This window comes from Sus scrofa, chromosome 9 (genome assembly GCF_000003025.6).
Source record: "Sus scrofa isolate TJ Tabasco breed Duroc chromosome 9, Sscrofa11.1, whole genome shotgun sequence".
Classification (NCBI taxonomy): Eukaryota; Metazoa; Chordata; class Mammalia; order Artiodactyla; family Suidae; genus Sus; species Sus scrofa.
The window spans coordinates 91,725,250-91,829,133 of NC_010451.4; the positions used below are offsets into that span (position 1 = coordinate 91,725,250).

The 103,884-nt window shown below is 36.9% G+C and overlaps 1 protein-coding gene and 1 pseudogene across 3 annotated transcripts; one reads left to right on the forward strand and one right to left on the reverse strand.

The window, feature by feature from the left end:
- On the reverse strand, window positions 3,795-96,380 carry FAM126A (family with sequence similarity 126 member A). Of its 3 annotated transcripts, XM_005656687.3 has the most exons (12): window positions 96,164-96,380; window positions 51,839-51,917; window positions 45,392-45,493; window positions 37,823-38,002; window positions 36,587-36,667; window positions 35,760-35,875; window positions 35,288-35,383; window positions 31,822-31,938; window positions 27,759-27,846; window positions 27,108-27,267; window positions 10,361-10,656; window positions 3,795-9,568 (listed from the first exon to the last, which is right to left on the reverse strand). In XM_005656687.3, the coding sequence occupies exons 2-11, from the start codon at window positions 51,887-51,889 to the stop codon at window positions 10,388-10,390; spliced, it is 1,260 nt and encodes a 419-aa protein (XP_005656744.1). In that variant the 5' UTR covers window positions 51,890-51,917; window positions 96,164-96,380; the 3' UTR covers window positions 3,795-9,568; window positions 10,361-10,387. The 3 variants fall into 3 exon arrangements, with proteins under 3 accessions (XP_005656744.1, XP_003357521.1, XP_013845033.1); XM_003357473.4 differs by lacking the exon at window positions 10,361-10,656; XM_013989579.2 differs by lacking the exons at window positions 10,361-10,656; window positions 96,164-96,380 and adding an exon at window positions 95,995-96,087.
- LOC100620741 lies at window positions 82,968-83,376 on the forward strand (annotated as a pseudogene).

Below are 103,884 nucleotides of genomic sequence, written 5' to 3' on the forward strand. Positions count from 1 at the left end.
TGGTGTAGGTCGCAGATGAGGCTTGAATCTGCCATGGCTGTGGCATAGGCCAGGAGATGCAGCTCCAATTCAACCCCTAACTTGGGAACTTCCATATGCTGCAGGTGTGGCCCTAAGAAGGAGGGAGAAAAAAAAAAAAAAGGAAGAAAGAAAATGAAATGAGTTTCACAGACTTCTCTTGATCAGAAGAGGAAAAACAGTGTCCCTATGTTGTCACTCATTTTCTGGATTGATTGGATTCACATTCTATGTAGTCAAACAAATTCATATTCATTATCATGTATGAGGTATTATACTAAACTCCCACAGGGCAAAGGTTTAGTGAGGGAGACAAATATGGGGAAAGATAATCACAGTACAATATGACAAGGATCATGTAACATTTTACAAGTGTAAACCAAGTGTGATAGGAGTCAAGAAACTTCAGAAGAAATCTCTGGGATCTTCAGTAGAACCCCCAAAAGCCACTAAGAAGATTAAGAAGACAATCCATATGCTATATTGATAGTATTGATTTACAATCTTTGAATGGGGAGAGATAAACAGACCTAAAGCTGTCAGTGTCAATATAAGACTTAGATAAGACTGTAGCCCATCAATGTCAGCATGAGTTAGTTGTTTATTCCAGTGCCCAGAAAAGATAAGATGGAAAATAAAATAAATCAAAAGACAAACAAAAACAACCTCTACTTTTTGTCTGCATAAGGAAGTTCCCAGAGGATGGTGACAGTGATCTGCTTACCTGGGCAACCAGCTGGCTTATCAAACAACAGTTGACTCAAGGCTCTTCCAGGCCCTTGTTTGCTGTGTTCAGCAATCCTAAACCATTCATTAACTTTGCCAAATCCAATCAGTTCCTTGTCTTGAAAGACATGCTTTAAACCATTTGGACACAGATCCCAGAGCTCTATAAATAGCTAATTTTTAGTTCTGAGAGCAGATCAAGGTGGTATACTGTCTTACTGCAGTAAGTTTTGGTGCTTAATTTTGCTTTATTAGCAGGTCATCTGATGATATTTGAGAGAGTTCAAAAAATTTTTAAGTGTTTTTTTAAAGGATTGCTCTTTTAATTAGCATGTCCAATTTGGTAGAATCATTTTTCTATGTCAGGCCAATTTATCTCTCACTAGCAGGTCTATATTGATGATGTCAATTAATATTAATTGGTTTTATCTTAGGACAATCGCCATTTAGAACACAAGATCTGTTCAAAAAATTTGTCCTTTCTGAAACAACTTATGTGTCCATCAGTAGATGAATGAATAAAGAAAACGTGGTGTATACACACACACACACACACACACACACACACACACATTGGAATATTATACAGCCATAAGGAAGAAAATCTTGCCATTTGTGACAATATGGATGGATGTCGAGGGCATTATGCTGGGTGAAATAAGTCAGAGGCAGGGATGGGAAGGTGGGCAAAATGAGTGAAGGGAGTCAAAAGGTACAAACTTCCAGTTACAAAATAAGTAAGTCATGGAGATATAATGTAATAGCATGATGACTATAGTTAATAATATAGTATTGCTTATTTGAAAATTATCAGAGTAAATCTTAAAAAGCTCTTACCATGAAAGAAAAAACATTTTATAACTACGTATGGTCATGGATAATCATCTACACTTACTGTGGGGATTATTTTGCAATATATACAAACATTGAGCCATTATGTTGTATACTGGAAAGTAATATAATATGTCAATTATACCTCAATTTTACAATTAATTTTTTAAAATATTTCTTTCCTAACTACAAACCACTTCCAGAGACTTAAAGATAACCAATTCACTTCTATCAGCTACTATATCAACTGCTAAGTTTGTATAAGAATCAACTGAGGAACTTGTTAGAAATAAAGGTTTTCATGCTTCATTCAGTGATTCTGATTCAGAGGGATTAGGACAAGGCCTTGGAATCTCTATTCTAAAAAAGCACTATGTTTTTTCCCTATACAGGCTGTCTTAAATACTACTTAGAGAAACACTGCTTTCCTCCCTGCACATACATATCATATAGCTATATAAACACACACATTAAATGTTCTATACACATCTCATAAAAATGGGATGACTCTGATGTATTTTTTTCAGAGAACACCATATTAAAAACTCTGAAGCATCACAAATCTGCATTGTTTTTCACACTATATTACATTCTACTGCATGTGTGCACCATAATTTATCCAGTCCTCTATTAATGGTCATTTAGACTGTTGCTTTTTTTTTTCCTTTTTGCTATTACAAGCAATGCTGCAATGAATACCTTTATATATTTGTGCTAAAATTTCTGTAGAATATAGAAAGTGGGATAAACATAGAATAGTGTGTGCACTTAAAAAATTTGATAGATCCTGCTGAATTGTTCATCAATTTAGTTGTACTGATTTAGAGTCCTGCCAGTGGCCTCTTGGACTAATGATTTCCCCACACCTATATTAATACTAGTATCACTCTTTTTAATCCTCATCTATCTGACAAGTCAAAAAAAATGAAATCTTATTTACACTTACTATTTTAAATATTAGAATAACTAGCATTCAGTTTACCACTGAAACACAATTACCTAAAATTCTACGAAACACTAGTTTTAGAAAACAACTCCATCACCTATAAGACAGATGGAATGAGTGAATGTCATATATACGGCTATTATGTAGTAATATCTTCTTTCTACAGTATCTTCTTTCACCAAGTGATAGAAACATGAGTCATAAGACTTGTGTTTAAGCCCCTAGCTTTGCCATCCAGTGGTGAAGTGACCTTGGGCAAATCACCTGCCCTTTTTAAAGCTTCAGTTTCCTCTTTTGTAAAATGGGAATTCTAATCATTTTATAGGACTATTTTGAAGATTAAATGAGATTATAATGTTAATTGCAAATATTAGCTATTACTACCAGCACAATAACAATGCAAAGGAAATTACCAAGTGACTAGAATTAGCTGTAAAAGCCTTTCTTAATAATTATAAAATAATTATTCTGGTATTACAGATTCTATGATGTAAGTCAACTATTTATTGGGCATTCTAAATTTGCTAGAAAATTTCTATTCCATAGAGCTACCAGGCTGCTTACAAAATCACTGCTCTTGTTCTTTATGAATGCAACAGTAGCTCAGAAAATATTTCCTAAATTACTTAGTTCCTTAGATGAAATGCAATTATCCAAATATATAATCAACAATACAATAGGATATTTTTTCAAGTTTCTAAGAGGGTTTTATTTCTAAGCACACACAGTAGTCCTATCAAGTAATATCATGAGGATTTCCTAGAGTCAATAAATGATATTTAAAATTTTTACTGTAATATAATATGTTGCAGACCTTATCCTAGATTATTCCCCAAAAGTAACATCAACATATCTCAAACATTCATTAAGTGTTTCAATACCTACCATTCACAACGTCCTATGCTAGGTACTAGGGGCATATAATCTCTGCACTCAAGAGATAAAGACTTCTGTGAAAGATAAAAGGGCAAAACATCGTTATTTAAATTTGCCCCTCCTTCTAATATATAAATAATCGGCCAGTGGTGCGTGACCCAGGTGCTCATCTTCTTTTGCACAGATGCTAATGAATTTATGAACTTGTCACATTTCTCACCCCTAGGCTACATAAAACAAAAGCCACGAAAGAGATGTCATTGTCCTATGGCTTACGCCCAAAAGCTCTCCATGGCTCAACTCACCTAAGTCTTCCTCCTTTATTTTCTTCCTCCACATCATGCCTTTTACAAAATTTTAGGATGATTTTTTAATGAGTAAAATGATCTGGAAAAAATTTTTTTTCAGTTTTTATTTCAATAAAACAAGAGACAACACTGTTGTATAAAGTATTGCATATGAAGAACATTTACACAAATATACAAAACTTCAAAAAACTAAACTCCAGTTTATTTCCATAGCCTTAAAAAGGTAGAGAGCACATAAAAATACCCAGTCATAATTTATTCTTTAGGAATGTAAACTCTAGGAAAACAATTAGAAACAAGTATGTTTACTATAAAAAGATAAGTATCACTATATGATTAGAAGTAAAGATAAAAGGTAGACAATAAACTCCACATAATAGAAAGTAACAGTATGTGAAATAGGGTCTTGTGTTTACTAGTAGAAACATCTTATCAAGACATAAGTATTCTAAAACTCTACTATAAAAAAACACAGACATCTTTAAGATGTTCACTGATATTCTCTTTAGATATGCACAAGTTACAAAATACAGAAGACAAAATATTTACATTCTCTGATGAAGTATTTAAGAGTATTAAACATAAACATGAATAATTCAATGTACTAAGTATAATTTTACTAAGCAATTAATCTAAAAGTATAAATTCATGCTAATTAAAGGACTAGAGAGTTATTTTTCATCCAAAGACTATGAAGATACTATTCTACATTAATTTCTATCTACAACGCTTAACTAATTTAAGTACCCATCAAATTATTCTTTTTTTAAATGGCTTAAATTTTTTTTTCAGTTACATTAGTTAACATATATATTTCCTTGATGTGCTTCCCTTTAATATAGATTTGTTTTGCCTACAGACTAAAATATTAAATAGCCTTATATTAAATATGTGTGAAAAATTAAGTCTCAGAGTTATTTTTTCTTTTTAAGGGTTTCAACACTTTAATTTTATTCTTCCAAGATCAGCAAAATCTCCTAAAAATGGGATTATTGTGGAGTTCCCTGGTGGCTCAGCAGGTTGGGGGAATCTGGCATTGTCACTCCTATGGCTGTGGTTGCTGCTGTGGTACCGAATCAGTCCCTGGCCTGGAAACTTCTGGATGCTATGGGTGTGCCCCCCCCCCCCAAATCACTATTTTGGTTTAAAATTTTTATTTCTCTTTATTTCAACTTTTAGTTTTTAAATAAGTAATGTTTGCTCAGCAGTTACTTCAAAATTGAAAAGGGCAATGAAACAGTAATTTTTTTTCCTTTTTAGGGTCGCACCCATGGGCATATGGAAGTTCCCTGGCTAGGAGTCTAGTCAGAGCTGTAGCTGCAGGCCTACGCCACAGCCATAGCAACAGCAGATCCGAGCCACACCTGCAACCTATGCTGAAGCTTGTGGCAACACCAGATCCTTAATCCACCATGCAAGGCCAGGGAGCGAACTCGCATCCTCATGGATACTAGTCGGGTTCTTAACCACAACAGAAATTCCTGAAATACTAATTTTTCAAAACAAACTGAAACCATTTAAGGACTGAGAATTTCTACTCTTCAAAGCTACAGAGCTCCCTTTAAAAATTCCATGGTGATATACAAGGGATTCCAGGGTGATCACTCACCCTGGAACATTCCCCTGAAAAGACTTTCTCATCCCACTTGGATTCCAAAAGGCAAAAATGTCAGGGCTCAGCTTCATTAGAATATTCCAGGTAGTGGATTATTTGAAGAATGAGAAGTTGGGTAATTTAGAATCTCTAGAGGTTAAAAACGTGGACTGGGACTACAATGTCTGTTCAGATCTTCTGAGTTATAAAGTACAAGGTCACAATTTTGTGCAGAATCCTTCTTGAGATAAGAGGTTATACAGGTTACAAAGGTTATATAGGTTAACTCTGGTTATATAGGAGGTCCGTGACCGAATGGTCGTATCTACATCTTCATGAGACAATGACCTACAAAAGCCACCCCAGCTTCCAAATTTAGAAAATGAGTGGGACAAGAATAATAGGGATAATTACAATCATTACCATAGTTAGTATTACCCAATATTTATAACTGCAATATAAATTTTCAAATGTATAATCCTTATTTGAAATAGTATCAAAGGAACTACAAAGAAAATTTACTGTTAACTCCACAGTTCAGAAAAATCAACTGCTGCAAGTTACCTAGAGTAAAAATTCAGAACCACTCCTTTGAGTAAGCATTCAGGGTTTTAAAAGAATAACCACATGCGGATTTGTTGTGCAATGTATAAAAGGTTGGTATCCCTTTCACACTTAAAACAGTAGGCATCTAAGGCTCTGATTCCATTTCCAGTATATAAAAAAAAACACAGTGTTACATTTTTATTGTAAAAATAAATGAGAATCATTAAAGATGCAGGATTAGAAGATAAGTCAATTGACACTATTAAAAATTAATTAACTGTTAAAAACAATAAAGGTTATAATGATCTAGTATCTAACATATTTGATCTAGGGTTGTGAGACCACTCAGAATTCTAAATATTAGGTAAGTGATATATTTGCACTTTGACACTGACTTCTCCAAAAGGTGCATAATAATCACTTTCTATCTTATTAAAACGCATATTATGATTCAATAGATCTAAGGTGCCTTTGATATTTTGCATTTTTAACAAGATGTTAGGTGATGCCAAAGTTCCTCACTTGTCCTCAGATCACAATAATCTAGAATAGCAATGATATAGAATAATACCCAAATGAGGTTCCATTACCAGAGCTGAACATTAAAACTGATCTCTCTTTTGTGCCAGCCAATGGCTAATGTTTCCTTAAACTTATTCTACAGTGTTTCCTAAGCACCTTAACTCGTTTACAATGGCAATCTTTTAAATTAGGTCTAAAGACTATTAATATTGTTAGTAACTACACCTAGAGGAAATTCTATATTAAAGAATTACAAAAAGACAATAGGAAATTCACAGTGACATTTTACAAATATTTTAAATTGTACACATATTTTAAGTTCCTATTAAATTAATACTTTATCAACTTTCACTGTCTGGTTGCCTTCTTTTTTTAAAAAAAATACAATGTACACCAATAGATCTAATTCCATTATTATCACTGGAACTAAAAAAATCAAATCCATTTAGGTTAAAAACCATCTTTTGTTCAGGGTAAACAAATGAAAACCAGTTCATCCTTTTCAAAGAATTAGATTTAAAATGATCAAAGCCACTGCCACAGCTGTGGCGTAGGTCACAGCTATGGCTCGGATTCAATACCTGGCCTGGTAACGTCCACATGCTGTGGCTGTTAAAAGAAAAAAAGAGCCTAAGCAGTTAATCAAACCTGCATTAATGGCGTTCCCTTCATTGCTCAGTGGTTAACAAACCCAACTAGTATCCATTAGGATGTGGGTTCAATCCCTGGCCTCGCTCAGTGGGTTAAGGATTTGGCATTGCCATGAGCTGTGGTGTGGGTTGCAGACGAGGCTCAGATCCCACATTGCTGTGGCTGTGGTCTAGGCTGGCAGCTGCAGCTTCAATTCGACCCCTAGCCTGGGAACTCCATATGTCGCAGTGTGGCCCTAAAGAGACACACACACACACACACGCACCAAAAAAAAAAAAAAAAAAAAAAAAAAAAAGCATTCATAGTGTGAATGCTTTAGCAGTCTTAAAGAAATGCAAATTTTTCACACATTTGAGCTCTGCATAAGTATAAGAGGAAAACCAGCATTTTCTGTGTTTGACCACACCTAAGGACTGTGAAAAAGGAAACCACTATAAACTAACCACTAACAAGGCAACAACTCCCTGGGTCTTCCTCCCCAGTCAACTTACTCTTATCCTCAACACTATACTCTCTTACCCTAAATTATTACTTAAGTATACCTGATTTACAAGGAACCTCAACCATAGCTGAAATCACCACCACCAGCAAACAACCCACTTTCACATCCATCTGGAGATCATGTGATTTTCTCTGTAGCTTCATACAAGTTTGTTTAACTTCTGTCATATTGTCTTTTTACTCTATCATAACAAAAACATTTAACATAGGCTTGTTCAACAACAAGAAACACATTTAATATTTTTCATATTTTATAGCTTGAACTTTAAAAACAAACATAAATAGCCCTAAATTAGTTAAAATATATAAATGTCCTTTGTCCTAAGTCACTATTTTAATCTTTTTTCAATGATATTTTATACATGAAAAATTTACCTAATTTCCTTCATTTGTAGACAAACAATTCAGTGTTACATGGTGAACAATGGCGTCTTGAGAGCTAGGTTGTAAAATTTAGAGTGATTTCCAGGAAGTCTCCAATGATGTGTGCTCTGAATTACGGGAATCCAAACTAAGTAGAATTTCTGAAGTCCAGCAGCAAGGTAAGTCAGCTTTATGGCTTAGTACATCTTGGGAACTGAAGGGGATTTTCAGGAGCTCCCTGGTGGCCTAGCACTTAAGGATCTGGTATTATCACTGCTGTGGCTAAGGTTACTGCTATGGTTTGGGTTGGACCCTGGCCCAGGAACTTCAGCCTGCCAGAGGCATGGCTAAAAAAAGAAAAAAAGAAAAGAAAAAGAAAGGGATTTTCACCTGCTAAATCCAGATCAAATGCTTCAAAACAACACATCTACTAGCAATCTGATTTTTTTATAGAAAAAATGTTCCAAATATAACAACAGAAATCCCTCTTCACATCCCTGGAATCATATAATAATTCAGGGTACTACTGAGTTCCCAGGTATTTTCCAGTGGTTTATACAAACTGCCCTACTAATCTTAAAGGCGATCCGATTACAAACATTTTTATAGGGCACTTGTCATACATATCAATTCTGTTTTTTTCACAAGCCTGTTTTTCATAGAATTCCTAGAGTTGCAGTTCAGCCTCATCCTTAAAAAATAGTTCCCATACATGGAGCTCCCCTTTTACACTGAAGGCCAAACATACAGCTTCCAAAATAGCAGTTATTAAAAAAAAAAAAGACTCACAACCCCACATGAGATGTAACCAATCTGATCAGACAACCTGCCAAAATGTGTTATCACACTGACAATTTTAGTACAACAAAAACAAAAAAGAAGAAGGAAAAAAAAATACTCAAACTAAGGGGAAAAAACATAACCAAGATATAACAAAACCATATGTCAACTTACTGCAATCTAGACATTATTCACTTCATAAAGTCAAGGTAGCAGAATTTAAGACAGCAGTGCTCTTGTCAGGAACAGGGATGAAAGACCCTGGGCACTTTGATAAAGAAGCAAAGTCATATTTCCAGATTCACTGGTTACATGAGAAAACGATTACAAATTAATCTGTGGACAGAGTAATGCTAATACTAGGAGGTCTCTGATGACCTGCTTGATGCTTCATTGGAAGTTCAGTCCTCTCAGAAACGTAAATAAGCTTTTCTTCTTGGAGACTACAAGCAGAAAACCTATTGGAATCTGCCCCAGCCCCACAGCCAACAGCAGAAGATGGGTTATGTGGGACTGTGACACCACTGACTTGTTCAAAGGACTTACTAAATACAGTCGCGGCGGTTTTAGCCAAACCATGGCTACTAGGTTTAGGCAGGGACTGGCTGGTTGTTAATGTAAGTCTCTTCAAGGAGAGAAGCTCGAGATTCTCACTTTGGGCTCTCTGAGTTTGTTTTCGAGCAAAGTGATCTTTGCAAGACTCCCCTGAAGTTTCTTTCTCTTTTCCTCCAGTTTTGCTTCCTCCTGACCGTCTCTGAGTCTTTCCTACACTTGTCTTGTTACTACAATTTTGACTACTATTTGATAAACCCGACTGGCTGGTACTAGATGCAGCCCTGGAATAAAATCCCTCGTCAACTTCAGATATCTCCATCAGTTCTTCTTGACCTGTTAATTCTGTATTTCCTAAACAAAGAAATGACAAAGATTAATTAACATCATTTTAAGCAATACTTTTTTCATGACTAATATCAAGTATATTTTATATAAATTAAACTTAAGCATAATTATGTAAAGCAACAGATTGGAGACCAAAATCAAAGGATAAATCAAAACATTCTACAACATCAATCAGTTCATTAAAATTAAAAAAGAGTAATTTAGAGTGTATTAAACAAAAAGCATGCCATAAACCACACCCCACTGTGTTTTTAGAAAGAGTTCTCTTACTATTCATGCAAAAGATCAGAAATAATTAGGAGAAATACAACACAGTAAAACTATGAGTAAACTCTCCTCCACTAGCAAAGCAGTGTAAAATCAAAGATTGTACTAAGGAATATTTTTAAAAACAGTACTTAAATATTTTAAAGATTTTTTTTCAAAGTTGCACTCTACATTACCTTGCTGAGAAAAATATATAGACCATAAGTATCAGAAGCTCAAACATATTAAAATTCTTTATACATTATAAATGATACAATCCTTTATATTAAAGATGGCAAAAAGAAAAAGATGAAAAAGTAATTTTAGATCTCAAAAGATAAGTAGAAAATTATTTTGGAAGCAATTTTCCATCTCATTTTCATAATAATTTACTCAGAGACAGTAGAGATATGACCATTCCAAAGAGCATTAAGAGTCACTGAGAAACTGTGGTGCATAATTCATGCATTTAGATTAGATGACATGCAAAATTTTTGTGACTGTGCAACTGTTGCTTAGAACATGCAGCAGTGGCCCTCTGCCATGAGATACCTTGGAGTGCAGCTATAAAGTGCTGTGCTAAAACTGCACTCTGCCAGGTGAGCTTATTCCATCCTCCATCATTTTTCTTACAGATTTTTGCCTCCTGATCTCTGGCAAGCCTTTGCTCTCAGTTCTAGGATCTGTGGCTGTCTCCTGTACACCCTGTAAATGCTGAGCATCAATCTCTCCTAGTGTTCTGCCTTTTTCCCCATTCCCGGTTCTCTCTCCGGCCACATTTGTGACACTAATCTCAGGAATGACAAGGATGCCCAGTTCAGTAGTATCATTATTGCTGTCAGGTTGCTCTAGAATTGAAGATGATAAGACAAAATGATGGCTGAAAACAAAACAAAACAAAAATGCAAAACAAGAAAAGCAAAAGATCCAAAACAAAAATTGGACGACTGAATGTTAGGTAGCTATTAAGCTAAATATTTGGACTGTAGAAATTTCCATAATTTACAATACTCTGACAGTACTGGAGACAATGGGGTCGTGTTCTTTCATTTTAAATGACAATGAAAAAACTCAGAGCATCAATTTATGTTCTGGATTTTTTCACACATATATTTGACGTGGACAATGAAGGACAAGGTTTTTTTATGATTTTAAACAGAAATTTTATTGTTTTAAAATAATATTGTGACCACTTGAACTTATATCAGGCCTTAGGCAAATTTTCAAGGATGTATATAGCCAATATTCTAGTGCTTGTGAACATGAGGAACCAAGCCACTTAGGAATTTCCCTTGCACAATTCTTTTAAATTAGATTATACTGAGGCTGCCTTGATAAACCACAATACTGAAAAAATGCTTATTCACTTATATCATGGTTAGAAATGCTACAGAAATAGTTTTTGTCTCACACAACAATCATCTTGTATGTTGCGGCTATGATATAACAGTCTAGTCCTTCAGGCTCATATTAATTCCATTAATTTAGGTTAATTTGTAACAGTTCATTACTAAACTGAAGAAAAATAAGAATGGATTTGGAAAAACAAATCAGCTCTTGGTTCTTTACTCCGAAAATAGTCATTTGAAACCAAAACAAAGGAATGAAACTCCTAAACTAGTGAATACTTGTTATTTTATCGTGTCTCAAATCACAAAGCCATGGTTTATTTAAAGCTGTCAAGGAAATATCTGTAATAAATGGGAAAAAATAACATGAATATATCTTCCATGCACCAATAATGAAAGTTAAAATTCAAAACATAAGACTATGTAAAACAGCATATACTCTTTAAAAAGGCAGACCACAAGTCTGAGTGAGGGACATTACCCACTGTGTTCAAATATTTTCCAAAATAGGACATCAAGCTCTCATTAATGATGCTAAAGTATGTGAAACAGTAAACAGGTGAAAGAATGGAGGCCAGAGCCACATGTTCCTGTGGGCCCCCACTTTGCTGTTTCTCTTTAGGTACTAATGATGCCTGGCTCTCACCCTAGGCATTTTTATTTATTTATTTATTGCTTATTAGGGCTGAATTTGTGGCACATGGAAGTTCCTGAGCTAGGGATCAAATTGGAGCTGCAGCTTCAGGCCTACACTACAGCCAGAGAAATGTGGGATCTGAACCATGTCTGTGACCTACACCACAGCTCATGGCAACACCAGATCCTTAACCCACTGAGTGAGGCCAGGGATCAAACCTGCATCCTCATAGATACTAGTCAGGTTCGTTACTGCTGAGCCACAATGGAAACTCCCATCACTGTAGACATTCTGATTTAAGTAGTATGAGGTATGACCTAGGCATTGGGATTTTTAAAAATTTCCACATGACTAATGTGCAGCAAAGTTTAGGAACCACTGCTCTATTCCAATTCTTTTAAATTTTGAAAACTTAAAACAAAAGCTATTATAGGTGCCCTGAGTGCTCCACATGCAGCAGCTAACATGCATCTTGGAAGGTCCTCAAAGCTTAAGTGTTTCCCTGGGCTACTGGGCCAATGTGTTGGTATATTAATTTCCCATTACCTAGTACTTTGTAAACTTTTGGCTGAACATACCCTAAAAAGAAAAAAAAAAATTTTTTTCTAAATAGGCTAAATCATGTTGGTGAGCTCCATAAAAGACATTTAATGAGACTCAAAAGTTCCAAAACGAGCCCATTTCCCCTTGCTAATTGTTGTCTTCGAAGTGAGGGCAAGTAAAACCTGAAGTAAATGCCAGAGGCCACTGCAACTGAGAATAAAACCAGCACGGCACTGTTGGGTCACAGCCAAGACTTGTCCATTTACAATGTAGAAGCAGTTTCACAAAAGAACTATTTATTTATTTATTTATTTATTTATTTATTTGTCTTTTCTAGGGCCGCTCCCACGACATATGGAGGTTCCCAGGCCAGGGGTCGAATTAGAGCTGCAACTGCTGGCCTACGCCAGAGCCACAGCAACACGAGATCTGAGCTGCATCTGCGACCTACATCACAGCTCACGGCAACGCCAGATCCTTAATCTCCTGAGTGAGGCCAGGGATTGAACCCAAAACCTCATGGTTCCCAGTCAGATTCGTTAACCACTGAGCCACGACGGGAACTCCCTCACAAAAGAACTATTAAAGGGATCACCAGTCCCACAAAAATTATAAATTGTTGAAATTATCCAGACATAATAAAGCCAATGAATACTAAATTTAATAAAATTTTAAAAGATAAGCATAAGTGACCTAACAGTATAGAAAACAACACTGTTTACATTGATTGACCCTAAATAGTTTTCTTGAGATCATTCACATATGTTATTCAATAATATTCTCAAAACAATGTGTTGGTGAGCCTCTGAAGCGGCAACTTGGCTCCATTTACAGACAAGGAAACTGAAGTTCAGAAAGAGCTAAAACAACTGCTATGTGGGGGACTTTAACATTAAAATCTTTTGACGTCACATGTCCATTCTAACAAACCATAAATTCTAACTCTTCAATTCATTAAAGTCAATTTGAATTAAATATTCTCTGATAGATATCTTTCAATTAGGTTTAACTTATTTGCTTAGATTCCTGGTCATTTCATAGAAAACAAATAATTTGCTTTGGCTAAACAAAGAGCTAGAACAAATAAATCCCAACAAAAACCTAAAAAAAATCATAACTGTCAAGGTTAACTTATTTTTTTAGTTGAGTTTATTTTTTTAAAGATTCAAATGAAAATTAATTTAAAATGGTGCTATAATGATGAAAATTTAGAATTTTCCAAGAAACACTAGAAAATGACAAGAACATTATATAAAAGAAGCACTAAGCAATTGGATGCTAATCACATTTAATAGGATAATAGTAAGATCTGTGGCCCAAGAAACAATAATACTATTTTTTTTTTTTTTTCTTTTTTGGCCACCCTGCAGCATATGGAGTTCTCAGGCCAGGTATCAGATCCAAGCCACAGTTGCCACCTATGCTGCAGCTATAGCAATGCTGGATCCTTAACCCACTGTGCCAGGCTGGAGGTTGAACCTGTGTCCCAGCACACTTGAGACGCCACTGATTCCACTGTGCCACAGTCAGAACGCCAATAATATCAATTTTTTAAAATTGTGAAATGAAATGGCAAGTAGAAAAATGAGATCATTTGTTTTTCCACAAGCAAAAATCTTTTTTTTTTAAACACACCTGCACCTGAAGCATACAGAAGCTCCCTCGCCAGGGGCTGAATCAGGGCCACAGCTGCAGCCTATGCCACAGCTTGTGGCAACACAGGATCCTTAACCCACTCAGGCCAGGGATTGAACCTGCATCCTCACAGAGACAACACGGGGTCCTTAACCCACTGAGCTACAACAGAAACCCCCAAAAATCTTTGACTAATTAATTTATGTATATTATCATTCAAAAATGTTAAAAACCACAAGATTTTTTAACTGCTTATTTAATTCAAAGAAAGAAAAGCATATAATTCTGCACAGAGCTAGAAAGAACACTGTAATTCTCAGGAAAATTACAGAATAAAGAAAGATAATTACCTAACAAATAGCTGTTATATGATCTTGCTCTCTGTTATGTCTCCAACTTCTTTCCCTATATAATTCTGTAACCTAATCCCCCTACACACAATTTTTCATTGGTCTTTCTGTTGCCTATGCCCGGAATGCTTTTCCCTACATAGCTACATGGCTCACCCATCTCATTACTTCCTTCAGGTCTTTTCTCAAAAATTTTCTTCTCAGTGAAGGCCTCCCTGATCATCCTGTCAAGTTTCAATATTCCACATATTTCATATGCCTTCTTCCCCACTTTCTTTTTTCTCTCGACACTTTATGACTCTCTAACCTACAATTACTTATCTTGTCTACCAGATGTAAGTTCTATGAGGCCAGGGATTTTTGTATAGTCACTGCTGCATAACTAGTTCTTAGGAAAGTAGCTTGCATACATATATGCCCAATAAACACTTGTTTGATAAACTGAATGAATCTTCAGTTATGAGATAAAATTATTATTAGAATAAATAAAGTTGAACACAAAGAAGAGATGAGAAAGATAATCTGGGAATGTGTTACCTGACTTTATAAAATGAAAAAATAATATATAGCTAATAAGAATTTTAGATGGCAAAGAAAAGCAAAGGCTCTTTGTTTTAGAAAAGTGAAGTAACTGCCTCTAAATGTAGGTTTAGTAAAATGCTTAGTAACATCAAAAAGACTACAAAATCTGTAGTTCTTTTATTATGTTATTCAGAGGATAATATACGTAGCTAAGAAGAGGAAGTTACTTCTTTCTTTAAAAAAAAACAATAAGGGAGGTATCTTAAGGAAATATAAATGCATTAAGAAAATAGATTCTATGGAGTTCCTGTCGTGGCTCAGTGGTTAACGAATCCGACTAGGAACCATGAGGTTGCGGGTTCAATCCCTGACCTCGCTCAGTGGGTTGAGGATCCGGTGTTGCTATGAGCTGTGGTGTAGGTTGCAGACACAGCTTGGATCCCGCGTTGCTGTGGCTCTGGCATAGGCTGGTGGCTATAGATCCGATTCGACCCCTAGCCTGGGAATCTCCATATGCCGCGGGAATGGCCCAAGAAATCGGAAGAAAAAAAAAAAAAAAGAAAGTAGATTCTATTTAAAAGCTCAAAACAAAAATTTATGGAAAAGGTGTCATGATTGTTCTATGCCTATAAAAAGCAATACTTACATATGACTTCAAATAATTCAAAAAGGTCAAAAAAGATCCAAAGAGAAACTTCTCAGAGAATTTTTTATTTGTATAGCCTTTAAAAAGAGGTAAACTTCTCTCCATGTATAGAAATGAGGAGAGTTAAAAAATACGTTTAATAGACATTTCCAAATTGGTTCTTAAAGGCACTCAAATCATTTCTCCCTACAAAATGTCTTCTGGCTTTGAGGGAATAAAAAGTTGAAACAAACTGCAACTATCATTAAAACTGATAATGAGGAGTTCCCGTCATGGCGCAGTGGTTAACGAATCTGACTAGGAACCATGAGGTTGAGGGTTCGGTCCCTGCCCTTACTCAGTGGGTTAATGATCCGGCGTTGCCGTGAGCTGTAGTGTAGGTTGCAGACGCGGCTCGGATCCCGTGTTGCTGTGGCTCTGGCGTAGGCCGGTGGCTACAGCTCCAATTAGACCCCTAGCCTGGGAACCTCCATATGCCTAGGGAGCGGCCCAAGAAATAGCAACAACAACAACAACAACAACAACAGACAAAAAGACAAAAGACAAAAAAAAAAAACAAACTGATAATGAAAAGTTATGATTTCTCTCATATGTAATTTTATAATCTCAAATATCTATTCCATATGTCACTCATGACACTCTTTATCCTAGCTTTAGCTTTATTTTTTCACAGCTGCCCTATTTACTAACAGTGACAATTTAAATAAAAGTGGGTTGAGGATCCGGCATCGAAATGAGCTGTGGTGTAGGTTTCAGACTCACTCGTATCCTGAGTTGCTGTAACTGTGGTGTAGGCCGGCAGTTGCAGCTCTGATTCAACCCCTAGCCTGGGAAACTCCATATGCCGAGGGTGCGGCCCTAAAAAAGACAAACCAAAACAAACAAACAAAAAGAATAATTTATTATTCACAGAATTTCCACAGCTCTGTATGCTGATTCATAAGTCTAAAGGAGTCTAATTATGATCTAAGGCACTTACAAGTTTATTTGCAAAAAATAAAATAAGCTGATATTTAAAAAAATTAATCTGTACTTCAAATGTCTATATCATACAATTCTGACATAATTATGTAAAGTATGTTAGAGTAAACTCAAAAAGAAAGTCATACACACTCCTTTACAATTTTCAAGATAATATCACAAAATACCTGAACAATTTCATAGTAATTCAGTTGGTTTAATGTTTACAATTTATTCTATTCAATGGGAGACAAAAGTCTTCTATGTTCATTAAGCTATTCATTACAGTGTTATATATAATTGCAAAAAATTAGAAACAAATTAACATATTAAGGAAATTGTTAAGTAAATGATGGAATAACAATTCAACACGGTATCATGTAGCCATTAAAATAACAGAACTTAGAAGAACTTGGGAAAATGTTTGATAATGTTAACTGAACAAGCAAAATAAAAAAATTTAAATAAAGCGCAACTATGAAAAATACATGTACATATATGTAAAATGGTAACTCTTTAAGTACCAGGATTATAAGTGAATATCCTTCTACCAGTTTACTATCATGTTGTTATAGTATTTTTCAATAAAATAAGAACAGAATTATTTTTTTTTAAATAAGGAAAGAACAATTGCTCAGTCCGTATTATAAATTTATCATTCACTCATTTATGCATTCAGCCATTTATTGAGCACCTATTATATACCAGATATTGTTTTAGGCTCTGGGATACATACATACTTACAATATACATACTTATATATGTATAAGTATGTGTAAGTATATTGTATACTTACAATATACATACTTGTAGTATGGGAATTAAGTAAACAAGAGAAATACTATATAGTGGAAAATGCAATGAAGAAAAGAATAATGGGAAAGAGTAAGCAGGGTAGAAGAGGAGAAAGTCTACTTTAGATAGGTGGTCTGGGAAGACCTCTTTCAGGAAGGGATATTTGACCTGAGGTCTGAATGATGAAAAAGCACCGGCTGTACAATACTGTGGAGGAAGAGCGTTTAAACTCTCATTCAAATCTCAGCTAAAATCTTCCAAATTGCTAGTACATTTTCGGCCCCTAGGCAGAAATGGCTTAGTATGTTGAAGGGTTAGAAGAAAAAGTGAGAGTGGTATGTAGGTGAGGTCACGGCAGTAAGCAAGACAAATCACTAGAGCCACCTATGCCATATTACAGAGCTTACATTTCATTCTGACTGCAGTAGGCATCCATTGACAATACCACAGATAAATTAATAATCAATAGAAGTTTATTTGTGTAAACACAAAATATTGAGCACAAACCGTGTCCTGAGTTAGAAAGAATAGCAGATGTAACAGTTCACAGCCTGGGCTGGTAATTTGCAAGGCAGATTAGAGGAAAGCAAAGCTGCCACAGAAACACAGAATACGGTCCTCACAGAATAAGCGACTGTACTCTCAGCATGCACGTGAAGGAAGACTACGATTTTGTAATCTGAGTTCTGAAGCCAGAAGAATAATTTCCAGATAAGAAAAGAGAAGCCCGAGTCACAGAGAAAAACAGTCTGGACCTGAACGACTTATTTATAGACACACTGGTCAGGAACTACCACTGGGTTCCTTAACTAAAGAAGAGTCAAGTCTTAAATTGTGTTGTGTATACAGTAAAGGACACAATTCTCCTTACTGAGGTGGATTCAATCACTCTCAGTAACTTTTTCTGTCATCTTTATTAAACTTGAGCATTAAAAAAAAATCTCTTTGAGAATTGCAACATATGGATGCTGCTGAATGAGATGAATCTTTCATGATCAAAGATCCTCATGATCAGATAGAACAAAAACAAGTGAGCAAATCTACTATAAAACTATCTATAAAAGCTGATTTTTCTCCTCTGTGAGCATTGTGCAACAAATGCTCTTTAAAAGACACTTAGAGGAGTTCCTGTCGTGGCTCAGTGGAAAAGAATCTGACTAGTATCCATGAGGACACAGGTTCAATCCCTGGCCTTGCTCAGTGGGTTAAGGATCCAGCATTGCCATGAATCGTGGTGTAGGTCACAGATGCAGCTTGGATCTAGCATTGTGGTAGCTGTGGTGAAGGCCAGCAGCTACAGCTCCAATTTGACCCCTAGCCTGGGAACCTCCATATGCCCAGGGTGTGGCCCTAAAAAGACAAAAACAAACAAACAAACAAAAAAACCCACAAAACAAAAAAAAACCCACACTTATACCTTGAATCTAATGTACGCCACAAATGAACCTATCTACAGAAAAGAAACCAACTCAGACTTGTGGTTGCAAGGCAGGAGTAGGAGGGAGTGGGATGGACTGGGAGTTTGGGGTTAGTTGATGCAAACTACAGCATTGGGAATGGATAAGCAATGAGATCCTGCTGTACAGCACAGGGAACTATATCTAGTCACCTGTGATGCAACATAATGGAGGATAACATGAGAAAAAGAATGCATGTGTATGTGTGTATATGTATGTGCGTGTGCGTGTGTATCAACTATAATAGAAAAAAATAAAAACCTAAAAAAATAAAAATAAAAGACAGGAGGAAGGGGTAGAGCTTAATAATACATAACAATAAATAATAAATTCCTTAACTACAGCATGAATTATAAAAGGCCTCCTTAGTAAAAACGGTAGAACACAATAATTTACAAGCAACTGTTTTTGCCTCATAGGACCAATAATTTTAATGATCCTGCTTCTCTGTATAGAAAATTATTTTACTTGATTCTATACAGAAATAGACTAAGACATTTCATTTTCTTCTAAAGTTAGTTAAACCAAGATTCTAAAACGAATGTCTTCCTCTTTAATACTAATGTTCACATGTGTCAATTGTATTTTAGCTCTTTAGTTAATGCATCCTTTTTCTTTGTGTCACCTAACATTTCCTCATACATTATTTTGTCTTCTATATAAAAAATGCCAGTTAAAATTCATGCAATACTAAGTTTGGTCAGAAGGAAATGCTTATTTTTGCTCCAAATGTTTTATCATCTATATTGGGAAAGGAAAATGTGTTCCTCAAATGGCATTTTAGAATCTGAAAATAATGGAGTGTGTCAAAATGATTTTTTTTCTAAATTTCTTTAATAAGTATAAACAACGTTTAAAGTAACAATAATGCTTTATAAACTTCGAATTGCAAATGTAGAATTCCGATAGCCAATTCTTTAAAGTTTACTATTTTTGATTTTTAAATTACTATTTCTTCATTTTTCAAAGCACGTTATAACTATTAGCAACTCTGTTTTTCCTCAAATGCTTTACTCATAAAGTCATAAAATCAGATTCACACGTTCCATTTCAAGACTTATGGCATTTACCATCTACACAATCCAGAAAGACTAGATTAAATGTTTTGAAATATTTTTAATTATTTTAAAATTATTTAACTGGAGTTCTCATTGTGGCTCAGCAGTTAGCGAAACCAACTAGCATCCATGAGGACACAGGTTTGAACCCTGGCCTCACTCAGTGGGTTAAGGATCCGGCGTTGCTGTGAGCTGTGGTGTAGGTTGCAGATGCAACTTGAATTAGGCATTGCTGTGGTTCTGGTGTAGGTTGGTGGCTACACTTCCGATTTGACCCCTAGCCTGGGAACCTCCATATGCTGTGGGTGAGGCCCTTAAAGACAAAAAGACACACACAACAATAAATAAATAAATAATTTAGCTGAAATATACCTTTTATAATTAAACTCTTTTCCAATATGAACTGTATCTTTCAACTGTCCCATTTCTATTCACATCTAATAAGTTAGTACTAAACCACTGAGCAAACTGAAGCAAATTACATTTTTTGTCATTTTTAAAAACATAATCACAGGTCTTGAATTTTGTTATAATAATCTCAGTTTATTTAAATAACTTAGCATCCTTTAAATAGAAACAATGTTGAAAATGTAATAAAACTGCTATAACAACATGAAACTTCACTTTCTTTTTTTAACTTTTTTCTGGGGGGTGCCTGTGCCCACAGCCTGTGGACGCTCCCAGGCCAGGGACAGGACCCATACCACAGCAGCAACCCAAGTCACTGCAGTGACCACGTGAGAACCCCACTGTGCCACAAGAAAACCCCAACTTTCTTTAGATTCAATCTATATAAACTATTTTATTTCATTTTTTTCACTTAAACGTTCTATATAATTAATTAAATCCTCTAAAATTCATAGTGTACTGATTCGGTATTAATAAGTTAGGAGACTTAAAAATATATGCAGCCCTCGAGAAGTTCCCTGGTAGTCTAGTGGTTAGGATTTGGCACTTTTAGCACTGTGGCCTGGGTTCAATCTCTGGTCTAGGAACTGAGACCCCACATCAAGCTGCTGCGCACAGTGGCCAAAATACACACACACACACACACACACGTAGCTTTTTTTCCCACTACTTTAAACTCTGTACTCCTGGATCTCCTAAGTCAAAATAATGAAATGCAAATTAGAAAAATAAATAATTTAACACATGACAGGACCAAAAGGCAAAATTCAAAGAATCTAGATAATAAATATAGCTTTTATTGTTATGTCTACCTGTTGCAAACAGCTGTGACCAGACACAAACAAGAATATAAATTTATTCTATTTTCATGTCAATTTGGGATTCAGACAACAGGTATTAAAACAACATTCTAAAATGCTGATATATGGAATTCTCCTCGTGGGCGCAGCGGAAACAAATCCGACTAGGAACCATGAGGTTGTGGGTTCGATCCCTGGCCTCAATCAGTGGGTTAAGGACCTGGCATTGCTGTGAGCTGTGGTGTAGGTTGCAGAAATGGCTCAGATCCTGCATTACTGTGGCTATGGCATAGTCCAGCAGCTGTGCTCCGATTAGACTCCTAGCCTGGGAACCTCCATATGCTGCGGGTGTGGCCCTAAAAAGACAAAAAAAAAAAAAGACACACACAAAAAAATAATAAAATAAAATAAAAATCTGATATAAATGTCAGATAACTGAGTTATAGAATTATGCTTCAGGGATACTGAAAACACACAAAATAAACTAACTGTTAGTACTGTATAACATTATGTATACTTTTTTGTTTGAAACTACATAAACCTGTTTGTGTCAAATTGAGGAAAGCCAATGAAAAGGTTAGTCAATCACAGGACTATTTGAATAGCAAGCTAGCCAATAAAAACATATCAAGAACACAATTACTGTGTAGCTAGTAAAAGGAAGTAATTCTTAATAAACAATCATCCTTTACCTAGTGCTATAAAGCATACCAAAATGCTTTTCAGTGACATGTTTCATTACAAGGGCACAAATGGAAAAAATACTGGGTAGTAAAAAAGAATTAGGATTTCACTAGATAAGATTTTTATCAGACAACTAGCTAGCAAAAATTAGAAGCACTCATTACTTGCAACCATAACTTAATTAGGGGACTTTTATGGCACAGGTATTCAGGTATTTCACCAAGTTTTTTTTTTTTTTAAGGGGGAAAGTTGATTACATTTTTCCAAGTACAGATAATTTTTTAAAAAGTAGAAGAGTGAGTCATAATGGTGGTGGGGGGGGGGAAGACAAAAAATAGCAATTCAATTTGCTCAAGAAGAAAAGAAGGAGTGAAAAAGTACAAGGAAATAAATAAGTTGTATAATAAAATCCTGTAGAGAATCACTCAGGGATTTAAGAAAAATGGCTCATAACTAAAATGGTAGATAATGAAGATAGCTTTAGAGAAGCAATGACAATAGAATGAAAGCATAATTATAAAGAAATACCTTCAGTTTTCCTTTCAGTTATTATTTGTTTTTAAAGGTAATAAATATTTAAGAAAATAAAACTGCCTTTTTATTATTAATTTTTTAAATTAATATATTATTTCACTGTTTTATTTTTCTTACTGGAATTCTCACTTTGATTCTTGTTATAGTCATAATATACTCACATTCTTCTCTTACCTTACTTAATACTTTAAAAAAATCTTTATTCTATTATCATCCCCTCTAACTGCATTTTACTTTCAAATTATGACTTCTAAATAGCCCTCAATCTGCAGGTGGCTTGAAAAATCTAGGGTTAAAAAATACACACTAAGTTAAACACAGCATGCTTTATAAAATTAAATATATATATACAGATAGATATAATGTCTACTAATTCTAAAACCATGACCTTTGAAAGTCAAAAGTTGCAATTCTACATTGCAATTTTACTTTTTAAACATACATCTTGATGTGGAATTATAAATTCTTCTCAAAAACTTATATACAATGTTTAAAAAGTCTGAAAACACATTAAGTTAAGCCATGTCAGCACAATATTAAAATGATAACGTGAAAAGTGGGGAAAACCAGACAAACACACTAGTTGTCAAACATGTCTTGCCAAAATAATATTTTGGCTGTAACCAATATTTCTTTAAAAATCACCCTATTAGTCAACATGAGGATGTACTGTCTGATCAAACTTAAAATTAAAGCGCCTTGCAAAACTGTCTTGGGATTTTGATAGTGGGAGAGGACATAGAGGATAGTGGTCTGGGGGTATATGAACTCTATATTTTCTACCCACTTCTGCTGTGAACCTAAAACTGCTCTTAAAAATAAAAGTCCATTAATAATACGAATAATAATAGGACTAGTCAAAATATAATTCTAAGAATTTTTTTTTTTGTCTTTTTTTTTTGCCATTTCTAGGGCCACTCCCACGGCATAACGAAGATTCTCAGGCTAGGGGTCTAATTGGAGACGTAGCTGCTGGCCTACACCAGAGCCACAGCAACACAGGATCTAAGCCACGTCTGCGACCTACACCACAGCTCACAGCAACGCCGGATCCTTAACCCACTGAGCAAGGCCAGGGATCAAACCCACAACCTCATGGTTCCTAGTTGGATTTGCTAACCACTGTGCCACGATGGGAACTCCTAATTCTAGGAATTTGAACTGTTATTCAATAATATGATCACAGCAAGGGATATATATTCTGAAATACGTGATAATGCTAAAGCTAAAGTAATTTTCTACCTTCCAAAACTGCTTTCCAAAAAATATAAACTATAAATTCTTAACTTTAAGAAAAGATGGCAGATCTGTAAAATTTCAGAGAATCCTAAAATACATTCTAAAAAGGGCTCAGAAAAAAAAACTGTAATGCAAATGACTAAAACAGTTCCAAGATAATTTTTGAAAGATTAAAATACAAATTGATTTTGGCTGTAAAGATAAAGAGATTTTTCTATTACACCTAAGAAAAAGAATAATTGCTCCAATTTAATGTATTTGTCTCATGTGTAATTTTTGGTGACTCAGATTTGCAAACACACTGATATGTTCACATGGCTTAATTATATATATTCCTTACAGACAAAGGAGATAGAAAAAAAGCAAATAAAAGTTTTGCTTGACTATTTCCATGGGACAATCTCATTTACTCCTGTCTTTTTCCTCCCTAGATAGGATGCAAAATAGAGAAAAGGGGAGAAAGGCAATAAACAAAGATATAAATATGAAAACAACCTAATTAATGTCCATTGACAAATGAAAAAGGAAAATGCAGTATATGTACAATGGAGTATTATTTGGCCAGCAAAAAGAAGAAAATCCTGTTATTTCCAACAACATGGATGGAGCTTAAAGGCATTATGCTAAGAAATAAGTCAGACAGAGCAAGACAAATGCCATATATTTGGAATCTTAAGAAATTGAACTCATAGATACAGAGGACAGATTGATGGTTGAAAGAAGTGGAAAGTGGGAGTGGGTGAAATGGGTGAAAGTGATCAACAGGCACAAACGTCCAGATATAAAAACATTAAGTCCTAGGATGTAATGTACAGCATGATGACCATAGTTAATAATAATACTGTATATCCATATACTGAATCATTCCATTGCACACCTGAAACTAATAATGTTGTATGTCAATTATATCTCATTTTTTAAAAAAAAGAAATAAAGGAAAAAAGGAAAAGAAAAAGGTAAAAGATTCAAGAAAAAAGAAGGAAAAAAAAAAGGCCTATTTCCTTCTTTCCTTCCCAGCTTTGGCAATAACAATGAAGGAGGCAAAGAAAAACAAAAAGAATATTTCTTAAAGTTCATTTTTCTTGTCTCTCCTCCTTCCCCAACTCTCATTATCACTGACTTAAAGTTATATATTTCTTGTTCCCACCATGTGATACAGTTCAGGATCTGATAAGAAATCCCTCCTTCTGAGAGAAATGCTGTCACAAGGGAATATAGGGATATAGGTGAAACAGTAAACAACTTAGAGCTCCATCAGAGAAACTCTAAATATGTTTCATAAAGGAAACTTACACTCTACAGTGCTATGTTTCAGAAACATTTTAAGATGATAAGTATCACTCTGGAATCTACCTTTAATATTGTTTCTGCAAAAAGTAATACATAAATTATTATTTATATATAATTCATGTTATGAATGCAATATAATAAACATAATTTATATAAATAAATTTCATTTAAAATCCACTTACAACTTGAGAACTGTCTATATATTTAAGAACTACAGTAAAGATACCTATCTTCCCCACAAGAAACCAGTGTGAGTGAGAGTCCAGAATGATAAGGTGTTAAAATAGAAGTCAAGACCATAAAGATGGAAAACAGAAAAGCTTTCAATTTAGCAGAAAAAGCTAACAATGAAAAACACTGCTCTAGGATAGAAAGCTAAAACTGCTCTGAAAAAGGGAGAATGCAGCTTACCTGTAGAAATAAATAAGGACCTTGGATGAGGAATATTTTAGAGTCTACTATAGAAGAGTGATAAACAGGCTAAGCTACATTCTGTATGTGCTACATGCACCTGGCTTGCTTTTTACAGTTTATTCCCTTCTAAATCCTTATCCCTGACGTTTCTGTTATCACAAACAGGAGTTGTCCAAGTGTTAGAGTTGTGAAGGTTGAATAAGTGTAGGGAGACAGGTGACAGGAAGGTTACTATAATGAGACTAACCCTTAAGACACAACCTTTTAAGTGGCAGCCAAAATGGAATCTGGAATATACTAAGAATCTAGTAGATACAATATATTCAAGTAGTCTTTTCTCCTTTGGTAACTTGCTATATAATATTTCCAGAAAATGGTTTCTATTTTATTGCAAGGTACACATCCTATTTATGGGCATACACACCAATCTCTTTCATACATATGCACATAAAATTAACTTCAATATTTCACATTTCAACTGCAGGACCTATTCCCAAATTCTGAATACGTCCAGCTAAATAGCAAGAAAGGAAAGTGGAAGAGGAATTAAAGTTCCTTTTCACATTTCCTGTAGTGGTAGTTTTGGAGTGCTTATGGCTACAATGACCCATACAAGCTGGTTCATCACCTCTATACCTATTTTTACCTATTAATGTCCAAACAGAAAACTGATCTTTAGGGTAACATGGTAGTATCTAATTAAATAACTTTCTATCTATAATATAGTCCCATTCATTAGCATAATTTCACTGAAGAAACTGATGCACATTTAGATTCTGACTATATGTTTTAAATGGTAGTACAATTTACCCTGCTAATGGCAAACATTTACCACCTCTTTTTATGCATTCCTAAAGGACTTTCCAGAATTGATCACACTACTTTAAGAAAGGAAAAGACTGAAAATGATCATTGGTTAAGCTGAGATTTTCATCATCTTTTTTGTTTTTTATGGACATATTGGCTCCTAGAGTCCCTAAGTAGGAACACTGGCAACTGTTGTCACCAACTTTCTATTTCATAGTAAATAATCTTATTCTTCTCACTTTTGATTTTTCTCTATAGATATCACAGAGACAACTGGAACCAAATATACCAAAAGGAGCTACCATTTTCACTGCAATTTGTAGGAAAAAGAAAATACAGAATGGACTTTGTTTAACCCTAATATATATGTTTGCTTGGGGCCAAGAAGTGGCTTTTTGCTTCCCATTCTATGGCTAATGCTAGGAAGGTGATAATAATCTTCTTACACAGATTCTTGCCTACTACAATAACATCTAGGTAGGAGGACAGTTAAAAAAAGAGTAAGAAATTAAATAAAAATAATAATAAGTTATAAGTGAAAGGAGAGATGGAAAACATCGAGAAGGCCATGATAAATAAAATTAACTTCCATTTGAGTCTTTAAATAATAAAATGATCAAGAAGGAATATTAAACAATCTTGCAAGGAAACTAACTTCTAGAAAATAGAAATGCCTAGAGTTGTATCAATACTATGGGATTCTCTACCAAAAAGTCCAGAAGAAAATGTTATAATCCCTATTAGCTGTTTTATTTCAACATGCAAGGTTACCTGCTAAAGAGTTGAAAAATCGGAAACATTATTTGGAAATAGTTGTGACTAAAAACCCAAAATGTCTTAGTAATTTAAAAATGCATTTTCCTACTCTCCTACTCTGTTGAAATATAATTTAAAAGCTAATACATACTGTAAATCAGCTATAATTTAAAAGAAAATTTATAAGCTAATACAATATTTAAATAAATTTTCATTCATATATAACATAAGGACATCTGTTTTCTTACTACCTGCCATTTGTCCATAATAAATTAAAAATTAAAGGTGATCCAACAGCTCTTTCTTCCATGTCACTGTGGTACTATTTACTAAAGTTAGTTGCGGCAACTTAAGTACAGAGAAAAAGGAGAGAGCACTAACAATCCTCTAATTTGAAGAGTCTTTTATTTCTTACCGTGTCTTTTCCACCTATGACCTCTAATTGACATGCTGGTTACTGCATTTCTTGATATTCTAGAGGAAGTTGGTGTAATTTCAACTTGAATACACCTTGTACCCTCCTTACTAGATTTCATGGCACCATGAGGCAATGAAGCCTGTATTGCATTAGCAACCTAAGAAGAAAAGATATAATTTAAGATTGGCATTCACCAGATGTATTATGATACCCTTAGCTAAAACAAGATGCTAAATTTTAATAGATTTTAAAGAATAATCTCTCCAAGGCATTTCCTAAGATACATTAACTCCTCTAGAATAAAGAGTAAGAACACAGAAGGAAACTTATGGTGAAAAATATGTGATGAAATTTTAAATTCCAAAATATCATATTTCCAAATGCCTAATGCTAATTAATAAATGCAGCTCTGGCACATTAATGAGAACATTCTTACAAGTGAAATTGACTAATTATCAGGCTAAGAAGTTAGCCTAGTGAAATTTTCAAATTTTATTATATATATCTTTTTAAAGTATATAAGTTTTTCTACTACAATAGCATGAGTCACTGAGTATTAATGCACTATGAATGGCTATTTCTCAGTTTATAGTTCTAAATTGAGAAATTTTGAATTACAAAATTTACATAAATAAGTGAGGCACCTACCAGCAATGGCTCTGGATATAATTCTAGCTGAGCTCTGTATATGATATCATCCAATGCTTTTTGAGCAAGATCCCATTCTCCATTATAACTATAAAATTAAAGTATAATTATTTTAAATTAATTCCATATAATTGAACAAAATATGAGAAACTTTTTATCTTTAATGATAAAAATAATAGACAATATTAGCACATTGCTTAGCATTCCACCCTCATTCAAAGTGTACTTTTAAATGTTTGAATGCCTTTCAATTGTATCTGAAACCCTATTAATAGCAAAGAATATTTTATAGATGTGTATTTCTTCTCTAAAGAACATGTGTATTTATAGAACAGATATCAAAAAAGCTAGGCAATCTCAGAGCATTTACACTCAAAGCAAGTCAGAGCATAATAAATTATATACCTTAGAATAATGTTCAGAACACTTTATGGTCAAATTACTCTGTAACTCCCACGATTTTTAATGAAAATCTGCATTTACTATGGCTTGCAGAACCCTATGTAGTTACTTCTTTGCATTCAAATAGTCATTTAGAAGTGTATGTGATATATGCTGCAAATATCACAGAGACACTGAGAAAAAGTGAGTACATATATTAATTAATTCAGCCAATAAAGATACGGCCAAACCTTCCTAAAAACTGGCTAAACGATGAAATGGACATAGAAATGATGGCTTGCTCATCTGCAACAAAATAAAGTGTGAATTACATCAAGAAAGCAAGTGAGGCCCCAAAAATATATCATTGCTCTCACTCTAAAAACTACATTAAGCCAGGTAATCCACAAAATCATAGCTTCTCATGAATCCAGCAGGGAACTAAGGTCACAGGGCAGCCAAGTAGCCAGAAACTCAATGGTAGCCAGTGCCCCCAAGGAGAGTCAGGCCACAATGCAGGAAGGGCAAGAAGAATTCAGCTAAACTTTTTTAACAAATTGCTAACAGCCAAGTGCAGGCCAACCCAAGAGTATAAAAACTCTGGAAGCAGACACAAAGGGACCTCATACAAACTCACAAGCTCCTCTCCACAAACCACCTTTAGGGATTCATTAGAAAAATTAAGTGCAAGGCAAGGGACCAGGGAAAGCCTGAAGAAGAGTGGCCAATAAAACAAGAAAGGCAATAAGATCTAGCCAGACCCCTTCAGTAGGACACAAGGCTAAAGACTTTAAGGAAGGAGCAGCAAACTCTTCACCCTGAGGGCAGAGGTGAGAAACAACTGTGGCTGTAAAGGAAAGGAAAAAACCTCTACCTGTAGGTGAGGATCAGGAAATAATCCTATCCTGAGAAGAAGGAAGGTTAGAGGTCTCTTACTACTGGGGAAGGGGCAGGACACTGAGGAACTCCCACCTAGAGAAGCAGGGACATAGGTCCTGCTTAGAACTAAGGCCAGACCAAAACAACAGAGAACACCACTCCCCTCCCTCTCACCCCAACCAGGCTAGCACACATCTAGACACGTGCAACAGCACTCTACTGCTGGAGGAGGGGCAAGAACATGGGGAGAGAGCCTCTCCGAGGTACAGACACACCTGGAAAGTTAAAAGCTGGATGGAACAAGAACACTGAAGAACCCTCCAATAATAAGTATCAGGTAACATAAAAGGAATTTGAAGTAGGTGGTGCAATACAGGTAACCATGGCAACAACAAAATCCAGTCCCAGTTCACTCCTACCTCTAACTCTACTAGCAGGCTAGAAAAGAGGCATACTCATCTCCAGGCATAAATAATATTTATCTCAGTCTCTACTGTCTTACCCTTTAACAAAATGAGGATCAATCAAATATTACAAAGCACACAAAAAGCAAGAAGAAAACAATCCACTGTCAGGAGACAAAAATTAACAGAAGCAAATTCAGAGATGACTCAGATATTGTAGTTATCAGGGAAATTCAAATAACTAAGGTTAACATATTAAAGGCTCTAGTGGAAAAGATGGACAACATGTATGAACAGCTGGATTATTTCAACAGAGAGATGGAAATGGTAAGAAAGAGCCAAATGAAAAGCCTAGAAATAAACTTAGTAACAGAGATGAAGAACCCCCTCAGTGGACTCATTAGTAGATACAACATAGTCAAGGAAAGAATCAGTGACTGTGAAGATAGAGCAACAGAAATTACTTCATCTGAAACACAAAGCAGAAAAGAGAAGAAAATAAAGGAAATCAGAGCTTCTAAGAACTGTTGGACAATATTAATGGTCTAACACAGGGGTGAACAAACTTTTAATTGAAGGACCAAATAATAAATATTTTAGGCTTGTGGGCTATACAGTCTCCACTGTAACTACTCAACTATGTCACTAGCTATAGCACAAAAATAGCCATAGATAATATGTAAACAAATGGATGTGACTGCAATTCAATAAAACTATTTTTAAAAACAGGGAGCAGGCCAGCTTTGGCCCAAAGATCATAAATTCTGCCTTCAATAAGGAAGCTTATAATCTCCTGGGGAAAGTTAAGATATCAAGTGAATATTAAAAAAGTATAGTAAGATATGTATATTAAGAAAATTACAAAGTAAAAGATAGGGTTCAAAGAAAAATGCTAATATTTTAAGTATCCAAAAAGACTAAGCATCAATATTAAAAATAGCAAATTCATAATAACCATTGTGATGATGAAAGAGGCTCTAAGATGTTTTGTAAGAGACCCTTGTACTAACTGAAGTAAGCCAGAAAGAGAAAAACAAAGACCATATGATATCACTTACATTCGGAATCTAATACATGGCACAAATGAACCTATCTACAGAAAAGAAACTCATGAACATGGAGAACAGACTTGTGATTGCCAAGGGGGAGGGGGAAGGAGTGGGACAGACTGGGAGTTTGGGTTAGTAGATGCAAACTATTGTATTTGGAGTGGATAAGCAATGAGATCCTGCGGTATAGCATAGGAAACTATATCTAATCACTTGTGATGGAATATAATAGAAGATAACACGAGAAAAAGAATGTATATATATGTATGACTGGGTCACTTCACTGTACAGCAGAAACTGACAACATTTTAAATCAACTACAGTAAAAAATTTTTGTCTGGGAGTGCCCACTGTGGTTCACTGGGTTAAGAACCCGACTAGTATCCATAAGGATGTAGGTTCCATACCTGGCCTCCATCAGTGAGTTAAGAATCCTGCATTGACACAAGCTACAGTGCAGGTCGCAGATGCAGCTCAAATCTGACATTGCTGTGGCTGTGGCGCAGGCTGGGAGCTGCAGCTCTGATTCGACCCCTAGCCTGGGAACCTCCATATGACATGAGTATGGTCCTAAAAAGCAAAAAAAGAATAAAAATTTCTATAGGGAAATCTACTCAATATTCTGTGATAACCTATATGGGAATGGATATGTTTATATACATAACTGAATCACTTTATACCAGAAATAAGCAAAACATTGTAAATCAACTATATTTCAATAAAATTTTTAAAAAAGAATTAAAATTTCTAGAAATGGAAAAGGATATTCATTAGGGGAAAATGCTGTTTGTAAATTACAGGAAAAGAAAAGAGTAATGAAGGAGTTCCCTTCGTGGCTCAGTGGTTAACATCCAACTAGGAACCATGAGGTTGCGGGTTTGATCTCAACCCTTGCTCAATGGGTTAAGGATCTGGCACTACCGTGAGCTGTGGTGTAGGTCGCAGACGTGGCTTGGATCCCGAGTTGCTGTGGCTCTGGCGTAGGCCAGCAGCAACAGCTCCGATTAGACCCCTAGCCTGGGAATCTCCATATGCTGTGGGTATGGCCCTAGAAAAGGCAAAAAGATTAAAAAAAAAAAAAAAAAAAAAAAAAGAAAGGAAACTTTAGTGTATCTAGGTGTTGCTAATTTTCATTCTGTCCCTAAATTAAAGAAAGATAATGAAGGGTTTTAGCTGGTTACAAATTCTTCAGAAAGATATGTTTTAAATAATAAAGCTATTATCAAAATACTGATTTATATTTTTTCACAAAAATATGCTGACTGTTTTCTGAGATTACAATAGAGTAACAATAAAATAACAGACCATAATTTCCCAAAGATCAAAGGTTAACTTTGTATATAAACTTACAAGGCAAAATAAATCCCTGTTAACATCTGCACCATGAATCCTGAAGAAACTGGTACCCTGCTACTTATACCTTTGTATTTTCTTACATGTTGTCGAGGATATCCACAAACACAGATTCTAGAAAAAACAAAACAAATATATGTGTAAAATTAGTAAAAATTTGGATAATTTATATTTTAACATTTATAAGCCAACAATGTCAAGGTATGCTCACATAACAAACCAAATAGCAACAAAAAATAATCTTTCCAAAAAGAACGTTTATTTATAACATTTTTCTAAGTTAGACTGGGCAAAATACAGAAAGCTAGGGGTGTGTTAATATATGTAAGTGAAGATTCTCAGAGCAGGTTCACTAATTTTGGTCAATAATTATTATTGACCAAATTATTAGTGAGTCTTATTATAAACCATGGAACTCAGCACTATTTACCATGAACAGATTTGTGGTATGATGCTCTATTCCCCACAAAGTTTGTGACACAAACTGCAGACTCCAAAAAAATCTTCTAAAATTAGACTCAAACCTCATACAGCACATCTCAATAAATTTCAGATAGATTGAAAATTTTAATAAGATGCCATAACAGAAATAAAACATGACTAAATAGTTACATAGTGCTCACATGCCTAAACACGACACCAAAGTTAGAACCCTAAAGATCAATTGATTTTACTAAATCTTTAAAAAAAAAAAGACCATAAACAAAATTGAAATGTGAAGAAGTGTTTTGTTTTGTTTTTTGTTTTTTTGGTCTTTTCTAGGCATATGGAGATTCCCAGATGAGGGGTCCAATTGGAGCTGCAGCCGCCGGCCACAGCCACAGCAACACAGGATCCGAGCCACGTGTGACCTACACCCCAGCTCATGGCAAAGCCGGATCCTTAACCCACTGAGTGAGGCCAGGGATCGAACCCGAAACCTCATGGTTTCTAGTCGGATTCATTAAACACTGAGCCAGGACAGGAACTCCGTGAAGAAGTATTAATCATAGCAAAGAATAATTAAGGAGTAGTCATTTAGAAGTCCAACCCAGAGATCAATTACATAAATCATTCAGAGAATACTAAGAAACAATTAAACATGATGTTTTGAAAGTTAATATAAAACGACAGGGAGAAAAACTACAAACACATGCATCCTAATCCCATTTGGTAATAAACAGAGAGGTGAATGGCATTTGTCACTGAAAAAAAAATTATATACAAGGTTATGGAGTTATCTTAGATAACTTATTTTCTTCTTTATATGCCTATTTTCTTAATTTTCCATGATCCATATGCACTGCTTTTAAATAAACAGTTAAGTTTCTATTTTTAATAAAATTGTTTCTCACAATATGGTGTGATGATATGATACAACAGACACTTAACATAGTACTAGTTAATACACTGTAATTATTTACCTCCTCCATCCATGCAATTACTATCTGGGACTTAATATTTCCTCTACTCAATAAATCTAAGCCTTTACCTAAACATGCCCAAGTATACCACAGACCATTTCAAAAATATCCCCCTGAGGATATCACTAATTCAAAGCAACTTTAAAGAATAAATATAAATTCATTTAATATTGAGAGGATCTTTAAAAATTAAACTGTTTTGAACCAAGAGAAAAAACAGAGCAGTGATACTTATAAACTGAATGTTTCCACCTCCCCATTCATATGCTGAAGGCCTAATCCTCCAATATGATGGTATTTGGAGTTGGGGCCCCGTGGGAGTAATTAATTTTAGATGAGGTCTTAAGAGTGGAGCCCACGATTGGATTAGTAACTTTATAAGAAGAGGAAGAGACACCAGAGCATGTTCTGCAATGTGAGGGTGGTGAAGGTGGTCACCTGCTAGCCCAGGGCTTGCACTGGGAACAAAATCTCCTGGCTCCTTTACCTTGGTTTTCCCAGCCTCCAGAACTGTGAGAAATAAATGTCTATTGTTTAAGCCACCCAATCTATGCTACTTTATTATAGCAGCCTGAGATGACTATGACAGAAATTGAAAAAACACTAGCTCCACATGAAATAAAACCAACTCAAATTTTGTTTGATATTATAAAAACTTATATCCAAATTAGAATTGACACTCCTCTTACTCTTATTATCCAAAGAAGCAAACTTAGAAAAATTTTATTTTATTATTATTTTCTTTAACCATACACCCTCATGATAGGGATGGTAGTAAACACCAAGAACCAACACATGAAAGAAAGAATTTTTTAATTAATTCACCTATTCATTCAATAAATACTTATTAAGGATTCATACTGGGAGTTCCTGTCGTGGCAAAGCAGAAACAAATCTGACTAGGAACCATGAGGTTGCAGGTTTGATCCCTGGCCTCGCTCAGTGGCTTAGGGATCCAGCGTTGCCGTGAGCTGTGGTGTAGGTTGCAGACTCGGCTTTATGTTTTTTTGCTTGTATTGTCTTGACTTGATTTCTAAGTATTGCTCTATGTATTCTTCCTCTTACTAACTTTCCAAAGCTACAGTCTCTAAATAAGTTCCTCAACTCTAAATTATTCTACGAGTTCCTCAATTCTATGTTTTTCCTTGTTTATTACTTGAATTACCAAAGGTCTTTCTTTGTTTTTGTTTTTGTTTTTAGAGAAAATTTAGAGTATATCAGGAAATCACATAGGAAAAAAAATTAAACCGTAATTCCACCAAGTAGACATAACAATTTTTTTTTTTTAAGATATATCTATTGTTAATATTCTTGTCATACTTAAGTCAATGCTGGAATTACACCATATATACTATCATTAAATATTCTTTTAAATCAGAATTCTTAAATGTTTGCATACCCAAGGATTATCATACTTTATTTATTTTTTTTAGGTCACACCTGTGGCATATGGAAGTTCCAGGGCCAGTGATTGACTCTAAGCTGCAGCTGTGACCTAGGCCATAGCTGTGATACCACTGGATCCTTTAACCTACTGCACCAGGCTGGGGATCAAACCTGCACCTCCACAGAGACCTGAGCCATTGCAGTGGGATTCTTAACCCACTGTGCCACACAGGAACTCCCATCATAATTTATTTAACTAAGCTCTTGGCTAATTTTTTTTTTTTTTAACAAGAGAAGTTTAAAAACTAGTATCTCTAATTTATTTCTTGGTATCAAATTAGAGCACAAGAAAAATAACTAGACAGATAAAACGCAAACAAAATAGAAACCAACTATATGCCAAAAACTGGAAGGTCATAACAGTTCCATCCTTTTAATTATATAATATGATCCTTTTCTAATTAAATATTCCATGAAATGTTATTTAGCTTTATTGTGTTTTTTGTGACTTCACTTCATTGCATTTTTACGGAACTTTTGGTGGAGCTTCCTATTAACTTATTTAGTGTTTTAAACAAATGATTAAACAAAACAAAAATAACTTAGATATGTAACAAACTAGCAATCTTAGATTCACATGTTTCAATATTGAAAACATTTGAATTTGAATTTACCTTGAACAAATCTGACACAGCGATTGAAGAGAAACACTGGGCATATAGGTTAAGGCAGCATTGTAACACAACAAAAGGAATGTCAACACCTCAAACCTAAAGATAAACCAAAAAGAACATTTACAAACTTTGAGAATTCTAAAAAGTCAACTATAATTAGGCAGGCACTGGTGAGAAATATTATGCTATGGAATGGACCTGTACAATGTAATCATCAGAAATACAAAAACTGAAAGGAAAAAGAAGAGAGTCATACAGAAATTATCTTAAAAATTCAATGTTCCAGATGACATCTGGAGCAAAGTAAAAGTGACAAATTGGGAAGATGAGTTTTTCTCTTGTATAAAAAAGTGACTCAACATTTTAGAAAATAGTTACATACAACTCATTAAATGTGATTTATAAATCTACTGAAAAAATTTCTTAAAAAAGTCAGGATGGTAGAATAGTAGGTTATTTCTCCACAGTATACCTATTCTGTGCTGTCAGCATCTCCCTTTGGGGGTGAGGTCCGCTGTACACAACTTTTGACAAACCATGCTGGGATAGAGCGCTCTCAGTCAGAGCCATGGACCCAATGCTGGAAGGCTAAAGAAAAGACATGTGAGTAAAGAAAAAGCCATTCTGTTGAAGACAGATATTTAGGATATATACACCAATAAGAACAACTGCCATGAATATCATACATCTTAAAAATATTCAGACTGTCTACTAAATATTCTGCACAAAGATTTAACAAATAATTAAAAACAAACCACAAACAGAAATAAAAATAGTTTAACTTCAAAAATTCTAGCCCAAGAGTTCCTGTTGTGGCTCAGTGGCAACAAACCTGACTAGTATCCATGAGAAAGTGGGTTCGATCCCTGGCCTCACTCAGTGGGTTAAAGATCCAACGTTGCTGTGAGCTGTGGTGTAGGTTGCAGATGCGGCTTGCAACTGCCTTAGGTGGCAGCTGCAGCTCCAACCCCTACCCTGGACACTTCCATATGCCATGGGTGTGGCCCTAAAAAAAAAAAAATTCTACCCAGAAATACATAACTGCTGCACACAAAAATCTAATCTGTCAGAAGGAGAGAAAAATATTTCAAAATGAATACTTTCAATAATCTTTTAGTTTCAATTTTAATGATTTTGATTTCCAACTTTACTTTGAGAAGACCAAATACTTTGTGTGGTGTTTTATTACCTTTTAAGCCACCAAGAAATTAATTTTTTTTTTTTGCTTCAATAACCAGATCCTAATTTATAGTTCAAACCTTAGGGTCAATAAACTTACTTTGATAAAATGTTACTTACTTCGTGATATACAGATGGTTTGGATAAAGATGGAATCGTAAAGCTCAATACTTTGCTATGTCCCTGTTTGTCAACTATTTCCTAAGAAAGTGAAAGAAGATACCTTAAAATATTTATTTTTAACACATAAACTTAAAAACCAAATTTAAACTGTTAGTCTAAAACAGAAATGACCTGAGAAAAAAGGAATTTTAAAGTCAACTAAATTTTAAACTATGATAATCTATTATCAATTATTCACTCCTAGTGTTTCTAGGAGTTAACTTTCCCCTTAATATATAAGTAACATAGTTTTAAGAATGAAATACAAATGTAATATCTTAATAATCAATGATTTTTTTCTCATGTAAAAATTTACATTTTCTAAATCAATTCATATGAAATATGTAATAAAATAACCCTTAAATTATTTTTCCATTAAAAAAATGTAAACCTAAGTATGTGTCTAGAATATCATACTATTTAATATACAAACACTATATAGTAATGCAAACTATATGTTAAATCAATGTTGTGAACTCTGGAGCTAGTCCAGATTTTATGGAGTTATTAGTGTCAGATATTTGACTATATCTTTTCTCCCAAACTTTTGGTAAAGGTCACAAGAGATAATTTATAGATAGTGGATCATAAGTTTAAAAAATTTAAAATTCAACACTGATATTTTTCAGATATCTATAAAAGAATTTAAGTAGCCTGATTTTTAGTTTTCAATCAATCAACAAAAGTATATATTTATATAATTACAAGTATATAGGGAGTTCCTTAGTGGCTCAGCAGTTAACAAACCCGACTAGGATTCATAAGGATGAGGGTTTGATCCCTGGCCTCGCTCAATGGGTTAAGCATTCGGCGTTGCTATGAGCTGTGGTATAGGTTGCAGACATGGCTCGGATCCCGCATTGCTGTAGCTGTAGTTGTAGGCTGGCAGTTGTAGTTTGGATTAGACCCCTAGCCTGGGAACCTCCATATGCCATGGGTGCAGCCCTAAAATAGCAAAAAACAAAACAAAACAAAACAAAAAACACAAGTATATAATTGTACTTAGAAGTACAAGTCCTCAACCTCTGAAAAGTTATTCTTGGGAGAATGAGTTATGAGTCATTTGATGTATGAAAAACAAATATAAGCTTTACTAAAATGAAAAGTAGTTGCTAGTATGTATTTACTTTTGCTGAAAGGGTTACATATTTGCTTTTGCCAGAAAACATTTTGTTAACTACACTAAATACAAACCAAATTATAAACCCCTAGAAGAAGAGCTTCAATGCATCCACTGCTATGCACATTTCTGCTGGCTGAGACGGCAAGGTAGCACCAAATCAGTTCTGGAAGAAACTGCAAGGTAAATCGAAGCAACTGCTCCTCTCCACTGCGATAGAATTCAAAGAGCTGGTGACAGACAGGTTCTAGCAACTGGAAGAGAGACAAAATATTAATTCAAGTATTGGATTGTATTTCAATGACAATGATATATGAAATAAAAAAGGTTTTCTCCTGACTGGTAATTAATGAAATATACAAATGTTTCCATTTTTTTTTGGATGCAAAACTATTCACAGCTAAGCTATTTAGTAAACCTAGTGGAAAACCAAACTGCAAAATAAGTATATATGGAAGCACTCTGCAAACTCTAAAACATTTTGTAACTTAAGGTAATATTCTTACTACAGCTATATCTTTTTAACTTCCTAAAATAACTAGACTGTGAGAAGTTTTTTCCTTAACATCCTTTTCTTCCAGATAAAACATGCCATTATATAAATGACTGGCTACAGGGCTGGAGAAATTAAAATGGGAATCCTAGGTAATTACTGTCACAAGGCCTTCCTGAGCTTAAAATTAGGCAGCATCTGACAGCAACGGCTGGTGCATGGAGAAGGTGAATAACACAGAGCCCCCAGATCTAGTTTCCTGTTGTAACCATGGCTAATTGCTCCTGGATAATCTAAACATCATTGTCACTTTGGGTTTTTTTAAAGATTTTTATTTTATTATAGTTGATTTATGATAGTCTGTCAATTTCTGCCATACAGCAAAGTGACCCAGTCATACATATACATTTTTTTTCTCACATTATCCTCCATCATGTTTCATCACAGGTGATTAGATATAGTTCCCTGTGCTATACAGCAGGATCTCATTGCTTATCCATTCCAAATGCAATAGTTTGCAGTTTTCCCAAACTCCTGGTCCATCCCACTCCCTCCACCCCCACCCCCCTTGGCAACCCACAAGTCTGTTCTCCAAGTCCATGAGTTTGTTTCTTTTCTGTAGATAGGTTCATTTGCGCTGTATATTAGATTCCAGATGTAAGTGATATCATATGGTATTGGTCTTGATTTGGACTTGAGAGCCTTTTTTTCTTTCACTACACCCCCACCATTATCCAGTTAATAGAGATTACTATGTCTGTATAATAGACATTTTTTTTTAAATCAGAAAGTCAAGGTAAGAGACTTTTATAGGTAAGTATTATCTTAAAGCACACATAATGATCATACACAGGTCATTAACAAATATGTCAAGAGATTCACAGGGCTATTTTTCAAACAATCAGGCTATTATATTTTCCATGAACTGGAGTTTATACACTTCACTAACTTAGGCAATAGATTTAAGTCAATTTACAGAACAGATTTTCTACTATCAATAATTGTAATGAATAGAAACTAATTTAAAGTGGATGTTTTAATTTCAAAAAATAAAATAAATATGTAAACTGGGTATAATTAAAGTCAGTATTATTTATGCAAAGTATACAGCAAAAGCTATACTTCAATAAGCATTGACTAAATCAAACTGGCCTTTCCTATTGAAAAATTACCGAACTTCTGACAATTAAGGAACATTTTTCCACTCTCAAAATGGTCATTAAAGGGCAAAAGGTGTCCACTGTGGCATGGCAAAAGCAACAGAAAGTGGGAGGGTCAGAGGTAAAGTAACCCCATTCATAAATAGCAAGAAAAGTTTTTAGGTTAGGAATTTAGAAGAATGGAGATGACAGTAGTAGAATAAAGAAATATTGGTAGGGGAATATTTAGCTTTCAAGGTGGAGTTTTAAAATTTTCTTTGGGGACAAGGGTCAAAAATCTTGTATTATAGTGTGACATCCCTCATCTCTAAATATCTGGGAAAGCTTTGATTAAATCTCTTGATATAGTCTAACAAGTATCTGCAAAATTGTGAAACTTTATGTTGAAAATTTATTTGATAGTCTGAATGAACACATAATCAATTTTAATCAAAATGCTCCCAAAGGCCTTTTGAACTAGTTTAAAGTCCAAAATTAAAAGGAGTTTTCGGGAGTCCCCACTGTGGCACAGCAGGTTAAGGATCCAGCATTGTCTCTGTAGTAATGCAGGTTCAATCCCCACCCTCATGCACTGGTGTAGGCTACAGCTATAGCTCAGATTTGATCCCTAGCCTGGGAACTTCCATATGCCTCAGGTGTGGCTAAAAAAGAAAAAGATAAATGAATAAAAGGAGTTTTGGGGAGTTCCCGTCGTGGCGCAGTGGTTAACGAATCCGACTAGGAACCATGAGGTTGCGGGTTCGGTCCCTGCCCTTGCTCAGTGGGTTAAAGATCCCGGCGTTGCCGTGAGCTCTAGTGGTGTAGGTTGCAGACGCGGCTCGGATCCTGCGTTGCTGTGGCTCTGGCGTAGGCCGGTGGCTACAGCTCCGATTCGACCCCTAGCCTGGGAACCTCCATATGCCGCGGAAGCGGCCCAAAGAAATAGCAAAAAAGACAAAAAAAAAAAAAAAAAAAAAAAAAAAAAAAAGGAGTTTTGGTTTATAAAGCAGTACCAAAAGGAATGCAGAAGGTATGTATTGCAATGAAATTATGCATATCAACCACTAGAGATAGATACCAGTATCTATACAGCATTTTTTGTTTTTTCGTTTTTTGTTTTTTGCTTTTTTAGGGCTGCAACCACGGCATATGGAAGCTCCCAGACTAGGGGTCAAATCAGAGGTGCAGCTGCCACCCTACGCCACAGCCGCAGCAATGCTAGATCCAAGCTCCATCTATGACCTACACCGCAGCTCCTGGCAAAGCCAGATCCTTAACACACTGAGCAAAGCCAGGGATCAAACCTGCATCCTCGTGGATACTGGTAGGATTCATTTCTACTGCACCACAACGGGAACACCCTCTGTGCAGGGTTTTACAGCTTGCAAAGTATTTCACACACATGAACCCATTTAATTCCCACAATACTACAGGATAGAATGTCATTATTCTCATGGATACTTTTTACATAAGGAAATTGAGACAAAGAAGCTATCTTTTATAATCCAAAATCACACAGCTTGCAAAGGTCAGACTGGAGCAAAGCTTTTTAACTCCTTTGTAAAGATGCCTGAAAAATGTCAGAAAAGAATAAAACAATATATAATGTGGGAAACTCACAGGCAGTATTTGACTTATTTAACCTGCATATATTTGAGACAATATTGGAGCAATAGAACATGGTATATTTCTATGAATTTTTGAACGTATTTTCTCATGGCAACATCGTTACACCTGATGTGTAGGTTTTATAGTACTATTAAGAGAGAAGTGCACCTCAAGTATACTTTCATGTGTTAAATGGCCTTTTTATGGTCTAATCATTATTAACTTCTTTCCCTTCTAAAATGAATGCTGGAGTTCCCATCGTGGCTCAGTGGTTAAAAGAATCCAACTAGGAACCATGAGGTTGCAGGTTCGATCCCTGGCCTTGCTCAGTGGGTTAAGGATCCAGCATTGCTGTGAGCTGTGGTGTAGATCACAGACACAGCTCGGATCTCGCTCTGCTGTGGCTCTGGTGTAGGCTGGTGGCTACAGCTCTGATTAGACCCCTAGCCTGGTAACCTCCATGTGCCATGGGTGTGGCCCTAGAAAAGACAAAAAGACCAAAAAAAAATTAGTAATAATAATAAAATGCATGCTGAATTCTAAAACAATTCAGGTACATTCATAAGAAGTCTGTATCCTAAAAGAATTTTAATGGTAATAGAAATGTGACATAAAAATGCCTTTAAATCACTAAAGTAAGCACAGAAGATAGAAAAGAGTTAAGTTTGGGTAAATTTACAAGAGAATCTTCTAAACTTTTCTGCACTGAACAAGAATTACTGAGAATATGCATAGGAAAAAGATATGGAGAAAACCTACAGAAAAGATATGGAAGAAAGCTACTATTCAGGTGCCAGCAGCTGATGAACTGACCTCTCCTCACTCTGGGCTCCCTATGCCTATAAAACCAAAAAGATTTTATGTGGCTTTCAAAAAACAGCTGGTTTCATAGCAGACTTGAGCGCTGTTAGCCTCTAATTCTATGCCTATTTTAAAGCTATATCAATTAAAAGCACTGGTCAAGTAAACGTCATTGTATCTATAAACTGCCTCTTAGTAGTTTCTCGAGCCCACCACATATCCCTACCTCAGGGCCTTTGCACTCACTATTTTCTCTCTTGGAGAGCTCTTACCCCAGTTTTATTTTCTTTCTCTAATGCATTCCACCAAGATTCAACTGTCACCTCCTCAGTCACAACACATACTTCCTCTACTTTATTTATCTTCACAGTTTTATCACTAACTGAATTTGTATTACACATTTAGGTATTAGTTTTATGTTTATCTCACCTACCACAATACAAGTTCTAATCCATAAGATCAAGAATTTGTTCTATTTTGTTCATTACACATTTCTAACTGATTTCTGGCATATTATATGTGCTGAATAAATATTTATTAAATGAATTAGACTGAATAATGAAAAAGTACTCTTAGTAAAATCCAAATACCAAATTTCCCAGACTTCAAATAACAGCATAACTAAGATTCCAAATTTCAAAAATGCCAGAATACAATGATATCAACCTTTTAAGAATATCTCCCAGTTAAGGTACAAAATAATCTAAAGAGCAAAAGAAAGATTATGATGTTAAAGTAGATTACACTGTTATATTTTAGAAGCATTTCTAAGTATATTTTTTAAGATTGAGCTGTCTTTTTAAGAATACAGAATACAGGAGTTCCCATTGTGGCGCAGTGGTTAACAAATCCAACTAGGAACCCTGAGGTTGCAGGTTCGATCCTTGGCCTCGCCTAGTGGGTTAAGGATCCGGCATTGCCTGTGAGCTGTGATGTAGGTCACAGACACAGCTCCTCGGATCCCACATTGCTGTAGCTCTGGCGTAGGACAGTGGCTACAGCTCCGATTAGACCCCTAGCCTGGGAATCTCCATATGCTGTGGGAGCAGCGCTGCAAAAGGCAAAAAGACACACACACACACACACACACACACACACACACACACACAAAGAATACAGAATACACACTGTCTTTAGCACATCCATCAGACTAAAAGCATAAAATAAACTTACATGCAAAAGTTCCTAAACCAGTGCTTCTGAAAGTACAGTCCATGGACTGAAGACCATCTACAAACTGTTATCAGTCCCCAACAATATAAATCCAGAAATTGAGAGGAAAGATTTAAAAACTTTTACAGCAACTTGGTATGGCTGCAACATCCATGTGGGTGATCAGCAGACTTATCAAACAGATTATAGATTAGTTGGGAGTTATCAAATTTGGGTGGTACCTCACATGTGATGTGAGTTGTACATGTGTCATGCACATTAGGTACACCTATTGGTCTGTGATATTGAGAAAAAAAAATTTTAAGCACAAGTAGTTTGAGAAATACAGCTCAGTACCATGAGAGGTCTATTCACTGTCATCTGAATAAAAGAAATGCTATGAACCAGACTAGCCTATCAGAAATTTGTCAGAGTTCTCGTTGTGGTGCAGCAGAAGCAAATATGACTAGGAACCATGAGGTTGCAGGTTTGATCCCTGGTTTCTCTCAGTTGGGTTAAGGATCTGGCATTGCCATGAGCTGTGGTGTAGGCTGCAGATGCAGCTCAGATCCTGCATTGCTATGGCTGTGGTATAGGCTGGCAGCTGTGGCTCCAATTGGACCCCTAGCCTGGGAACCTCCATATGCTGCGGGAGTGGCCCAAGAAATAGCAAAAGACAAAAAAATAAAAAAAAATAAAGTTTTTGTCTTGTCAATATAATCTCTATTCTTTTTCTCAGCACTTAAAATTCATTCATGATGGAGTCCCCTTAGAAGCCCAGTGGTTAACAAACCCGACTAGGATCCACGAGGATGCGGGTTTGATCCCTGGCCTTGCTCAGTGGGTTAAGGATCTGGTGTTGCTGTGGCTGAGGCATATGCCAGCAGTTGTAGCTCCAATTTGACCCCTAGCTCGGGAATTTCCATATGCCAAGGGTGTGGCCCTAAAAAGCCAAAAAAAAAAAAAAAAAAAAAATCATGTAAACTTTATAGCATGACCAGTAGAAGCCAGGTTATTCTAGACCCCCTCCAAAAGAGGTTACCTACTCAAATAACAAAAGACTAGCTTTGATGGTTTCATCCCAAGGTATGTAGGTCCATAAAGCACTAAACTCCAGGGTGCAAGTTGTTTTACCACTGGATAATAGGATTAGAGTAGTATTACAGTCTATCATTTCACCTAACAAACTCAGTATAAAAGGAATTGCACACCTCATACCCTCCTCTCTACCCCACCTCTTTCCATTCCCACTGACACTACCCTAGTCCAGGTTCTCCGCAGCCCCCTCTTACACTGTCGTCATAGCCTCCTAGTCTTCTTGCTTCCATTTCCAATCTATCCTCCACATACTCATCTTCCTAAAACAATAATCTGGTCAAGTTATCGACGCAAAATAAGCCTAAACTACTTACGATGGAATTCAAAGCCCAACTAAACAACCTAAACCTCTTTGCAGCTTCATTTCCCAAGAGCGTATCCTTTCTTGTTAACTACTGCATTAGCATACTTGCTGTCCATGCTATTTCCAATCTCTATCTATTTCTACTATGAATGGTGGGATTTATAAGCATCAGAATCTGCAGTATAGATCATTTTGTCATCTTCTAACTATATTTGCTATCTAAAAAAAAAGAAATGTGGGGAGTAGGCAGAGAAAAGAGGAAAGGACTGGGTTATAATTAGTGTATATAGGTGTATGTGTGCCTAAAGAGACACAGACATAGCAAACTACTTGCTACTCCTTAAATTTCTTGCATTTTCTCAGGCCTCCATATACTACCCCTATGGCTTACAATGTCCTTTTACCTTCTACACCCGGGAAATATGTGTGAAACCATCTAGACTCAATTAAGCATTGCCTTGAAAGCATGTGTTTACTTACTTTCTCCCTTTCCTCATTTGGGATAAAAACTGTGTGCTACTCACCTTTGATTTTCTTTTTTTTGTTTGTCTTTTGTTTTTGTTTTTTAGGTAGGGCCACACCCTTGGCATATGGAAAGGTGCACCATATGGAAGGTGCACCATATGGAAGGTCCCAGGCTAGGGGTTGAATTGGAGCTACAGCTGCCAGCCTAGACCACAGCCACAGCAACTCGGGATCTGAGCCAAGTCTGTGACCTACATCGCAGGTCACGGCAACGCTGGATCCTTAACCCACTGAGTGAGGCCAGGGATCGAATCCGCAACCTCATGGTTCCTAGTCGGATTCGTTAACCACTGCACCACGACGGGAACTCTGGGAACTCCAATCATAATTTTTTTATTCCGCCACTTTACTGAACATAAAGTATTCTCTTATCCTTCTATTCATTTCTCAAAAGCAATCAGCTAAACACTTCAGAATATATATTACAGTTCTTTAAACATATATTCTTCTTATATTTCACAATAAAACATTAAAAACCAATCAAATGAATACCACTAGCACAATAAACTGTGAGAGTACTTACCTCACTTTGTGGCTCCTGGATAACTTTATAGAGAGATGAAACTAAAGAACTCTTGTCTTTCAAATTTGTAGCATAACTTGGTAAAGATGTTTCTGGTAGTGTCTAAACAAATTCAAAAAAACACATTTTATTTTTCTGAAATGTCCAGAATAGGCAAATCCATATACAGAAAGTAGATTAGGTGTTGCCAGAGACTGGGGGAGGGGGACTTGTGAGGGAAGAGAATTGGGAATGACTAACTGGCGTGAAGTGTTTTTTGGGGGGATGGAAATGTCCTGGAATTAGATGCTAGTGTTAGTGGCACAACATTGTAAAACCATTGCATTTTAACCCTGAAACAATGCATTTTTTCATTTTGTGAATTATATCTCAACAAAAAAACTGTAAAAATACAACAAAAATGTTTAATTCTCAGCATCAACAGGGACATAAATTAATATCAACACTTCATCTTTGATCACAGTTTGGGGTTAGAAGTGAGAATACAAATAATTTGTAAAGCCAAAAATATATTTTTTGCAGCATTATATAAGTTACTGATCTCATTAGCAATATTTTATCCGGCTTCTTAATAAACCTATTGTATAAGGATCTAATGTTTCAAACTTCAAAGCCACAGATCGTCTATCAAAGTAACTCCTGAGTAACATGTTATGACCATTCAGTTACGTAAGATTATTCTCCTTTACAGAATTGGAGGAAATTTTTGACTTCTCAGAACTGGAGAAAAAATAGTCACACTACCAACAAACTTGTTTTCTTAACAACATTTAAAATACTGACACACTAATTACAACTTGGCAGAACCACCCTCTTGGAAAGGACACCATGATCAGAGAGGAATGAGAAGAGAGAAAACTCCAGTAGTTAAGTTGGACAGTTTGGGGTAAAAGTAGCAGGGAAATATGAAAAAAACAAAAACAAAACAAAACACTTCATTATAACAAATGATAAAAACCTATCCTTCTAGAGTATACCCCTTCCTTAACAACTTCTATCTCCCAAGTCATTATTTTTCCCCATGAAAATTACTTATTTCAATCAACCAATTAATCAATGATATTAATCCTACAGCAGATATTGCTATTAGTCATTCTAAGATATACACTCTTTCTTACATGCCCCATATTCTAGTATTTCATGATTTAAAATGGGTTATAGTTTTTAAAAAAATGGGTTAGTTAATGTACATAGGTGTATGTGCGCCTAAAGAGACAGAAAATTAAACTGCATAAAATTTTATAAGGACATTTGATTTATTTTTACTTTACTGCGAACTCCTTGAGAGCAAGAACCATCTCCTCTCTGCATACACAGCATTCAGCACAAGGCCTCATACTCAAACCTTTGCTGAAGATATTTACTATTAATGAACAAAATACGAAATAAATACTATTACCATTTACTCTTCGGTAGATTCTTTAAAAATAGGTCACATTTCACTTTAGGATATATATAAAATTAGTAGACTCTTTTTTTAATTTAATAAGATAGTTTTGTTTACCAGAATGGTAAGTAAATAAATGTGAACTACCTGGCAGTTTTCTGCTATTCTCAAGGGAGTGGAGAGCAGGGAGGTTTCACTCTAGCAGCTTACATAAAGAGGAGGTTAGAGCTTTCTTCAATATTTCAAAAGCATGTAACAAAAGATCTCCAGGCAACATTCCATTTCCGTTATTTGATCAAGTGCAACCCAATATTGGTGGGATTTATATGAAATTTATATAATTTATATAATAGTCAAATAAACCAGAGATTTCTAATCTCCTGAATGATAATGATGAATCTAAATCATATATACAAAACAATTTAATGTGTGTATGCGTGTGTGTGTGTGTGCACAGGTGCATCTAAATGTAAAATTTTAAAGTAAGTGAATTGAAATATAAATCTCAAAAAAAATTAGTGAATAGAAATATTATTACATACACCATCTAGGATAAAACCAGAACAGTCATTTAAAAAATGAATTACAATTTTCAGTTTATGCACCAATCATGAGTAAAACATTTTTTATGAAACAGCCTAAAGCAAAAAGATATCTCTTTTCTGAAAAGGTAAGCTCTAGAAAATACCCTGGGCCTAGACTACTATTGCTAAATGAAATTAGTATAGTGAACTATTACATTTTACCACAACTCTGTCATTATTTCATTTTGTGAATGTGGGAAAAGTTACTTGCTTCTATAGAAGGAAAGAAAATACAATCACTGTGCTTATGAACACTGCTTTGAAAACCTTATCTAAAGGAGCCTACGGATTTAAATATTGTTACAGCAATCCTTTAAATATTCTTGTACTGCACCAGTTCAAAGTACTGGCCTTCTTAAATACCAGCTAAACTTTCTCATTTTTCAGAAGGCATATCTGGAGACAAAAGATGTAATAATGGGAAATTATGTTAGGAAATAAGTCTTGGCAAAATTTGAAGAAGACAGATGCTTCATATTAAAGTATCACTTGACAGATGGCTTTTAAGAAACGTAAGGAGGTGATATGGGTTGGGTAGAAGAGAATTAATGAAGACGGACAGATGGGTGGAGAACCAATAAATAAAACAACTCTGTCCAACGACATCACACATAAGACTAGATTCTGAGTCATATATTGAGATTCAGTGACTACCAGAAAAATTTCAAAAATTAGGAGTCTGAAAAATCTGCTGGATAAATCTACACATAACATTAGGGAAAACACGATACCATCTGAAAGATAATATTTTACAAATAAATGTTTGAAAAAATAGAGACTGAATTAACTATTCATGAAATCTTAAAATAATGAATCTAATCACTTTGTTTATAATATGAAGAGGTTTTGTTTGTTTTGTTTTGTCTTTTCAGGGCTGCACTTGCAGCATATAGAGGTTCCCAGGATGGGGTTGAATTGGGGCTGTAGCGCCCGTCTACACCACAGCAATGCGTGATCCAAGCTGAGTCTGCAACCTATACCACAGCTCACAGCAATGCCGAATCCTTAACCAGCTGAGCGAACCCTCATCCTCGTGGATACTACTTGGGTTCATAACCTGTTGAGCCACAATGGGAATGCCTTCTAAGAAAATATTAATGAGAACACGTAGGTAGAGTAGATAATAGTTTTTCCAAAGGAAAAAAATTTTTCACAAAGCATATTGTGCTGTCTCTGTGCACCTGAGGGAATGCTGAGTGAGATTATGAGGTTGCGAGTTCAGACTGTAACCATGGAACAGTACAGAGTGAAAGTTATTTTCACAGACCACCTATTTCAGTTTTTCTGATGAGGATACTGAGAGCCAAGGAAGTTATGTGATTTGTCCAGCATCATAAAACTGCCTAGTGGAAAAAATTATGATTGGACCAAAGGGTTTCTGACTTCACAGCCCCATGTACTCTCTACCACCACTTATTTTATCAACCATGATGACCTTTGCCTGATTAGCACCATGGTTATTTAATTAAACAACCAAGCAGAGACATAGATAGATAAATAATCTCTAAACTTTATTTCTTAAATATTTTAACCAAAATATGTACTTAACATCACGAATTATTTCAAAAGACAAGATACTCTAATTTTAAAAGTATACTTAAGAGATTTGTTCTCATACACTTTCCTATCTTCTGCTTTTATTTTTTGTTTTTATATTTGTCTTTTTAGTGCCACACCCACAGCGTATAGAGGTTCCCAAGTTAGAGGTCAGATGGGAACTGTAGCCACTGGCCTGTGCCACAGCCACAACCACAGCAACGTGGGATCCGAGCCACATCTGAGACCTACACCACAGCTTACAGCAATACCGGATCCTTAACCCATTCAGCGAGGCCAGGGATCGAACCCACGTGCCCAGGGATGCTAGTCAGATTGGTTAACCACTGAGACACAACAGAAACCCCAATGTTCTATTACTTTTAGTGTGCTGCTGATTTTGCCTGGTAACCTTAATCTCTTTATCAGACATAAGCAAAGCTGAATTCAACACACATTAACATAATTCAAAATAATTTTCAGAAATGCATACCCAATAAACCAAGGAATAAGAAATATCTTCCCCTATACTTGACAATAATACAAATCATTTGTTACATGAAATTGATTGAAAATTAGGTAAATTTAATCTTTGAGGGTTAGAGGAAAGTTAAATAACTTTTTATTTCATGAGGAAATAAAATCCTGGATTTTACTCCCCTTCTCCTAAAGGAAAAGTTTTCTTTCCAGAAGAGGAAGATAATAAACAGATGGGACCAAAGGGTTTCTGACTTCACAGCCAAAGGGTATCACGACTTCTTGCCACAACTCCCATATTAAAGGGTAGCTAACAGGCTCTACTTGCTTTTACAATTTTTACTTCACTATGAAACATAAGAATTCTCTAGAAGTGGTACTCGAATGTTCAACAACAATTTTCATCAACTTGCCAAAAAAATTAAGATAACAAACTGCGTTAAAACACTCTTGAAGCAGAAAAAAAGCTTAAAAAACACAACATACGTAGGAAAAAAAAAGGCACATACAAAATTTAAACAAACTATTAAAATATGTAGAAGGCACTGTAAACAGTTTACTCTCATAATATCCCACATCACTTTATGATGAGTTAAGGGATCCATAGAAGGATACTCAATTCATGGTTATAAAAGCTGACAAAGTGAAAATTTTGGTCATTCACTAGGATAAGATAATAATGACAGGTAAGGCCAGCTACAAAATTAACAGGAAACACTACTTTTCTCAAGGACATACCACAGCTGAAAAGTGTCATAACAACCTTTTTTTGAGTGACTACTGTATTCTTACTAAGTGAGAAGTCTTGTTATCTAAAATCATAGATACCAAAAACTTTGCTGTCTAAATGAACCTATCTACATAACAGAAACAGATGCGAAAAGCAACCTAGTGGTTGCCAAAGGAGAGGGGGAGGGAGTGGGATGGACTGAGAGTTTGGGGTTAGTAAATGTAAACTACTGCATTTAGAATGGATAAGCAATGAGGTCCTGCTGCATAGCATGGGAAACTATATTCAGTCATTTGTGATAGAACATGATAGAGGATAATGTGAGAAAAAGAAGATATATACATATATATGTAGGAGGTATATACATTACATATATGTAGAAGGTGTATATATATATATATGTATATATACATGTATATACACATACACATACATATATATGTATGTGTAACTGGGTCACTTTGCCATGCAGCAGAAATTGACAGAACTTTTATAAATCAACTACAATAAAAAAATTTTAAAACAAGGAAATAAAAGAAAAAACAACTTTGCTGCTTAAACATATTTCAGTAAGAATAAAATATCCCTTTTTGGAGGATCTAAGTCACCTAGACACAGAGAAGCAGGCTCAGATAAGAGGTTTCTGACCACGACATTCCACATAGATGCTAACTGTGTAGTTTCTAAGACAATATGACTCTGGGTCTATATCACAGATCAGGCCAGATTTTCACCCCTTACCCATAGCTCTGCTTTGTTCTGAGCCCATTAAAATACTGTTTCATTTAAATTTCGTCTAAACTACACCTGTCCTCCAAACTCTTTAACAGTTTTATTTTTTCCTTTCTTTGGTGAGATGCCTACATGGTACCTACTGTATAGTCTCCCTTACTGAAACAGGCCAGTAAGTCTGACTTTTGCAGTTCTTGGTAGCTCGGTGAGTTAAGGATCCAATGTTGTCACTGCTGTGGCTCAGGTCACTGCTGTGGAGTGAGTTTGATCCCTGGCCTGGGAACTTCTGCATGCTATGCTCGTGGCCAGAAAAAAAAAGTCTGATTTTTGTCCAAGATCTGAGGCTAACTGGGCTGGACAAAAACAATGACAATTTCAGTCCAAATCCTTCATTCCTGTGGTTCATGATCCAGAAGCTCACATAACACAATGTTAAGTGTAATAAAACCCAGAGGACAAAAAGAAGGTAGTTAACTGTTTAAAGGAACACAATTTTAGCTGTTATAAAGAAGAGTTCATGAGATAAGAAAACAGTTTTATTTTCTTCATCAACTAACCAAAAGTTATACATCCCTTATGCAGGCATTTGGTCAGCTGACTAGAGAAAGGTCCACTGATGGAAAGTTGGACAAATATCTCCCCATCTTCTCATTGTTGATCACGACCACTGCCCCCCCAGACTGGGAGAGATATTTCAACAGTGAATCTTTGATGGTAGTTGGAGAGAATAACTTTCAGAGACTTTAACCATTCTTTGGGGTATTACCATAAAAGGGAGAAAATAAACCTTTAAACCACTTGGAAAAAATAGGAATCAATTTCCTAGAAAAGATGACTATGTGTAAATAACTCCCTATTAAGATTTTTGGAACATATTTTGGCTTCCACAGATATTTAGCTTTTTAGCCTTCTGTTTGTTTTTTTAAGCCACTGGAATGTAAACAAATCCCAGACAAAACTTCTTGGGAATATAATTATGATATTAAAACAACATATATTACCTTAAACTCTGACAGCCATTCCTCCACAACCCCTTTCTCTGAAGTAAACATCTTTCCACATCTGTTCTAAACCTTCAACCTGAAAATTTACACAGAAAAATTAAAATTTTGAATACATTTTCTTTATAGTCAGATTACCAAGGGTAAAAGTAATCCTATAAAATTTGGCTACTTTGCTGCTTGTGATATTAAAGCAATTTCAAACATAAATTACTGGGTTCATTTCAAAACCAATGTGTACAAACAAGCAGTAAAATGTAAGAATTAGGACAAAAGTATAAATATCATAACATGATGAAACTGGCTCTACAATTTTCATTCGGCTTTCAGTAATGCCAGCTGTAAAACATCCTGGACATGTTCCCCCAGTTTCAATTAGATAATTCCAAATAGATAATGCATCTTAAGAAAACTGCAGAATACATTTTAAAACTGTGAAAATATAAAAAGACATCATCCAAAATTGACTTTATAGAAAATATTAAAGTAATTTAATTTGCTTAATTTCAGTTCTTTACAACAGTAACAATCTATCTAGCCAAGCCACTTGGTTCCCTGAAAGTTTAATATTCATAAAAAAGAAATAAAAGTGGTAATATCCAAGATAATAACGATATTCAACAATAACTATTCAGAAGATTGGAATGTACCTAAGTAAAAAGAAGGGAAAAAGGAAGTTAAAGGAAATGCAAAACAAATTTATCTCAAGCAAAACTTTTCAAAGTACAATGTTGGTTTCTTCACCCAACCATCTTTATGAGAGTTAGACTTAAAATTCTTCTTACTTTCTTAATTTTCATCAGCATTATCATGTGGTAGGAAACCAAAGCAGAATTGACAGAACTTGAATCTTGATTCTATTCTTACTTATTGGGCATGTTATTTGCCTTACTTTTCTCATTTGTGAAATAGGGATAACCACAGTACCTACTTTAAATGGGTTATTGTGAGAATTAAATTTTAAAAATGTAAATTTCATTTCATAATTAAATGAAAAATGTAAATAATGTACCTGACAATAAAGTGTTATTACTATGCAATATTACTATTAAAGAATATCAACTCTAGAGCTTCTGCTCAGATGTCTATCAATGTACACAGATACGTCTTAATGAACAACACAGATTCTTGCAAAGAGTATGTTACAGGCTTCAAGTCCCCTCCAAGGAGATTAAACCTAAAAGCCTCTGGCCACGTCTCATTGTAATGCCCCTTTCCCCAACTTGACCAACCTGGGCTGCTCACTTCCTGCTAGAGAAGGAATGTGGCCTCTTCCTCAACCCGCCACCATGCAACCTGTTCCCCATGCAAATAAGGTATCCTGCCCAAGACCAATCAGAAGATCAAACTGGGTCTCCACTCAGGTCACACTGTGGGCTATAAAGACTACAGCGGAGTGAATTCAGGCCCTCTTTTTTTTTTTTTTTGTCTTTTTGTCTTTTTTTTGTTGTTGTTGTTGCTATTTCTTGGGCCGCTCTCACGGCATATGGAGGTTCCCAGGCTAGGGGTCGAATCGGAGCTGTAGCCACCAGCCTACGCCAGAGCCACAGCAACGCGGGATCCGAGCCGCGTCTGCAACCTACACCACAGCTCACGGCAACGCCGGATCGTTAACCCACTGAGCAAGGGCAGGGACCGAACCCGCAACCTCATGGTTCCTAGTCGGATTCTTTAACCACTGCGCCACGACGGGAACTCCAGGCCCTCTTTTTAACCGGTGCATACATGAGTCCTCTCTCCCTCTCTGAAAATGTACTTTGGCTTTAATAAATTTATTAATTAAATAATAATTCCATTCCAATGCTTTGTTACAGTGAGACAGGGACAGAGGAAGCTGTGACAAATACATTCTAAAGTTTCTGTTGTGTAGATTATATTAAAAAAACAATGGTTAAGAAAAAAAAATATATATATATTCATTCATACATTCATTCATGAACAATTACTTGAGAGATATGCATTTTTTTTTTTAGGATAAAAAATTGCCCTTTTTTAAATTCTAAATTTTATCCTTGGATCAAGACAGACTATTAAAAAATCATGTATTTGTACCATATTACTGATTTAATAGAACTGTCCATTCAGATAAGCTGAGCTTTGGAATTATGTCCCAACTGTTACTGAAAAGCCTGCTAGATCACGTTATCCCCTTTAAAATCCAAAGGAGAACATTCTCATCTTCACTTTTTAGCACCAGGGAAAACTCTACTTTAGAGTGACTGGTTTGTTTTTATATTATAGATACTGTGAATCTCATAATGGATTCTCTTTGCTTTGATTTTAATAAAATGGGAATCAGAGTTTCTGTCTTAACTCTGTCCACAAACAACAACAACAAAAAAAAGCAGACCAGGATTAAGCTTATCTATCATTTTATGTTATACACTTACCCAATTTTCTTTCTACCTAGATCTACTTATTTTTATCCTGTTATACATGTTTGTGAAGCAAAATGAAGCAAAGTAAACATAAATGTACATGAGTTTTCTTTTGTATTATCCACTGTTTATTTAATTAGGATAGGAAGCAATCACAAATAGGACCACACTACACCAAGTTACACAGAATTGGAGAGGTAGAATTTTTACAAAAATTCAAAATAATTCTCTAGTTAAAATTAAGACTAATTTTTAAAATGTTAAAAGGAATAAACAAAATGCAAAAGGATCAAGAATAGTCAAAGCAAAAGTTCCCTTGTGGTGAGCAGGTTAAGGATCTGGCGTTGTCATTGCAGGGGCTGGGGATCACTGCTGTGGTGGTGTGGGTTCAATCCCTGGCCCAGGAACTTCCATATGCCATGGGTAAAGTTAAAAAAAAAAAAAAAAAAAAGCAATCTTGAAGAACAACAGAGCTGGAGAACTTAGGCTTCTAAATATCAAGACTTAACTACAAAACTTACCACAATCATAGTGATTAAGCCAGCGTGGTATTATCATCAGGAATTACCATATTATCATTATCAAAAAACCCAACGGGACAGAATAGAATATCGACCTACACATACATGGTCACCTGATTTATAATAGAAGTGACACTGTAATTCAGTTGGGAAAAGGTGGTCTTTATAAAAAATGGGGCTACATCAGCTGGACAGCTACATGGGGTGGAGGTGAGGAGAGAACCATAACCTACTAGCTCATACCATTTGCAAAAGTGGTTGCAGTTGGGAGTTCCCGTCATGGCTCAGCGGTTAATGAACCCAACTAGCATCCATGAGGATATGGGTTCGATCCCTGGCCTTGTCCAGTGGGTTAGGGATTCAGTGTTGCCATGAACTGTGGTGTAGATCACAGACATGGATGGGATCTGGCATTGCTGTGTGGTGTAGGCCAGAGGCTACAGCTCCGATTCGACCCCTAGCCTGGGAACCTCCATATGTCATGGGTGAGGCCCCAAAAAGACAAAAAAACCCCCCCCCAAAAACCAGTCAGTTGCAGTTCAATACTATATCTTATTTTAAAAAGTAAAACAAAGCTTTTAGAAGAAAACATAAGAGAATACCTTCATAACTTGGAGGTTATGGGCAAAAAAAAATTTTTTTTGGTCTTTTTGCTATTTCTTGGGCCACTCCTGCGGCATATGGAGGTTCCCAGGCTAGGGGTCGAATCGGAGCTGTAGCTGCCAGCCTATGCCAGAGCCACAGCAACTCAGGATCCAAGCCGCGTCTGCAACCTACACCACAGCTCACGGGAACGCTGGATCCTTAACCCACTGAGCAAGGGCAGGGATCGAACCCGCAACCTCATGGTTCCTAGTCGGATTTGTTAACCACTGCGCCACGACGGGAACTCCTGGGCAAAATTTTTTAAAATATCAGGCAAAAAAATACTAACCATAAAGGAGTTAAAAAAAAAAAGGAGATAAATTGTATTTCATTAAAAGTAAGAAACTCTGACTGCCAATAGATGAATGGATAAAGAAAAGGTGATACACACACAATGGAATTATTATTTAGCCTTAAAAAGAAGAAAATCCTGCCCCATTTGCAACAACATGAATGAACATGGGGGACAACACTATGCTAAGTTAAATAAGCCAGAGACAAGGAAAGACAAATACTAAATATTGCCAGATCTCACTTACATGTGGAATCCAAAAAAGTCAAACTCATGGTAACAGAGAATAAAATGGTGGTTTCCAAGGGTGGGGAGTTGGGGGAGATGTTGGTCAAACAGTATAAACTTTCAGTTATAAGATGAAACAGTTCTGGTAACCTGGTAATGTAAGCATGGTAACAACAGTTAATAACGTGTACTTGAAATTTGCTAAGAGAGTACACCACACACACCAAAAATGTTAACTAAGTGAGGTGAGAGATATGTTAATCAGCTAGATTGGAATATATCAAAACATCACATACACCTTAAATATATACAATTTTTATCTGATAATCATACCTCAATAAAACTGGAGAGGAAACAGGAAGAAGTTCTATTCATCAAAAGATACCATTAAGAGAATGAAAACGCAAAAATCATTGAATTGGAGAAGATATTTGTAATTCACATAGCTGACAAAAGTCTCATATCCAAAACACATAAAGAACTCATAAACTATTAAGAAAAAGACAGAAAATTCAATAGGAAAAGCAAGCACAACACTTATCCAAATGGAAACTTAACATATGAAAGGTGTTTGACTTCATTAGTCATCAAGGAAATAATACACACACGCACACACACACACACTTACAAGTATAACTAGAATGAAAAAGGTAATACCAGTGTTGAAAAAGGTATGAGGCAACCAGAACATTCACACACAGCTAGAGTGGATATAAATTGGTACAGTACTTTGGAAAACTCTTTGGCAATCCTCTGCTTAAACACATGCATACTCTAACAATTCCATGCATAAGAATAAACCTCATAGAAAATGTGGATATATGTTCTCTGAAAGATATTTTCAGGAACATTCACAGCAGCAGCTTTTGCAAGCAGTCAAAAACTAGAAAGAGGAGTTCCCGTCGTGGCCCAGTGGTTAACGAATCCGACTAGGAACCATGAGGTTGCGGGTTCGGTCCCTGCCCTTGCTCAGTGGGTTAACGATCCGGCGTTGCCGTGAGCTGTGGTGTAGGTTGCAGACGCCGCTCGGATCCCACGTTGCTGTGGCTCTGGCATAGGCCGGTGGCTACAGCTCCGATTCACCCCCTGGCCTGGGAACCTCCATATGCCGCGAGAGCGGCCCAAGAAATAGCAACAACAACAACAACAACAACAAAAGACAAAAAAAAAAAAAACTAGAAAGAAACCTAGTGTTCATCAAGAGTAGAATGGGAGTTTTCTCGTGCCACAGTACGTTAAAGATTTGGTGTTGTCACTGCGGCAACTTGGGTCACTGCTGTAGCATGGGTTCAGTCTCTGACCTGGGAACTTCCACGCACGGAAGGCCAAAAGCAAAAAAAAGAACAGAATGGATAAATCATAGTACATCATAGATGGAGTTCTACACAACAATGAGAATAAGCAAACCATAACTATATCAATGTCACAATGTTGGGGAAAGGAAAGCAAACAAAAGGGTACATGTCATACAATTACACTTATATAAACTTTAAGAACAGGCAAAACTAATCAATTGCGTTAAAAGTTAGGATAGTGGTTTCTCTTGAGGGAGTTCATTCTTGGGTGCTGGTAATATTTTGCTTCTTGACCTAAGTGCTGGTTACACAGGTGTATTCAGTTAGTGAAAATTCACCAAGCTGAATACTTAATTTGAGCATTTTTCTGTGTGTATATTCTACATGAGTAACACCAGACAGCCCCAGGCCTCCTATGATTCACTTGACAGAGATCAAAGGGGAGCCCTCAGTTACTGAGCTCACATGAACACACACTCAGGAGAACTGTTCCTCCCCATATTTCTTTACCTGCCTCTGCAGAGCTCAAAAGGGAGGCCTCAAAACACCTCCCTACTCTGAAACTTCCACAGCCTCACCACCAACACCTGCCTCAGGCCCACCAGGACCAGTCATTTTCCCTTCATCCCTATTTATGTCACCACAAGAAACTACAGTTTCCAGGTTACACTCAGCCCTTGCACAGTGATCTTTATAACTCTCTGCATGCCCTCTACTTTATCTTCGTCTCCTATTCCACCCGAATTCTGGAAAGAGGTTCTCTGTCACTGTGCCTTATGGAATTGACAATTGGTTACCAGCAAAATCCTCTATATTTTCAACAGTTCTCTGAATGTTACTTTGCTCCTGTTCTAACAAGAAACCTGGCTCTTCTCTGAACACACTCCTTTCTCTGTAAGCTTCTCAAAGAGTGACAGCTTTTCCTCTCAGCCCCAGAAGAAACCACTGGCTCTAGAGATAAAGCAAGTATCCTCTTTCCTCCTGATAACCATTTCAGATCATTCTCTCTCTCTCCCCTCAAACTATCCACCCAATGCTGTTCCAAAATTCATGTAGCTGTCATCAATCAATTTTTCCCCATCCCAACCATCCCTTTCCTTCATTTCTAGATGATTTTAGCTCTAGCTCATTGTCATGCTTTCAAATTACTCTTATTTAAAAATCTTAATATTTTTTTGTTCTCACTCCCTGAACTCTTTTAATTCCTAAATATTTCTTCCAACAATATTGTCTTTCCTGACTCAGCAACTCAATCCTATGATCATAACCTACACCAAACATTTAGGTCAAGGCCATTTTATATTTTTAAATATTGAGCCATCCTGAAAGAACACCCAGTGGTCCAAGTTAGAACAATTTGAGCAACAAAACAAACAACATAGTAGTCAATTATTACCTGGAGTATAAAATAAATATACATGACACCATATTGATATGAATAAATGACTAAATAAACAAATAGATGTTAGAGAATAAAAGACAAATATTCCTTTCAAAATAAATCCAAATAATATATGTAGATATTTCCCCCTCTAGGAGAAATTTAGACCCTTCCTCCCCACTAAGAATGGGCTGGACATAGTGATTTGCTTTCAAAGAAGAGAGTATGGAAAGGAGAAAATAGTAACTTTAGAGTGGAGAAATCTGATAAACACTTCCTTAATCAAGGTTAGCATCACCCATGATGTCATGTGAATATCATATACCCTTGATATGATAAGAAGGGCACTTTACCTCTGTGATATTCTTTCTTAAAAGCCATAAACCCAATATAACCATGATAGAAACATAATAGGAAACTCAGTTTGAGGGATATTCTATAAAATATCTGACCTGAACTCCTCAAAACTAAAAAGGTCATGAAAAACAAAAAAGACAGAGACTCTTATAGACCAGAGAGACTAAGGTGACAGGACAACTAAATGCAGTAAGGTCTCCTAAAACAGAAAAGGGATAGTGATGAAAAAAATGGTGACTATCTGGAGTTCCCATTGTGGCTCAGCAGGTTAAGGATCCAATGTTTCCTCTGTGAGGTTGTGGGTTCGATCCCTAACTCAGTAGGTTAAGGATCAGATGGTGCTGTGAGCTGCAGCATAGATCAAGCAGCTCGGATCTGGTGTTGCCCTGGCTGTGGTGTAGGCCAGCAGCTGTAGCTCCAATTAGACCCTGAGCCTGGGAACGTCCATATGCCATAGGTATGACCGTAAAAAAAAACAAAAATAAAAAAAATTGTGAATTTCTAATAAAGTCTGGAATTTAATTAATAGCAATGTAATAGTTAATGACAATGTAAAATAGTAATATAAGATGACATCAAGAGAAACTGAAAGTAGGTGTGGTGTATACAGGAATTCTCGGTACTATCTTCGTAGCTTTTTTATAAACTTAAAGTTGTTTTTAAAAAATAATTTCAAAAAAGTATGGAGGCTCTGACATATTTCTGTTCTAGGATCCAATCCAATTGATATTCACTATATTCAAAAACAAAACAAAAATTCAAAGCACAAGAACACATAACATATTTTATTAGTCATCACTTATCATGTAGCCACTGTATACTCATAAGTGGGAGTAAAAAAGACAAATAATTGTCCCAGTATTGTTACGAAAATAGCTTTGAGCTTGCAGACCCCATGAAAGGGTCTTCAGGATCCCAAGGGGGTCTCAAGATTACACTTTGAGAACACTGCCCTACCCATCATTACCCCCCCCCCGTTTTTTAGGGCTACACCCCCAGAATATGGAAGTTCCTAGGCTAGGGGTTCAATTGGTGCTGTAGCCGCTGGCCTACGCCACAGCCAGAGCAATAAGGGATTTGAGCTGCATCTGCGACCTACACCACAGCTCACAGCAATACCAGGTCCCTGACCCACTGAGCGAGGCCAGGGATCGAAACCACATCCTCATGGATACTAGTCAGGTTCGTTAACCACTGAGCCACTACAGGAACTCCCATTACCCATTCTGATTTCTCCTCATCTTTTCAGCACACCCTTTTACGTACCCAGACCCCAAAACCTTTTGATCATACTAGAAACTAAAGTCACCTCCCAATCTTCCCCTTTCTCTCCTTACCCATTTCAAACTCCTTAGTCAATTATAATAACCATTTTGAATATACTCTCTCAACTCCTTTGCTCTTACTTGTTTCAGTCCTTCAGCAAAAATACAATTTTGGTAAAATCCAACTCTCCACCTAGTCCAGGTCAGCACCCATGCAGCTAAACAAGGTGGAAAAAACAACTAAAGCAACACTTAGTATTTATGACCAAGAACCTGAAGTGAGCTCTTAATGCTGCCTGGCAATCATGCAGTGTCTTCCCAGAGTCCATTCACTTCGCTACTCTCTTATTTAGTTGTTTCGTGCATTCTACCTGATCCTCAAAACTCCAAAACCATCTTACCATTTCTACTCTCAGCTGATGATTTTAATTCCTATCCCACCGAACAACCAGAAGAGAACTTCCACAAACTCCCGTATGTCTACCTACCTTAAAGCATCTGTATTTTTTTTTCCTTTTTAGGGCCACAACCACAGCATATGGAAGCTTCCAAGCTAGGGGTCAACTGGAACTATAGCTACCGGTCTACGCCACAGCTACAGCAATGCAGGATCTGAGCTGCATCTGCGACCTACACCACAGCTCATGGCAATGCTGGATCCTTAACCCACTGAGCAAGGCCAGGGATTGAACCCACATCCTCATGGATACTAGCTGGATTCATTAACCACTGAGCCACAGTGGGAACTCCAAAGCATCTTTCCTCTGGTACCATAAATGAATTGTCCATGATTCTACTATCTACAGCCAATTCTCTGAATTGCACACTACAACTATCCTCTCTTGCCTGCCTCAAGAAACTGCTCCAACAAGTCTCCTTTTCTCCCTAATTGAATCTCCCCTCTCTACTGACTCATTCCCCCAAAACTCTCAACCTCACCTCCTCTTCAGCTATTTTCACATTTCTCTGCTTCTGTTTTACACTCAAACTTCTCAAAGAGTTGTATGGTTGTTTCTATTTCCTGCCTCCCCTCATAACTTTTTTTTTAATTTTTAAAAAATTAACTTTGAGGGAGTTCCCTGGTAGTCTAGTGGTTAGGATTTGACACTTCCACCACTGTGATATGGGTTCAATCCTTGTCTGGAAACTGAGATCCCACATCAAGCCACTGCATGCTGCAGCCAAAAAATACATGGAAATAAATTAAAAAATAAAATTTGAGGTATAATTTATACACAATAAAATATAAACATTTTAAGTGTACAGCTCTATGTATACATCACTCCCTGTCAATCCCTCAACCTCTTATCCCAGGCACCTACTGATTTGATCTCTATCACTAGATCGCTATCACTATAGCCTGTTCAAGAATTTCATATAAATGGAATAATATATTATCCACACTTTTATCTGGTTTCATTCTCTCAGCATATTTTTGAGATTTTTTTTTTCATGCTGCTGAGTGTATCAATAGCTTTGTCTTTTTTATTGCTGAACTTTTATGAATATGTCTACCTATTCACCTATTGATAGACATATGGATTACTTCCAGTTTGGAGCTATCATGAATCAAGCTGCTATAAACATTCAAGTGGCAGAGTTCCCATCATGGCTCAGTGGTAACGAATCCAACTAGGATCCATAAGGATGTGGGCTTAATCCCTGGCCTTGCTCCGTGGGTTAAGGATCCTGGTGTTGCTGTGAGCTGTGGTACACATTACAAACACGGCTTGGATCTGGCATTGCTGTGGCTGTGGAGTAGGCCAGCAGCTGTAGCTCCGATTCGACCCCTAGCCTGGTAACTTCCACATGCCATGGGTACGGCCCTAAAACAGAAAAAAAAATTCATGTGGCACACTGTATTGTCTTACAAGATGACTTGGACATGCCTCTCATCAAGTAGAATCTAGGCAAACTTGATACTATGGCGAGGTCACACAAGGTGATAAAGCTTCTACCTGATTTTCTGTGGGACTATTATTCTTGGAACATATCCACTGTATTGTGAAAATGCCAGAAGAGTAACAATGGAAAGACCACATGTAGATTTCTCCAGTGACAATCTTACCGAGTCTTAATTAACTACCAGCATCAACCAGCAGACTTGTAAGTGAGAGAGTCTTCATATAATTCTAGCCCCCAGCTGTCAGGTCACCCCTAGCCTTTGAGCCTTCTCAGCTGAGGCCACACTGTGAAAGAGAAAAGTCATCTTCACCTGCCTTTTCTGAAATCCTGATCCATAGAATCCAAAAACATTATGAAACGGCTTTATTATTTTATGTTACTAAATTTGGGATGGTGACGCAGCAATAGTAATTGGGACAATTTGTATACAAACCTTCTGGTGGGCACATTCTTATTTATCTTAGTAAAACACCTAGGAATACAGTTACTAAGTCATATAATAACTATATGTTTTAACTTTATACACACACACAACAGCCAAACTGTTTCCAAAATGGCTATACCATTTTACACGTCCAGCAACAATTTATTAGATCTTCAGTTCCCCTAACCCTTGTCAACATTTGATATTATCACCTTTTTACAATTTAGCCATTCTAGGAATTCCCATTGTGGTTCAGTAAGTTAAGAACCCAACATAGTGTCCATGAGGATGTGGGTTCATTCCCTGCCTGGCTCAGTAGGTTAAGGATCTCAAGTTGTTAGAAACTGCAGCATAGGTCGCAGATGCCATTTGGATCTGGTGTTGCCATGGCTGTGGAAGAGACCAGCAGCTGCAGCTCCAATTTGACCCCTAGCTCAGGAAGTTCCACATGCTGCAGGTGCAGCCATTAAAAATTTTAATAATTACAGGGGCATTTCATGGTTTTAATTTACATTTCTGTGATGACTAATGTTGAATATCTTTTCATGCACCTATTTGGCTATCTATATATCTTCTTTTGTGAAGTGCTTCTATAAGTTGTTTGCCCATTTAAATCAGGTTACATGTCATTGAGTTTTAGGTGTTCTTAAAACATTCTGGATTTATGGTTATTTTGCCCAATATTTTCTCCTGGTTTGTGACTTGCCTTATTTTCTTAATGGTATTTTTAAATAACAGAAGGTTTTAATTTTGATGAAGTCCAATTTATTCTTTTTTTCTTTCATGATTAGTATTTTCCATGTCCTATTTAAGAAATGATGACTACCCAAATAATTCAATTTCTCTAATAGATGTAGGGTTATTAAATTATTTCTTTTCATGTCAGCTTTAGTGAGCTGGGCACTAATACTTTCCATGTGTTGATGCAGTTCTCTGCCAGAGAAAAAGTGTATCCCATGTGACCACTATGAGGGAAGACTGAAAGCTTCTGTCTGGTTTCCTCCTGACTCTACCTAATGCATCTTTTCCCCCTACTGATTCAGCTTTATATGTTTTCACCGTAATAAAGCACTGTGAGTATAACTGCCTATGAGTCCTGTGAGTTCTTCTGGTGAGTCCTCTAATGTGTTGGGTCCATGGGATGTCTGGAAGAGGCTTATATCAAGATTTCTCTTTATTTTTGTTTTTCAGCAGTCTGTGATAAACCTAGGTGTATTTTTCTTTGAATTTATCCTGTTTAGGGTTAGTTTCAGCAGTCTGTGATAAACCTAGGTGTATTTTTCTTTGAATTTATCCTTTTAGGGTTAGCTGAGTTTCTTGTATCAGTAAATCAGGTCTCACAGAAAGAACTCATGTTATGCTTAGAGTCAGCTAACTCCCAAGACTTTTCTCATACAAACTACTTTCAAAACAGATCACTCCTCTCCCGTACTTATTCTTAAAATCAATTCTTAAAAATCTGTTACAATTTAGCCTTTTCATATGAACTCACACATAAAAGCTATAGAAACATTTCCCCAGTGAATGAATAAGTGAACAAACATTTGAATATTTGCTAGTATGGGCCCTGTATTGATTCTGTGTTTTTAATATAACATTCATTTTAGTAATTAGCCTTCATGGTAGTTGACGTCATAGCCTGCAATAAAAGTGATCCTGAATGCAAGGAATTTTGTACTAGAGAAAAAATAAGAAATTAGAGCCAGAGATATGTTGTAAAGCCATCCATGCATAAGCAATACTGTGGAAAGATACCAGCCACTGTGGGCAGCAGATTTAACATGAAAATATTTCTTTTAAAAAATTTATTCTTTTTTATATTTTTAAATTGTATTGAAGTATAATTGATTTATAATGTGTTAATTTCTGCTATACAACAAAGTAATTCAATTATACATATATACTTTTTTTTTTTTTTTTTGTCTTTCTGCCTTTTCTGGGGCTGCTCCTGCAGCATATGGAGGTTCCCAGGCCAGGGGTCAAATCGGAGCTGTAGCCGCCGGCCTACGCCAGAGCCACAGCAACACAGGATCCTCAACCCACTAAGCAAGGCCAGGGATTGCACCCACAACCCCATGGTTCCTAGTCGGATTGACCAACCACTGAGTCACAATGGGAACTCCTATATTCTTTTTCATATTCTTTTCCATTATGGTTTATCACAGGCAGGATACTGAATATAGTTCCCTGTGCTATACAGTAGGAACTTGTGTTCAAACATTTCTAATTTTTAAAGGTACATTTATTTTATCAGACATAGAGTAATGCAGTATATTATCTGCCACAAGTATAATCTGAAAGCCTCTTTCAATAGTGGGATTGTTTGGGGGCTTTTTGAGGAGGGCAGGGGTTATAGGGTTTTTTTTTTTTTTTGCTGAGTGCATGGCATGCAGAAATTCCCAGGGTCACAATACAGCAGTGACCCAAACCAGAGCAATAACAACACTGGATCCTTAACCCACTAAGCCACTAGAGAACTCCCAAAGAAACTAATTTATAAAGAGATTTCTTATCTAGTTGTTGCAAGTTAAAAAAAAAAAAAGGAAAATAATTATAGTACTGAATTACAAACATGAATGAAAATTCAAGTCATATTGACTTGTCATTAGTTGTGTTTTCTTTTTAAAAACAGAAAGATACTTAAGTATTTTAGTTGTTTTTATATGGAGGCAAAAATCTTCAGTACAAGGTAGAAATATCTTTAATTAAATTTGTAGTTCCACAGACATATTGAACTATACCATAAAATTACTATTATTATTATTTTTTGTCTTTTCTAGGGCCGCACCTGGCAGTATATAGAGGTTCCCAGGCTAGGAGTCTAATCGAAGCTATAGCTGCTGACCTAGACCACAGCCACAGCAACATGGGATTTGAGCTGCATCTGTGACCTACACCACAGCTTGTAACAGCACCGGATCCCTGACCCTCTGGACAAGGCCAAAGGATCAAACCTGCATCCTCATGGTTACTAGTTGGATTTGTTTCGCTGTGCCACAACGGGAACTCCCATTCCTATAGTTTTAAATTACCAAGTCAATACAGTTCAGGAGTTCCCATTGTGATGCAGTGGAAATGAATCCGACTGTGAACCATAAGGTTGCAGGTTCAATCCCTGGCCTCGCTCAGTGGGTCAAGGATCCAGCGTTGCCGTGAGCTGTGGTATAGGTCACAGATGTGGCTCAGATCTGCCTTGTGGTGGCTTTGGTGTAGGCCAGCATCTACATCTCCAATTAGACCCCTAGCCTGGGAGCCTCCATATGCTGCAGGTGTGGCCCTAACAAGACAAAAAAAAAAAAGACAGTACAAAACAAATCTAAATATGGTAAAACTTACAACGTTCTTTCAGATGACAAGTTTTTTTTGTAATTTCATAAAAGGAAAAGTATCTTAAGAAAAATAGAAAATATGCATATATTAAAAATGGGACTCAGCATTCCCTGATGGCATAGCAGTTAAGGATTTGGTGTTGTCACCACTGTGACTCGGGTTACTGCTGTGGCTCAGGTTCCGTCCCTGGCCTGGGAACATCCACATGCCAAGGGCAAGCCTAAAAATGAAAAAAAAAAAAAAAAAAAAAAAAAAAAAGGCAGGGCGGAGACCTGAAATATTAACACTATTATATGAGAAAGAGGATAATGGAATTCTGTAAAAAGTAGGATAAATAAATAGATGAAAAACCAATAGTGTATGCTAGTTGACAGAAGCTTTTCTTTGTCCTTACCACACATAGCAACATTATAAAAAATTTTTCTTCCCGTTAGTCCTGGGATCCATGATGAATAAGAGGACTAAAGGTACCACTAAATACTATACAGGACAAGAAGCAAAATGATGAAAAAATTGAAACAATGATTTAAAAACTATTTCTCAAAGGAACCCTTCTACACTGTTGGTGAAAATGTACAATGGTACATCCACTAGGGAAAATGGTAAGGAGGTTCCTTGAAAAACTAAAAGAAGAACAACCATAAGGTCCAATAATCCCACTCCTGGGCATGTATCTGGAGAAAAGCATCATTCGAACAGTTTCATGCACCACAGAGTTCCTGTTATAGTACAGCAGAAATTAATCCCTAGTATCAGTGAGTTGGGGATCCAGCATTGCCAGGGTAGGCTGCAGATGAGGCTCAGATCTGACATTGCTGTGACTGTGGTAGAGGCCAGCAGCTGCAGCTCTGATTTGACCCCGAGCCTGAGAACTTCCATTATGCCACGGATGAGGCCCTAAAAAAAAAGATTCATGCACCTCAATGTTCACTGCAGCACTGTTCAAAATAGCCAAGTCACAGAAGCAACCTAAATGTCCATTGACAGATGAATGTTTTAAGATGTGGTAGATATATACAATGAAATATTACTCGGCCATAAAAAAGAACAAAATCATGCCATTTGCAGGAACTAGAGATTCTCATACTAAGTGAAATGTCAGAAAGAGAAAGAAAAATACCATATGGTATCACTTATATCTGGAATCTTTTTTTTTTTTTTTTGTATTTTCTAGGGCCATGCCTGCAGCATATGGAGGTTCCCAGGCTAGGGGTCTAATTGGAGCTGTAGCCGCCAGCCTTTGCCAGAGCCACAGCAACACGGGATCTGAGCCGCACCTGTGACCAACACCACAGCTCACGGCAATGCCGGATCCTTAACCCACTGGGCAAGGCCAGGGATCAAACCCACAACCTCATGGTTCTGAGTCAGATTTGTTAATCACTGAGCCATGACGGGAACTCCTGGAATCTAATATATGGCACAAATGAACCTTTCCACAGAAAAGAAACTCATAAACTTGGAGAACAGACTTGTGGTTCCCAAGGGGGAGGGAGTAGGATGGACTGGGTATCTGGGCTTAGATACAAACTATTGTATTTAGAGTGGATAAGTAATGAGACCCTGCTGTATAGCACAGGGAACTATATCTAATCACTTGTGATGGCACATGATGGAGGATAATGTGAGAAAAAGAATATATGTATATATATGTATGACTGGGTCACTTTGCTATACAGTAGAAATTGACGAAACACTGTAAATCAACTATAATGGAATAAATTAAAATCACTTAAAAAGAAATATTACTCAGCCATAAAAAAGAATAAAATAATGCCATTTGCAACAACATGGATGGAACGAGAGACTATCATACTAAGTGAAGGCAGACGGAGGAAGACAAACATCATATGATATCGCTTATATGTGGAACCTAAAATATGATATAAATGAACTTATTTACAAAACAGAAGAGGACTCACAGACTTCAAAAACAAATTTATGGTTACCAAAGGGGACAGGTGGGGATGGGGGGAAGAGACAGACTCGGGGTTTGAGCTTGGCATATGCACGCTACTGTATATGGGATGGATGGTCAGTGGGAATGTGCTGTACAATAATCTGTGACAATCTGAGAGAAAAGGAATGTGAAAAAAATGGATATTGTATAACTGAATCACTTTGTTGTACAGCAGAAATTATCTCAACATTGTAAATCTATAAAAACAACTTTATAATTCAATGAATCTTTTTAAAAAGGCAGTCAAAACTTCAAAAAAAAATCCAAACTATTTCTTTCTATAAGCACACAGCAAGAGGCTCTCTACAGTTGCTATCCCACCCCCACATTTCATATCTAATATGTAATCTTTTAACATTCATGGCAAAGTCTTGATCATGTAACTTTGAAGCTTTATAGGCCTAATTAGATATCTCGAGTAATATTCAAAATACACTCTCACATTAAAGAAATCTTTCTTCTTCTCAAAGGCAAAAGGAACAAAATTAAAATAGATGTTTCCCACTGTGTAACTAACTTCTTACTTTTCTCAAATATATCTTGGACAAGAATATTTAAAAGTATATTAGAAAGCTTGCTAGAATTCTATTTAGTATTTCACAAGCAGAGCCAGTCTGCGTGAAATTAATTTTTTATATTTTCGGTATGTAATAAAATCTTTCTAAATCTAAAGTCTTAGTATTCAATCCCCACACTATATTTTAATTTTGACCTTAATAAACGATACCTGAATTTCTCAAAGAGCTTTCCAGAAAGCATATCAGAAAAGTGTTGTCATGAAAGACATACAACTTATGGAGTTCCCATCGTGGCTCAGAGTTAACAAACCCGACTAGCATCCATGAGGACATGGGTTTGATCCCGGGCTTCGCTCAGTGGGTTGAGGATATGACGTTGCCACGAGCTGTGGTGTAGGGTGCAGAAAAGGTTTGGATCCCGCATTGCTGTGGCGTAGGCCGATGGCTACAGCTCCTATTGGATGGACCCCTAGCCTGGAAACCTCCATATGCAGTGGGTGTGGCCCTAAAAAGACAAAAAAAAAAAAGACCTAACTCATTAAAAATGTTATACTCTTATCCAATTAAGGAAGAAAATAAAAAGAAAAAATATATTTATAACTTTCACTATAAAACTCTAAAAAATATTTTTACTATTATTTCACATCATCCCTTGCATCATGAAGTATTAACTATAAATTGCTACTGATTCTTTTAAAACTATTTGCTTTATATCCCATGAAAATCAAGTTTCTATAAATCTACAGAATAAACGAATTTCAAAATCAAGTTTCTATAAATCTACAGAACAAACGAATTTCTGTAAATGGATTTTGACACACCACAAAGTTTTAAACTTCTGTCCTTAATAAAATGGGGCCATTGCGGTAAATTAAGCACCACCAGAAGATAATCAAGATTCTTAGCTAAATTTCAGGAAAACAGAGCAGAAGGAAACATTTAGATTATATTACATAATACAACTAATTAAATCTTAGGGATTTCACTGCATCGAAAATGACCAGTCAACTGGAGAGCCCTATGAAACGGGAAGGCACCTGTTCTGTTGCTTGAAAAGAAATGTTGCTAATTGCCCCACTGCCTACTTGTGTCCTCAAGGGAACAAAGTTTCCTCCCAGAGCACAGGAAGGAAGAATATAACTTATCAGCCAGTAGGAGAGGTGTGAGAAGTCTTTCTAAAGACCCATAATTTAGGCCTATTTTCCCTATAAATCACAAAACAAGTATCTAGTTATTAAAAATAGAGCAGAGGTTTTTACTATGGGAATTTTTCTTTTCTCTTTTCCTTTTCTTTTTTTTTTTTTTTTTTTTTTTTTGCCTATGGCATCATTTGCCAACCCCAAGGAGAAATAAAATTATGTTGGGATATCAATATACTATGGAAACCAGACCAGTGTGTTCCATTTGGAAGAAGAAAAGTAGCAATCCTTCTTCTCATTCCCCATTTCCATCTTCCTATTCTTCTCAAATCCCCCAGGACTTGAAAAGAATCTTTTGTCCAGGTAAAGGATATCTGATTTGAACTCAAATAACAGAAGTTAGAAAAATCTTCTAAATTTATCGACAACAATTTTGATATCTTGACAAGCCCATGAGCTTCTTCACCAAAAGAATCCAGTGAACACAATGCTGTGAGAGTTCTGAGGCCAGGCCTTAGGAAATCTGCAGCTTCCACTTTCATGCATTTAGAATCCACCTGTCATACTAAAGAAGCCCAAACCATCATGAAAGGTTATATGGAAAAGATCCAAGGAGGGTCTCTGCTAGGCTACCAGCTGAGAGTCAGCACCAAGCACCAGCCACGAGACTGAACCATATTGGACATTCCAACTAAGTCAACCTCCAGATGACTGTAGCATCAGCTACATGAAGCAGATTTGCCAAGCTAAATCTAGCCAACCATAGATTTGCAAGACATAAAATATACTTGCTATTTGAAGCCACTAAAGTTTGGGGATGGTTTGTTAGGCAGCAATAGATAACCAAAACACCATCTTAATCAAGCATTTAGGGCATACCTTTGAGTACAAAGCATTGTGCTAACTTCTAACATAAAATATTAGACTTTTCAAGACATGGTCCCTGTCATCAAGGAATTAGATTTTTCTCTGAAAACTTATAGTAAAACCTATTGTAAATCAGGTATGATCTAAGAAAGGCCAATAAATGTGTTTACATTCTGCTGATGTATACTTTCTATGCCTGATCCTATTGTTAATAATGACACACTGATATAGTTACCCAGAATTCAAAGTTTGAAGAAGTCTATAGTCCCAAAGCAAAACAAAACTCACTGGCTAATAACCATTCTATCTTCAATGCTATTCTTAATCTATGAAGCCGACATATCACAGCAAACATCACAGTCATCACTGTATTATAAAAAAGTTGCTTTTATGCATTAGGTATTAATAATCTTATTTTGTACATATCCTGATTGCCAGCACCTCAGAATTTTCCTGAGATGTCAAATGATTTCATTTAAATTTTCAGTTAAAGAAAATGAAGTTTCATCTTGATTTTCTCCTTTATAGTATAGATCTCTGCAAATATTTAAAGTAATATAATTAAAAATTTTAAGTCAAATGATATAATTAGAGATTTGGGTTTGATAGAATTATTAATAACCCTTATTATTAGGAACTTCAATATAAAATAGGCTACTGAGAGAAAACATTCAATTTCTAAAATTCTTTAAGACTGACAGATTTTTTTCATCCACATATAAAATTAATTATTGAAAAGAAAGTTTAGGTAAAATGTTACTATATTGTTGGGCATTGTCAGACTTTGTACCATCTTAATGTTACAGAAAGGGCTATATGAAGAAGACCACAAAATCTGTGTGTCCAACACACAAATCTCAAAGCATAGGATGAACTCATCCTGCCTATGGTCTATTATGGCTATTCTAGTCTTAACTACCACCTTTCTGCTACAGGGACACACTCTCCTCTTTACCAAACCTGCATTTCTCAAATATTTATCTATTTTCCAAATATAGCTCTGGTTGTACCACCAGTTCCTTATTCTGATCCTGACCACAATTCACTGGCCACCCTGGAAACCGGCCAGCCTGAAGACTGGCCACCCTTGGGACACATATCTCCCCGTGGTCTAACAGCTGAGATCAAAGATACAGACTAATAGAGATACAGCTTTATTTCACAGGGGCTTTGCAGGGACAAAAGTGGTAACCATATCTAGTATCTACCACACATATAATATCTCAGAAGAAATCTAACAAGCTGAGTAACAAGATGACATTTCAGTCAGGGAAACCTAAAATTTTTCACTTTCCTTTGCAATCAAGTGTCACAGAAAGAACTCATGTTATGCTTGGAGTCAGCTAGAACCCAAGACTTTTTTTCATACAAACTGCTTCCAAACCAGGTCACTCTTATCTTGTACTTAACCAATCAATTCTTTTTTTTTTTTGTCTTTTTTCGTCCTTTTAGGGCTGCACCCACGGCATGTAGAGTTTCCAAGCTAGGGGTCCAATAGGAGCTGTATCCTCTGGCCTATGGCAGAGCCACAGCAACGCTGGATCTGAGCCGCATCTGTGACCTACACCACAGCTCATGGCAAAGCCGGATCGGTAACCCACTAAGCAAGGGCAGGGATCAAACCCGCAACCTCATGGTTCCTAGTCAGATTCGTTAACCACTGCGCCACAACGGGAACTCCGTGAAAATCAATTTTAAATGTTTAGAACAAAGAAGGAATGAATAGGGGCCTATGCTGACGAAGGTTCCAGATCATGTAATGAAATACCAATCTCTATTGATAACAGGAGAAATACCAAGGAGAAAGGAATAACAGTATACAAGAATTACAACAATGAATCTGATGACTGCCCAGAAAGACCACTCAGAAAACAAAACACTTTCAATGGAATGAAAACACTGAAATTCAGGGCTTACATTCAGATCTAATAGAGAAAAAAATAAATAAAAGCAGTGATATAGGCAATATATTTACAGCTATGAAAGTAAGAAGAAAAAATTACTTTTACTTGTTGTAAACAAAGACAATACCAATAAAATTGAAATCTTCAAGTCTGACTTTCTCATGAGCAAACTAAGGTATAAATTATTTATAACATGATGATTTATCTCCTTTGCCTCACTTTGCCCTCATACTTACACTCCAACATGCGAAGTATTATCTGTATTACTTAAGGTAAATCTTTTATAAGAATGATTAATGTGGCTCTTTGAGTGGATTCATACATACTTCATGTCATTGGCTTTAACCAGAGAAAATGACCTTGAATTTAAAGTACTTTTCAGTTTCTTTAGTTTCTATTAAACCAACAATGTACTTTAAGTATTGCTCAATATAGAAATCATATTTATAATATGCTAAAAGTATGGCACAAAGTGATAATTGGCATATTAAGACTGTAAAGACTTTTATGCACTAGAACATTCTTAATCATTCACAAATATAAGTTTCTTAAAAAAAAAAAGTTTTCTGGTTAAAAACTTATATTTGCTTACCAGAGGATTTCTCATATGTACAGTTAGATGCCTTTCAATTTGTTAATCAAATAAAGTATGCATTATTTTAAATGATTAAGAAAAAGTGTTCTTCATTTTAGAAAGGTCTAAGATTATTTTTAAAACTACAAGTCACTAAAAAAGAGAATATTAAGAACTTCACCCCAGTGTACATGATTTTAAAGTTTAAACTTGTGTTGTAATTAGAGGCCAAGTTCAGTCCAGATATTAGAAGCACAAGTATATATAGCCAAGTATTTAATAAATGTTTGTTGAGTAAAGGAATAAATTCCAGCCTTTATAATGCCTGTCAAATATGCCATCTGCTCTCCAACTTGACAGCAATACCTTCAGTCTGGGCCTTTAATGCCTCTGCACAGTCAGTTCATAACAGCCTTTCTGCTCCTGTTTCTTCTCCAGGGAACCATGCATATTACTGCCAAACTCATCTTCCTGAAACATTGTTTTTCTCTTGAAACATACTATGACATTTTCACACATCCTATCTAATAGATCTTCTACCTCAAGCTTCCCCTATAATACAGCCATAATTTACCTATCTAAATTTTACTTATTGCTATTCTCCAAATACATCATGCCAGTCTAACCTCCATGTTCTTGCCTGCTCTTTTCCTTTCTACCATATCTTCCTCCTACTCCTCAGTTTTTACAACCCACGCAGTAAAAACTCAGGGCCCGCATTGATGAAGCAAGGCAAACTCTCAGGAGAGAACTATAGCACTGCATCTATGAGCCACAGCAGCAGCACCCAATTGATTGTTTTAAAGACTGGATGATTGAATGATTGACCTTGACTTAGAAAATCTTAGAATTTTACAAGAATTCTAAAGAGTCCACTAACGTAAGTTATACATTTCATTAAAATTAAAAGTATCAGAAATTGAATAATTTTAAATTTAATATTAGGTAGAAATCTGTAAGAGCAATTATTGGCTGAAATAAGATTTTCCAAAATGTTTGTAGCATCTTTGACAAAATATAATTATAGTATATACTCAATGATTCAGGTGTTACTTCAGTAAATCAAAGTCCATGAAACCGTGATAACTATGGCAAATAGTACAGTTTATGTTGATGGACTACAAAAGTTTCAAACTACAAAAATCACCTCAATATCATCCATTGACATGATTACTACATATGTAATAAGGAGGTAGTATAGTGATCAATAACGTTTTCTACATATTCACTAGATCAGGACCTCAAATTGACAAATTATTTATACATCCCCTGCCGAGCTTATACAATTTATCCAGACAGCCAGCCAAGTACGACCAGAGTAGGGACAAAAAAAGAGAACAAGACTAAGTAAAAACAGACATAGGGTAAGAATCAGTCATGTGGATAAGTCATAAATATTTTTATATATGCAAAAAATCAATATTACTATATATTCTAATTGCAACATTAATAATTCAACAAGCCCTTGAGTGCCTACTGAGTGTGTCTATTACTTTGTAGTGTTAGCAAAAATAAAATATGATCTGTGTGCACAGACGCTTGTAATCCAGATGGCAAAGGAAGGGAGTAAGGAGGGGGAAATGAATCAAGATAGCACCCTATATTTTCTAGAGGAATAATTACAAGTGCTAGAATCATGACAAAATTATGAAAAATACACAAACTCAGCAATGTAGAGTGTAAAACAAGGGTTCTGCTTATTATGAAACTACCAAAAATTTACAAAATTTCCATTAAGAAAGAAAACAAACCAAGAAACTATAAACACTTTCATAGAACATTAATCTCCCATCTCCACTAATATTTCTCTTTATTGGAGTTTTTTATTGACACACTTAAATCTTTTCCACATAATTAAAAGAAGTGTTCAGGAGTTCTTTTGCAGCATAGTGGTTATAAAAGATCTGGCGTTGTCACTGCAGCAGCTCAGGATGCTGCTATGGCGCAGGTTTGATCCCTGACTCAGGAACTTACACATGCCGCAGGTGCAGCCAAAAAAAAGGAAAAGAAATGTTCATCTTTCTCACTGCTGCTATCCTACTATTCAAAGGAAAGCACTGTTCCACCGTTATGTATTATTTCAAACTTTTTGCTATGCATATACCATATAATCAGCAGTTCTCAAAACTCTTTACTCTTGGAAATTACTGAGAACCTCAAGGAGCTGTTGTTTACAGTGGATATATTTACTGATATTTGTCATATTTAAAAATTTTAATGATAAAATTTTAAATATATATTACCACAATAAACCTATCATGTCAACATACTTTTATTTTAAAAATCCCTAAACAAAAACCAAAATATTGAGAAGGGTGGTTTTGTTACACATTTTTGCAAATTTCTTTAATGTCTTGGCTTAATAGAACACTGTTGGATCCTTTTAACTGCTTTTACATTCAAAATGATATGATATGATATGATATGATGGTCAATTGGTGTTTTGATTATTTCCCCCCAAAAAATGGACTCTCTCCAGAGACGATCTTTTTACATCCAACATATCCTGGACACTTTTCTTCATGTGTGATAAGCTTTAATAATATTAATATTATATTTACACCCTCAACAAACAATCCTTCCTACTAGTTACACCTTTGTCTAGTCTTCTCCCACACTGATGCTGGACTTGGTAATGTGACCTGTTTTGACCAGTGGACTTTAGCAAACATGATGCCAGCGAAAGCTTAATAAAAATTTGGACCTGGGGCATGTCTTCTTAAAATACTTCCTCTTAGAAGGTAACCACCTTGCTATAAAAGCTCAGGGATAGACATCTGAATGAGAAGCCATGTGAAGAAAGACCGTGGAGGATGAGAGGCCACCTTGGGGATTTCAGCCTCGGCCAATCTCCCAGTCAAATGCAGCTGCGCAAGTGACTTCAGCTATACTGATTTTAGCTATGCAAAGGCAAAACTGCCAGCTGAACCCAGTCAACCCATAAAATCATGAGAAAAATATACCTTTCTCGTTTTTAAACCACTTAGTTTGAGGGTAATTTGCTACAGAGTAATATGTAACTAAAACATCACAGGATACATTTAAAGAAATTAGGGGGCTTTTTAAGAAGAAAAAAACTTTCTAAATATTATAATTTTAGCTAAATCTATTAAGTTATGAGTATTTCCTGTTTTTGAAATTTTTTCCAGCCCTTCAAAATGATTGTTTGGGAGTTCCCGTCGTGGCGCAGTGGTTAACGAATCCGACTAGGAACCATGAGGTTTCAGGTTCGGTCCCTGCCCTTGCTCAGTGGGTTGGGGATCCAGCATTGCCATGAGCTGTGGTGTAGGTTGCAGACTCGGCTCAGATCCCGCATTGCTGTGGCTCTGGTGTAGGCCAGGTGGCCACAGCTCCGATTGGACCTCTAGCCTGGGAACCTCCATATGCCGCGAGAGCGGCCCAAGAAATAGCAAAAAAAAAAACAAAAAAAAACAAAAAACAAAAAACAAAATGGTTGTTTGTAAATTTTCTATTCAAACAATGCTATGACAAACTTTCTTGTATTTCTGCAAAGTTTTTGGAAGACGGAAGTTCCTAGGCCAGGGACTGGATCTGAGCTGCAGCTGCAACCTAAGTCATAGCTGTGGCAACACTGGATCCTTTAGTCTACTGTGCGGGCCAGGGAGCGAACCCATGTCTCCGCAGCAACCCAAGGCACTGCAGTCAGATTCTTAACCCACTGTGCCATAGCAGGAACTCTCTCTGAAAATACTTCTATAGGACAGACTCAGAGAAAGAACACTGCTGGGTCCAAGGATACTTGTGCATTTTGTTATCTAAGAGGGCTTAATTTTTACTGCTATTATAAATGAGCTCTTTTTTCCCACACTTTACATTTTTTCCTTTTTAATTATAACCGCTTTCAAGTATTTTGGAAACCCACTTTTTCCTATGTATTGTTTACTTCATTTCTAACAATCCTACTAATATTTAGCCAAAGATCTAATAATTCTTTAGTCTATTATCTGAAATATTTGAGGTAGACAATCATATTAATTATAAATAACTGTTCCATAGGACAGTAAACTTTTATTCTACCTCAATGTTAATTTCCAATTTAATTTTACCTATAAGAATTGTGCCATTCAGTTGGCATATCATTTTACATTTCAAACATTTTAAATATTTAGGTATTAAAGTTTGCTGCTATGGATATGATACAAAGAGATGTTGGCAATACAGCTGAGATGACAAAAGTTTCATAAAATGTTATTTCATGAAAAGATTCCTGAATTTTTCAAAAATAAATAATCCAATCAGAAAAATATTATATATATATTATATATATATATTATATTATATATAGCTAACGAAACCATTTACCTGTTTAGTTCATAATTAAATGAGAACTATTAGCACCACAGACAAATGACCCATTGCCAATTCCTCCTCTCCCCTCACACACTCACAAACATGCACAAACACTTTAGTCATGCTAACACTCATGGAAAGGACATCCTTGTGACAGCTTGGTGTCTTACCCTTAATCTTGAAAGGTAAAGCTGAACGGAAATTAAATGAAGACCATACAGTTCAGTCTGAAAAATAAACTGGACAAACAAGGATGGGGGAAATATGACTACATGTAGAAATTTAGGTGCTTAAAAAAACAATGGGCTGCATTAACAGTAAATATTTGGATAAGATATTTGAATGAGTGTCATCTACAACAGAACACAATATTCTAAAGATGCTGAAAAACTATACAGGGAAAATCTAGAACAGCAGCTGGGGCCAGAGTTCTGTTTCCACCAATTATTCCAGTGTGACCAGGCAAACATGGAAATTAAGGCTCAGAAAATTTAAGTAACTTGAGTGTTAAGTGACATGGAAGTGGAAAAAGTACTAGTTGCCCTCCCTATCACACACAATAGAAGAAAAATAAAGCATGTGAAAACCCTCAAAATTGTAGAATGATAAATGAATATAAGGTATTATTACTAGTACTGGTTTGGGGACATGCTATTTGACAAATCTCTTTTTGAGGATAGATTTTTTTTTTTTTTCAGTTAGGCCATAAACTTATCAGAATATGACAAAGTAATCTAAATTAAGTTTGTAAAGCAAAACTCACTTTCTTAACCATATACAGATTTTTGAACTTGTCGAGGAATGATTTTTAACCAGATTTCTCAAAGGTGCTGTAGTTCTGTTAGTGACTATTTCTATAATGAATTTGATATCAGGGACTTGATCAGGAACATAGCTCCTATTCCTAGAACATATTTGTAAGGCTGGCTATGTGATAGTTGGTATCAAGGCTGAAAAAAGTCAAATAATAGATAAGTTATTTCAATGACAAATCTTTAATGTAACCAACTGTTTACAGTCATTTTCCCCATTTATTTTGTTACTTCAAAAAGGGGGGAAAGACACATTCTTTGAAATCTCCGCACAGCCCCATAATTCAGAATTTCAGAGGTAAAAGAAAAGGACTTTAGAGATGTAATCTACCCATCTCAGACTAGGAAATGAAAGCACATATGGAAGTTAAATATAAGATCACTCTCCTAATTGGTTACAGAGATATTACTAGAATCCCAAACTTCTGGCTTACTCCAACTACACAACATATTGTCACAATCAGTCCTTATTAATTCAATAAACTTTAGGTAAATAGAACAGTCCTTATTAATTCAATAAACTGGGTAAATGGAAGTATAAATAATGCTTCCTAAACTGCTTTTAAACTATTTTTAAAAATATTAACAGAAGAAAAGGCTTTCCCTGTGAAAATGTAACTATTTAAGAAAGTTAGTTTTCTTTCTTTTTAAAGGATTTCTGAGAGCCTTTAACATGTTATATCTGTGTTATGAATCTCAAAAGAAAAAGTGTTTAGAATGAAATATTTTCCCAAATGTATTTGACCATGTAATCCTTTATGGTCCAGCTACAAAGGGCATCACTGGGAATCCAGTCTGGAAAACTGTGAGTCAAACATGTCAACAACAGATATCCAGAGGTAATACTGTGAGTAATGACTAACAGTTCTCAAGCACTTATGTGTCTGGCACTCTGCTAATTGCCTTATAGGAATTTTTATTTAATCCTCCCAGCCTTCCTAAGTGGTGAATTAATATAATCTCCATTTCAGCAAAAAAAAAAAAAGCAACTGAAGCTTAAGGAAATAACTTGTCCAAGATCACACGCTAATCAGTGGTTGAGTTAGGATTAGAACCCAAGAAGCCCAACTCCAAAATCCCCATTCTCAGTCATTACTCATGCTAGCAATCCCTACTCCCAGCACATTGCAGTTCAAAGTTCCTGGTACTTGTCTTGTGAATAATGAGTCTTTCATTCTTTCCTTCTTAATATTTTCATTCTAAACTGAACAAGAGAATATTTTCATTTCAAAATAAATTGGTAGAGGAAAATAAATTACACAGGTGATTCTGCTTGGCAAACTGAGAACTACAGGGTCACAGAAGAACATGGTAGGGTACTACAGGAAAAGTTTTCAATTTATAGTGAGACCAAGCTCTGCCACTTGCTAGCATGTAACTTTGAGGAAATTATTGGTTTCAGTATTTTTCTTAACAACTAGAATGAAGGAAAAGAGATGAAAAAGTACATCACTGGTATTTACCACAGTATTTACAGACTGTTAACAATGGTGCTCTAGGAGTTCCTATTGTGGTGCAGGGGAAATGAATCCGACTAGGAACCATGAGGTTGCAGGTTCGATCCCTGGCCCCAATCAGCAGGTTAAGGATCCGGCATTGCTGTGAGCTATGGTGTAGGCTGCAGACACGGCTCGGATCTGGTGTTCCTGAAGCGTAGGCCATCAGCTATAGCCTGGGAACCTCCACATGCTGCAGGTGCAGCCCTTAAAAAGCAAAAAGAAAAAAAGAAAAAAGCAAGCAAAGCAAAACAAAACCAAACAAAAAAACAATGGGGCCCCCCAGACTGTGTAAATGTGACTGAAGTTTAAATACCAAAATTAGGTTAAAATTCTTGCTTGCCCATAAACTGGAGGATTTTCTGTTTGTTTGTTTTGTTTGGCTTTACGGCAAATATAATTTTTTTTAAAACTCTAGGACTAAGATCTTTATTCATTCTGCCAGGTAATTTAGTTTACTCTATGCTTGGAACACGTAGATGACATCCAAATGATGAAAGAGCAAATGTTCTTTTTCTTTTTTTTCTTTTGGCCACCCCTGAGGCATGCAGAAGTTCCCAGGCCAGGAATCAAACCCAAAGCACAGCAGCAACCTGAGCTGCTACACTGATAACACCAGATCCTTAACTCAATCTGCTACAAAGGAACTCCTCCTTCTTTTATACTTGTTCAAAACTTTCTCTTTCAACTAAGTATCTCAAAACACGACACAATTTTAAAACGACAAAAAGAAATAGATGCTAAAAACTGCATATATATTTAGCTATGTCTAAATCATGTAATAAAAAATGCTAAAAATGGCTATGGCAACTCAGTATGACTGGTTGATGACAAAGGGTATGGCAATTGTCAAATAGGCAAGGGCCAAAAGACACACTGCTCTGCCCTGTTGATCATGACACAGGCAAAACAATGTTGTTGATACTACACACACAGGCAATTAGTTCAAATTAATATCTTAATAAAAACAATTTTATTCAGTTTTCCCCTTCCACACTAAACCTGCAACCAGGTTTATTGGCAGAAGCTCTTGAAAACTTAAGAACACAAATGTCTCAAACATTTTCTCCATGCCAAACCTAACAAATTCAAATGAACTAGGGAGAGCCAGCTACTCGCCAGTAATTAACATTGGTAAGAAAGGAGTTCCCGCCATGGCGCAGCAGAAACGAATCTGACTAGCATCCATGAGGATGCAGGTTCGATCCCTGGCCTCACTCAGTGGGTTAAGGATCTGGCGTTGCCATGAGCTGTTGTATAGGTTGCAGATGTGGCTCAGATATGACATTGCTGTGGCTGTGGTGTAGGCTGGCAGCAACAGCTCTGATTCAACCCCTAGCCTGGGAACTTCCATAGGCTGTGAGTGCGGCCCTAAAAAGCAAAAAAAAAAAAAAAATTTGTAAGCAGGTAGAAGGAGATGAATAGTTATTATTTCCTCTGTTAAGCCATCCAAATTTCTCTCTCCCATGTCTTGCCTGAGGGAAGAGTAAAAAGTTTTAAGGTTTTGGCATTGAGTTTGCCAAATTGTTCCCTGGAGATAAGCAAATTAAGGGTATTTGAGATTTTGCTACAGCCAAGAATACAAGCCAGCTGCATTTGTTCACTAGTGTTGCCCTCACAAAGTACCACAGGCTGGGTGGCTTAAACAACAGAAATTATTTTCCTACAGTTCTGGAAGGCCAGAAGCCTAAAAATGGAGGTTTCAGCAGGGTTGATTCCTGCTGGGAGCCATTAAGGAAAGGATCTGTTCCAGGTCTTTCTCCTTGGTTTGCAGCCATCTTCTCCCTTTACATTATCGTTCATCTGTCAAACCATATTCAGGTTTCCTCCTCTTTCATTTTTTTGTTTGTTTGTTTTGTTGTTGTTGTTCTGTTCTGTTTTTTGGCTGTGCCCATGGCATGTTTGATCCAGGAGAGGGATCAAACCCACACCACAGCAATAACAATGAGCCATGACAGTGACAACACCAGATCCTTGACCTGCTACGGACACAAGGGAACTCCCAAATTTCCTCTTATAAAGACTTTGGTCACATTGGATTAGGACCCACCCTAATTACCTCATTTTAACTTAATCACCTCTACAAAGACCCTCTCTCCAAAAACAGTTACATTGTAAAGCACTGGGAATTAGGACTTCAACATACAAATGCAGGGTGAGGCGTTCCCGTTGTGGCTCAGTGATTAACAAATCTGACTAGGAACCATGAGGTTTTCGGGTTCGATCCCTGGCCTCGCTCAGTGGCCGTGAGCTGTGGTGTAGGTTGCAGACTCGGCTTGGATCCCGAGTTGCTGTGGCTGTGGTATAGGCCAGTGGCAACAGCGCCCATTAGAACCCTAGCCTGGGAACCTCCACATGTGGCCCTAGAAAAAGAAAAAAAAATTAAAAAAAAAAAAACCACAAATGCGAGGTGAGGGAGGAGATACAATTCAGCCCATTAACCCCATCAAAGATGCATACAATAAACTAGGATTGCAGCAATTAATCTCTCTTTTCTTGTATTAGAGGTGCTTAAATATCATCCATTTATTCTGTAAACTATTAAATGTCTATTACATCCTAGATGCTAGATGTACAAAACTGAATATGACATAGTCCCTGATTTGGATTCACAGTCTATTAAAGGAAACACATAAATCTAAAATAGCAAAAGTGACCTTTAATCCCGTTTGAAACAAATCAAGGCAAATCAGGGTATAAGCAAATAAAATAAAATAATAAAACAAATGCTATGAGGAAAATGAGGAGGAATCTGAAAGAAGGCCCAATGTAAATATTATCCTGCAGTCATTTTGCTATCATTCACCCTTCCTTCCTCTTTCTCCAAAATTACAACATATAGAAATATACTTTCCAATGCACAGCTCTACTTAATTTCCTTCATGGTTTTTTGAGGGTTTTTATTATTATTCTGAAGAGGTAGTTTTCCCTCTCTAATGTTGGAGACAAAAAAGAGAGAAATGTTAACAGATCCAAACTCCAAGTGACTCAGGGTTGAGTTGATGTCTTAGGGTGAGTCACTGCCCTTTCGAAAACTGGGATGCGACTTCAACCATTAATGATGTCTGCCAAGAGAGGTTCAGATGTTTAATTAGAAAGGGGGGGGTACAAAAGAGGGTACGATAAGAAAGTGCAAATAAACACAATTAATTGGTGGTAATATGTACTAATAGAACCATAATAATAAAAGCAACAGATCTTGACTATACTAAAAAATTCTATTTGATTTGTCTCAATTTGAAACTCAGTGGCTCTTAATATAATCATTTTTCTTGATTTAAAAAACTTACAGTAACCAAAGCAGAAATAAACAGTTCAATAAGATCATCTTGATTCATACTAACTGGGTTAACAGTCAATTTGTTTTAGCAGTAGCTGAACTATAAAATTTTTTTTTTCTTTTTAGGGCTGCATGTGCGGCATATGGAAGTTCCCAGGCTAGGGGATGAATTGGAGCTGCAGCTGCTGGCCTACCCCATAGCCACAGCAACACAGGATCTGAGCCACATCTGCAACCTACACCACAGTTCACGGCAACACCAGATCCTTAACCCACTAAGCTGGACCAGGGATGGAACTGCACCCTCATGGATACTAGTTGGGTTCATTACCGCTAAGCCACAATGGGAACTCCATAAAATTGTTTTTTAGCCTTTCCGCCGGTGACAACATCCTAAGAGAATGTGGCTCTCGCAAAGAATCTCCTTCATCCCTCTCCAGAAGAGAAAAGGAAACACAAGAAGAAGCGCCTGGTGCAGAGCCCCAATTCCTACTTCATGGATGTGAAATGCCCAGGGTGCTATAAAATCATGACGGTCTTTAGCCATTCACAAACATTAGTTTTGTGTGCTGGCTGCTCTACTGTTCCTCTGCCAGCCTACAAGAGGAAAAGCAAGGCTTACAGAAGGATGCTTCTTCAGGTGGAAGCAGCACTAGAAGCACCCCGAATCAAAATGAATGGTAAACAATCCCAATAAACACATTTTGGATACCAAAAAAATATTATTTTTTAAAGTCTGTGATGACATTAAGTCTTATACTAGTATAATGAAATGTAACTTAGATGTTGCTTTGCAGCTAAATTATGTCCTTTATTTTCTTTTTTCTTTTTCTTTTTGTAGCCGAATATGAAATTAAAATTAATACAGCAAAAATTTTTACCTTGGTTCTCTCAAAGTATTTGAAAGTCCTGTAAGAATGTTTAATCCCTAAAGTAGTTTAAGTATTTCTTTTCAATTATGCATTGTTTCTGAAGAAAGGATTTGCTTTTATAACAGAAAATTAAACATCTATTTGGACTCTTTCACCAATAACCAAATTCCTGACTGATGGATCCAAACTAAATAAATCGTATTATATTACAATAAACTCTGGAGCTTTATAATCTGGTGTCATGAAAAATATCTGTCCTGATTACCATCTTGTGACCAGCACAATACAATTTTCATGGCTCTCACAGAGAAAAGAATAAGTTTTACTCTAACTTTTCTTGACATCATCTTTCTTGGGCTGTCCTTCCTTTCCTCGCAGCCTATCATTATCATGGATAAAAAGAACCACTTCATCTCCAAATAAAATGTTATACATAAGGTAGAACAGCTTATTGGAACGAATCCTTTTATAAAACATTTCAAATAGAAAACATGGTTAACACAAAATACAGCAAACATAACTAAAATTTCTCTTCCGCTCCTTTCCATAAGGAGAGGAACCATACCTTATATTCCTTTTACAACCACCGCTTCCGTAAGTTTTTTAACACAGCTCAAGGACACAACATGACATAATGAAAAGAGTCCAAAAAACTCATGCCCTCTTTCCACCAAGTTAAACTTTATCAGTTTTCTCCACTGTAAAAAGTAGATGATAACATCTACATTACAGGAATTGAGAATTAAAAATGATACAAATAAAGCACTGTCATAACACCAATGCTCAATAACGATAGCTCCAATTATCACTAACAAAATATTTTCAAGTGGACAATTTCTGTTTCATTCAATTGGACAAAATGCATTTCAGGATGGGGTGGGCAAGAAGCTTCATTAGATTCTAATGCCCTCCAGTTATTTTCATTCTTATTCTTCACTGATTAACTTTCTGATTTAGTAGCCTAATTTACTGCCACTGCCTCCAATCTCACCACCAATTTGATCCTTAAACCCCCTTTACAGTATATATTTGGTTCTCATCATAAACTCACGACCCTAAAAATAACAATTCTATTGGTTCTCTCGCAATACTCATTCTTTAACCTTGCCTCAAGCATCTTCCTTTCTGAAACTCTAAGACTTCACTGACTTCAATATTCTGCTTCTATCACCCACGTAACCCATTCTTCTAATTTTCTGTTCTTCTCTAATAGTCTTTTCAATTTGCACATTTCTCCTTCCGTACTTTTAAAATACTTTCACCTTTCTCTCCATTCTTTTATTCAGACCCACTCGAAGTTTCACAATTTTACAAAATAGGCTCTCCTTCTAAACCACTAAAGTGTGCACTGCTTTAGAGACTATGTTGTAACTCTGTCTACCACAATAATATCTATGGATTAACAAATCAATAGGAACTTTGAAATTAAATCAAAAGGGTATATATGTGCCAGGTCACACTGGCAGATTTTTATACCCTGCACTAGCTGGAGGTGGGGAGTGAGTATAGTCTTGTATGTTGATTAGAACCAAAACCCGAATTGAATTAACTCAATGTTACTTACATTTAAATGGGGAAAAAAACTCACAGGCGCTCAAAGACAGAGAGTTTATAATTGCTTGCCCAACTTAAGCACTTTAAGATTTACATTTTTCTCTTAAATTTCCAACCCTGTACATTCCTCTATAAAAGAGTAAATGCAGATCTTCCAACAGCTGAAATCTCAAATAATTTTCATTGTACAGGTCAAGAACTCATACATCATGTTTTCATTAGTTCTAGTGCAAATACATGAATGAATGCTTATGTATTTATATGAGAAAGCAACTAATGTTCATCTGCTAATCAAAAGACTCTTTGTTCAAGAAAGCACACACCAAACAAATATCATTTAACAGTTACTACTAAAAGGCTATCCTGATGCAAGCTTCAACAATGACAAATATTTAAACTAGAATGGAAAAATACTATTTCCAAAGCTCCTTGATCTTTTATATGCATTGCACTTAACATTCTTTACAAGGCACAAACAGGATTCAGGACTGCAACTTGATCTTGAACACACAATAAATTAAAATGTGAATTATATAAAGTGCTTTAAACAAATATCACCCTGTTCCCATTCTGGTATTGTCTAGCATAACAATACTGGGCTGTATTTGTTAAAACAGCAGAACATATGATAGCAACACAGAGCAGATCAGTAATAATTATGACAGGGTTACCAAAAACTAAAACTAATTGGGCAATGAAGAAAAAACAAAATAAAATAAATTAATAAAATAATTAAGTTCACTTCTCAGTAACAGAGCATAAGAGAAGAGTCCTAATTAAGAAAAAATTAGAGGAGTTCCTATTGTGGCTCAGTGGGTTAAGAACCTGACTAGCACCCATGAGGATGAGGGTTCAATCCCTGGCCTCACTCAGGGGGTTAAGGATATGGTGTTGCCGCAAGCTGCGGTGTAGTTTGCAGATGCAGCTCAGATCTGGCGTTGCTGTGACTGTGGCATAGGCCAGCAGCTGCAGCTCCAAATCGACCCCTAGCCTGGGAATTTCCATATGCCGTGGGTGTGGCCCTAAAAAAATTTTAAGAAGCCAAAAGGAAAAAACAATTAGAGTATTGATTTAAAAACATGAGTTATGGCATCAGACAGGAATTGAGTTTAAACTCTACCACTAGCAGAAGTTCCTAGGCATGTGATCAAACCCATACCACAGCAGTGCCCTGAACCACCAAAGTGAAAGGATCCTTAACAAGCTAAGCCACGGGAGAACTCTGCATTTCAGTTTCTTTCTTTTTATCTTAACAGTTTTAATACAATTTGCCTGTTAAAGTGTACAGTGGGTTTTTTTTCGGTTTCTTTATCTGTAGAATAAGAATAAAAATACTTATCTTGCAAAGTTGTGCACAGATAAATGAAATATTAATTATGCAAAGTACTTAGAAAGTAGCATATATTGAAATCTTAACAAAGTTTATTCAGTCCAAAAAGACCTAGACATTAGTACAGCTCAACTATTTCAGACTTTCAAGGAAGAGATTGCTAGAGCATATAAAAAGATGGAACACTTTTAATTTTTTCTGTTTTACAAAGCTAGGATATTCAGAAATCAAAACCTGAAAAGGGTAATATAAAAGAACACTAAAGATCTTACATGACAATCAAATCTAGATTTTAAAGAGGTATTTCCAAGTTGCCTTTAAAATTGGTGAAATCTACTAGAAAATCTTCTAATATAATTCACCAACCAAGGTAAAAGAAGAAAAACCATATAATCATCTCAATATACACTGCAAGAGTATGTGATCAAATTTAATATCTTTTTCCAATTTAATCTCAATTCCAAAAAAGGGGAAATAGGAAACTATTTCATTGACATACTGAAAAAAAATGTCAAAAAGAATACATAGGAATTCCCTGATAGAGCAGTGGATTAAGGATCTGGCATTGTCACTGAAGTGGCTCAGGTCACTGCTGTGGCACGGGTTTGATCCCTGGCCTGGGAACTTCCACATGCTGTGGGGTATGGCAGAAATAAAAAAAAATACACTACTGTGAAATCCTAAAGGTATTCTCATTCAAATGAGAAATGAGTCAAAAATGCTCACTATTCACTACTATAATTTAGCATTCATCTAGATGTTCTGATCAATGTAGTTTAAAAAATATATTAAATATTGCCAAGAAAACAAAATTATGACTAATTACAAATGCTGTGACTGCTTTATTTCAAAATCCAATAAAAACTATTACGAATTTTGTAACATGACCATTTAGAAAACAGAAGTTCCCAGGCTAAGGGTCAAATTGGAGCTGCAGCTGCCTGCCTAGGCCACAGCCACAGCAATGTGGGATCCAAGCCATGTCTGAGACTTACACCACAGCTCACAGCAATGCCAGATCCTTAACCCACTGAGCAAAGCCAGGGGTTGAATCCATATCCTCATGGAAATCAGTTGGGTTCGTTACCACCGAGCCACAACAGCAACTCCAGATGCTACCCTCTTTTAAAAAAATGTAAAAAATAGTCCACACGGAAAAGCAACCACAAGTTTTAAGATACCAAAAATCAACTTTAAAAATAGGCAGAACCACACGAAGAAAACTCTAAAACACTGAGTCATAAAGATGACTTGAAGAAAAGATGAAAATATTGTAAAGATATCACAGTTATCTCTAAAAAATTAATTTGGAAATAACAATTGGGTTCGTTTAGGATCTTAACTGAATTAAAGGTAATCTGAAAAAAAGAAATATATGAGAAATGCTGACAATGTTTTTAAATAGATAATAGGAATTCACACAACATAATTAGTGAAATACACTAAAAAGTTACAATAGGAGCTCCCGCTGTGGCACAGCTGGTTTAGGATCCAACTGCAGCATCTCAGGTTGCTGCAGAGGTTTGGGTTTGATCCCTGTACCAGCCCAGCCTGGTGAAGTAGGTTAAACAATCCAGTGTTGCCTACAACTGCAGCTCAGAGTCAACTGTTGGCCCAGGAACTTTGATATGTCCCGGGTGTGGCCGTTAAAAAAAAAAAAGTTACAATAATCAGAATTGTTTGGAATTACTAGAGCAAAGAACATAATCCAATGAAGCAGTATAGAAAACTTAGAAAAAGGTGTTCCCATCGTGGCTCAGTGTTAAAGAACCCAACTAGTATCCATGAGGATGAGAGTTTGATCCCTGGCCTCACTCAGTGGGTTAAGGATCCGCTGTTGCCGTGTCACAGACACAGCTCAGATCCTGCATTGCTGTGGCTGTGGTATAGGCCTGTGGCTACAGCTCTGACTCAACCCCTAGAAACTCCACATACCACAGGTGCAACCCTAAAAAGACAAAAGACAAAAAAAAAAAAAAAAAAAAAAAAAAAACCTAGGAAAAAAAATCATGAATTGGCATACAATAAAGAAGGTATTTAGGAGTTCCCATCGTGGCTCAGTGGTAAACCAATCCAACTAGGAACCATGAGGTTGCGGGTTGGATCCCTGGCCTCCCTCCAGTGGGTTAAGGATCCGGTGTTGCCATGAGCTGTGGTGTAGGTTGAAGACGTGGCCCAGATCCCTCGTTGCTGTGGCTGTGGTGTAGGCTGGTGGCAACAGCTCCGATTAGACCCCTAGCCTGGGAACCTCCATGTGCCTCGAGTGCAGCCCTAGAAAAAGGTAAAAAGACAAAAAAAAAAAAGTATTTAAAACCTCTGGGAAAAGATAATTGTTCAGTAAACGGTATTAAAATAATTGACCTGCCACTCTACCTTAAAGTACATGCCAAACAGATTAAAGATGTAAAGGTTTTTTTAAAACTCTGAACGTAATATAAGGAAGTAGAGGTGAATACCTACATACTTTGGGAATGCAGGAAGGCCTTCTAGGCAGGCAGATATCATGAAAGAAAAATTTGATAGATTTAACTATACTGAATGTTAAAAATCTGTGGGTTTTTTTGTTTTATTTTGTCTTTTGTCTTTTTAGGGCCACAACCACAACATATGGAAGTTCCCAGGCTAGGGGTTCAATTGGAGCTGTAGCTGCTGGCCTACGCCACAGCCACAGCAACACGGGATTTGAACCACGTCTGTGACCTGCATGACAGCTCATGGCAACACCGGATCCTTAACCCACTGAGCAAAGCCAGGGATGGAACCCAAATTCTCATGAATACTAGTCAGGTTCATTACTGCTGAGCCTCAATGGAACTCCCTAAAAATCTGTTTAAAAAGAAAAAACGCATACCAAAAACAAAATTAGGATGCAAATGACAAACTGAAGAAATTATTTGCAATGTAATTTGACCAAGGTGTAATAGTTTTATATACAAAGAGCTCTTATAACTCAGTTTTTTTAAATGTCCAATGTCATAATAAACAAAGGACATTAACAGATAATTTACAAGAAAGTACATTTAATATCATTAATAATGAAACAAAAAAATGTCTAGAAGATACAACTTTTCTTATCGAAATGACAGTTTTTCAGTATGGAGAGGATGCTGGCATTCTCAAGCACAATTAATAAAAATAATTGTTTTTTGGTCACACCAACAGCTTGTGGGATGTTCCTGAGCCAGTAACCCAAGCCATAGCAATGACCCAAGCCACTGCAGTTAACAACACTGGATCCTTAACCCACTGCACCACAAGCAAACTCAAAAAATTAATATTAATTAAAACTTTTTGGAAAGTAATCTATTAATATCAATCAAAAATAATTAAAATATGCATACCTGTTGACTTCAGAATTTGTCTTAAGGAAATAAAGATATGTGCAATGATTAATCCATCAAGAAGCTAACTACTAAACTATTCTTTCAAAATTACTGAGAAGAGTTTAAATTTTCAACAACTGAAGCATTGGTTAAATAAATGATGATAAATCCACATGCTGGAATATTAGCCACACATTTAAAATGATATTATGTAAAAGAATAATATTTTATTGACTCAAGTAACCATTCACTCAATTAAGTGAAAATAAGCTAGAAACAAAACAGCATGCACAACAAAAAGAGTTGTACAATATGGACACTTTTGGTTAAAAAAAAAGAGTAAATCTGATTTAAAAGAACCTATAAGGATAGTCATCAAAGTGTTAATAATAATTATCTCTGGGTAGAGGCACTATAAATGTTATCATTTACACATTCCTGAATCTTCCAAATATCTTATAATCATTATGTATCTTACAATCATTATGCATTATTTTCTTAATAATTAAGAAAATACACAACATTTACAATATCGCATTGACCATAGTAACAATAGTATTCAAAATCATGTCAACACTGATATTCCCACTCTTTTAGGCTGCACCAAAACTAGGCATGCCTACCCTCTCTAGATCTGATCATACTATTATACTTTAATCACAATGAAAGGAATTTTCAGAACTCTAGGAAACAATCAGATAAGTTTTTCACTCCACCTTTACTTATGATCAAATACAAGGTCAAATAATATTTAGGTATTAATTATTTGCTTTGAGCCCCCTGATAAAGTTAAGAATTAAGTGAGGAACAGGGAGTTGCTGTTGTAGCTGAGTAGGTTAAGAATCTGACTAGTATCCATGAGGATGCAGGTTCAATCCCTGACCTTGCTCAGTGGGTTAAAGGATCCGGCATTGCCGTGAGCTGTGGTGTAGGTCACAGACAGGGCTCGGATCTGATGTTGCTGTGGCTATGGTTGTGGCATAGGCCGGCATTCCATCCCTAGCCTGGGAACGTCCATGTGCTTCAAGTACGGCCCTAAACAGACAAAAAAAGGGGGAGGGTGAGGAAAAAACCCTGCACCTCAAACCAGCAGGGTTCAGCATTCACATATATCCAAACATTGAGCTAAAAGTTTAAAATTAAAAAAAAAAAAAGTGGAAAGGAAGCGTGGAATATAGGTATTACTTTTCTCAGGACGGAAAGTACGGGCTTCTGAAAATTTCTAATCACACAGCTCATCTCTGTCTCATGTGGGAGACAGAAGAAAGATTTTCTCCTCCAATGTTTTAAAAGGTATACATCCAAAGGGCAAGCAAGCAGGATTTCTTCTGAACAAACAAGGTTTAAACAGGAGATTTTTAAATGTTAAATGTCTTCTTTCCACAGTGCAGATATGCAGCCTAACTCTGAGAGGACCAAACAGATTCTGGCAGTACTTGGCTCTCAGCATAAGCAAGAATCAAACTGTTAATTCCATCTGCTCCCCTCCAAAAAAAAAGACAAAGCAGAGTTCCCTTAGTGACTCAGCAGTTAATGAACCCAACTAGTATCCATTAGGACGCAGGTTCGATCCCTGGCCTCACTTAGTGGGTTAAGGATCCGGTATTGCCGTGAGCTGTGGTGTAGGCCGCAGATGTGGCTAAGATCCTGAGTTGCTGTGGCTGTGGTGTAGGCTGCAGATGTGGCTAAGATCCTGAGTTGCTGTGGCTGTGGTGTAGGCTGGCAGCCACAGCTCCCATCTGACCCCCAGCCTAGGAATCTCCATATGCCACAGACGTGGCCCTAAAAAGACCAAAAAAAAAAAAAAAAAAAAATGACAAAGCATTACATGGTGGTGCCAGGGATCTCAGGCTCCATTTGAGAAGTTTTCCTAAAAAGCATCCATTTTCATCATATTGCGATGAAAATTGGTTTTGAACACTTCAGAGAGCTGATCTTGATACTACATAATGGCAACTCTGATGCTGATAATAAATATGTGTGTGTGAATATATATATATATATACACCTATCTTTAATATCATATTTTATTTGAGATGTTGATTCCAGAATTGTCTTCCTTTTTAACTGGTCAAAGCTCTGAATCCCATCTACTTTTGTCTCCCCAGGGTCTTAGTTCCACTAAGTATCTCATCTTTGCTAATCTCTTACTTCTCACTTTCCTTATGCATGTAAAAAAACAAGCATAATATTCCTTCAACCCATATCCTTCTGCAGCAGTTTTCGACTATGTCTGCACACTGGAATTACCCAAGGATCTTTAAAATACCTATACAACTAAGGTATAGTAACAAAAAGTAGATCAGTGGTTTCCGGGGATGAGAGGGAGAGATTACAAGAGGGCACTAGGGAACTTTTGGAGGTGATGGAGATATTTACTATTTTGATGCTTTAGTGAGTATAAACATATGTCAAACATTAAACCACACACTTTTGGAGGTGATGGAGATATTCATTATTTTGATGGTTTAATGAGTATAAACATATGTCAAACATTAAACCACACACTTTAAATATGTATAGTTAGGAGTTCCCATGTGGCTCAGCAGTTACCGAATCCAACTAGCATCCATGAGGACATGGATTCAATCCCTGGCCTTGCTCAGTGGGTTAAGGATCCAGGGTTGCCATGAGCTGTAGCAGAGGTCACAGATGAGGCTAGGATCCTGCATTGCTGTTGCTGTGGCTCTGGCATCAGCCAGCAGCTATAGCTCTGACTAGATCCCTAGCCTGGGAACCTCCATATGCTGAGAGTGTGGCCATAAAAAGACTAAAAGACAAAAAAAGTATAGTTTATTATATGCCAATTATACTTAAATAAAGCTGTTGAAATAAATACTGATGCCTGGTTCCTGCCCTATCCCCCAAATTAGTATGGGAGTTTCCTCTTGAAATCAAGATTCTTAAAATCTCTCCCAGATGACTGTAAATTTGTAGATAAGAGAGAGAATCACTGCTCTACAGCTGTCATTTTTTCTCAAAATGACTCCCTCAAGCATGTCTACCTCATTATCATCCATTCTTTCTCAATCTTCTGAAGACTAGTTTCTAAACCAGCACTCAACTAAACCTGTACTTGTTAAAGTCACCTATGGACAAATTCACTGGTGTTCATAGTACTCTCATTACTTGAAACCTCCTTTAAGCATTCAAAAAATTTCCCCCTCCATTTGAAAATTTCTCCACCCTTGGCATCCTCTTGAAATTTTTCTAATGCTTCTAACTACTACTCTTCTTCTTCACACTATTCTTCTACTATCTGCTTTTTATCCATATATTCTCTGACTGCTGCTTTAATTATGATAAAGGCTTCCCCAGTCTGAGTCATTTCAACATACCCAATTCAATATAGCTTCTTCCATTCAACCCCCAACCTTCCCTCTATTCCTGATTTCCTTTAAAAATTCCACATCCTAGATCCAAACAACTATCTATATCTTCACCTGAATGTATGTTCCATGGCTTCCTCAAATTCAAAAAATCCAAAATAGAATTTATCATCTTCCCTCCATCTATGTGTTCCTCATGTCCAATCAATGGAACCAAGTCAAATCTCGTTCCTCACTGCCAAAGTGAAGATCCAAAATACAAATCCATTAAATAGTTTCTTATTCATCACTTTCAATGCAATCCCCTTACCCAAGGATATACTGCCCTAGTCTTGCCTTCTACCACCCTCATTTTTCTCATCTTCCACCATTTCTGCCTATCTAACCCCTGCATTCGAGTCATGTCAACATTACTGACTTTGGACTGTCACCGACAATGACTTCTCTAAACTGCCAGGTTTCTCATGCTTCCTTGCTTTCTCACTTATTACATTCTACTCTTAGGAAGTTATTCACTTACCTCCTGTACTTGGCAAAATTATACCATACTTTATTGTGTGTGTTTTTCATGTTTATACTTTATTAAAGTATGGTTGATTTACAGTATTGTGCCATCTTCTCCTATACAGCAAAATGACTTGGCATACATGTATATACACCCCTTTTCTTACACTTTTAAAGCTCTACTATGTACTCCTGACTTTATTTTTATTTTCATTTTTTTATTTTTTTTGGCTTTTAGGGCCACACTCATGGCATATGGAAGTTCCCAGGCTAGGGGTGGAATTGGAGCTACAAGCTGCTGGCCTACACCACAGCCACAGCAACATAGGATCCAAGCCGAATCTCCAACCTACACCACAGCTCATGGCAATACCGAATCCTTAACCCACCGAGTAAGGCCAGGGATCGAACCTGCGTCCTCATGGATGCTAGTCAGGTTCGTTAACTGCTGAGCCATGACAGGAATTCCTGTGCTCCTGACTTTAAATACATGCAAGCTGGGTTAGTCATCTCCTACTCTGCTCCCTTACTACACTAGACATATCTCTATTCACACTTATCACAGGTCTTATAATTGTTACTTATCTGTCTTACACATTACACAGTAAATTCCTTATGACAAGAGCTATAACATTATTTCTATATCCCTAGTACCTATTCAGCCTGGCATAGCGCAAATTTGACATAATTTCAATTACTTACAAAATGTAAATTCGATGTCCACAAAATGGTCCTGATACTAACATTTTAAAAAGATTTCTTAATACTCATTATAAAATAAATATCAGTCAACAGGATCCTGAATAAAACAGTTGACTACACGATATATTTAAACTCCAACTGTCAAAACAACACTGCTCTAAAAATGCAACCAAGAGCAGATTTCATAAAATAGGAATACAACAGAAAAGGGAAGCACAGCAGGGATAACACACTGACCTAGCAAGTGCCTCATCTGGATGTCGATATCCAGATACTGTTAATGCTGATAACTAAGAGAGTTTATAATCCCTCTATGGTAATAACTATAGTAAATAAGCCAAATCCAGAATTTATTTTCTAAAACAGGTGATAGTTTTCTTCCTTGCCACTCTGTCGAAATGAATTACTAGAATAACTATGAAGCACTATTGGCCAACCAAGCAGATCCTAAAAAATTTCTTTTCTTTCTTGCCTGCACTTCAAAAATATGGTGCTTTGAACTATTATTCATCATATGAACCTTAAAATGTATTAGCCTAAAGAAAAAATGCTTAGAAACTGGGGGCCGAGGGAGGAGTTGGGGGTGGGGGTGATCTTAGGAGAATGTTCTTATGGAAAACAAGCCTCCCGGGACTATCGCACTGACTCAAGGTTACACAAATATTTACGCAGATAAGGCTTTAAAAGCTGAAAATTTCAAACCGTAAACTGTTACAAGAACCAAAGAGGTGGCATACCTGCTCCAAAAACTATTGTGTGACCCAAAGGACAAATAATTTGCCAAAGAACAGCTTGGCTCTACAGCCGGTAGTACGGTCTCTGAGATAAGTAGTAGCTGCCAGCGGAACAAACTCCCCCTACCTGAAGAGCCGAGCGGCTGCCGGGTGTGTGATCGTTTATTTATCAGAGAACCGATTCTGTGCAGTACGAAACCACTACTGGCATAATTTTTAATTTTCATGAACGTCTCAACTTTGAGGGTACACGGCACACATGTGCACATCGAAAGGCGGAAACCTAGTTTTGCCAGAGCATGAAAACTTTGAGTCTTTCAACGCAGCAATTTTCGGACAAAACCCCGATTCTCGAGTAGGTTAGAATCAGCCTCGGGAGAGAACTAACTCCTAGTAAGAAGAGGGCAAGGGCTGAATAAGAGATCTCCTGGGTCAATAACCAAGGAAGGAATCTTGGCTGCTTTCTAAATCTCTCTGTCGGGGCGGGGCGGGGGGGGGGGGAGCCGAGGCGAACGCTGCTCTCAAAGACGAGGGGGGGTGACAGTGACCATTTGGCTATTAGACTGGTCGGATAGCGGCAGCCTCGCTAGAGTGGGACAGAGGTGCAAGAAGGGGTGGGAGAGGTGGGAAAGGTCAGCCCGGAGCATCAGCCTCAGATGGGTAAAGGTGAGGGGGTCCCACCCCAGGCCGACGCAGCCGAGGGGCGGCCGGTAGAGCCGACGAGGTGGCGCCCAGGTCACGCCCGGAGATTGGACGGCTCCTCTCCGGAGAAAGAGAAAGACCCGAGTCCGCGCGCACAAAGCTGCCGCCGCCCAGGCAGCAGGCTGACTGCGCCCAACTTCAGGGCCAGCAGCCGCCGGCCGCAGCCCACCACCCGGTCCCGCCCCCCCCCGACCCCTGGACTCCCCTGACGCTCTCGAGCTCACCCTCGGCGCCTCGCGCTGGAGCCGTTACCCCCAACGAAGCCGCCGCCCCGGGAACAAAGTCCCGGTCCCCTCCCCGCGGCCGCCTCGTCCCGGCTCCTCCCTGACAAAAAAAAGTTATCGGTCTCCGGCCGCCCCGAGGGCCCGGCGTGGTTCGCTCGGCTGGACTCACCAGAGCGGCTCCTCAAGCTCCACCTCCAGAACCTCGACTTGTCTGGCTCGCAGCGACAGCGACGAAGGCTGCTCCGCTTTCTCCCGGGTAAGCAGCACCACCTTCCCCCCTTCCTCCTAGCAGAATGGGTCCCAGCGAGCCATCTTCCCCCTCCGCTCACTGACTGACAACCCAGCCCCGAGAGCCGCCACTGCCGCCAGCTACTCTGACAGGCACGAAGAGGAACCCGTCCCTAGGCAGCCAACCACGACCGCCCCACGTCGGCTCGGCCTATCGCCGTTCCCTGGGGCGGGACCAGAACAACTTCTCCACCAATGAAAATATTTCTTTGCTAGGCCTGGGGCGGAGCCATGAGGTGGGAGGGAGAGATAGTTGGTGGGCGTGGTCTAAGCAATAGGCGTGGTCGGGGCGCCCAAGGAGCGATGATTGACTGTAAGATTGGGGCTGCAACCAAGCGATAGTGATCTGAGAAGGTCTCTTGGACTCTGCCATTGTGATTTACGGCCCTCGCAGAAAAGAGTAATCCTTTTGGAGAGATGTTATGTGGTTATACAGAGGGGAAACTAAATGATATTTTAATTTCTTGGTCAGGAGTATTTAATTCAAGTCACCAGAATTTCTAAAAAAATCTCATCAAATCCCAGGAGGAAAAAAAATGTACATTTTTGCAAAACGGTAATTAAAAACTCTTCTCAGAGTTTCCCATCGTGGCTCAGTGGTTAACGAACCTGACTAGTACCAATAAAGACGTGGGTTCGATCCCTGGTCTTGCTCAGTGGGTTAAGGATCTGGCGTTGCCGTAAGCTGTGGTATAGGTCGAAAAGGCTGCTGGGATCCTGAGGTGCTGTGGCGGTAGGCGGGCAGCTACAGCTCCAATTCAACCTCTAGCTTGGGAACCTCCATATGCTGCCCCTGTGGCCCTAAAAAGACACACACAAAAAACTTCTTCTCATCATTGCTTTTGTCCTTAGCCTGGAAATAGTCAAACACAATTCCACAATATCCTTTCCATGAGCTGTTTTTGTTTTCCTCATATTCCCTCCCTACTCTTCTCCAAAATACACAACTTTATGGAACAACTAGAACCTGAGCACATCTAAACCATTTCCTACATACAGTCCCTCTGTTTTTGACCTTGTCAACTCCTCCTACCACATCCCTCTCAAGATCAATCAAAATTACTTAGAAGAAAACTGAACCTTCAACCTGGAAGATGGGTAGTCATTCTAGTTTTACAATAAAAGGGAAGGACTGCTCCCAAAACACCAGGATCTTTTCAAATATGGCAAGCACACAAATAATAAGCACACAAAAAAATTACTCGATATTGAAAGGACATCGAGGAAGTTCCCACTGTGGTTCAGCAGTAAAGAACCAGACTAGTATACATGAGGATGTCGGTTGGATCCCTGGCCTCACTCAGTGGGTTAAAGGATCCGGCATTGTTGTGAGCTGTGGTGTATGTTTCAGATGTGGTGCAGATCTCTCATTACTGTAGCTATAGCATAGGCTGGCAGCTGTAGCTCTGATTCGACCTCTAACCAGGGAACTTCCATATGCAGCAGGTGTAGCCCTAAAAACCAAAAAAAGGAGTTCCCTTCATGGCGCAGTGGTTAACGAATCCGACTAGGAACCATGAGGTCGCGGGTTCGGTCCCTGCCCTTGCTCAGTGGGTTAGCGATCCGGCATTGCCATGAGCTGTGGTGTAGGTTGCAGACGCGGCTCGGATCCCGCGTTGCTGTGGCTCTGGCGTAGGCTAGTGGCTACAGCTCCGATTTGACCCCTAGCCTGGGAACCTCCATATGCCGAAGGAGCGGCCCAAGAAATAGCAAAAAAAGAAAAAAGAAAAAAAAAAGGCATGGAGCAAATAGTTTCAGGGTAATTGTTAGGGTAGATCTGTAGAGCGATCTGGATCCCCCATTGAAGAGTATAGACAGATGTATAAGCAAATCAGAACAAAATATAGTGATAAGGGAAACAGAGGTAGGTTCAATAAGCCAGGAGAGCACTGGAGAAGAAATTATTGTGTTTGAAAAAGTCAAGGAACTTCACAAGGAATGTGATGTTTGAGTTGGATCTTAAAAGGAAAAATAGGAGTTTGCCAGAGAAGTCAAAGGGGATTTCAGGATGCAGGAAAAGCAAGTTTGAAGGCATGGAGTTGTGAAAGGGCACTGAGTGACTGGGAACACTGAGAAAGCTGGTGGGGCTGAAATCTAAGTAGCAGCCAAAACTTAAGCTAGAGCAAAATGTTGAGATGAGATTATAAAAGGCCATATGAACTACACTAAGGTATTAAGATGAGCACTGTCCAACAGAACTTCCTGCAATAATGAAAATGTTCTATATTTATGTTGTCCAATATGATAACCACTAGCCACATGTTAGCTATCCAGCATTTGAAATATGGCATAGCAGAGGCACTAAATTTTTTATTTGAATTTTAATAACTCCCATATTGGACAACTCAAGTTTATTCTTTATTATATAGGCAGTGAGAGACCAAAAGAAGCTTTTAATCATGTGGACAATACAATCAGGTTTCTTTTAAAGGGTGAGAATCCTAAAGACATTGTAGAAAGTGTCTGTTCTCTTTGACAGTAATCTTGACACATCAGACCAGCATGGAGGATCGGCAGGATAATTTATGTCAGCTGGTCAAGAGCCTGGCCAGGAGATGTGTTTACCTGAAGGAATAGGGACAGGAAGATCCAGAGAGTATGTTGTACTCTAACATCTTAGAGAACACAAGCAGTCAAAACCCGAGGAACTGATTCTGTCATCAGGTCCTGACAGAATGGGGAGTAGGAGAGTGAGCAGTCAGAGAGGGAAATAGAGCCAAAGGATCAGCTGGATCATAAAATAGGGAGAGAGCAAGGGTGAGCAGAGTACAGGCACAATCAGTTTTACTGGCCATTAGCCATGTAGGCTACTGATGTGTTGACCCGATTTAAAGAGGCAGAGGGTGTCTGTTGGTAGGAAGGCCCACTAGGACCAGAGCAAGGCGCCAGCAGAGAGGAAGGGCCAAACCACACCTGCAGAAGTGGGGATGGAAGAAAGGGGCAAATACCTAGTGACTTCCTGTGCTAGGTATTTGCCAAGGATACAAAAGAACACCAGAAGCTCCCAAAGAGGTGAAACATAAAGCAAAGAACAGTCATTTGTCACAGCAATAGAAAAGATGACACGAAGCGGTACATGATGGATTCGTTGTTCAGGTGAGATTCTAGGCAATAACTGCTGTGTGAGTTCAGAAGAGGGAACAAGGCCTCCAGTCAAGAATGGTCAGGGAAGGCTTCATGGGGGAGACAAAACCTGAGCCAAGTCTTGAAAAATGGGCATGAATTTGATCATTAAAAAAAAAATGTGGAGTGCCCATCATGGCGCCGCAGAAATGAATCCCACTAGTAACCATGAGGTTACGGGTTTGATCCCTGGCCTCATTCATTTGCTCAGTGGGTTAAGGATCCGGCCTTGCCGTGAGCTGCAGAATAGTTTGCAGACATGGCTCAGTTCCCGAGTTTCTCTGGCTGTGGTGTAGGCCAGCAGTTGTAGCTCCAATTTGACCCCTAGTCTGGGAACCTCTATATACTGGGGGTGCAGCCCTAAAAAGAAAAAAAAAAGTATTAGAAGGAAATTTGGAATACATGGAAAACAAATAGAAGAGGGGAAGTACAAGGAGTGTATAGAAGACATGGAAAGCCGTTTAAGCTGTCCATACACTGGCAAGCTAGGTTGGAGACTGATAGCAGAGTGCCATGAAAACAAACTCAAATGCTCAGATTCTGTTTGCCTAATAGTTTGCTGTCGGTTCCTTAGAGTTCCTTAGGCAATTTAAGTTGTCTTTCCTCTCTAGTCAGAGTAAAACCAAAACACAAAAGTATGTTTTTAGTCCATTCTTGTTTCTATCACAACTTGTCCATATAAAAATAATTTTCAACAATGATAGTCTGCCATTAACAGTTACACATAACCGTTTATATTTTAGCAGCAAAGCACCAGGAAAATGCCTGAGAACATCTGTTACTTAGGATGCCCTTCTAAAATATAAATGTCGGAGTTCCCGTCGTGGCGCACTGGTTAACGAATCCGACTAGGAACCATGAGGTTGCGGGTTCGGTCCCTGCCCTTGCTCAGTGGGTTAACGATCCGGCGTTGCCGTGAGCTGTGGTGTAGGTTGCAGACGCGGTTCGGATCCCGCATTGCTGTGGCTCTGGCGTAGGCCAATGGCTACAGCTCCGATTGGACCCCTAGCCTGGGAACCTTCATATGCCATGGGAGCAGCCCAAAGAAATAGCAAAAAGACAAAAAAAAAAAAAAAAAAAAAAAAAAATATATATATATATATATATATATATATATATATATATATAAATGCCCAAAGCACACCCACATCAAATAAATCAGAAAATTGGGGTGGGACCTGGATATAAAGTTTATTTTAAAAGCTTTCCTAGTGCTTTTAACATACACCCAAGGTTAAGAAGAGGGGAATGACACAACATTTTACTAATGCTAAACCAAGACTGTACAAAGGATGGAGTGAGTGGTAAGAGACTGAAGGCTACGAATATTTGTACATTTGTTTCCCTTCTCAAGAGGACAGGAAGCAGTTTATTGCCTGACTTCACTTCCTGTTTTGCAGTGGTAAGATGATATAGAAGGCAATTTAAGTTGTCTTTCCTCTCTAGTCAGAGTAAAACCAAAACACAAAAGTATGTTTTCAGTCCGCTCTCGTTTCTATCACAACTTGTGCATATAAAAATAATTTTCAACAATGATAGTCTGCCATTAACAGTTACACATAACCATTTATATTTTAGCAGCAAAGCACCAGGAAAATGCCTGAGAACATTCTGTTTCAAAAGGGACAGGAAAATACCAGGAAAATGCCTAAGAACATTCTGTTTTAACCTACTTTATGAAAGTCAGCATATTCCAGAATTAACTATCCTTCTTTGCTAGTCTCTGATATCTGTAGGCACAATTATATATTAACTATAAAAATGCATTTACCGGCTCATACGACTCAATAATAAAAATACAAACAACCCCATCAAAAAAAGAGCAGGAGACCTAAATAGGCATTTCTCTAAATACATACAGATGGTCAATAGACACATGAAAAGATACTCAGCATCACTAATTATTAGTGAAATGTGACTCAAACCTGCAGTGAAGTATCACCTCATGCCATTCAGAATGGCCATCATTTCAAAATTTACAGAAGTTCCTGGGGGTGGCTCAGCAGTTAAAGAATCTGACTACCAACCATGAAGACACAGGTTTGATTCCTGACCTCGCTCAGTGGATTGAGGATCCGACATTGCCGTGAACTCTGGTGTAGGTCACAGACATGGCTCAGATCCCAAGTTGCTGTGGCTGTGGTGTAGGCCAGCAGCTACAGCTCTGATTCAACCCCTAGCCTAGGAACCTCCATATGCCACGGGTGTGGCCCCCAACCCCCCAAAATTTACAAATAATAAATGCTGGAGAGGGTGCAGTTGGTGCAGCCATTATGAAAAACAATATCGAGTTTAAAAAACTTAAAAAACTAAAAATAGAATTATCATATGATCCAGCAGTCCCACTTCTGCACAAATATCTGGAAAAGACAAAAACTCTAATTTGAAAAGAAACACACACCTCAGTGTTCGTTGCAGCACTGTTTACAATAATCAAGACATGGAAGCGACCTAAATGTCTACAGACAGAGGAATGGATAAAGAAGATGTGGTACATATACACAATGGAATACTACTCAGCCATAAAAATTGAAATAATGCCATTTGCAGCAACATGGATGGACCTAGAGATTATCATTATCATAGGGAAGTAAATCAGACAGAGAAAGACAAATATCATATGACATAACTTATATGTGGAATCTAAAATATGGTACAAATGAACTTATTTACAAAAGAGAAACAGACTTACAGATATAGAAAACAAACTTACCATTACCAAAGACAAAAAGCAGGGGAGAGGGGATAAATTAGGAGTTTGGGATTAACAGATGCAAACTACTATAAATAAAAATAAACAGCAAGATCCTACTGTATAGCACAGGAAACAGGATTCAGTATCTTGTAATAAGCCATAATGGAGAAGAATGTGAAATTATATATATGTATGTATAAGACTGAATCACTTTGCTGTATATCAGAAAATACATTGTAAATAAAATATACTTCAATAAAAATTAAAGTAATAAAGTACATTTGCTTTTTTCCAAATAAGTTTATTAAAATACCATTTGGGGAGTTCCCCAGTGACCTAGTTGTTAAGGATTCAACGTTATCACCGCTGCAGTATAGATTCAATCCTTGGCCAAGGAACTTCTTTCTACATGCCATAGGCAAGACCAAAAAAAAAAAAAAAAAAAAGGCCAGTTTAACATTATAAAGCAGGAACATTTTCACTATGTTTTTTTTATTATTTTTTTTTTTGTTTTTTTAGGGCCACACCCATGGCATATTGAGGTTCCCAGGCCAAGGGTCTAATCGAGCTTCAGCTTCCAGCCTATGCCATAGCCACAGCAATGCCAGATCCAAGCCATGTCTTCAACCTACACCACAGCTCAAGGCAATGCCAGATCCTTAACCGGAAACCTCATGGTTCGTAGCAGGACTTGTTTCTGCTGCACCGTGACGAGAACTTTGTTCACTACGATATTTAACTTAAAAAATTTTAAGAAAAATTTAGCTCAAACATATTTCTATTAAAGTTAATTGGAAAACAGCTTGGCAACAGGACTTTTTTTTTTCTCCAAGTTTATTGAGATAAAATTGACATATACAGCTTTGTGTAAGTTTAAGATGTACAACTTGAGGGGTAATGAACCCAACTTGAGGGGTAATGAACCCAACTAGGATCCATGAGCACGTGGGTTTGAACCCTGGCCCTACTCAGTGGGTTAAGGATCTGGCGTTGCAGTGAGTTGTGATGTATGTTGTGGACTTGGCTTGAATCCCATATTGCTGTGGCTGTGGCGTAGGCCAGCAGCAGTAGCTCTGATTAGACCCCTAACCTGGGAACCTCCATATGCTATGGGTGCAGCCCTAAAAGACAAAAACAAAACAAAACAAAACAAAAAACAGATGTACAACATGAAAATCTGATATACCGACAGACTGTGAAATAATTAAGACAATATTAGTTAACACATCCATCACTTCACAGAGTTAATATATTTTTTTTTGTATCTTTTTTAGGCCCCACATGACATTTCTTTTCTTTTCTCTTCTTTTTGGTGGTGAGAAGGTCTAGGATCTACTCTCTTAGCAACTTTCATGTATACAGTATAGTATTGTTAACTGTAGTTATCATGCCATACATTACATCCCCAGAACATATTCATCTTATAATTGGAAATATGTAGCCTTTAACCAACCTCTCCTCCTTTCCCTTAATTTCCAATCTTAGGCAACTGCCAATCTGTTGTTTGTTTCTATGCACCATGATTATTTTATGGGTTCAGGACTTTTCCACTGTGCACTCTGCTATCTCCATCACTACTAATTTTATATTTTATTTTATTTTATTTTATTTTATTTTATTTTAATGTCTTTTTGCTATTTCTTTGGGCCGCTCCTGCGGCATATGGAGGTTCCCAGGCTAGGGGTCGAATTGGAGCTGCAGCCACTGGCCTACGCCAGAGCCACAGCAATGCGGGATCCGAACCACGTCTGCAACCTACACCACAGCTCACGGCAACGCCGGAT

What these genes read in the sequence shown, in the direction of transcription:
- FAM126A (XM_003357473.4), bottom strand. Translation starts at nt 51,889, where the DNA reads ATGTTTACTTCAGAGAAAGGGGTTGTGGAGGAATGGCTGTCAGAGTTT. An exon ending in AATGGCTGTCAGAGTTTAAG is followed by an intron (nt 45,494 to 51,838) that starts GTAATATATGTT and finishes GAATTTGTTTAG; the next exon opens with ACACTACCAGAAACATCTTT. An exon ending in AACCATCTGTATATCACGAA is followed by an intron (nt 35,876 to 36,586) that starts GTAAGTAACATT and finishes TCTTTTCTTTAG; the next exon opens with CCTTCCAGCATTGGGTCCAT.